The sequence below is a fragment of the Chenopodium album genome, chromosome 14 (genome assembly GCF_948465745.1).
Source record: "Chenopodium album chromosome 14, dcCheAlbu1.1, whole genome shotgun sequence".
Taxonomy (NCBI): Eukaryota; Viridiplantae; Streptophyta; class Magnoliopsida; order Caryophyllales; family Amaranthaceae; genus Chenopodium; species Chenopodium album.
Genome location: NC_137847.1, coordinates 5,343,882 through 5,465,404, shown reverse-complemented (window position 1 = coordinate 5,465,404; position 121,523 = coordinate 5,343,882). Strand labels below are relative to the sequence as shown.

General features: G+C 33.9%; 6 protein-coding genes, 1 long non-coding RNA gene and 2 pseudogenes across 11 annotated transcripts; 3 read left to right on the top strand and 6 right to left on the bottom strand.

Annotated features, from left to right (window-relative positions):
• Nucleotides 1-29,558: 29,558 nt before the first annotated feature.
• On the top strand, nucleotides 29,559-36,440 carry LOC145578689 (homogentisate phytyltransferase 1, chloroplastic-like). Its single transcript, XM_081635984.1, has 12 exons — nucleotides 29,559-29,860; nucleotides 30,767-31,041; nucleotides 31,180-31,263; nucleotides 31,372-31,446; nucleotides 31,927-32,010; nucleotides 32,304-32,393; nucleotides 32,969-33,070; nucleotides 33,326-33,421; nucleotides 34,616-34,687; nucleotides 34,785-34,880; nucleotides 35,707-35,811; nucleotides 36,206-36,440. The coding sequence occupies exons 1-12, from the start codon at nucleotides 29,776-29,778 to the stop codon at nucleotides 36,245-36,247; spliced, it is 1,206 nt and encodes a 401-aa protein (XP_081492110.1). The 5' UTR covers nucleotides 29,559-29,775; the 3' UTR covers nucleotides 36,248-36,440.
• A 3,969-nt stretch (nucleotides 36,441-40,409) lies between these two features.
• Nucleotides 40,410-44,896, bottom strand: LOC145578688 (putative glucose-6-phosphate 1-epimerase). The gene is made up of 9 exons (XM_081635983.1): nucleotides 44,717-44,896; nucleotides 44,196-44,270; nucleotides 43,885-43,941; nucleotides 43,634-43,794; nucleotides 43,346-43,480; nucleotides 42,320-42,422; nucleotides 42,143-42,242; nucleotides 41,455-41,698; nucleotides 40,410-40,810 (listed from the first exon to the last, which is right to left on the bottom strand). The coding sequence occupies exons 1-8, from the start codon at nucleotides 44,831-44,833 to the stop codon at nucleotides 41,484-41,486; spliced, it is 963 nt and encodes a 320-aa protein (XP_081492109.1). The 5' UTR covers nucleotides 44,834-44,896; the 3' UTR covers nucleotides 40,410-40,810; nucleotides 41,455-41,483.
• A 7,242-nt stretch (nucleotides 44,897-52,138) lies between these two features.
• On the top strand, nucleotides 52,139-66,055 carry LOC145579935 (putative plastidic glucose transporter 1; annotated as a pseudogene). Its single transcript, XR_014099248.1, has 12 exons — nucleotides 52,139-52,271; nucleotides 52,781-52,910; nucleotides 53,314-53,515; nucleotides 55,814-55,913; nucleotides 57,370-57,482; nucleotides 60,016-60,109; nucleotides 60,191-60,347; nucleotides 61,007-61,151; nucleotides 61,428-61,501; nucleotides 61,774-61,859; nucleotides 63,787-63,901; nucleotides 65,156-66,055. The product of XR_014099248.1 is annotated as a putative plastidic glucose transporter 1 (transcript).
• Nucleotides 66,056-66,080: 25 nt separating this feature from the next.
• On the bottom strand, nucleotides 66,081-73,115 carry LOC145579934 (uncharacterized). Its single transcript, XM_081637242.1, has 14 exons — nucleotides 72,881-73,115; nucleotides 72,702-72,790; nucleotides 72,519-72,606; nucleotides 71,801-71,900; nucleotides 71,639-71,712; nucleotides 71,423-71,494; nucleotides 71,220-71,297; nucleotides 70,746-70,870; nucleotides 70,172-70,244; nucleotides 69,952-70,013; nucleotides 69,219-69,596; nucleotides 68,358-68,457; nucleotides 67,543-67,758; nucleotides 66,081-66,397 (listed from the first exon to the last, which is right to left on the bottom strand). Exons 2-13 carry the CDS (start codon nucleotides 72,782-72,784, stop codon nucleotides 67,558-67,560), a joined length of 1,434 nt encoding a protein of 477 aa, XP_081493368.1. The 5' UTR covers nucleotides 72,785-72,790; nucleotides 72,881-73,115; the 3' UTR covers nucleotides 66,081-66,397; nucleotides 67,543-67,557.
• A 1,883-nt stretch (nucleotides 73,116-74,998) lies between these two features.
• Nucleotides 74,999-91,285, bottom strand: LOC145579932 (villin-4-like). 2 transcript variants are annotated; one of them, XM_081637240.1, is made up of 24 exons: nucleotides 91,095-91,285; nucleotides 88,044-88,170; nucleotides 85,914-86,013; nucleotides 85,651-85,719; nucleotides 85,233-85,469; nucleotides 84,944-85,121; nucleotides 83,511-83,643; nucleotides 83,246-83,408; nucleotides 83,020-83,167; nucleotides 82,745-82,845; nucleotides 81,543-81,698; nucleotides 80,571-80,639; nucleotides 80,405-80,473; nucleotides 80,176-80,313; nucleotides 79,389-79,517; nucleotides 78,921-79,068; nucleotides 78,779-78,789; nucleotides 77,980-78,120; nucleotides 76,816-76,941; nucleotides 76,660-76,725; nucleotides 76,160-76,487; nucleotides 75,879-76,069; nucleotides 75,545-75,722; nucleotides 74,999-75,447 (listed from the first exon to the last, which is right to left on the bottom strand). In XM_081637240.1, exons 2-23 carry the CDS (start codon nucleotides 88,097-88,099, stop codon nucleotides 75,609-75,611), a joined length of 2,871 nt encoding a protein of 956 aa, XP_081493366.1. In that variant the 5' UTR covers nucleotides 88,100-88,170; nucleotides 91,095-91,285; the 3' UTR covers nucleotides 74,999-75,447; nucleotides 75,545-75,608. The 2 variants fall into 2 exon arrangements, with proteins under 2 accessions (XP_081493366.1, XP_081493367.1); XM_081637241.1 differs by having other exon boundaries at nucleotides 88,044-88,100; nucleotides 91,097-91,285.
• A 3,350-nt stretch (nucleotides 91,286-94,635) lies between these two features.
• Nucleotides 94,636-96,840, bottom strand: LOC145579931 (uncharacterized). The gene has a single exon (XM_081637239.1). The coding sequence runs from the start codon at nucleotides 96,760-96,762 to the stop codon at nucleotides 94,984-94,986; it is 1,779 nt and encodes a 592-aa protein (XP_081493365.1). The 5' UTR covers nucleotides 96,763-96,840; the 3' UTR covers nucleotides 94,636-94,983.
• A 3,361-nt stretch (nucleotides 96,841-100,201) lies between these two features.
• LOC145578687 (uncharacterized) lies at nucleotides 100,202-101,623 on the bottom strand. The gene is made up of 4 exons (XR_014098902.1): nucleotides 101,484-101,623; nucleotides 100,978-101,029; nucleotides 100,637-100,669; nucleotides 100,202-100,550 (listed from the first exon to the last, which is right to left on the bottom strand). It is a non-coding gene; the product is annotated as an uncharacterized LOC145578687 (long non-coding RNA).
• A 3,386-nt stretch (nucleotides 101,624-105,009) lies between these two features.
• Nucleotides 105,010-110,260, bottom strand: LOC145579930 (uncharacterized). Of its 3 annotated transcripts, none has more exons than XR_014099247.1 (10): nucleotides 110,046-110,260; nucleotides 108,570-108,754; nucleotides 108,368-108,451; nucleotides 108,215-108,279; nucleotides 107,819-107,905; nucleotides 107,562-107,692; nucleotides 107,112-107,217; nucleotides 106,221-106,463; nucleotides 105,850-105,930; nucleotides 105,010-105,455 (listed from the first exon to the last, which is right to left on the bottom strand). XR_014099247.1 is itself a non-coding variant. In XM_081637238.1 (9 exons), exons 5-8 carry the CDS (start codon nucleotides 107,871-107,873, stop codon nucleotides 106,240-106,242), a joined length of 516 nt encoding a protein of 171 aa, XP_081493364.1. In that variant the 5' UTR covers nucleotides 107,874-107,905; nucleotides 108,215-108,279; nucleotides 108,368-108,432; nucleotides 108,570-108,754; nucleotides 110,046-110,260; the 3' UTR covers nucleotides 105,010-105,455; nucleotides 106,221-106,239. The 3 variants fall into 3 exon arrangements, 1 of the variants encoding a protein (XP_081493364.1); XR_014099246.1 differs by having other exon boundaries at nucleotides 108,368-108,432; XM_081637238.1 differs by lacking the exon at nucleotides 105,850-105,930 and having other exon boundaries at nucleotides 108,368-108,432.
• Nucleotides 110,261-113,537: 3,277 nt separating this feature from the next.
• On the top strand, nucleotides 113,538-115,141 carry LOC145579929 (RING-H2 finger protein ATL43 pseudogene; annotated as a pseudogene).
• Nucleotides 115,142-121,523: the final 6,382 nt, after the last annotated feature.

The window sequence follows — 121,523 nt, the reverse complement described above, 5'->3', positions numbered from 1 at the left end:
CAATAATTACTCCAATGAAATACACAGGTATCGTAAATTCGTAACTCTTAAAATTCCAACAATAAAATAACTGTTACACCTTGATATGTTATATGAAAAGCATCTAAAAATACTAGTTACAAGTCTTACAACATAAAAGTAGAATTTTCATATACCCCACTTTGTCACATTAACAACTCTAAACAGTAAACACCCAAGTTTGAAGGGACACCTAAAGCAAATATGTGCGCGCTCCCATACACACAAAAAGAAGAAAAAAAAAAAGATTAATTAATTAATTACAACAAAAACAAAATCTATCTCTTAGAATAATGAATATTTATTAGCATAATCCAATTAACAATTTGTGGATGGAATTTTAGTCAAATTGTACTTTGTAGCAAGCCCTTTACGACAACAATTCAAATTGTTACCGTAATAACAAGAACTAAGAAGAAAGAAAGAATTAGAAAACAATGAAAATGTGGATGTAAATGAAAATAATGCAATTGAATTTGACTTAAATAATAATATAAAGAGTCAAAAATTCACATTTGACGGCTTAGGATTGATGGAATGGTTAATTTAATTTGGACCTACCGCCGGCTGCTTTGGTCGTTTTAGTAAAATTTGGACTGCCCCCATAATCATCTATCAATTATTCATTATTTAATTAATTAACTAATTATAAAGTCTCTCATTGATATTTCTTTAAGGGGATCATTGACTTTCTAGAGTTTGTGGGTCCCCCACTAATATTCACATTGAGTCGTCACCATAGCAGGATTAAGGCTTTTTTTATTTATTTTTTATTTTTTTTCAATTTTTCTCTTAAACTCGCATTTTTTTAAAAAAATGGTAAGATTAAAAATCATTGTATGGGCTACGGAGTAAATTCAATACGAAGGAATTCTTTTGATAAAGTTAAACACATATACGTCCGTCTCAATAATTTTTTTTTTTTTAGTTTTTTTTTTCTTTGACACAACATCTCAATAATTTCTAATCACTTATCGTTAATTTACAAACTAATTTTTTTTTTTTTAAGAGGTAAAAAAAGTAAGTTTTTTTTTCTTTGACACAACATCTCAATAATTTCTAATCACTTATCGTTAATTTACAAACTAATTTTCTTTTTAAGAGGTAAAAAAAGTAAAAAGAAAAAGTTGAAGACTCATCATAGAAGTATTATACAAGTACATCTTATTAATAAGTCCTTAATTATCTCTTGCTTTAGCACATATTATTCCTCTCGGTTTAGAACAAGGGCATGTTCATATTTACTGAGCTAAACTGAACTGATTGGGCTGAACTAAACTGAATAGAGCTGAAATGAATATTTTATGAGAGAAGGAAATTAGGAGCTGAAATGAATATTTTATGAGAGAAGGAAATTAGGAGCTGAACTGAACTGAACTAAAATTAAGCTGAAGTGAACAGGCCAAAGTATGGATATAAATCATTGTCCGGATATAGTGATGCCCTATGTACTCATGGACAATTTGTTTGTTAATTAATGACATGTGCCTTGCTTATTTTTTTAAAAAAAATAAAAATAAAAAGATCTTAATCTCTTTGTAGATGTCGTATGACTTTATATTAATCAATCTATTGATAAAAAATTTAATTATAAAATTCAAAAATGTATCAACTATGGGGTTGTGTATAAAAGTTAGTGAATCACTAAAAAAAATTTTAGCAAAAATGATTAAAGTTTAATAAATATGAGGTAAAGATAACAAAGCCCGAGGGTCTGTTCTGATTCACTGAACTGAGGGCCTGTTCACATTTATTGAACTGAACTGAATTGAACTGATTGGAGCTGAGCTGAACTGAATTGAACCGAACTGATTGGAGCTGAACTGAATTGAATAGAGCTGAAATGAATATTTTATGAGAGAAGGAAATTAGGAGCTGAACTGAATTGATTGGAGTTGAACTGAACTAAACTAAACTGATTGGAGCTGAACTGAACTGAACTAAACTAAACTGAACTGAATTGAAATTAAGCTAAAGTGAACAGGCTGAGCTGATCTGAATTGTTTATGAGAGAAGAAAATTAGGAACTGAAGTGAACTAAACTGAAATTAAGCTGAAGAGAACAAGTCCTAAATGTTACCCACTATTTAGAACTAAAACAAGCAATACTTCCATCAAAAAAAAAATAAAAAAATGCAATACTCCCTTCATTTCTATTTAATATGAAAACCATTTTTTTTTTTTTTTATGTTCACTTTTGTTGGAATAATCACAATGTACATTTTCATAATAACAAATTTTAATAATTTAAACTAATACAAAATAAAAATGGTCAAAGATGTGCATTGACACATGTATGAGTTAAAGTGACACACTTATTTAGATCAGTGGATATATAGACCATATAAACACGTAGATTAGAGTGGAAAAAAGTTTAATTCAGGCCTTATTTGGTTCAACTTATTTTTACTTATTTCAGAAAGAATAAGTTCATTAGATCCGATCAGAAAAAATAAGAGCAGATCAGAAAAAATAAGTTCAAATCAGATGATATCAGAAAAAATAAGAAATATCTTTGATTTCGTAGTAAAAAAAATATATATATTACATATTAATAAAAATACACCTAATTATGAATCTAACAAGACCCTACTTGATATATTTTTTCCTTATAGATTATCGTACACTTAAGGTCAAAGTTTTGTCAGATCAAATTAGATTAGACTGAATCAGACAAATTTAGATAAGCAAAAATAAGATGAACTAAACAAGCCCTTAATATTTTTTTTTTGACGAGCCCTCGATATCATGTAGAGTGGAAGTGAGGTAAGACCAAAACAAAGCCATCTCTTCAAGATTCACCATCGAAACCTCAAAATGAAAGTACAATTTATTTAGTGTCACAGTCAACATTTTGTAAATCGTTAATAACTACAATAGTTTTCGCAACATACACATTAGATTAATAACTGTTAAAAGACCAATTCAACCAAAATTTTAAGCTGATAGTTGAAATCTAAGATCGATATATATACTCTATCACGTCCCCTCACATAAAAGTCTTTTGGACTTGAAATGTGAATGCAGTGTGAACCCTCTCATATCCAGTGCGAAATATTTCACTTGAAAATGGGGGTAGATGAGATTTGAATCTGTAACCATTAAGTCACACTGACTCTGATACTATGTTAAATGACTAAAACTCAACAAAAACTTAATTTGATGGTTGAAGTCTAAAATCGATTTATATAATCTATTAATAACATTCAAATAAAAATAAGTTCATTTCAACAACAATAAATTTCAATTAAATAAATTAAGTTAAATTGACAAAAACAATTAAGTTAATTTTATTAGTATAATTTATTTTTAATCAATAAAGTTCAGTAACTTCAAAGAAAAAGTTCAGTAAAAATGATTTGAGTTTAGTAAATATCATACGATGCGAATATGATCTTCATTTTTTATTTTAATTTTTCCATCAAGGATTAGCTCCCTCATTTGTAACAACATCAGCTGCAACAGCAGCAACCACAACAAGGATTAACATTATTAATTCATGATTAGTTTATTTATAATCATAATAAGCTAGTAGGCTGTAGCATAAGACTCAAGAGTATAATTGTATATTTATTTTATAATATATAGTTAATTTATAGTATGATTTGGGGGTCCATAATAATAATTAGAATAAAAATAGTAATAAGAGAGAGAGAAAGTGCGTGGCCATGCTGGAGCATAACAAGTTATAGACTGGCAATTCACGAGCACCACTTGCGTCTCTCTCCATGGCCGTTCCCCCTTTTTAAAAGCTATTTTAACGTTTCATTATTTTACCCTTTTTTTTTTAATAAAAATAAAATAATTATTTCCTTTTTTTTTTTTAGATTTAACACTTTTGTAATTGTAGACGATAATTTTTGGAGTTGAGAGAAGAGATAAAAAAAAATAAATAAAAAAAAAAAAAAAGGACCATGTGACTGGAGAAATGTAGGGAGAATTATTAGATACACTATAACAAATTTTTATTTATTTTTGGACGGGAAGTAGTAATATCATGTAATAATATCATTAAATAATAGTCATACGACATCTACAATAATAAAGATCTGTAAACCACAGATTTAAAGAAAATATTATAACTTTTACAATCAAAATAATAACTAATTTGCATATTTGGCATAGCTCATACTCCACCGCTTCAAGCTTGACACGAGCAATGTTTTTCGATGTATTTGCATCTTTCCAAGTTTAGACCTCCGTAATCTGTGCTGATATTTTGATCGACCAGTTGATGACAATTCCCAGACCCGTAGGAATCCAAATCACCTTCCCAATTATTATAAGAACCCTAATAAAATTCCCATCCATGAATGAGAATCAAAATCCCAGAAAATTGAAAAAAGCCCAGAAAATTAGGACAGACTCTCACAGATGAGGAGAACAAAACAAAACAAAATAAAACAAACAAACCAAAACGTAAAACAAAACTAAAAACTAAATTGAATTAAAGAAAAAGGGTCGAAAATAATCTAATTTCTTAATAATCTAATTTCCGAAGAAATTAGACTATTTCCGGCCTAAAGTTCAAAAAAACTAAAACCCTAGAAGAGAGAGGAAAGAGAAGAGAGAAAAAAAAAAAAAGAAAAGAAATTAATGTATCTAAATTAAAACTTTTATTGATACAAAATGATGCACCTAATAAAAAACGCAAAAAGTATTTTTTTTTATTTTTTTTTTATTTTTTATACTCCATTGTACTTTGTATGTTTTAATTTTATTTTTTTTATACATGCTTATTTCGGTTAAATATACCTTTTTCTGACCTTCAATTTTTCTTTTTTTCTTTTTTATTTTTCCAGCTTTATTTGCCTCTTTTATGTACCAACTTATCTAGTTGATGCTTAACCGCAATTTCTTCTATCCGTTGAATTTAATAATACTATTAAAAAAGTCACTATTATGAATTTTTTACATACATTATCTTTTACTAAAAAAAATAAAATATGCTTCTAGGTTTTACTAGATTAATTAAACCCCCTTTTTTTTTATATAATAATGTCATTATTATAGTACTTTCATAGTTCAATTTAAGTGAGTTGACTAACAAAATACGAAGTATATAATTCAATAATTTCATATTGTCTTATAAGTTATAAAGCTGACTATTTTGTTTGAAAGTTTCAAAATAGGATTTCATGATAACTTGGGTAGTTAGATATAGTGAACCATGCCATCTTTCAACTACTTCATATTTCATATTCATTCATTTTATAAAATAGCGTTCAAATCAATTTAAAATTTAGACAAATAAGCTTAAATAGGTCAGATTTTCCTACCAATGACAATATACTTAATTAAGTTTTATGAGGGAAATGACCCATAAATATTGATAAACAAAAGTCGGGTCTATTGTCCGTACCTTAAATTGTTTAACACTTGTTAAATTGTTATGATTTAGGCTGAGCTTTTAGAAGAGATTGACCGATCAAATTTTAATTTTCGTATTCAATTCCAATATAAACAAATTAGAAATTAAAGTATATATATATTCGAAGTACTAAAATAGCAAAGGCAAAGGGCAAAAAAAACAACGTGAACATGTTAAATTAGCGGTTGATATGCAAGGGAGGTGAAAGAGAAGATGGAAAAAGAAGAAGATTTCTTCACAAATAACAACTTACAGCCATATAATTATTTGGTCCAATAATAACATTATTTGTACGTGGACAAATCCCATAAAAAAGTACTATGCACTTTAGTTTTATATAGCCATATAGGTATTGGAGGGTCACTATTAGCTGGTTTATTCACATTATGTTTTTAAGAATTTTTATTATGTTAAAATTCATATTATATATTTTTATAAAAAAAATTTTAAAAAAGAAGTCAAATGAATTTAAATTTAACAAATACATGACAATGGAATCAGATAAAAATATCTTTTTTTTTAATAAATAACTATATTATACTCGTATATAAATGTCAATATATGTTTTTTTTGATAGAAGTATAACATACACGTAGTATAAATTATTGTATTGATATTTAGAAGGAATAAGTAATATAGAGTACAAAGTTATTTTAAGGATCATTGTTTATTAATATGCAAATTTTCGTGTTTTTGTGAACACTATTATTCATTTAGTTGGAAGAATTTACAATATAAAGCTTTGTTGCATTTGAACTACAATAAGTTATTGCATTAGAATATAGTACGAACAAGTAATAATATGCGGAGTACTCCTTCCATCCCTTATTTACATTCCTGCTTTTCATTTTGAGTGTTTTAAAATTACATTCTTACTTTTCTTTTTTAGTAAGTAAATTTTTGCCAAAGATCCCCAAGTTATCCCTAAATAGTTGTGATATGACATTACTTTTATTATTTTTTTGTTTTGCAATTAATGGCACAGAAATCATAATTTTGGCACTCACCCTTTTAAATATTCTGAACCATGTGCAGCATTGTACTGAAATATGATTGGTCCTTTTATTTTTCACCAAAAAATGTGATTGGTCCTTTTTTTTAAAGAGAATTGATGACATGTGCTTTATTTAATATCATTTTATCTTTGTTTATTTCAAAGACAACAATAAATGTCTTGTAATTCCCACGTTACTTTCCAATCACGGGTTTTAAGGTTACTCAAAGTTCTTTAATTTCCATGTAATTTTAAAAATAGGAATGTAAATAAGGAACGGAGGGAGTACTTTAATTTATATTAGGATAATAAATTGATAAATAACAACGGCATTACCTATCTAAGGATTATATTATATATTTATTTTTATTTATTTTTAAATTTGACATGGGAGATTAAATAGTATGAAAGAAAACGAAAATGTTAATAAGGTATACTAGTATAAAACATCTTGGAATAGGGCGAGAATTTAAAGGATCTCACAATCCAGAGTTACAAACAATACATTCCTACCAATATTAAACTAGATAGATTTTTGGTAGTGTATTTGGTGTAATGGTAGTCTATAAAATCTAGAAAAAAAATTAATGGGTTTATAACAAGTACTACGTCAGATTAGAGCATCATTCTATACAAAATCAGTTGTGTTCCATCCTAAAAGCAATTGTTGCTAATAGATGAATTAACCCACTAGACTTGTGTGTTAGTCGATCATTTTTCTTGTAATGCAATCATCCTTTACAAGATTCCTAGTGAAATTCCTCTTAAGACATACCTTAAATTGAGGTACTTAATGTGAATATTCAAAGTAAAAAGAATTGATTTTGACTCGATCCAAAAATTAACACGAGTGTAAATAAAAGAAAATATGACCCGACCTACCTTAAACCTAATAATGCTCTCATCAACCTTAATTTGACACGAGCAAATTCAGAGATACACATTACACATTTACACATACGTATATATATATACATATGCCCCTCTAATCCTCTATGACATGATTAAATAACTTTAATTAAACGTTGAAAAAGAAACCTTTAAACATACTACTAGCATTATAAATTATGATCTCCATAGTCCCAAAAAAAAAAAAAAAAATCTAAAATCCCACCTAACCAGCAGCAGAAACTACAGGAATACTGGTGCATGCTGCTTTCCTCAAGATATGTTACATAAATTAAAACTCCTTGCAATATTTCACTAAGGTATGGTATTTTTCCATTTTTTCCAACTTTCAAGTGCCAAAATCATTTCATATTTACATTAAGTTCAACTTTTCTAGACATAATTTTCACACTTCTGAAGAAAAGTTTGGTGTAATTCAGTAATTGTTACCTGAAATCATCAAAACCGTTTTCGCTATCTATTTCCTAAACATAATAAACATTGTTCCTAAGTCTTTGTTTTCACATTAATTCATCTTTTTCCAATAAAGACTACATTCTTCACTATTGATTGATTCCCAAGTAAGCTTACTCTATTTTTTGTACTCAATTCAAAATTATCAAAGTCTTATCACAATCACAAATTAACTCATCTCATTGTAGGGAACACACACCACCAATCAACACCCGAATACACCGCCTCAACATGTCGAAAACTCACCTCAAAGTGTGCCTAACAGTCACAAAACAACCACTTCCTCAACTAGCCTACTTAAGCTTCATTTTCTCATCATCAAAACCACCACCAACGAAAATTACTACCGCCACAGATGCCACTTATCGTAAAGATTACACTTTCCTCAACCTATCAAAAATATTCAAAACCACTCATCTTGGGTATAACCTCACAATAAAGGCCTCAAACATAGCCACCAAATATATCACTAATATGACCGAGTTCGACACTTTGCTACCTTCAATCTCTCTTCATGTTCGCCATCACCTAAAACTACCACATCCATGTTAAACTCCACGTTGCAATGTAATAAAAAAATCCATTTTTTGTTCATAAATATTTAAAAATCTGTGCAAATTATAGACTGAAATAGGCATGTTTACGCAATGTACAGCTTTCGGTTAACTTTCTTTATACTTTATGAGCAAGTAGCTGACTTTCCGTTTCAATTTCTCTCTCCATCGTCAAAACCACCGTCCATGGCCATAACTCATCATAATTCATGTATCACTTTATCATTACCACCAATCGCAGCCACCATTGAGCGTCTATGGGGTACCTATATCGGACACCGAATTGGGCTGTTAGCCATACATTGTCGTTTTTGGGTTGAGTTAGTAAATACTCCTAATTGAGTGTTTGAGTTCTTAATATAGAGGAAAGTCATCAACAACGATACCTTGGACGTCTCTATCCCATTCACAATAGGGTAAAGATAAGATAATTTCTGGAAGAATAAATTTAAATATATATAATAAAGGATCGATATTTAATGTTGATTTACCGTCAATAAAGTCTTATTAGCTCCTTGCATCGAGATAAATTTAAATCTACTGTCACTATAAAGTGGTGTGAATAGAACCTTTTACGAAATCATATCATATCATATCATATAATTAATATATAAAGCTAAACTTTTAGCCAGGTCGCGAGATAGCGACACTTGGCGTTCCAACTTTTCGCCAAGTGTCGCGTCACATTGGATAGATTTAAATAGACTTAATATGATAAAAAAAAGTTAGTTTAGAATTCTATTTAGATAGAATTTTATGATAGAATTTCAGGATAAAATTGTTAGTTTAGAGTTTTATTTTCGATAAAATACCAATATTTCAGATGTACAAATTCAATTATAATTTTATTCAAAAAAATTATTAGATTATAATTCTCAAAAATTATCACATAAATTTATTTATTTTTATATCATAATATTTTTTGGAGTGAAAGAAGTAGTTCAAAGCGTAAAACGTCCATTTATAATATATACTAATCGGTTAAAAAAATATACTTCACAATCTAATAGAATTTTATTACTATGGAGACCAGTCAGGGTCGGATCATGAGTCATCTCGGATAGGGTTACTTTAGGTTACGAATCAAGAAATGTTCAACTCTTGCCCAAGTTCTGGGTTTGGGTCAACCCAACGAGTTTTGAACATTTATTTTATTTAATTTATTTTTTGCTAATTTTTTTTATTTTTTCAATGTATTAAATTGAACATTTCCACCAACATTATTATTAGTCATTACATGCTTACTAGATAACAAATCGTCATAAAAGCACATCAATTCCTTACTAATTTTGTATCAATTATATATTTTAAATTTTGACATATAGATTAAAAATTGATCTTAAAATTCAATAAACAACCCGGGCATCGCACGGGCACAAAACTAGTAACTAATATATAAAGCTAAACTTTTAGCCAGACTACGAGATATCGACACTTGACATTCCAATTTTTCGCCTGTCGCGCCACGTTGGATATATTTAGATAGACTTCATAGGATAATTAAAAAAGTTAGTTTAGAATTTTATTTTCAATCAAATTTGGATAGAATTTTAGGATATAGTTGAGAGTTTTATTTTCGATAAAATACCAATATTTCATTTGTATAAATTAAATTATAATTTTATTCAAAAAAAAATTAGATTATAACTCTAAAAAAATACCAATATTATTATTAGTCACAAAAATACATCAATTGCTAACTAATTTTGTATTAGAGATATATTTTGAAATTTGACATATACATTAAAAATTTATCTCAAAATTTAATAAACAATCCGGACATCGCACAGGGCACAAAACTAGTTTTATAAAGTGGTGTGAATAGAACCTTTTTACGAAATACTTATATCAACTTTTAAGTACTAAAATCAACTAACTATATCTTATACATGTGATTTATTAGTCTTGAACTTATCTTAAGTGATTTCATTAAACCTATACACTTATCTTCTCCAAACTTGTAAGCGCTTATTTTTGAAATCTATCTCGAGTTAACTAAATTATAAATAAATTTAAATATGGTGAAGTGAATAGAGCTTATAATATTGTGCAATAAAAAAATATTCGACCAAATGAACTTATTTGTACGTCTATTTTTTTTTTAAAAAATATCCATTTGAGTAGCTTAACTAAGCTTTATTAGTTTCTAATTTTAGAATCTTTTTGTAAAATAATTATACATATTTCAAACGCCTAAATAAATTTTATTAGAGCTTATCTGACTTGTTACTCTTGAACATAAGTAAATACTAAAGGTTCAACTTTCTAACCCCAACCAAAACCACTCTATCAATCTCATTTACATAAAAATTCGAGTAACAATTGATAAGTGAAAGGTAAAAACTAAAAAGAGGAGGAGGAGCAGCAATGTCCCCTAGGATGCCCCTTCGGCCCTTCCTCCACAAGTTTGCATATGTACGATCAAGCGAGACCCTCGAAAAAAAAAAATCATAGATGACATTTATAATCAAGAGAACCAACAATTCATCGAGAAGAGTAATTATTATGAGGATGGACCTACTTTTTTCTCTAGGAAGGATAATGTAAAATGTACATATATAGGTATAGGGGTGAGCATAACAGGGTACCCTGTAAAAATTTCAGGAACCGGAACCGGAACCTGTTGCAACAGGTTCCTCAAAATGGGAACCGGAACCGGAACCTGTTGAACAGGTTCCTAGAAATTGGGAACCGGAACCGGAACCTACAGGTTCCGGTTCCGATTCAGGATACCCTGTATTATAAGATACTCACTAACTTTTTGTAGATTTTTTAATAAAAAACCGGTTAGTCACTAATTTATAATGTTTACAGCTCGCAAATAAGACAAACTAATAGTAGTTATCTTACAAATTTAATATATATATTTTTATAATTTCAATTTTGATATATATTATTTAAAAATTGAGTACAAATTAGTGTATAATTAAAAATTAAGTGATATTTTTATCAGGTACAGGGTACCCTACAGGTTCTGGTTCCAAAAAATTGAGAACCTGATCCGGAACCTGTTACAACAGGTTCTCCAATTTGCTACCCGGAACCGGAACCTCTAGTACAGGTTCCGGTTCCGGAACCTGCGGTTCCTAACAGGTTCCGGTTCCGATTCAGGGTACCCTGATTTTTTGCTCACCCCTATATAGGTATGTGTTTATGTGATTCATAGTGAAGAATCAAAATTATAAAGTTAGATTTGTGTTCGTATCCTTTAGCTAAAAATATTTTAACCTTAGCTTTGACATCATCAAAAGAGGCATAAATTATAAAAATAAAGTGTTAGGTGATAAAAATATAAGGTAAGATTTGATATCTACTAGATGACATGAAAAAGTTTCTCGTGTCATGATCCACGAGAGATTGGCTTTAATTTGGTTGGAAGGTTCTTAATTAATATTCTTCTTATTTGATTAGTTGTAATAGTTTGATTTTTATGTTTATTGACATATAATTTTGAATGTTAATATATTAAATTATTTGCTTACACAAGATATATAAAATTAATACATTAAAAAAAAAAATACTCCGTAGAAATTATTTCAAAAATATTTAATATGATTACATTTGGATTTTATATAAGTAAAAGGAAATATATATATATATATATATATATATATATATGATTAATGTTAATTAATATTTGATAGTTTACATAAATAGTATAAAAATCAAAATATTACGGATAAAAAGAAATGAATAAAGTATTTATCATGTACAATAAAGCAAAAGATGACATAATTAATTTCTATTGTACTCCGTATATTTTGTAAAGTTTATTATTATATATAGACATATATATTATGCGTTGATAATTTAAACTACTAGTATAAGATTGCATTTTGTCATATACTAGTGGTACATAACATGGAAGTACCAAGTACGTAGCTAGTTTCATGTGAATTTGATAGTTAATTCCCATTAATTAATTTTGTCTTAATGTACAAAAAAGTGCCAAATATCTTACCATCTTTGAATAATGTCAAGAACTTATGATTAACGCTAATAACCATGATTAAATTAAGGCATATGATCATATCATCCGTATAATTGAAGCATCTATATAATTCCGTACATCGCAAATGCGCACAACACAAGATTCCCACTCAAAAAAAAAAAAAAATAAAATAAAATAAAATAAAAATTAATTGTAAGTTCCTTAGCTAATGCAATGTCACATGGTGGCATGCACTGAACCTTATGCCACTAGCATCCAAATTAACAGGTAAAGTTCTCATCATTTTGATAAGGTTGTATGGGTCGGAGAATATATTGAAGCTTGACGGCTGAAAATGTTAAAGATGATTCTGGCCGTGTTGGGTCGTGTCTGGTGCCAAACCTATCTAATTTGGGGTTAGTTAGGTCCAGTTTATGAGTTTTGTAATGTGTTAAGGTATCGGATTTGCGTGCCTAAGCAAAATTACACTGATTTTAGTATGTTTTGCGATCGTACTGTACCTTATCATACTTCTTCCAAATAAAGGCAGCCCACAGCCCATATGCACAATACTGTGCCGTGCTTTTTTCGTGCCTGTGTCGTGCTTTTTTCATGTTGGGTCGTGCCAGGCTTCAGGCTGGCCCGACCCAGTGCCATTTGACTGAAATTGATATGATTTATTCAATTCATTTGATTTTTACTTATTTAACTTTATTAGATTAATTATATATACTTATAGTCCGTCCGCTCTTAAATACTTGCTCCTTTTCTCTTGGAAACGTATGGTGATGCAAATCTATGATCAATTATATCTTTAAGTATTAATAAGTATAAATTATAACAATTGAAATTAATAGAAATAATTTATTATTCATTGAGACGATTCTAACAAGTACCCACAAGACTATTTTTTCTTACTCCCTCCGTCTTTTAATAAGTGTTACACTTATCAAATTCGACCATGTTTTAATAAGTGTTACACTTTTTTTTTTAGCAAAAAACTACAATAAAATATTATATCTTTCTCCTCTCATGATCCCCACCCAAACCCACTACTACTTTTTTTTTATTATATCTTTCCTCTCACATTCATTACTTTTCAATAAACTATTAACCCACAATCTTTCTTTTACAAATTTTTAATACTCCAATTACCCCACTTACCTCTTATTTATATTTAAGTTAATTAAATTGCCTAAAACTATGTGCCCGTCAAACTGTAACACTTAAAAAAATACGGAGGGAGTATGTATAAATCACAAACTTTAGTCAAAGTATGATAAAAAATAGTGCATAAAGTAGAAATGAAGCAAGTATTAAAAAAGGAGAGAGTAGTATTTACAATTATCTATTCTTAGAAAATAACTTAAAATTTCCGATTTTGATGTTATGTGAACTATCTCTGTTAAATGTTATGTGCAAATTTGGGGTATTATTTATAAGATACTACGTATAAAATATTCCAAAGTTGCACATGACATTTAACGGAGGTAGTATCTTATTTCAACTCGTATGTTACGCAATACAATACAAATTTATTTTACAATGTTAATGGACTAACGGTGTTAAATGACTAACGGAGAGAGTAGTTGTTAAATGACTAACTCGTATATTAATTGAAACTGAGAGAGTAGTTAGTCGTGTATTTTTTTTTTGTTTGGTTCTACTAGTTTTTTTCTGAAATTATTTTATTTAAAATTATTAAAGTTTTTTCTCTCTGAATTTATATCTTTGATTTTTTTTTTTTTTTTTTTTTAATGAGGTGAAACAAACAAACCCTAATTTTGATTTGATTAGACATGCTTTTATCATACGAATATAGTTGATTGAACCTAAGTAATCAGTCATAATTAAACTTGATTAGCACCCTAGCTTATTACGGACAACTGTACATGTATGAAATATTATCTAATGAAAAATGTCATAACAAAAATTGAAAAAGCTAAATTAACTCTTGGATTTTCTAGACTGCCCATGTGATAAAGAAAGTCCAAAATCTCATCATAAACCATCTGTTTGTACTTTGTACTTGTATAATTTTTCGTCAGATTTATGACTATTTAGGGCCTGTTCACATTTACTTAATTTCAGTTCAGTTCAGTTTAGTTCAGCTCCAATCAGTTCAGTTCAGTTCAGTTCAGTTCCAATCAGTTCAGTTCAGCTCAGCTCTTAATTTCCCTCTCACATAAAATATTCATTTCAGCTCAATTCAGTTCAGTTCAGTTCAGTTCAGTTCCAATCAGCTCAGTTCAGTTCAGTTCAGCTCCAATCAGTTCAGTTCAGTTCAGCTCAGTTCAGTGAATATGAACAGGCCCTTATTTGAATATTATTTCTTCTGAAAAAAACACCAAAAATAAAGTTGATCTGATGCCAATAAAATATTCAAAATAATAATAATAAATTGATAAAATTTTCAACATTCTGAGATCACATTGAGTAATTTGTTGTATACATGTTGACAAGAAATTAAATAAATTGCGTGCGTAATTGTATGAAAAATGCTATAACTAACACCGTATGTTGGTATGTAGTTTGAGTCTTCTAACTGCTTTGAAACAGATTGTGGTATGATTTATATAATATTTGGAGCATGATTTTAGAATGTTACCTGGAGTTTAAATATCAACATCTATGTATTTACTTACGTTAACTTATTTTTGAAACCATGCGATCCATAGATATTATTGTTAATTACTACTTTTGTACTCTCTAATAATTAGTACTAGATAAAATCCGTACGATGCACAGTTTGTTTGAATTTTTTAAAATATTTTATTTATATATATGTGCTAAAATTTGTTATATATTTAGATAAAATTCCTGATATGAAAAGATAATATTTTATATTTAATTAATTTAAACTGAGAAATCTCATTTACCATGTTTGCTTATGTGTCATTTAAAATATTTTATTTTAAAAGAAATTAATAATCTCATATTTAACTCGGGAAAAAACTCTCCTTTATATATATATTAGATTTGTAAAATATTTAAAGACAGAAGAATTAATCGAGAGTTTGTTTTGTTCACCTTTTTGACTTCTCCCTTATGAATAGGGATGTTGAGAAAATAAATTATTTTAATTTGTTTACGAGTGAGTAACAACTTTTTAGAGAAATCTCCACGCATCAATTACAAACAACTTTTTAGAGAAATTCTACTCCCGTATGAAGTACTTCTAGGATGATTTTACGATTTTCAACTTTCACTTTTGTAAAATGTAAGGCTTTGTTTGGTTGATGTAATTTTATGTAGGCATTCAAAATTCCTAGGAAATTGCATTATTATTGATGTGTTATTTGATTAACTAAAAAAGTGCAAAATTGAGGAAATAGAAATTCATAGGAGTTTCAATTTCTCACATAATGTGGGAATTCACTCACCCACCCCCCTAGGTCATTTAAATTTCCTAGGAATTGTAATTTTCCTAATGCTAACCAAACAAAGTAAAGCAATTTTCTAGGAATTTGAGGAAGGAAATAATTTCCCATGAATTATAAATTACTATGAAAAGTTAATTCCCATTGTAACCAAACGAGTCCCAAGTAGAACATGTAACTATACATAAATATCATGTTCACGCCATACTGTCCTAGACCCGTCGTCAAAACATGACCTGCATGATCCACTTTATAAGTTATCCACTTGGCCACTACAACACTACCAATATAGGATACAATGTGTTTGTGAGAATTGACATCGATCCACTTAATATATTTCAAACAATTAATCGGATTATAGGAGAAAATCTAAAGAGAGCCGCTAGTATACATACTCAAAACAAGTTACTCTTATTCTTATTGTACTATAATTCCACAGGGAGCATTTCCAAACATTTTGCATGGCCCACGCGATCTTAATAAGCCGTGGATAGGCTCTCTTCCACTCTTATATTCTCTCACTGTTATATTTTCGGACATACGACAAACAAGACCAGGTTCAACCCTACTTAACTCGACTCATTAATGTAAACTCCATGCAAATAATCAAGCAAGGAGTTAGGGGTGAGCAAAAATTCCGGGTACCCGGAATTGGAACCGGAACTGGTTAGGAACCGACAGGTCCGGAACCGAGATTGGACCCGGTGGTTCCAATTCCGGGTAATAAATTAAGGACCCGGTTATAACCAATTCCAATTCCAATTCTCAACTTTTTGGAACCGGAACCGGTTGGGTACCCGGTTACCCAATATATCCTAAACTAAATAAATTTTAGATAATAAAAATATGTTAAATGTATCTAATTTGTAAAATAAAAAAGTATTATTAATACCTAACATGAGTACAAATAGCTTAATGCATATATAAATATAAGTATTAAACACTAATAATGATACTAACTAAAATAAGAATTATAATTTGTATTATATTTTAAAAATTACATACATAAGTGGGTACCCGGAACCGGAACCGGTACCCGGTGGTTCCAATTCCAATTCCTAAATTTTAGGACCCGGTTAAACCAATTCCAATTCCGGTTCCGAATTTTAGGACCCGGTTCCAACCAATTCCAAGTCCGGGTCCTAAAATTTTGACCGGGTACCCGGTTTGCTCACCCCTAAGTTCTATATATGAATCTTATCTTAGCCAATATTATAATAATAGATTCATACAACAAATGACAAGTACATATCTTCTTTGACTAAATCATTAATTATTAGTACTCGAAATGCCAACAAATGATATGAGTGGAAATTGTTGAATAGGAAGATGTGTCAAAGGCATGTGCTAAAGATTATAACCCTACAATAATATAAAAACATGCTGCTTATAATAATAATAATAATAATATTACTTGTTGGAGTAAAGAAACTCACATTGGAGCACATGCAAGTTTAAGGAAAAGCTCAACCGCTTTACATGGGAGTTACTATTATCGTTTTCGCACTTGCATAGACATAACATTGTTTCGTGCAATGTTCTTCGATCAACTAGTTCAATTATTTTGTTTTCTATATGCTTGCAATTATGATAGAAGAGAATCTTTTATTGAGCCATGAAATTAATTTTTGTGAGGATATAGATAATGGAAGCAAAAATAATGACGGGACTAATTATTTTGGTTAGCAAGGTTTGATTGTCATTAATTAACATTAGAGGTCTAGCAAATTTAAAGGCTGTGTCTAATCTTACTTGTTTGGGAATACGTTTTGACTTTAATAACATCGCAAAGAAACAAATTAGTATGTACCACTAATATGAGAAATACCTTGGTTTGTCCTTTATGTTTGATTTGATTGCTTGTCATACATCTATCATGCAAAAATCTTTGAAAATTGACGACATAAATGATAAGTTAGAGAGAAGTTGAAAATAATTAGAGTAGAATTGCTTGCCTTCTCATTGAAAATAATTGGGAATATATAGAGTTACAAAGATATCAGGAATTAACTAAAATATAAAAGATAAATATAAGGAAATATTCTATCAAATCTCCTAATATACGATAATATCTCAATACCCCCCCCCCCCCCAAGTTGGAGCATGGGGATAAAAAATGCCCAACTTGGAGAGAAGATAATCAAATTGTGCTTTCCCAAGTGCCTTTGTAAAAATGTCAGCAAGCTGTGAAGATGTCGAAACATGAGAAGTAGATAGCCACCCCTCAGTAATAGCATCACGAACAAAGTGACAATCGATCTCAATGTGCTTTGTACGTTCATGAAAAACCGGATTCTTTGCAATGTGCAGAGCTGCCTCATTATCACAAAATAACTTAATTGCCTTTGGATGTTGCACGCCAAGACTCAATAACAAAGCCTTCACCCATTTTAGCTCTTTAGAACACGAAGACATGGACCTATACTCGGCCTCCGAAGAAGAGAAGAAACTGTTGGTTGCTTCTTAGTTTTCCATGAAATAGGAGATTTTCCAAGAAAAACTAGCCAACCAGATAAAGAACGTCGAGTAAGAGGACAAGCAGCCCAATCTGAATCACACCAACCCTGCAGAGTTAAATCACAATCAGAGCTTAATAAAATACCCTGTCCAGGAGTCCCTTTCAAGTATCGAACTACCCTCATTGCAGCATCCCAGTGTTCACTACGAGGTTGCTGCATAAACTGAGTCAAAATATGAACTGAATACGCCAAGTCAGGGCGTGTGACAGTAAGATAAATCAATCGACCAACAAGCCGTCTATAGGACTCTGGATCAGAAAGAAATTCGACGGTGGCCAATCCCAATTTGTGATTTTGCTCCATTGGAAAACCACTAGGCTTTGCTCCTAACAAGCCTGTCTCAGAAATAATATCCAGAGTATATTTTCGCTGACACAAGAATAAACCTGCAGAGCTACGAGCCACTTCAATCCCCAAAAAATATTTCAAAGGACCTAGATCCTTCATCTTAAAACAGTCACATAAGTAGGCCTTAAAAACAGTCAATGCAGCGGAATCGTTCCCAGAAATAATCAAATCATCAACATACACTAAAACTGTAATCTGAGTATCACGAGTAGTATGAGTGAATAAAGAATAATCAGAGTAAGATTGTTTGAAACCATACTATTTTAAGGCTTTGGTGAGTTTAGCAAACCAACATCGAGGTGCTTGCTTCAAACCATAGAGAGACTTTTTCAATCTGCAAACCAAAGAAGGATCCGAACTCTGAAAACCGGGTGGTAATTTCATGTAAACTTCTTCATCCAAGTCACCATGAAGAAACGCATTATGAACGTCCATTTGGTGAATTTCCTAATTCTTGGCGGCCGCAATAGCAAGAACAGTACGAACTGTTGTCATCTTAGCAACCGGAGCAAATGTCTCATCATAATCTACACCTTCTTTCTGATGGTTCCCATATACCACCAAACGAGATTTTAGACGCTCAACTTCACCATTAGCAAGAAACTTGGTCTTATAGACCCATTGACTTCCTAGAGCCTTTTTACCCGGGGGAAAGAGGCTCCAAAGTCCAAGTACCATTGTTCTCTAAAGCTCGAATTTCTTCATTCATGGACTTACGCCATCCCTCATATTGCATATCTTCTTTGAAAGTTGTCGGATCTTTAGTTTGAACAACAGCTGAAATAAACTTCCGATAATTCACAGAAAATTTGTCACAATGTATATAGTGTGCTAAAGGATAAGGAGTACCTGAAGACTGATTGGAAGAAGGAGACGGACTATTGGCAAAAATCGAGTGCGTAACATAATCACGGAGCAAAACAGACCGATATTTTTCTCGAAATCCGCGCCCCATATCAGACTGCTGGGCTACGGATGGAGAAGAGGCGGCATCGGTGTGTGGCTGCGGCTGTGTACCTGTGCTGGTCGAAGAAGCAGCCTCGGCAGACTCCTCCGCGGCCAGGTCGCGGCTTGGGGAGTTATCCCGCAGCCTGGTCGCGGAGTGCCCTGTTTGAGGTGCTGCGACAGGCTGCTCCGCGGCCAGGTCGCGGCCTGGGGAGCTCTCCCGCACCCTGGTCGCGGAGTGGCCTGCTGTGCCTTGAGCAGGGCCTTGAGTGGCCTTGGCAGTGGGGTGGGCAGCTCCATGTTCCCCCCTGCCGTATGTAGACCATTATAATCACCATTTAAATCAACCTGTGCATCCTCAAATTCATATTCCGCAAAATCAAAGTGAATGTCTTCCGGCACATCATGTACTTCCAAAGCAATATTAACATCATCCGGACAACCAAAAGGAAAATTTTCTTCCACAAATTTAACATCACGAGACACAAAAAATTCTTTAGTTTCGAGATCATATAACCTCCATCCCTTCTTCCCAAACGGATACCCCAAAAATACACACTTTCTACTCCGACTGGCAAACTTATCCCCCTTAGTCTTTTGATTATGAGCAAAACACAAGCATCCAAAGGTACGAATAGCATCAAAAGAAGGAGGTTTATTGAAAAGAATTTCGAATGGGGTTTTGTTTTGGAGAAGAGGTGTGGGAGTTCGGTTTATTAAGTGAGCTGCGGCCAAAACACATTCACCCCAAAAATAAATAGGTAATTTAGCTTGGAATCTCAAGGCTCTCGCAACATTAAGAATATGTTTGTGTTTTCGTTCTACTCTACCATTTTGTCGAGGGGTTCCTACACAAGAGCTTTGGAAAATAATGCTAGTAGCAGTGAAAAAATCAATCAAACAATTAAATTCGGTTCCATTATCACTTTGAACAATTTTAATTGTTTGATTAAATTGCCTTTCAACCATAGCAACAAACGCCATAAACATCTGAAAAACTTCTGTTTTATCAATCAACAAATAAATCCACACAGCTCTTGAATAATCATCAACAATAGTTAAAAAATAACGAGCCCCACACGAAGAAACATGTCGATATGGACCCCATAAATCACAATGCACTTTCTCAAAAATTCTAGATGTTTTATTTTCACTCAAGGGAAATTTGTCTCTAGGATGCTTAGCACGAAAACATACTTCACAACCTTTATTTAAACTACTTTTATTGCTAATGTGCGGAAGTAACTTAACTATTTTCTTCGAAGGATGCCCCATTCTTCTATGCCAAAGCTCCAAATCTGACGTTGTTTCAACCACAGACACCCGTTGCACCATATTCGGCCTGCCAAAGAAATAATATAGTCCATCTCGCCTAATTCCCGTTCCAATCAGCTGCTTCAGTCGGTCCTGTATAGCACACATATATGAGTTAAATTGAACAACAACATTTAATTGATCACTGAGTTGTGTAACGGAAAGTAAATTGCAATTAAGATGTGGCACAAAAAGGACTCCAGAGATAGTTATTTGATCGGATAATTTGACCGATCCTTCCAAAGTAGCAAAAACACTTTCACCATTCGGCAATCCAACGGGACATTCAATATAACGAGTGTCAAATAACCAAGATTTATTGCCGGTAACATGATGAGTAGCTCCGGTATCTATAATCCAACAAGTATCATCAAATTGACGATATAGATGATTTTCATGAATTTTTGCATTACCCACAATTATAGGTAAAGGGGACGAAGGTGGTGTCTCACCACCGGCCATGGTTGTGATTTTGAAGGAAAAAAAAAAATAACCTGCTCTTGATACCATGATAAGTTAGAGAGAAGTTGAAAATAATTAGAGTAGAATTGCTTGCCTTCTCATTGAAAATAATTGGGAATATATAGAGTTACAAAGATATCAGGAATTAACTAAAATATAAAAGATAAATATAAGGAAATATTCTATCAAATCTCCTAATATACGATAATATCTCAATAAATTTGCTCATGATCAATAACAATCATAATGAATCAATTTCCAATCATTTAGTTTTAGCTCAAATATAAATGGACATACACACAAATTCTCCTTATCTTATCTCCCTCGCTAATCCATTTAAGTTAACGAAAGAGTTAAAAATTAAAACTCTTAAATTTACGTATTTCTACTCAAACTCTCTATTTGAATGAGCGAGGTTTGGTGGTGTCTTGGTTATCTCACACATTTGTTGAATAATTTAGAGAATGGTGGATAAAATTCATGTTATTTAATTGAATTACTTAGGTTAAGGTGTTGTGAATTAATTAAACAAGCAATTAGTAGCAAATTACCTTGGTTTAGAGAAAAGCAAAGCAGTTCGATTAGGGCTAGCTCTACCCGACAGGGCGCAAGTGGAAGAGAAGGACGACAAGTCCGCCGCTTCCCGATCGGGTGCGAGAGCAGCGAAGGAGATTAGTAGGGTTTTTGCCCGGTCAGGTCTTCACTGCCTTACAGGGCATGAGAAGCCATTTCTGAAATCTAGGTTTCACCGCCTAGTAAGGCCTCCGCCACCCGGCCGGGCGCGTGAGGGTTTAGGGTTCATCTTCAGATCTGCCCGGTCGGGCGCGGGTGGTGCCTTGGGCTGATTTGACGGTTATTTCTTTGTTGTTGCTTGTTTATTGCTGCTAGTATATATATATGTTCTTAGAACATATGATGAGGAAAGATTGAAGAAAAGTCGGTTTATTTTCTGCTTCCTGAAACATATTGCAACCCTAATTATCATCATCATAAATTACAAAAGTTTGATTACATTAGATCACAAACATATTACACACTATTGTGATTATATTCGTTGTATCTCCTAGTAATTTCGTGATACCCAGTGTGTATATTAGAGTCGAAATATTACTTTGAAAAAGTGATTTTGTTCATGCCTCGAAATCTTAAATTTGTCCATTTTTATTGTATTTTTGTGATCCGGTAAATCAAATTTCCCAACAACATTAACCCTACAATAATCAATATTTTCCCATTGTATTACACTCGTAAAATTCAAGCTAAACGGGAACTATACTGTAATACGTTTTGAAAGTTGAAACTATATGTCCTTAGCCCCTTATGAATGACCAAGCACACTATATGGGGTCCAAATGTGACATGCCTTGAATAAGGGACCCAAATTCATATTGTATGTTTGGGCTACAATTTTATTTGGACATATTTTTGAGCCTATTCCGTTTCTGTTAGCCCCCTTGGTTAATATTCCTTATGTTTTAATACTTTAATCAATATTCCTCATAAAATATTATCAATAAAAACTTCGACCCTGTTTAGTTCACCTTAAAAAATAATATTCAGTAAAAATAATTTCAATCAGTAAAATTAAGTTCAGTTCAGTAAAAATAAGTTCAGTTCAGCTAGAATTTGTTACATACACTCGGAAGTACCGTACACCCAACTAACCTAAGGTTAGTTTTTGTTCTTCAATTGATGATAAAATGAATAACAATTATCAAAATGAGAATAAATACTCATAGGTGTACGGTACACCCGGGTATATATAACAATCTCTCAAGTTCAGCAAAAATAATTTCACTTCAGTAAACTTTAAGAAGACATAATAGAAAATCAGTAAAAATAATTTCACTTCAGCAAAAATAATTTCAATTCAGTAAAATTAATTTCAGTTCAGTAAAAATAATTTAAGTTCAATAAATATAATTCCAATTCAGTAAAAATCATTTTAGTTCAGTTTAAATAAGGTGAAGTGAACGGGGCCTTCATCGTTCTTATTTTTAAACATAGTTAACACATTATCAGTAAACCACATAAATATATATATGTATTGTTTAATTATTTTTTGTTCACATTTCTTACATTTGTTATAGTCAGGAACATTTGAATATTGCCAAACAAATTTATCTCCAATCTATAACTCCAAAATGCATTATCCGCAACGAAAACGGATGTAGAAGACATTCCAACACTATGACACTATTAGAAAAAATGAAAATTAGATAATATGAAAATCACAAGATTTGATTAAGTAACTTTTTTAACAAGTGTTTTACCTTCTCTATTCTCCCCAACAATTAATCTGTGACAGTCAAAAATCAATAGTGTTTCGGATGAGCTCCGGTAACTGATGTCTGGGGTCGATAAAGATTTATCGTCCAACTGGATACCTACACAGTTAACGTGAATAATTTAAGCTAATCCAGGGATAAATGCTCTGATGCTAAAGTCAGTAACATGTTAAATATGAGTCAGCTAGAAAGGAGGTTAAAGAGAGTTTTGAGAGAGAGAGGTTTAGAGAGAAAAAAAAATCGTACCTTAGAACTTATAAGTGAATTATGCACGGATATTATATTATAAGAATATAACCAAGTTGGTGTCACGTGTCGGTCCATGTAGCTGGCATAGCAAGTGGGCGATGAATCCATGTGGTCAGAAGCAACTCTCCACGTGATTGACAAGAATAGGGCAATATGGTAGAAATACCGATACAGAACAAGATTTAAGGGGAAGTTTCGCTTTTTATCGGTACCGGTATCATTTCGTACAAATAGTCAATTACCAAAAAAAATTAGCCCATTGGCAAAATCGAAGCAATAATATAAGAGGATAGGATTATATATCATCCTATCCATGATAATTTCATAGGTATAAATAATTTTATTTTCAATCTCAAAAGTACCATCATGCATAGACAAACACCAATAATGAAAGAATGATGCATAGATCAGAGTACCAAAGTACTAGTACTTTAAGTCAGAGATACGTGGCCTATAATTCTGGCTTTACTGCCTTGGTACGATTACTTGATTGTGGTAACGCTTCACAAAGAAACGGTTGTGCAATGTGTGGTTTTACATGGGCAACTTGTACCATGTCCATAATATAAGTATAACAATATTATGGGCCGTTTGGTTAGGGTTAATCATCAAAGGGAAAGGGAATGAACATATCTCATTCCCTTTGTTGCTATTTGTTTGTCAGTTTTTTCATTCCCATTCCCCTTTTTTATTTTTGAGTTTACCCAAAATCAGTCCACATTGATTCCCCACCCCTTTAGACTTTTCCATTCCCTTTCCTAAGCCACCACTACACCACCATACATACACCAGTAACTAGTTACCCCCACCGCCTAGCCACCTCGCTGGAACTCACAGCCGCTCCTCACCCCTCCCCGGAATTCGCCGCAGCTTCCCCACTCCTCGCCGGATTTCGCCGCAGCTTCCCCACTCCTCGTCGGAACTTGCATCAGCTCCCCACCCCTAGCCGGAATTCGTCGCAGCTTCCCCATTCCTCGTCGGAACTCGTCGTATCTCCATCTCTCCTCACCGGAACACACTCGCATCTCCATAGGGTCTATCTCTCTCCTCATTTTCTCTGTCCTCCCCTCGATTCTCAAGATTTGCATTCTATTTCTTCAACTAGACCTAGAAATTGAACCTCAAGACAAAGCAAGATTGAGTTTTCTCGAAACTTGGTGGCTTTGGGAAGGGACGACCAACGATTTAAGAGGGAGGAGATTGTTTTCTAGGGTTTTGCGTGGGTGGGGGAAAGTTTTGTGTGGCGGCGAGGGGTGGGGGAGGTTCGACGACGGGCGGAGAGGGGTGGGGGAGGTCGTGGCTGGGCGGTGGAGTGGCTAAAGAAGTGGGCAGATGGGTTGTTGGAGTGGTGGTGGTGATTTTTGTAAACCAAACAACATACCATATGGAAAGGGTTTCATTCCATTCTCTTTCATTCCCTTTATTCATTCTATTTTGATTACCCCGTGCGAACCAAACGACCCCTTAATATTGTTTGTTGCATTGAATTTGCAACTTTGGAGCCATTCATTGTTAGTGGTACTTGTACAACCTAGTTCTTGGCACTTTTTGTAGACTTGGGTTATTTCTTTATTTAGGTTATTCAATGTTCGAAGAATCGATGCCCACTTCCTCGGTTATCCCACATTAATCATGTGTTTTTTCATACTTGATAACAATGGCAGATTGAGGATCTTAGGAGTAGCACCAATCACCAATCACCAATAGAACAATAAACGTTCTCCCCTCTTCCCTTTTCCCTTTAAAAAAAAAAGTTACTACTTATATATTTCACCCATTATTTTGTTCTTTACAATTTGCCTCATAAAACTTTTACTTTTTTAGCTATAAGTATAACACCCTAGAAATCCCTTTCTTTTAAAATACATGTTTTGCTCTGTTTAAAACTTTAAATAGGAAAATCTAAGATATTACCGCCACCGTGAAAACGGCTAAGGCAACTATCAAAGACACACAACGGAAGGCTCTCCTTTAAAATATTTTTAAATGACTCAACTTAAAAAGTCAACTCACGAAAGTAAAGTCAAACCAAAGTAAAACAAAGTCAAACCTACAACTTGGAACCATTGTAGGCCCTTAACAACTAATCCAATTCAAACCCTCATGTTAGTCTCGCAATAGAAATATCATAATATAATTAAAAGCAATAACACATCATAAACTTATGGAAACTAGCATGATTCGCTCTTCACTCATGCCTATCATGAATATGCTTCATCACCTGAAAAGCTTCTCTCTATTTGTTTCCACTACTCTCTATTAAAAATGGATCATCATAGGGTCAAGGTAAAGACAAGGGCCACAAACACACAATCAGCAAAACTGAGTACATAAGCGTAATTAAACACACTAACATGCATTTACCTATCAACACACAACTTAACTTGATGCACCTGTTTATCAAGCACACAACATTCAACAAAACTTCTCAACTAAATAACTAAATAATTTATCTAGTTTTGATTACGCATTGAACGGGTTTCCCCCCTAACCTGCCCCAATAAAGGGGTACTAACACGGGAGCTAACTGTGCCAGTATAAAAGAACCACTCGTAAGTGGCGGCATTCCTGCGCATAATAATAACACCGTACATTAGTACTAAAGTTACTCTAAAATGAGCAAAAGTTACCCTAATATGAATAACAGTGACCCTGATATAAATAAAAATTACAAAATATTTATGCAAAATTGTAAAAGTGACCTTAAATATGATAAAAGTGACCCCCAATATATAATAATTTACTGTATATCGAATGTATACAAAAGTTACTCTTCCTCCTTGCCCTCTATTACGATGCTCCCAAGGTAGCACCCTAAACTCCTAGACCTTTTGTGTTTTAGATTTTTTTACGTAGTCTTTGTTACTGAATTTTGAACTTAACAACTATCCACCAGCCTAATTTTATGCCTGCATTGAGTGAGATCTATATATTGCTAATTTTTTTTTATTATATCACTAGTTTATTGCCTCTTACGATGCCTGGGTACGTTGTTTATTAAATTTTTTTATCTATTTGTCAAATTTTAAAATATATTATTGATATAAAATTAGTTAGCAATTGATGTTCTTTTGTGACGATTTACTATTTAGTAGATATGTAATGACTAATAATAATATTGGTGAAAATATTCGATTAAATACATTAAAAAAATTAGCAAAAAATAAATTAAATAAAAAAAAATGTTCAAAACCCGTTGGTTGACCCGAACCCAAAACTTTGGCAAGTGTTGAACACTTCTTGGCCCGTAAGCTGAAGCAACCCGATCCGAGATGATTTATGACCTGACCCGACCCTGCTTGATAGGTCTACATAGTAATAAAGTTATATTAGATTGTGAAATATACTATTTTAATTGATTATTATATATTAAAAATGGATGTTTTACGTTTTGAACTACTTCCTTTGCTCCAAAAAATATTATGATATAAAAAATAAATTTATATGATAATTTTTTAGAATTACAATCTATAATTTGTTTTGAATAAAATTATAATTCAATTTGTAAATCTGAAATATTGGTATTTCATCGAAAATAAAACTCTAAACTAACAATTTTATCCTAAAATTCTATCCAAATTTCATTGAAAATAGAATTCTAAATTTTTTATCCTATGAAATCTGTCTAAATTTATCTTACATGGCGTGACACTTGGCGAAAAATTGAAATGTCAAGTGTCACTGTGTCGTGGTCTGGCTAAAAGTTTAGCTTTATACATTAGTTATATGATTGTTTGTTAGCAACCTATAAATCTTAATAATAAAAGAAATATTATGAGTAAATAAATTTTAAACCCTCTCCATCCACAAATTATATTCCATTTTTGAATATTGCAATGCACAAAATATGAGAGTAAATTGGTTTGTTACTTTTTTATTTTTTATTTTTTAATTTGGGTATGGCCGTATGGGAGGGTATTATTTACAAAATGATGCTACATAGGACTATAGGAGTACCATGTATGTATTTTATAAATTTTTGTGTGTGTAATCTTTCCCATTAATGTATTATTTGATAATTGATATGCAATAATTTTGTAAAGGTAATAAATGGAGAATTAAAACATTAATAATTTAATATGCTTCAATTTTTCCTAATTTAAAAATTAATATTTTAAAAAAATTGAGTTTTTTTTCTGTGTGGCTGACAACATCGTGTGACCGGCTAACACTCGAGTAACCCCTCAAGGAACTCCTGACCGAGGAACCCCTGACTGAATCTCTCAAGTAACCCTTGACCGAGTAACTTCTGACTGAATCCCTCAAATAACCCTTGACCGAGTAACTCGAGTAACCCCGGTCACACTATGTGTTCAGCTACACATATACATTTGTGTTAAAAAATACTCAGTGGTGAGATTGGATGTGCACTAGTACGAGTGTGATATATTTGAGCGATGTCCTTCAATTTTTTCCATTTTGTATTTTTACAAGTGTGATGTTTTTGTTTGTACTTCATACTTTTCTTATTTTTATTTATGACTTAAAGTTTTCAACATACCGGTCTTTTTCTTGGGAGAAACATACAATTCATTGAGTTAATTCTTTCGTTTTTGGACAACGAAAGAAAGTTTATGAACGACAGTACAAGAAAGTGTACGAGCAAGTTAGTGATGATCATGTACGAAATGAAAAGTTCACAAAAAAGAGGAAACTATGGAAAATTGAATATGTTAGAGAACCTTGGTAACTGATTTGTAGATTTTAAAAAATTGATTCAATGAATCTTTTCAATTGAAACTTTGTTGAAGAAAATCTATAGTACCACTGACCCATATGTACTCCGAAAAAAATTGTGTTAGAACGAATTCATCGTGAGTCCACCTACACAAATACACACCCCTTTCGCTACCTTCTTCTACCACCCACTTCCGCTTTTTCAGCCACCGCTTTCTCAGCAATGAAGCTTTTAAATTGAAAAAAATCTATGGTACGACCAACCAAATATTTTTTTGGGTGTTTACGACCATCCATATATACTCACATGCCTCATATACGACATTTGCCCAAAACTATTGTACAATTACTTGATATACATTAAAAAAAGAAATGTTGTGGTGCTAAATTTGATTTCACTACTAGTTCTATTCGTAACAAAAAAAAATATATATATAAAAATAATTTGTTATATACTTCGTATTCATTAAGTACACCACTTTTCCCCTTAAGGCTATAATAACGAGATACTATTTATATCTTAAGAGCTACGTACTCTACATGTATATAATAATCTCAAATCTCTTAAATGTTGCGTCTTTTAATTGTTATCTCTTACAAATTATGAGTTATATCTCAATTGTCACTGTATTAAAATTTAGTCAAAGTTATGCACAGATTGATAAAGTTGTGCATATTAAAAGAGAGAAAAAAGAACAATTGAGATCAAAAAACATATTGAAAGAGTAATAGGACAAATTCAAATGAACACTTTTTTTCTCAAATAAATGGAGTAATCTTTAAATGATGAAAAAAGTGTTAAAAAGAAGACCTCAAATGAAGTGAGCTGGACTTAGTTTAAGTTCAACTCTATTCATTGTTATTTTTTTTTTTTTTTTTGAAACCCTATTCATTGTTATTTAATTCAGTTTAATTCAATTAAAAAAAATTAGGCCTAATAGAGAGTGAGAGATTAATTAAATTAATGATTTTTTCACAAAATACCCCCTGAATTATTACTTTATTCACCACATACTCATGCACGATCCATGACACACCGATGAGTTGTCATGCAGGGCTTATAACGAATTTGTGCCGAGTCAAACCATATTCATGTCACACCTAACCCACTTTCGTGTCGACTTGACCAATGTCCATCTCTAACTACAGTCTACAGAGTACATTAAAATCGTGAAAGAAAACACGAATTATATATTCCGGTTTTTTCCCTCAAATTTTTTAAAAGAATTAGTTTTGTCAGTGTGTGTCATCTTCCTCACTGATTACTGTCATAGTCTCATAGAGTAGTTGCTACAACTGGAAGCGTCTTTCTCCTGCCTGATTCACAAGCAATTTTCCGAGAGAAAAATAGAGAGAGGGTACAATGGATTCATTAATAGTTGGGTCATTTACAAGGCCAGATTCACACAATTTATCAGCTGCTGTTCATCTTCCTTCACTCAGAAATTGTAAGGTTTCTAATCCTTTGCTTTATTTTTAAGTTTATTGATTAGAAAGTTGCATTTTTTGATTGATTCTTGATCTTTGATTTCTGGGTTTTGCTTAAAATAGAGTTCCAAGAGATGGGTTTTGTTGGGATTTTGGAAAAAATTAACCCAGTTTTAGTAATGTTTTGTCTATCCCCACTTAAACTGTTAATTTCTTGTGCAAAATGGTGGTTGTTGACTTGTTTTGATTAAAGTTTGCCCTTTTTTTTTTCTTAATTTTTATCTATATTTTTAGAATGTGGGTTTATAAATTTAGTATTGTTACTAGAATTAGTCAGGTAGAAGATGCATGTACGATATTATTGCTTGTTGTAAAATCCAATCATAAGATGCTTGTCTTTTCTGATTATGTATTTGTGTGGTGTGTTGCTAACCTTGTAATAATCGTTGTAGTTTCAATTAATCGTAGACAAAGCGGATTCCTAAATGTTACTATTGGTTTTTGGTACTCACTTCATTTCAAGTTACATGTTGTTGAAGGTTGAAGTACACTATTGATGCATTTGGTAATGATAATTAATCCTGTGTTGATCAATGTATACCACTATGGAGTTTGATGTTTAAGTTAATAGTTTCACTGTCATTTTTCTGCTCCTGGTAGAATATTTCGTTTTTCACAAATGGTTCCTTATGATGAATCATGTTAGCGGACCCCAAATCAATTTGGGACTAATGCTTTATTGTTGTTGAGAATTCAATTCCATATGGTTGTATGATATTAAAAACATAAACATGTGAATGCAGAGAAGAATAAAAAAATCATACTAGCCATGAATGTATCTAGGGAGCCTTTTGATTGTCTGTCTGTCTGTCCTTTTCCATTGATATAGTGTTAGACTGATGTTATGGTCGATGTTTCTGATCTAGCAATCCAAGGCTCGAAGTTTAAAGAATGGAGTCTGATAGAGGGAATTTGCAATGTGAGGTACCAGCGACAGTTGGTGGAGAATCACACTATAACTGGTCAAAGGAAGCATATGATGTCCCCGACATATAGTAGAAAACGCTTGGTAGTTGCGTGCCACGGACAGTCGCTTGAATCTGAACCAAACGCTTATGAACCCAAGAATATTTGGAATTCAGTGATCAATTTTTTGGATGCCTTTTATAGGTTTTCAAGGCCTCACACAGTTATAGGAACAGTTAAGTTTTCTAAGGTTTCAACCTTTTGATTGTCTTATTAATATGTCACATCTCTTCATTCCTTCTGATTCTACTTGTATGCCTATGCTCTTGAAATTTATGATATATAACTTGGATGTTTTACTTTTTGATGACAGGCATTGAGCATAGTTTCAGTTTCTCTACTTGCAGTGCAGAAGCTTTCAGATTTTTCTCCTATGTTTTTCACTGGAATGTTAGAGGTAATGCTGAATATATGTGTTCACTGTCCTCCTTACCTAGGTATATTTGAAGCGTTTTCTCTATCAATAAATGCTTCTCCTGATCAATTATCTATGACTCTTTTTCAGGCCATAATTGCTGCTCTTTTCATGAATATATACATCGTAGGTTTGAATCAGATATCTGACATAGAGATAGACAAGGTAAGGATTTGAAATATCTTGCCTTCCATTTATTTACAATCCACATCATTTTATTCAAATACATATTGGCATATGCTGTTTATATTACTTTCTCTACAATGAAATTAGTTGATATAACCCCGAACAGAACCATGAGATGAGGCATCTAACTTGAAGCTGCTTAAGTATGACCCAATCTCAAAAAACATCATGTTTCTGCCACAAAATCAATTTACTAAGGAAAAATTAAAAATTAAAAAAAAAATCAAAAATCACTAAGGACTGTATTTAACATTGCTAGACAATACTGTGTATTAGTTTGATACTCAGTTAACTTGGGTCAATAACCTTGTCACTAGTATACACTGGTTAAGTGTAAGGCGGAGTACAGTAGTCCCTCTACAGAACCTGCTGTTGGTAAAATCCATATTGGGTAGTTTTTGTTGTTCATGCTACATGGATCATGGTATCTAATGTGTGTACATCCTAATGTGGTTATAGGTCAACAAACCATATCTTCCTCTCGCATCCGGGGAATATTCTACTGGAACTGGTATCTTCATTGTTACGTCATTTGCCATATTGGTAAGGAGTTCTAAATGCGCAGCTGAGAATGACTACATAATTTTTGTTAGCTTATGAAATGCTTTCAGCTTTCGGGTTGTGCATTGCATACATCTATTTCAAGATTTGTATTTCACTATTTCCTATTACCAAATTGTTGGTTGCTCTTCCATCCTTTTGTAGACATTTATCATTCATGTCCGTGCATTGCATGTTCTTCATCCCAAATTGCTATCTCCATGTATGTTCATTCCGTCCTAGATTTCTTGGATTACTAAGTGTTATTCTCATTTATTTGTTTGTCTGTCATGCAGAGTTTTTGGCTGTGGTCAGTTGTTGGTTCATGGCCCTTATTCTGGGCTCTTTCTGTCAGCTTTGTGCTTGGTACAGCATATTCCATAAATGTAAGGTTTAATGCTCTAGTGGTTTGTCAGAGACATGTATGTGATGCTTGGTTTTCCTTGTTTTTTGGTGGTTGCTAATCAAACTATGGTCATAAAGTTGAAATATTTTGACGGAGACAGTAGTGAGTTTAGTGACCAACCAAATGTCTCTATGACTGGTGAACATATTACGTAGCAATATTTTACTTAGGTTTAAACTCTGCCCTGACTGAGAAACACCGTGATCACAGAGACAGGTGATCAAATTTCCAAATTTAAGTTGTATTTTCTGTTTATATCCATTTAGTACAAGATTGTAGCCTCTTTGTGCTCTTTAACATCTGGATGCTATTTTCACTAGATTTTGGAAATCCAGCTGGTGTTTATTCCAAAGGGACTGAGTATATCTAAAAGCTGCTCTTATAAATGAGGAAGTTTCTAGAAAAAATTCAATAGAATCTCTCAAACCCTTTTTTGCAATTTTAGGTTTGCTTTCTTTGCTGTAGTTTGACAAGTATGATGTCTTATTGCTTTAAAATTTAGAACTTTTGTATGAGGTGGTAATTTTTGTTTATTTTTTGCTCTTGAACTTTCAGCTGCCTATGTTGAGATGGAAGAGATCTGCTGTTGTTGCAGCAATATGTATCCTCGCCGTTCGAGCAATAATTGTTCAAATTGCTTTTTTCCTGCACATGCAGGTGGTGTTCTGACCCTCGTCATGAATATTGTTGGTATTTGCATATCCATTTGGTTATTGAAACATAGCATATACTACCAAAACTATTGATTTTATATAGTTATCCAGAAATTTGTTTGATTATTTCCCGTTGCTCATTCACCAATTGTGAACATACATTGCTATATTGTCTTCAAAAATTATGCATAAACTTCATTAAGTTTTGTTCATCTTTTACTATCTCTAAAGGTGTTCAATTTGTGTGCAACTACTGCAGACGCATGTCTTTGGACGACCAGCTATCTTTTCCAGGCCATTGATTTTTGCAACTGCATTTATGAGTTTCTTTTCGGTGGTTATAGCATTGTTTAAGGTAAAACTCATTTCCATTTGAAATAGTGATCTGCTTGATAGATGACTGTTGTGTTAAGCGCCATAGTAGAAAATATTATTGTATTTTGTTCATATGTATCTTGTCTACTGAAATCTCAGGAACACCAACTATATTGTTTAATCAATCAATCAAAGCTTTAATCCCATAAGTGGGCTCGGCTACATGAACCAAATTTGATTATTATGTGTAATCATCGACAAAGATCCTCCTCCATCCCTTACGATCCAATGCCTCATCCCCATGCAAATCCATATACGCCATATCCTTCCAATCAAGTCATTTTCGGTCTCCCTCTCCCTCGTTTAACCCTTCCATGGTCCCACTCTTCCACTCTTCGTACCGGTGCACCCTCGGGTCTCCGTCTTACATGCCCAAACCAACGCAGATGATTTTCCCTTAGTTTGTTTGCAATGCCTGCCACACCTACCTTCTTTGCGAATAACCTCATTTCTGATTCTATCTCTTAGAGTGTTCCCGCACTCCAACTATATTGTATAAATGGCTCCTTATTTAAAGGGTTGCTATTTTTTAGGGAACTAAATAGAATATATAATGATTTCCTATGGGAAGTAGTTTGTCAATTGGCATGCTTTTGAACCGGTCCTTGCAATGGTTCACTAATGCAAAATTCTAAGACCGTCAAAAAGTTGTTTTTGCACAACTGCACAGTATGAACTGCACACATTGGTTAGGTTTTCTTGTTTTTGACGTGCTTAAAAAGACAATTAAGTTGCCAACAAATTAACTTAGGCCCAATTCCCTTCACCTTAAAAAGAATAAAATTCAATTAAAAAAAAAAATCAGTTTAGTAAAGATAATTTCTGTTCAACAAAAATAATTTCAGTTCAGTAAAAATCAGTAACTTTAAAGATGAAAATATAATAGAGAAACAGTAAAAATAATTTCAGGTTCAGTAACATTAATTTCAGTTTAGTATAAATAATTTAAGTTCAGCAAAATTAATTTCAGTTTGGTAAAAATAATTTCAGTTCAGCAAAAATAAGGTGAAGTGAACCGGGGCCATACAATGCATCTGTCATTAGATTCAACTAGAAATGATGTATTAATAATTAAAGTACTAAGATACTCTTGTGAATTGTGATTAATTTATGTCCCATAAACATATTTCTCAATGTTGTCCAGTAACTCATTTTGAACCACTCTTTTATGCAGGATATACCTGATATGGAAGGTGATAGGATATTTGGTATCCGATCATTTACAGTACGACTGGGACAAAAGCGGGTTAGTTTTGATTAAGTAATAAACACAGGGGAAAAGAAAAAGAGCATATGTGATTTACAGACTTCACAGCTTAATTCTATTATTGCAAATCTGGCAGGTATTTTGGATTTGTATTTCTCTACTTCAAATTGCTTATGCTGTTGCCATTTTAGTTGGGGCATCATCCTCCTTTCTTTGGAGCAAACTTATCACGGTATGTACAATGTGCTTCTATATTGACTTTTTAAAAAAGCATGTCAATTATTTCTGGAATTTAGATGCCTTTTAGAAGATTTACGGTCCATAGTTTCAAGAAAGTTTTTATTGATGTTACGAGATGTTGATAAGCAAAACAGGCATGGAAAATTTCTTTCTGTAGGATATCTAGATGTCTAATCTAACCGTGATTGCTGCTGAACACTAGGGTACCTAATACCTATTCACAGTGAGCTATCACATCTAAGATCGAGAATATCTGTGCAACATGGTTGCTGTCACTGCTTAACCATTATGGACTGACAACTAGTGTATTCACCATAGATGAGTGAAACTCCCATGATAGAATACTGGCGAGGCCAATTAATACTTGGTATTTCTAGAAAATATTTCCACGTTGTTTTAGCTATCATAAGTCACCCTAGATTGTTTATTATCATCTTTAGAAGAACAAGCTCTTTGGCTACTAGATTTCCAGTGTTTAGGGTAGATGGAATTGAAATTCATGAGATATGCCCTGAAATGAAATTGTATAGTTTACATGATCTTTGGAAAGGGTTGTATAATTACCCTACCTTCACCATGGTTTTGAGTTTTCCAACACTTCTTCATTGGATAATTGAATTTTGAATATATATATATATATATATATATATATATATATATATATATATATATATATATATATATATATATATATATATAAAAATTATAGAAATGATATATATCTGAGCCTTATTCTTATGAATCTTATTCAATGTTGGAAAATAGGGATTAAGGCTAGAAAAAGGTTTGACTTCGTTCCATTATTTCTTTTCTTGTAGGTTGTTGGTCATGGTATATTGGCTGCAATGCTGTGGAGAAGTGCCAAATCTACTGATCTTAGCAGCAAAGTTGCAATCACTTCTTTTTACATGTTCATCTGGAAGGTAAGACGGCTCCCTATTTAGTCTTACCCTTATTATTGCTTTGTTAATGCCAGTTGCTGTTCCAAAAGGTGGAGTAGCTTTATGTTTGTTCTGATATGGTCTAGGTACTGCTGATATTGCTTTCAGTTCCTTTGACACTTAATAATAGACTTTGGAACTAAAAATTATAAAACCGTAGAGTTATTTACTGTATTATGTCGAGTAATTTCATACTGATGCCATATTACCCCTTGATGTCAGGACACTAGTACACTACATTATAATGCTCATTTGGTATTTTGTTGCTAGTCTTATTCCTTTGTCATAAACTCATTTGGTCTTCAATGATCATCTTCCATGACGGGATTTTAGTTATTGCATCGATAATCATTTGAAAGGTGGTTTCTCCTTGCAGCTATTTTATGCAGAGTATTTGCTAATACCGCTTGTAAGGTGATTTATGGAAAGTGATGAAGATGATTTTGCTCCCCAGATTAGTGACAAAGTGTACATATAGGATTTTTCCTTATTGATGGGAGGTACATTAAATATTGAGCTGAATTTGTGCAAGGATTGCTAAATATTCAGATATTTTTTTCATAAAAAAATGTCAGCTTCAGTTAGTTGCTGTCATTTTCATTCTCCTCTTTACTTCTTTCTGTGGATCAGGTAATTTCAAGATTCATATCTGCTAAACTAGCTGACATTCTCTCTTGATTTTAGATATATTTTTTTTTATAAAAATACCTTTTTACTTATTTTATTTATTTACTTTTTAATTTTGCTAAATAATCTTGAGGCTGAGACAAATAGAGGAAATAGGAAAATTTATGACAACATAAAATTGGGAGCAAGATAAGTTAATTAGGTTCACAAAATTTGGCCTTGGTTGATTTTGTTCAGAGGCAGACAGAAGCATACACTGAAATACAAAGTATTTCAAATGTGAAATCTGATATACTTGTATTTGAAAGCATGGCACGCGTGTGCGTGTCATTAAAATCAGGTCCACCTCGAGCCATATTTAAGTGATGAACAATTTGTAACCATTTAAGTTTAATAAGGTACTCCGTACTTCTTAATGGGTCATATTTGGTTTTAATTCAAATCAAAATTGAATGCGATTAACGTATTCGAGTACAATTCAATTATTGTACTTGATATAATTCATACTGTGTTAAACATGGGCATTAATTCCCGTCAAAAAAAAAAAACATGGGCATTAATTGAAGTGATAAAGATTTGAGTTTTGTTGCTAGGTGTTTTAGGGCGTGTTCTGATTGACTGAAATCAGCTGAGCTGAGCTGAGCTGAACTTAACTTATTAATTAGTGATTTTTAACTACGGATTAGTGGTCTTTGATTATATATTACTATACCTATGTGTATATACAAATGTACTATTTCATATGACATAATTATAAAATTTATAATATAATTATAAATTTATGGAAAATATATTAAAAACTTGAAACCTCTAAATATTTTAAACACATATACTATTTAATTTTAAAATAAAATAGTATTATGACAAAAGAACACAAAACACTTACATGTAGCAGAAAAGCAGCTATGGATATTGTCCGACAAGAAATAACTGATCAGATATGGGAGTCAGTTCAGAGGAATGCCGAGGTAATGGAGGAGCTTGGTAGACAAGAAGAAGACGAAGAACTAACTGACTATGAAAATTAGTTTAAGTTGTGTAGTACTCTAATTTTCTCAATAAGATTAACAATAGAAATGTGTATCAAAAAAATAGAACCATTTGAACAATGAATTGTATCGATATTATTATTATTATTATTATTATTATTATTATTATTATTATTAATATTAATTATTGTTATTATTATTATTATAATTAATTATTGATTATTATTATTAGTATTATTGTTATTATTATTATTATTATTATTATTATTATTATTTATTCATGATTATTATTATTATTTATTGATAATAATAATAATAATAATAATAATAATTATTATTTGTTGCGTCGTTGTAATATGAGCTTAAAAGAATGAAATTTGGCTTTATATCATTAGCAATATCATTAGACATAAGAGCTGAACTGAACTGAACTGAACTGAGCTGAGCTGAGCTGAACTGAACTGAACTGAACTGAACTGAACTGAATTTCAACGGAAGAGAACAGGCCCTTAGTTATTCTAAAGACAGGATTATTATTACTTTTTATTAGTACTGATCTATCAAATCAAATAAATCAAAGTTGATATTTGCCACATCTTTTGTTTTTAGTGGAGGGAGACAAATTCCCAGAACACTAAATTGATTTGGAAATCACTCCCAAAAACATAAGTTACCCTAGCCAGATTTAGTTTGACATGAATGATAAAAACTAGATTCAACGCGCATACACCCAATTAAATCTGGCCCAGTGACCCAAATTGACACCTAAGTAAGCTTCATTCTGTATCGAATAAATCACCATGGTCTATTCATTAGTGATAGTGCAGACCAATTACGGTTAAATGAGATATATCATAACATCATCCCTTTGCTAGTTCAACACGATAAAAATCCAGTTAACTAAAACAACAAATGAGAGTTACTGTAATAAATTCACATGGAATATAATGATTGTATTAATAAAATTCAAAATTGTATTAACTTCCAAATGGATGAACTATAATTTGCTGTCTATTACATTTGTCATTTGCTGTCCAAAATATTTTGCTCACATGAAATCAAGGTATCATGGACATGTATCACATAAGTTAAGTGGAATCATTGATCCCACATTATATTTTGATTTTCTATCTTAATAAATCTGATAATCTATCTTGCACCGAATCATAAGATTATTACGTTGAATTATTGTATCATATTCCTATGATCCTATCCGCAGATTGTCAAGCCTTTTTTTTTTTTTTTTTTTGGATGCAAATCAAGCTAGAATTATTAGCTTATGGTCTAAACGGTTGAGTTTTATACTAACATAATTAGAGCCTGTTCACTTCAACTTAATTTTAGTTCAGTTCAGTTCAGCTCCTAATTTCCTTCTCTCATAAAATATTCATTTCAGCTCAATTTAGTTCAATTCAGCTCCAATCAGTTCAGTTCAGTAATGTGAACAGATCCTTAGTAGAATTTTTTTAAAAAAATTTAAAAAAATACTATGTACTCTTTAATATTTTTCTAAGCAATCTCGGAGGATAACCTGATATGTAGACTCTCTTTTGTTTGGTAAATCTGTAAATAACAAAAATATGGTCTTAAGAGTGATTATATATGCATAAACGTAGGTTTCTTTAATAAAGATTCTATCCTAAAACACCGCCAATTTTTAGCCAATTTTTTTTTTTTTTTTTTTTTTTTTTTTAAGAATTTTTAGCCAGGTTAACTTTGACATTTTTGTTTGATCTCTTTGCCTAATCTACGCTTAGCAACAATGTATCATGTTTAGTAAACCTGTTGAAAATTTCTAACATAATACTGCGCAAATATGGGAACTAAGCTCCCATCTGCAATCCATGTATTAGTAGCAACCTTGCTAAATACAACCCTGAAGCAGGATCTCGAAGACTGTTCAGATTTTTACGAGATGGATTAAAGGAATCGATTGATGGATCAAGAACTTGAGCAGCAGTAGTAAAAGAGATATATCAGGATGACAATATTGGCTCAGGATTGTATTTGCAAATTAGTCAGCAAGTGTCGCTATAATTTTTTTTTTTTTCTCCACTTTGCCTTAAGGTAATGTATAATGTTCATATCTTCTTCAATTTTATTCTTGTAAGGTGCTAATAACACAAAATCAATGTCATCCTTTCTTTATTCAACTTGTGAACACATATAAAGAGGGTGTTAACTACAGTGCTATTTTTCCAGAGATCCTAAATTATACGAGTAATACATGACTATTAATTCCAAACAAAGCATCGTCTGAAAAAAGTTGTGTCCGTGTACTTGTGCATATGCAAATATCAAGCGTGTGTTCCATTTTTCCCTGCAGATACAATTCTATGTAACCAAACAGCCAACCCCTAATTATATACAAGTAAATACCTTAGGAAACTATTCTAAATCTTATTTTGGTCAAGTTCATATATTTAGACTGTAGTTAGGTCCCAAACTTTAAATTTCTTAAACAATTTCTTAAAGTAACAAATACAAGTTGTAAAATAGTTTAAAACTGAAATTTTTTGTAAAACAATAAAGAAGAAATCAAAAAATTTCAACTAAAGATCATTAGCAGTACCCTTTAATAAGCAAGACTGCCAACTTTTTTTTTTTTTTTTTTGAAAAATTTAGAGTAAAGGAAAACAAGTATGCACAAGCTGCACAACTATTAAGGTACCGGAACTGAAAATCAACTACAGGAAAACAAAACGGATTGAAGACAATATCATCAAACTATGCAGGAAAACAAAATATGGAGTATCAAAATACATTTTTAGAAACTAAAGCCTTTTTAACCGAAGCAAGATCAGCCAGTCTTTCCCAAACAAATTTGATCACTGTAATATATTTAAGAGTAATATCCATTCTTGAAAAAACTGAATGGTGCAATTTTCAAGAAACAGACGACACTGTTTCAACTTATTACCCTGTTTCCTGTATTTAGGGATTATATCCCCAATAATCCATTCCTGAACATCATAAACCATGCCCTGTGCAACTCAAATGAAAAAATTATAGGTAATATTTGTAAAAGATCTATGTCTCAAAATTCATGCTTTCAAAATTTAGGTCAAAAAGGAAAGCAAGAGCTTTGTCCATCTACTACAAAGATATTACATTATGCAAGTTCTGTAACCACAATTAGTGGTGTATTGACTCTAATAGTCAGCGCAAGTGTTCCGCTTTGACATGCCACCAAAAATAGCCATCCAATTATAACGAAACATTATTTGATCAAGTTCTTGACTCAAAAATCCGCCATATACCCATTGTAGAAAAAACAGGAAAATAGAAACCTGATGAAGTAAACTTGCATGAATTCCACCTCACTATTCCAACTTCAATATGCAAAGAGCTCCACAAAGACCCATCTGTCACCCAGAAAGGAATACATGATAAAAATTGGATCAGAAAACTCAGAAGATGGAAAGGAAATCCTATCATTAATTAATAATCATAGATTACTGGGACAAAACAATAGAAAAGTTTGATCCAGATCACATAAAAAAAAAAAAAAAAAAAAAAAAACCATACGGCCTAGGTTAGTCATTCTTCACATCTGATAAGAGATTAACTGGCACAGCAGCTATGGTTCAATAATGTCACAGCATTCGAAATTTTAAATACATTTGCAAAAGGCAGATGAGAAAAACAAGATGTCAGAGGCCACTAGGCCAGAGAATGCTTTGTGTTCCACATATTGATATCAGGGGCTAAAAGAGGTGCACAAAAGTCTGGTAGACAATTTCTTAATGAACTAATTTCATGCGATGAACTGAAAAATTAATCTAGTCTATTAAAACTATCATGCAAACAAAAAGGTAGCCAAACAAACGTAAGCACCACAATCTAGATCCACTAGGAAGATAAGAATACAATTAACCTTACCTCTAACCAATCTTTGTGTTTCCATGAAATGCAAAAACACGGTTTGGTTTATAGCCAAAGTCCTAAATCCTAACATACCTAGGGTTAACCACTCTAAGAATAAAGGGAACTAGATTTAGGAAATAACCTGTACAGGACGTTGACGACAACAAAACTTCAGCTTCCTCGTAGAACTCTCCGAGGATCAAGCTGCCCGCTACAATAGCTAGATGGAACAGCAGATAGTTCCTGCCTGCCTCTCCACTCCTCACCCGGCTTGAGCGTTATCGGCTTCTCAATTGCAGCAGGTTCCACACACAGCATATGCTTGTACTCATCATCTCCAAAATCAGCCAAAGCCTTAGCTTTCTTGTCCCAAGGATTCCATACCACTACAAAAGAGAATAATATTTCTCAGTTGAACTATGTAAGCCAGCCAGCCAGTCAGTCAGTAGGTCAAGAATTTCATCAAATTTGACACATGAAAAGGTTACTTCTAAAAAAAGAAAATCAACTTCGGCAAGAATAGAAGTTTTGATATAACTCTTGCCTTTTAGAAAATATCTCAACAATCACAACTTCACAAAAAGGCACAATTATCCAGCCTTACACAAGGTGAAAAAGGAAAAAAAGGAATATAAATTTCTAAAAAAAAGATTGACAGCATTAAAATTTTCACAGAAATATATCCTTAAGATAATGACAGCTTTCTCAGCACAGCCATCCAAGTGCTACATCTAGTCAGCTATAAATATTCACTAAAACAATGCAACATTTACACGTAACTATTCTTGGAATATATATATTTCATGAAAATTGACTAGGGATTTTCTTACCAGCATCTGGTAGTCCATCTTTACGAATCACGAATGTCCTTTTCCTTTCATGATCCAGGATTGCAATCTTAGTGGGCGTGCTTAGATATATCTTGTCAATCTATTGATACACAACAAATTTTGATAAATTTCATGTTGCACCAGGAGGATGGAAAGAAAGAAGAAAGCAACACTCACTTCTCCTTCAAATGTGATGGCATCCCCCTGTTCAGTAAAGCGCTCCCTGCCCTTCGTGTTGTCAAGGTAATCCAAAGTCTCCAATCCTTCTACCCGGACTTCACTGAGTAGATAACAAGCAAATTTGTAAGGTTCAAAACTAGCTGTAATAGATTGTAATATCTTAACATCTACATTAGGTCGACAGCTAAGTTTAGATGCATGCTTCATAGTGATGTTTATATCAGCTCTTCTTCAAGCAAAATTTGTTCAAAACATAAATATGAATCATCAATTCACAACCAACAAGATATACAGCACCCATCTCATAACTAATTGGTAGTAACCAAAAAGCACTTTCACCTTCACCTAGGAACACTAAGAAATTTCAACACAAAAGTGTACAAAATTGAGCCCCACACTCACAAACTTGCAATCTGCTTCTTCTGTTCTCAAGCTATAGGTCAGTAGACTTCCTAACCAACAGCCTACTCAATAAACATAAGTAAACACATTTTTTGAGCCTCCAAACTTTGCAAGTCAGTAGGTTGTGACCTTCAAGACCAGAACATGCAACTTATACGTTTTCTTATTTTATAAGCTTGAAGCAAGCTCCTTGTGAAGCCAGGAGCCCAGGACCAACAAAAATTTTACAATTGTTTCATCCAAATTTTCAACCAGTATAAACTTTCAACTATGTCTCATCATGCAAAGAACTGAAAATTACATAAAACCAGCCATTCATAACTTAAGGCATGAGTAAAGGACATAAAAAAAGACAACTGATTCCTACTTTTAGAAAGAATCAGAAGAATGTACATGCACGCCTAGTCAACAAAGGCAGGAGTCAAAATGAGTTTGACAACTTTCTCTACACCAGCTTATCAAATCATGTTTCTGTATCAGCATGAAAGATAAGGACAATTCAAATACAAAAAAAAAGTACAAGAAGACATAACATGTGTGGTATTATACTGACTTGTGACAAAATTGGAATTGAAAAAACAAAATTAAAAAATAAACTATTAGCACAAAATGTTGTAATACCTGATATCAGAAACAGAGAAATAGGTGTGATAAGCAAATGAAAAGTTGAATGGCTTTGTATCAGTGTTTCTAACTCGTGATGTCAGCATCAGATCTCCTCCAGGGGCCAAGGTTACTCTCAGACGAAATTCAAAACTACAAAAGATATAAGTTGTTTCAATTCAATGGGTACAGCAACGTGACTGACAAACAAAAGGAAGGAAATACTCTCTAATATTATACTTAGAAAATATAAGGATCTACGTCAATATTCAAACACACCATCACTTCATCAAAGGGAAAACTTACATGTGAGGCCAAATTTTCAGATCATCTTCAGAAGGTTTCAGCAGCAAATCAACGTAAGACTTGTTAGCTGTGTTTGCAGGAGAAGGTTGTGATTCAGGATCAACTTTCCAAACCCTATTTCTGGCAAATCCATGAGCTTCAAGCATTCCATGATTGCTGAACTGCACCATATGGTACATATTTCACATGAGGGAAATGAAGATAAATAATAATGAAAGGGAGAGAAAAGGGTAGAGGCAGGGAGCATATACCTGAGGGAAACATATTGGTATGCCTCCGCGAATTGGTTTTGGGGGCTTAAAGATAGCCTGGACAGCACAACAAATATCAGTAAAAGTAGATGGAAATAGAAATCTCAGATTCAGAACAATGGAGTTGAATACTAGCATCCAACAAGAAATTTGAATTTCAAGATATCATGTGTATAGGCTCTAACTAATCCAACATGTACAGGGACAATATGCACAAGACACTCGTATGAATTAGGACATCAATCTAGTAATAAAATTTGAAAATACTACCTCCGTTTCAATCCTCAGGTTATAAACAAAAATTAACTCACCTTGCTGCTTACGAAAAGTAACTCCTCCCTGTTCTCATTCTTCCAAGAAGTGACATGAGCTCCATAGAGGTAAACCTTCATACAGAAAAGAGAAAAAAAGAATATCGTGTATAATAAGAGCCGATTACACAATTTCACAACTATACAACTAACAATCTAACATGAACGATTATACAATTTTACAAATAGGTTAAACGATTATACAGTTTGCGATTCAATTGAAGCATTTACGAAAATCAAGTATGTAATAACATCGTCATTTTGCAAAGAATTCAAGAATCTGGCAAATAAACAACAAACAGAATTTCGATTATTTTCGATCATCAAATCAATCGCAAAACATTGACAACACGCAAATGTTCGATCAAACATACGCAAAATAGATCCGATTAACAACAAAATGCCGCTAAAAAAAAATCAAGAAACCTCAACAGCAAAACAAATGAAAACGAAATCGTGAAAAACATCGAAGAATCGACAGAAATCCAGAAATCAAATGCACCGAAGGAGAGAGAAAGTACCTCGGCAGAGACGCCACTAGCTTCGCGAAGAATGACCTTGTCAAGGCCATTGGCGGCTTTGGTGAACTCGACTGGAAGAAGAGGAGGATTTTTGGGGTCGCTTGAAGAAGACGCCATGATTATCTTCACATACTGCACCTTCACTGCACCTTCACTCTTTGATTTTCTCTCTCTTGTTCGTCAGTTAATATTAAAATGTGTAAAGTTTTTTCGTACAGGATTCTATTTTCGCCATTTTGTCCGCTTTATATAGTACTGTACTACGTTTCAACAACAACCAGATCTTCCTAAAAAAATAAAAAATAAATAATTTTTTGGAAAATTATAATCTAATAATCTCAACTTTAGTCGGTTTTTCAAAAACAATCCCACCGTTTGAAATTCCAGAAACAACAGTACCTTTTGCCCCTATCTTCCATTAACAATCTCTGACCGGTTAGATTGTTTTGGTAACCGATTTTCTTAAGTTATTAGACATGTGTCGGATTTTAATAGGTTTAGTCTAATTTTTAATATTAAAAAAAAAAAACTAATCTAATTAAAAACAAAACGCCCAGCCCTGCACTAGGCCAGCCCTACCACTGCACTCTTCTCCCATCCCCGCCCTTGCATTCCTCGTCAACCCCTGCAACCACCACCCTCAAGGCCGAAAACACCACCAGTTGCACACCCCTTCCACGACCATCAATTTCGCACAATCTCGGAGTTCAACGATGATATAATTCGAACACCCAACTAGGCATCCTCACGACCAAAAATCGGCAACTGGGGAGTGGGAGCGGCGGAGAGAGGGGTGTGGGATTCTGTTGGGGGCTGGCGGTTGAGTTTTAAGGGCTAAGCTAGGTGGGTTTTTCGGGGCTGGGGTTTTGTGGGGCTGTAGGCGTGGCTTTCATGGGGGTGGTGGGTTTTGTATAGGTGGGTTTCATTGGGTGGTTTTTGTGGAGTTTTTCAGGCTGAGGGTTGTGTTTTTAGGGCCGGGAGGAGTATTTTGGGGTTGTGGGTGGTGTTTTTGGGGCTGTCAATAGTGTTTTCGGGTTGAGCTGGTTGAGTTTTCAAGGTTGGTGAGGATTTTCGGGGCTGTGGGTGGAGTTTTTGGGGCGGGGTTTGGGTTTTGGGGGTTGTGATGGTTCTCCGGCGTGGTTGGAGTTTCGTAGTGGCCTAATGGGTGGAGGTGGTGGTAAAGGGTGAGGGTTGGGGTGGCCATGGTGGTGACTGGTGGTCGGAGAAGAGATTAAGTTTTTTAAAAAAAGGGAAAATTTTTTTAACCTGTTTAACAAGTTGTAGGTCAAAGGGATTGTTAGTGGAAGATCCTTATCAAAGACGGGATTATTTTTGGAATTTCAAAAGGTGGGATTGTTTATGGAAGACTGACTAAAGGTGAGATTATTAGATTACAATTTTCCGAATTTGTTTTAAAAAATTAATGATCAGATTAATCAATCGAAAAGGTGTGCCCATTGCAACATAAAAGGAAAATTGTTCTGTGTATCCATGAGGTTTTAAAATGCACTGTGTATCCTTAAAAACTTTTAAATGCACCGTGTACTTTTGATGTCTTTTAAAAAAATACACTGATCATTTAACAAATGTCATATCATTGACTTATCAAAAACTAAAATCATGCTCACACACTCCCTTATAATACTTTATATTTATTCGTGCAGTAAAACTGTCAAAGAGCAAAAATTACATCCAACTTTGAACTTCATTGATAATTCCAAATCCTAATTTTTTTTATGTTAGAGTTTGATTTATTTTCTAAGTTTACTTGATAATTAAATGGTTTAGCATTACATAAGCATTACAATGTAATAATTCCATATAATTTGATGCTTATGAGGTCTCAATCTTACAAAATTACCATTCATTACGAGTCTAGGTTTTTTTTTTTTTTTTTTTTTTTTTTTTTTTTTTTGCAAACCTTAGATGTACACGATGCATTTGAAAGTTTTCAAGGGGACACGATGCATTTTTTAAAACCTCAAGGATACACGGAACAATTTCCCAAAAAATAAAATTAGGGGGTGACAAGATTAGGTTCGGGTTGGTTACTCTAATTAAATGATACTTATAATACGAGTAAAATTTTATGTGACAAATACTTTGTATAGTATTCTTATAAGCGAGTTATTGAGATCAGAAGGTTTTGCGTAGAACGGACTCTTGTGAGTCCAGTTTATAGCCTTCAAACACACCATCTCTATTTTCTCTCTCCTCCATTTTTACAATCCTTCATACATCACCATTTTTTTCACATTTTCTCTCTCCTCCTGATTTGGATCCTTACCTCATCGTAGAAGCTTCATTCTTCTTTAATGGCGGATTATTGAACGCAAACCTGGACAACTACTGCCACCGCCGCCGCCGATGAGGAGGATACGAACACCGCTCTCAATCTAATGAGTTACCAGCGAGAAGGTTCAAGGTTGGAATTGTTGGAACCATCGTGGTTGTACCTGAGCTTCTACATGGAGTGTAATGTAGAGGATTACAAAGAGGAGAGAGAATATTGGGAGGAGTTTTAGGGAAGATGACGACATTTTTGGGGTATTTTGGGGGGTTTGGAGGAGAGAAAGTGAAAGTGAGGTTGGAACAAAGTGATAAGTGAGAAGTCCCATGGGAAGAGAAAGCTGGGAATAATGAATGATTAGTTGCGAATCCTATTTTGCCTGACGAATATTATGTAATAACTGATCAATATTATCTAAAATCTGACCATTATTACTATCTAATACCTTATCAATATTATCTAATTTTTGATACTTATTATCTAATTTCTGACCAATATTATCTAATATCTGACACTTACGGAGTATTATCTAATTTCTGATACTTAATATATAAAATCTGACCAATATTATTTAATTTCTGATTCTTATTATCTAATTCCTGACCAATATTATCTAATTTCTGACACTTATTATCTAATTTTTGATACTTATTATTTAAAATCTGATCATTATTATTTTATTTCTAATAATTAATTTTTTTTTTTGTATGATTGGACTCACGTGAGTCCGTTCTACACAATATTTTTCCTATTGAGATATTGTGCTTATTTTTTTGTTACTTCGTAACACCTAATGTACATTTTCAGGCCATTCATGCTAATTCATTTTATTATTATATTATTCACTGCGTCCAATCAAAACTTTTCGGGAGTGTTTTTTAGTCCAATTGCTAAAAAAAATGAAAAGTAGACTTTACGCAGAATAACAAGTTAATCTCCTTAATAAATATCTCAAGTTTAGCATTATTATTATACTAATAAAAATGCCTCAGGTTCCGTGAAATCTAATTAAAAAATTATTTTATAAGCCTTTTGTATATCTAGCAATCTAGCATACCAGAAGGCATTTGACGGAGCTAACAAACATGGTTACTGAAAATCGTTATAGCCGTACATGACTTAACTCATGGTGAGTTACGTCTATTTTGAGTTCGGTAATGAAGTGCTTATAAGGCAAGGGTTAAATGATATTGCAATCGTACTGGGTTTAGGGCCTGTTCTCATTAACTGAACTGAGCTGAACTGAACTTATTAATTAGTGAGTTTTAACTACGGATTAATGATCTTTGATTATTTATTATTATATATATGTGTATATACAAATATACATATTAAAATATTTAAGAAAAATATACTATATAATTAAAATATTTATGAAAAATATATTAAAAAGGAAATTTTGTTTTTTACCACCTCACAAAAACACGAAAATCTCTTTTACCACCTCCCAAAAAAAGTATTTTACTTTACCACCTCATAAAAAACACGAAAATAGGTTTTACCACCACTTAACGGTTTCCATCCAAAAATTCCGTTAAGTGTGGCCCACAGTAACACGTGTCAGCATTTTATTTGTTAAAAAAAAAAAGAGAAATTAAAAAAAAAAAAAACAAAAATCCTAAAACTACTCCAGCCAACACCGCAGCACCACCCCCGCGCCACCGCCGCCTTCCCCCCAACTCACCGCACCCCTCCCCGAAACCACCACCCGCGTCGCACCACTAGCCCCAACCCACCTAAATCCTCCCCCTCCCTTCCCCACAACCGTATCGCCTCCAAAAACCACCAAACCCAAAACTCATCCCCCCAAAAACGACCACGAATTTGACCTTAAAAGGCTGAAATCGGCCGATCAAGGCCACTGAGCCCCAAAACCGGCCGATTTCGGCCATTTGTGGCCAGATTCGTGGCCGTGGTGGGGATCTAGGGTTTTGGGTTTGGTTGTTTTGGGGGCGACGCGGTTGTGGGAAAGGGAGGGGGAGGGTTCAGGTGGGTTGGGGCTGGTGGTGCGACGCGGGTGGTGGTTTCGGGGAGGGTTGTGGTGAATTGGGGGGAAGGGGGTGGTGGCGCGATGGTGGCGCTGTGGTGGTGGCTGGGTAGTTTTAGGTTTTTCTTTTTTTTTTTTTTTTTTTTTTATTTTTTTTCTTTTTTTTTTTATTTTTTTCTTTTTTTGGCCAATAATAACACGACACGTGGCTTTATGGGCCCACTTAACGGATTCCTAAACGGAATCAGTTCAATGGTGGTAAAACCTATTTTCGTGTTTTTTATGAGGTGGTAAAGTAAAATACTTTTTTTGGGAGGTGGTAAAAGAGATTTTCGTGTTTTTGTGAGGTGGTAAAAAACAAAATACCCTATTAAAAACATGGAACCCCAAAAGATTTTAAAAACATATACTATATAATTAAAAAATAAAATATTAAATGGAAAGAAGAACACAAAACACTTTTTAAAAAATAATCAAAATTTAAAAAATAAAATAATAATAATATAATAAAATAATAAAAAAAAAAGTTGGAACAAAAGCAACAGAGCCAACGGTCATCCCTCCTCTTTATTATTCCCATTAATACAAGGCCTAGCCCCAAACCAACTTTCTCTCTCTTCGTCCATTTCTCCTTCCTCCCATAGTCCTCCAGATCCAGCCACAACTGTTGATTATCATTGTGGTTTGTCGAAGATGCCGATCTTAGCGTTAGTGTCCAATGTAGGAACGAGGGTGTTCTTCTTGAATCCTTTTGCCGGCCGCAACTGTTTATCATTATTATTATTTTTTTTATTATTGTCGTTGTTGTAATATAAGCTTAAAAGTATGAAATTTGGCCTTATATCATTAGCAATATCATTAAATATAAACTGAACTGAAAATAATATGATGAGAACAGGGCCTTAATCAATAGTTGTTTGGCAAAATATTATGTTGGTAATTAGCTGATAACTGTTTGATATATTTGATTGTATTAACTGATTTGATAAGTTAGTTGCATTAGATATTTTGACTAAGGCCCCGTTCACTTCACCTTATTTTTGGTGAAGTGAAATTATTTTTACTGAACTTAAATTAATTTTACTGAAATGAAATTAATTTTGCTGAACTAAAATTATTTTTATTGATTTTTTTTTATTATATTTCTTCTTTAAAATTACCGATTTTTATTGAACTGAAATTAATTTTATTGAACTGAACTTATTTTTAGTGAACTGAAATTATTTTTATTGAATATTTTTTTTAAGGTGAAATGAACAAGGCCTAACACTTATATAGATAATACTAGTTATTTGCCCGAGCAACGTTTGGATATTCACAGGAAAAAACTTATTTTATAAATTAATATAAGTTTGTATTTGTTTATATATTGTGTATACATCTAAATATCTAATTATGTTATCAAATTACGATGACATACGTTAATGTATAATATCTCTATTTTTGTAGTTTGCTTAAAAATTATGAATTTAAAATTGAGTTAAAATTTTTATCAGTAGAAAACGAATAATACATTTTAAAGATTAAAGGGAATAAATATTTTATAGATTAACAATTTAATAAATATTTTATTTATTTAAAGCTGTTGTTTTTGTTCAATTTTTTAAGCTGCATATTATTTCTCTCTCTCTCTCTTTTTTTTTTTAATTTTTATTTATTTATTTATCAAATTATCTTATTATGTTTTAAGGAAATAAAAGGAAAAAAAATTTGCAGGAAATTTTTTGGTGTGGAAACGAAACGTGTACTTTTGGGATAATGTTGGTGATTACGTTAGTATATAGTATTGATTGATAACGTATTTTAAAATAATACGAGTATTCAGATAGCCCTTACTGAATGCCCAGCTGTTCGATTTTACAAATTAATCCCTCCGCCCACTTTTATAATTCTCATTTGGACTTGCACGTTTGCCAATACAACACTTTGACCATAAATATCGTTAGTTGCTTATTAGTAAAAAATATAACAATGGAATATTAATAGTCTATTTATCGAGACGAATCAATTAGCACCCATCATGACTATGTTACTCCGTATGTCTTGTACGAGGCATGTTAAAAGTAATTTAGAAGATTCTCTCACATTATGAATAGTGTCAAGATTCTAAATGAGAAGTATAAAAAGGGAAGGAGGGAGTAGTTGATTATAATTCCAATAAACTTTTTAAATCATCTATTGATCAACTACAAAAATTGTTTACTATATAATTTTGTGATCAAATTAGGGATGTCAATGGGGCGGGGCGGATGTTGGCCTTCCCATCCCCATCCCCACCTAATATTTTCATCCCCACCCCCATCCCCATCCCCATTCGACCCGCCCCACCGGGTACAACTCCAAAACCATCCCCGCCCCACCCCCCACTTGGATATCCATCCCCACCAAAGACCCGCCTAATCCCCACCCAAGATCCACCTAATCTCCGTATCTCAAATAAACAATCTTACATAATTGATACGAATTATAAAATAAAACATTCTACACACATTTTTGTGTTATAATATAAGTGTCATACAAAGTATTATAATTAATATTGTATTTCACGTAATTATTTTATAAATAGTATAAAAGTATGTAATTTTGCTTTAAAAGATATATAGATGTGGGTATGAGGTGGGGATGGGGCGGGTATGAAGTGGGGCGGGGCGGGGATGGGGCGGGTACAACTTAAAATCCACCCCCGCCCCATCACCCATGGCGGGTATGGTTTTTATCGCCATCCCCGCCCCACCACCCGCCAAACCGAGACCCATCCCCGCCCCACTTGGGCGGATCTCCTACTTGACCCGCCACACTGACATCCCTAGATCAAATCATCTAATGACACCTAAAAAGACTAAAATCTCATCGATTATCTCTTTACCAAACAGGGCTTATACGTTTTTCATTCCCGCTTCCCAATACGCGAAAATCACACATCCCTATGAACACTTTTTAATTGAATTCTCTACTGATAGAGCTAAGCAAGTACGGAGTAAACTATCAGTCTATCAATCAAACAATTGAAAAAAATTCACCTCAAGAAGCCACTAGTACGGAACCTAACAGTACTACAGTAGTAAGAGTTGCTAGAATGGAGACAGTAACAGCGTTTCATCCTCCCTTTAGCGGTTTACCATCGAAACCCACCTCCATTTCCACCAAAATCATGTATTTCTCTCTCCATAATTCTATGCGTTTTCGTCACTTTAAACCCCAGAAACAGTTTTCTGTTTGTGCCTCTGAAAAGCACCAGTTTCAGGAGGAGGGTACTTCTAATTCAACCCAAATACCAGGTTTGAGTTGTTTTTGGTTGATCCATTTGTAATTATTTTGATGGGTTTTCTTTGTTATTATTCGCTTCGTCCGTCCCACTTTAATAAACCACATTTGATTGATATACTACTATATAGTTTTTTTTTTGTGATTCATGAAATTGTTGAGGACAAATATATTATTATGATATTAATGATCAAATCCTAAAATAGAGATGTGGCATACTCACTGAAATAGTAAGATATAACTCTATGTTTTTCTTTGAATTTTGTTTAATTCAGACCCATTTGTGAAAAATGATTAGTTATTAATTTGATTGATGAGCACTGTTAATTCTAATATTTACGTCTTGTACTGTATTTATTTAGGCTGTTAAATTGTTTGAAATGAAGTCTAGAATATTTATGTAGGGATAAAGATAAACCTTAAACTCATAATTGGTGCCAGAAATGAAAGCTGCTGAATTTTTTCTTTTGCTTGTGTTTGATGGATATTGTGAAACTTGATTTGAGATGTATCATGTATGTAGATTGTAAAGCGGAGGAGATATTTAAAGGGAATGATGATCCTGCAAAACAGATTGATTTGGGATGGTTGCCTGCATTTCCCCATGCTTTGGCAGCATCCATGGCTAATTTTCTATTTGGGTATCATATTGGGTAAGTTCTTGATGAGGAAGTATTTTGTTTTTCGTGTCAAGTGGCTAAGTGTTGTTTTAGTGTATATTTTTTCCTCCTCTGCAAAAGCCATAAGCCATGCTTACTATTAAGTAAAGAAGGCAAGTAACAGATGTATTTATTAAAGCAATGGTCTCCTTGATCGTAATTTAAGGGTTTGAAGTAACAGGCCAGGAAGAAGAATGTTAACTTGTTTCTTTCATCAGATACCTTTCTCTTGAATGGCAGTAAATGTTCCAGTGCTAGCTGATTTTCCAAATTCTGATGCTTTTTCGTGATTCATATATGCTTCATCTTTTGTCTGCCATGATTTTGTTTGTTATGAGTGTATGACGAGCTTTAATTAGGAAGTGATAGCAGTATATGCTTTTTTTTTTTTTTGCAGAGGTCATGAATGGCCCTATTGCGTCAGTGGCACGAGAACTTGGTTTTGAGGGGAACTCTATACTAGAGGGCCTTGTAGTGAGCATATTTATTGTCGGTGCCTTCATTGGCAGTCTTATTTCAGGCGCCTTGGTTGACAAATTTGGCTGTCGGCGCACACTTCAAATTGACTCTATCCCATTAATTGTTGGTGCTATTTTGAGGTAATTGCTGAACAAACTTGTTTTGTTTTTTATACATAGTAAAAATTATCATCACGTCTTTGTTATGGTGGTAGCAGTATGACTGTTATTGCAATATGACTATCATTCTACTATGTTCCTTACATCACCAACGCATGGCTTATGTGAACATGTCTATCGAATGGCTTTTTTTTTTTTATATAATTTTATATATATATATATATATATATATATATATTTTGTTTTTATTTTTATGAGAGCTGGTAAATTTATAACTCTCTTTGTTTCCTTTTGTTAGTCATTTTTACAATTACAATTGCAGACTAAATCAGTAGTTCTTCCTCTTTATGGTTCTTTTGATCCTACAAGGTTTACTTTTGAATATATGAGGGCTGCTTCCTTCATTGGTAATTGAGATGATTTGATTGTGATTATAATGATGAGTGTTGGGATTTGGTAAAAGGTTTAGGGTCTTGTGGTTGGTTTGTTATCTATGGGTTTGAAGAAGGGGCAATCACAAATTCGACTTAAGGTTTAGTTTGGGATGAAGTGGATGACTTGGATCATTTCTATTTTCTTTTCTATGGTATTCTTAATTTGGGTTTTTCTTATTTGCATCTTTTGGCAAAAGCCAAATCTCTTCTCTAATATTTTTTGCTCCATTTTATGCTTGATTCATGATTCAGTCTGCCTTTCAGAGTCTTATGCTACTGATGTCTCTTACCTTTTTCTTTATTTCATTTGGTGGGACTTCAAGACACTGTTGTCATGATATTGGATTCTTGGTTGCAATATAGTTGCCATGTCTTCTTATCACTGTTGCATTCTTTGCGTTTAATTATTTTAAATGATTATATTGATTAACATCATCTTTCTGTTGTACCTTCTTCCTTATCTTGAGAGGACAACTGAATTCTTTATGATTACCTTTCTTCATTGTAGTGCGCTCATTAATTATTCATTCTTCTCTTTGGAAGCTGTACTTGTTTTAAAATCACTCTATGTGTTCTTCATTTTCGAGTTTTGTGAGCAATAATCCACAATTCTTCTTTGCCAGGTATATTTTCTGGAGGAAAATGTTTTGAGGTTTTGTGAACTTGTTAATTTGAACTTACATATATGCTGCACTTCAAGTTTAGTTGTCAAGAAGACTATTAATCTCAGTAGGTGAGTTGGGATTTGAAGATTACATGTGACTTTCTATGAGACAACTAGGAACCTCCAAACCTGATAGTGATAAGTGCTTTATTTGTGTTAGTGGGAATATGTATATCACTCTAGCAAGATTGTGTTGTCTTGGAAGTCTATCATAAATGAAGAAGTCATGCCAAGGCAAAGTCTCTCTGGAGGCTTGCAAACAAAGAAGAGGCCCTGTAAGAGAAGGTTAGGGGGTGTTTGGAGTGAGAAGGTATTGCTCATTAGTTTTTTCTCTCATAAAGTAGGCATTTAGAAACCCATCTTAGGTGGGTTGCTCATTATTAAACTTTTTGTTCCTTTCAAAAATCCTAAGTAAGGATTGGATCAAGGTTTTGTTTGGCATGAGCTTTGGAATTATGATATCCAAATCAACATTTAAAGTTTTACATTTCAGATAATTCTGGAATTGTCTCACTTATTGACTTATGGAGGTGATAGCATGGACTGGTATCCATATTCTAGAATCATTAGTGTGTTTCTTTTTCAAGACTTCCTAATGGTAAAAAAAAAAAAATAATTGTGTACTCTTTAATATCAGAAGTTATGGCAAGTTAATTTGGCTGGTTGACAAGGGAGGTTCCATTTCACTATTAATATTTGTAATGTTGAATTCTTGAAGAGAAATAGAATCAGTTTTGGTTTTCTCCAATGATAATTGGTAGACAAAGTTTTCTTCTTAGAGCATTTTTAACCTGCATGGGCAGTAATAAAGAGAAGATTCAATGGAAGGTGCTGTGAAGAAAAGTTTATTTAGCAAATTGGTGAATATAATCTCAACAGAAGAATTTTTGTGAGTAGAATACTAAACAATAGCCTTTAAGGCATGATATTGTTGGCTATAACTTTCTTTTGTCCATGGTTGAACCCTCCTTTGGTGTTTCTCATTTAATGTCATTTTGTTGCATTCTCCCTTAATTTGATGCCTTCCCAGCTATTAAGAATCTTTTTACTTAAAATTTCAAACTTCTAATATTTGACAAGCTTAGAAGATATCTCATTTGTGTATGAATTTATATGTTTCAATTGTTAGATTTGTATATAAGCTGCATAGCTTCTGATAATTTCTAAAGCAATTTTGATTTCTTGTTTACTTATTGAGCTGTCTGCTTCATATCTTGACAGTGCACAAGCACACTCTGTTAATGAAGTACTTTTGGGAAGATTTCTCGCGGGCCTTGGTATTGGGGTGAACACAGTTCTAGTACCAATTTACATATCAGAGGTACTGCAGAATTAGTTACAGTGTGTTTTTTTAATGTAATATTCATCATAAAGGCCTTTTTCTTTTTCTGGTTGAATTATTCCCGTTTTTATAATGTTTCCAATTGTTTTATTTCTTTACAGTGTGTTGTATAGTTGACTAGCCTTATATATTTTTAAGCAAGTTATTGGTTAGTGAGAATGAACTAATGAAGTGTATTGTTAAAAAAAAGATAGTACCTATCATGGTTTTGCTTCTCGGATGCGGTTGCGATCACATTACCACTTTTGCGGGCAATCTGGATGGAATAAGGTTGTTGCGGCCTAATTTTTAGGTCATGGTAAGCTCAAAATCCTGTACAATGCAGTTGTTATGCAGTGATGCGGCCGAGATTTAATACCTTCTTTCTATAAACTAATACTCTATTAATATGATTTATTAATATTGCTGGGCCCTAATTGGTGTTGGTGAGGATAAGTTAGCTAAGGTAACTCCATACTTGCTAATCAATTGGATCCTTCCATTCTTGTTCACTTATCATCCTTTCTTTTCTATGCATAGGACTCCATTGTACTATCTCAAATATACAGAATTTCTGAAAATCCCACTTCATTGTGCTACTGTGCTCCACTTGGCCGTTGTACCTCTTCAGGCTCTTCTTGTCTTCATGAGCTTGAGAAATTGTGGGAGTAATGGGCCATCTTTCTGCCTGATGAGGACTAGTGGGCGCAATGATATTTTATCATTCAGGGGCCAATAGATGAAAGATCATTTGGTAGTGCTGTACAATTTTAAATGAGAATATTTCACCAGAGCCGCTATCAGCTACGAGTGATTTGAGTATTGGAGTGCGCCTGGCTTGGTGATTGTGCAGTAGAGCTCAGCACTACTGTTTAATGAGTTCATCACTTTGAATTTGTGACGTCTTTGTTAAGGCTCTACAAGGTTAATTGATGTTGTGTATAGAAGCATATTGGGTGCTGTGTGTAAAGCAGGAGAACATACAAATGTATATTACTAATTCGAAAGTATTTTTAAATTTTCTAATCTACTACAAACTCCTCCTTCTATAATAGGAAAATCATTATGTCAAAAAAAAACTTCAACAATAGGCCGGACTTCATGACAGGGATTAAGGGCTGTCTTTCTTCCCTCTTTGGATAGGCTAAGATTAGGATTATGTTCAGGTTGCCACTTAGCCTGACCTATCTGTTCTAAATTGAGCTGGTTTTTCCTTTTATGATTTTGATTATCATTAACCACATGTTACTTTAACTTTTATTACTGTTATTCAGTATAATGTTTGTTGTCAGTATTATTCAGAAGTATTCTTTGAAATTAAGCACTCAAATGCTAAATTAATAAAATAAATTGTACAGAACACAGCATAGAATACATACTTAATTTTGAAAACAGAGTGGTTTCTCCACAATTATCTTTACTGATGCTTTATCAATTTACTATTGCTATTGTGTAGGTAGCACCGACAAAATATAGGGGATCTTTGGGATCATTGTGCCAGATAGGTACTTGTCTTGGGATCATAGCCTCTTTGTTAATTGCAATTCCAGCAGAAAATGATCCACATTGGTAAGTTCTTGTAATAAAAATTGGTATCCATTATCTACTGAAGAAATGTGTTTTGGTTAGACAGATAACTGAGATAATACTCACCCTTACTTACAGTTGCAGCAGTTTCATAAACTTTTGATGGGAATTTCTTATTTTATTGTTATAGTACTCCATTATGAACAATTTCTGTTTAGAATCCCACCAGGTTTGGATCTTGCTTTAGCTATGAGGCATCATGCAGATAATATGATATTATTATGTTAATTATAAAAATGCTCTCCTTGCACTTGATAGAGGGGCATGGTGGGAGAGAATCTTGGTTGAAGACACAGAAAATAAAATCTTGGTTCATGTGATCAACCCCATCACGGGGGTTAAGGCTCAGATATTTGATTTTTTTTTTTTAAATTTTTATTTTTATTTTTTATTTTTAAAAATTGTACCATTATCAATTTATCATCCTAGTGCTACCATCATGTAACATTACACGAATACAATATTTCTCTGTTTTTAATAGTTTGTTATATGTTATAGCACACTGCTCATTACACATAGGAGGTAGGACCGTAGGAACCCTTCAATTAAAAAACATTGTGACTTGATTAAGACACCTGTCTTCTTATTCCACTATAGTTGGAATACCACATCAAATATATCATTGTTTCACTAATACTTCTAAATATATTACAACTTAGATGACTTATAGTAAAAAATGGTGGGAGCATAATTATTCTACTAATCTACTTTGTCCCTTAGTGAATTAAGGTATTAAATAATGACATAAATTACAGATAATATATTTTTATAGGTCCTAAAAATCACCAAAAACTCTGCAAAATGGAGGATGTAGGCTCCCTTTGGAAGGATCAAATCTGTAATTTTGGTTGGGTATGGAGCTTTTTTATTTTCTTTTCTCCTTATTCGGACTTTGATTCATGAAGATTGTTCTTGTTAGATTTCATTTTTAATGCTTTATTGGGCTTCCTTTTGCTGTACTCTTTTTATCCATTGTCAGATTCAGCTCGGTTGTCTTTCTGAAGTATTAAAGTAATTGATGAACCATCATATAGAAGCATAAGGAAACAGACTACTTTCGGGGAACACACACACACAAACACATACATGTATAAGCATGTGTGCTTTTATACTTTGTTTACATCTAACATATATGCATATTTATTTTCTCAGTGGTTTGTACTTTATACTTGAGAATTAATGTGTTGGGTATTTTTATTTGTGACTGCCTGGAGGTTATAATTTTTGCTTAAGACACTATATTATCCTAAATTACAATTCTTTCCATTATGTGAATTGATGCACCATAATTTTTGTGATCAACTGCGGTATGGTGGTGTTCAAAGTGGGTGGATGGACGACAAGGTTTAGCTTTGTGAAAGAAAAAATACAATGAAATTTTGCAAGCAAAGCTGGAGTCAATTCAAGGTTTTTGGGATTTCAAAGTTGAAATTAGAGGACACTTGAAGACGTTGAAAAGTTTTGAGCGATAAGCATCCTAATCAAATGAGCTTTAAAGCAGATATAGTTTTATTAGTTTAATTGGAAGGGTTGTTTTTGAAGAAGAGCCAAATTTGTTGAATAAGCTGTAGGTGACATGGGCCAATGGTGTGCTAGTTATTTGGAGTTAAAATCTGTATATAATTTGAAGTTGTTTATTCATGATGGAGTACATGAGACAGCTGCTTGTTTCAACTTTCAAGGGTAGTTAGCTTTTTTTGTCCAAGGGGTCAAATGTCCTTCTTTGAGGCTCATGTAAAGGTGGAGTTGTGCTGCATTCCTAGGTGCTCTGGGCAACTTCTTTGTTGATGTTACTGCATGATTTCTAGCTCAAGTGAGATATCTGGACATTGTATCATATATCTCATTATGATGTTATTTTTTATAGACCAGCAATTCCCAAATATGAATCTCGTCCTTGAAAGAATTTGAGGTCGCTATTACCCTATATCCTTTACCGGCAGCATCATTAGACTGTCAAAGATTCATATTCATTTTACACAATGGGGAGTATTTTTTTTTTGATAAAGAGTGTCTCTTGACACCCACCCTTCACAAATACCGCCTAATAGCAGAAATATTGGTTGGAAGACTTGGAACAATAATATATGAAGTATTTACTAAGATAGCAGCAGCAGTAGTATTAGTAGTAGTAGACTTGGAACAATAATATATGAAGTATTTACTAAGATAGCAGCAGCAGCAGCATTAGTAGTATTAGTAGTAGTAGACATAATAGGTGCTAGTTGTAATTTTCAATATTCTTTAGCCTTTTCTCTCCCCCCACCCCCTTAGAAAGAAAAAGTAGTGCTCTTTAGTTTAAGTAGCTTGATAGTTATGCTGCACTGGCAGTGAGGTAGGATGAGCTGTTGCAACTTATTTGCCTGTAGCCTTTCCGTGATGATATTTACTATTAATCAACCTGGCATGAGGTGAAAGATTATGCTATTTTGAAAATGGTTTCACATACTTGAGTTACGTGCCAGCCCTCTGATTTCTGAATCTTTATTTCATTAACCCTTCAATTTGTTTCTAGGTGGAGGACATTGCTATACATTGCGAGCATCCCTGGATTTCTTCTTATGATTGGTATGCAGTTTGCAGTGGACAGCCCTCGATGGCTATGTAAAGTATGTCTTCTACAAATAGATACTCTTTTTTTGCTTGGTTGTCTTATCTATTTTGATCCTGTGACTGCAACGTGTATGCAGACAGGGAGACTTGACGATGCTAAATCTATTCTTTGTAACCTTTGGGGCCCTTCAGAAGTTGATAGTGCTATAGAAGAGTTTCAGTTGGTATTTAATGGAACTGAGGGAGATACCAACTCGAACTGGTTGGAACTCTTCAAGGAGCCAAACTATAAAGGTTGTATTAGTATTAATCTGCATGTTTGGGCTTCTGCTAAAGTTAGATGCTCTTGTATTTTTAATATTTGTGTGAAGTAGCTTAGCTACTTTCAATCTCTTACAAAGTAGCTACCATATCGTACAATATCATTATACCAAGGCCTCTAATAAACTTTTACCTATTAACACTTATAATCATAAGGAGAGATGTAACCATTAGCTTAAGCTTCTTTTGCTGTGCTGGCTCTTTCATATCCTTCAACACAATAAGGACCAAATGATGATCTATGAGTTTGAGTCCTATACTCCTAGACCCCTTTAACAGTGGGTAATGGGGCACCGGTATTTTTGGACCTAAGTATTTTGATGAGAGGGAGTTGTGGGGATGAAACCATAGGCTATACCTCCCACCAGCTTTAGTTTTTGTATTTGTTACTTCACTGATTAATTCTGGGGCTCAGGGCTTGCTTTATCATGCAATTAAAATTCAAAGTAGCCTTTAAAAAATTATTAATGTACCTACTAAGTAGAATTTAGTTATTAGTATTATATATTCATGGGAAGTTAATAATTGTTCCCGCACTCTATGCTCTCAACTTCTTTTCTCTTGGTTTGGATGAGGACATGATAATGTTGATTATTTGCAAAAGTCTGATTCATTATTTTTAATTGTTGCAGTGGCACTTGTAGGAGGTTCTCTTTCTACTGCAACAATTTGCAGGGATAAATGGTGTCCTTTATTTTTCATCTTTGACCTTTCAAGATGTTGGGATTACAAGTGCTGCTTTAGCAAGCATGTATGTTGGGCTCACCAACTTTGCAGGTGCAGTAACACATTATATATGCTTCTTTGCTTCAATGCATTTCTATTTATATAATATAAAGTAGTTTATATTCTCAACTTGCCCATCTATTCTCAATAGTCTAATTCCTTGTTACCATCTTACCAAGGTCAAATTTTAGGCTGAAAAGGATTTGGTTATCCTTGTAATCTGTGCACAGTAGAGTTTTTAATTATAGGATATTATCAATTGGTTTACCTATATCAATTGATTTCTATAACTTCATCACTGAGTTGCACTCTTTATGTGAACTTTAGGGGCTCTTTCTGCATTGTACTTGATTGATAAGCAAGGAAGGAGAAGACTTCTCATTGGAAGTTATTTGGGAATGGTGAGTTTTTTTAGTGGAAATGGGTGCCTATAGGCAGAGAGTAAATTACACTGCTATGTCAGACTTTGCAGGATCAAGGAGGATTGCGTAGAGAAATATGGGGGAAGCACAAAACTGCTCTCTACAAATTTTTTTATTACATTTGGGAAAGAAGAGGGGGTGGGGGGGGGGGGGGGGGGGGATTGGAATGTGGAAAGGATAATGTGATTATTTTATCAGCTTGTCATACCTTTATGAGTTTCTAGATAATGTAACCTTACTAAATTTTGCAGGCTGTGTCGATGTTTCTTGCAGCATATGCCATCAGCTTCCCAGATGAAGATGTCAGTCACAACTTATCAATCCTGGGTACATTAGGGTATGCTTTTTGTTAACTCAAATTTGCGACTTTCTTTTGTTGAGGATTGATGGCGTCTGCTGAGCTGTTCCAAGCCTATAATCTTCTAATATGTGCTTGAACCTTTCACGACCTGTATGGTACAAGGTAATAATTAAAGGGATGGTAATGTGTATGTATATTGTATTGTGTTCCATGCCCATACTTAAGTCTATTCAGTCCCTGGTTTCTGGAAAGACCAAGTTTATCCCAATTTTGTTGTAAATAATCTTGAAAATAGTTTAGTGAACTGGGATGGGGCGACTGTGTTGAAAGGATTAAGTATGTACTAGCAAGTTTATGATTAACGACAATTAACAATAATCGAAGAACAAAACCAAGTAAAACAAAGAACAAGAATGAATTTACCGTGGGAACCCAAGTGCCGGGAGAAAACCTACCAATCCACTATGGAGTAACTTGATGATGATGATTACAGGCTCTCAATATACCATGAAAGCTCACACCTTTCTTAATTCACTCTCTTAAACCCTAAGAAGATGAACTAATCTCAAGAGGCTTTTTCTCTTTCTTAAATCTAACATCATGACCTAATTAATGACACATGAGTATATATAGTCCAAATACAAGGCAAATAATCCAAGGGCTAAGAATACAAGTTACTAACAAAGAAGAAATCAAGACCGTAAAACCGAGGCTCAAGCGCGATAAAACAGAGCCCCAAGAAACCCAGTGGAGCGGGCGCTCCAAAGGATAGGAGCGAGCTCTGATTTCCTCTGCTGAACAGCTTCTCGTAAAACAGCCATATCTTCCTCGTTTCTTGGCCAAATTGAGCTTATGACCAGTCGTTGGAAAGCTCTTGAGATAAGCTATCACCTCTAACTTGAAACATCTCAATATCATTCCTAGATTGAGAGATATTCTCATTTGAAGTCAGCCCTTGTCTTTCATTGTTGCTTTGTACCAAGCAATCAACTCATAGCTTAACTACCAAAGCTATACTCTCCCTTGCCTTCTTGAACCACTCTCCACACACTACACAACCTAACATGTGTTTCCCGAATATTGTACTGTAATCTGAAATTGCTGCTTTGAACACTGGGCTAGGCTGGTTCTATCGTAAGATAGTACATGGCCCAGCTTGAATTGGGCGTCTGGGTTAAACTGACTCATTGATGTGATTATGAAAAAAAAAAAACTTGCTTGGTGGTTCTTGGTAGAGATGTTCCCATGTAAATAATACTTGTATATTCATTACCTATCCTTATCTGACCTGACACCAAACAAATTCTAGGGTTTATGCATTTGAGCATTTTTTGTATCAGTGCACCTTAGTGTTTTACTGATATTGTGACTCCTTTTCTGCCTTTTATGTTATGTGTCCTCAACACTAAACTAGATTTAGTTTACTAGAAGAAGCAAAAGAGCGGTTGCTTTTTGTTTACAAGCTTGTAGGCTTAGTGGGCATATAATTTGAGTATTTGGCTAGGGACTCTGAGATGTTGAATACCTTTCAATTCTGCATGGACTTTGAGTCTCATAAACTTCTATCTTAGAAGTGCTATACTTATCACGAGCACTAGATCAACCATTCATTTGAAGAATGTCATATACATCTTCAGTCTTTTAATTCCTTTAGTAGAGAGAAAAGTGTATCTGCTAGTGATTGAGAGGCCCCAATTATTCTCTGGATGAGACTCTCTTGGATAAGTGCTGAGCTTTGGTGCTGATTTATTAACACCGGGACCTGCAATCAATGAAGCTTGTTGTATGTTACTTATTTTATATGGAGCTTCTATGTGTTTATCAGTTTCCCCATTAAGCAATATTAGCTTGATTTGTTAGTTGTTATCCTATATTGTTGGTCATCCAATGTCCCCCATCTCCTAAATTTTCATTTTACGTACCTTTCATAAGAAAATATACTGAATTTGCTCCTCTATTTTAGATACATGTACTCCTTTGCAATTGGAGCTGGCCCAGTGACTGGCATTATTATTCCAGAGCTCAGCAGCAGTAGGATGCGAGGAAAAATTATGAGTTTCAGTTTCTCTGTCCACTGGGTATGTCTGAATTTAATTTTAACAAGGAAACGGAATTTTTAAAAAGAAAGTAATGGTGTGGCAACCATGCTAAACATGATGGGCATAGTCTAGGGAGATCCCCATATGATGGCAGTGTGACACCAACGAGAAGTAAATTCAGTCTATTATGCACAAAATTCCTTGTGCATCATTTGCAGAAAATCCTATCAATGTTCTTGATTTAATACTAAGTATGAATAGTCAGAAGCACTTCCTTTACTCCTAAAACTTACACAAGCATGCAAAGATAGACAGTGGATACACGCATTTAACGCCCACAATCTCAATCAGTTCATTGGTTGTGCATCTCATAACAACGTGCTGCACACACATCATCAGAAATACCCTTCTGACCTCCTGAATTGCTATTATAATTACCAGTTAATCCTTGAGCATATCTTTTGCTATTTTATGTATTTTTAAAAGGACAGGAAGTGGAAAAGGGAGTAATTTCAAGAGTATCATTATATTTTGTGTTCTCAAGTATATTTATCAGGGTGGAGTTTGATGTATGAATATAACTTGATATGCCTTCTCTTTTAATTTTATGTTTTGTTTCTTAGCATCAACTACAGGTCTCAAGTTATATTCCTCGTGCTCATTAAAATAATTGTCATATTTTCCCTAAGTTCTCTCAGGAATTTTTTGTATTGGCGCACTACACATCATCTTTACAGTTAGAACCAACATTTTCTGTTATAAATGAGATGATTTGATGAGTTTTGTGGGAAATATTTCCTCTAATCAGTACCTGTTATTGTTTGCATCGGCATCAACTAGTAGTAGCTTCTGCTTCCTTTTGTACTGGAGAGTACATGTTTTGGCCATTTCATTTTGGTTTTTAGGTTTTGCACCATAAAAATAAAAATAAAAATTCTGGTTTATTGGAAAACTAGTTTAGGTGCTTATTTGTTGTGCTAAGCTTGTTATGTATTCTGGATACAAACAGTTTTTGTGGTCCTCGGCAGTGTGAACAAGAAAGTGGTTGGTGGAAGTTGTTCTAAAGTTAACATTTTCATTTCCTGTAACCTGTATGCCTGAACATTCTTTCCATTGTTTACCATTAGGTTTCTTTCCAGTTCTTACCAGTTGGCAAAATGTCAAATGAAATTCATTGTTGCCTAGGGGGAAAAAAAAAACCCTCTTTTGTTTGTTTTTGGAGAGTGTGTCATCATCTTTATAGATTTTTTTTTACAATTTCATAATTGTATCTGCGCATTTGGTGCTTCTCAGGTCTGCAACTTCTTGGTGGGTCTATTTTTTCTTGAATTACAAAGGATCTTTGGTGTTGCTCCAATCTACACGAGTTTTGGTGGAGTGTCCTTGCTATCTGCAATGTTTTGTTATACCTTCATAATAGAAACAAAAGGCCGGTCACTTGAGGAGATTGAGATGTCACTTCGGTCTAAGCTCCCAGGACATGACAACTGATTGCCGATATATGCATAAGAGCTTGTTTGTGCTGGCACTCTGCAAAATTTCATCAGATTGCTACAAATGCATCATAACCAACTAGCCTTGCCAAAGAGGGTGGAGATGAGTCGCCATGATTAGCAAGGAGATTCTGGTACCCACTATCAACATTTTGGATGTCTATTCGTTTCTCTGCAAATAGTCTGTAACTTCTGTTCTAAAAGCAATTTCAGTACCAAGTTTGGTTATAAATTAAAAGAAAGGAAAATCATTCTGTATATCTTGTGTAAATATACATGTATTTTGCAAATTTCATGTTTGATTCTACATTCCAAAAAAATGTAAGCGTTTTTAGTTCAGCTGCGTAGTATATAAGATAATTTTTTTGACACTATGGAGCTGTTTTGTGCAAGCCAATTTATGATTCCAACATAGGTCAAGGAGTCTCAATCTACCCATGGTGTTCATTAAAGCGAGCTACACTAAGACATGAGCAAGCAAATTTGCCTTGGATCTGTTGTGGGTGATCTACCCTCAATTTCTTACAAGGATTGAACCACGCCTGCAGGGAGTTTAAGAGAGTCAATGATGCTGGACTATGATGGCCAAAAGCTGACTAATGTTTGCCTCTGCTTTTTTTTTCAAAATTTTATGAGATTTATTTCTCGGATTTTTTTTATTTTTAATGTTTTTGGTACCAAAATAGTGATTTTAAAGAATTTTAGCTACAGAAATTTGGATACAATTACATAAATGTGTACTAAAATAGACTGTGATTATCAGAGTATTTGTGTAACTTGCACTTTTATATATACAACCAAAAACCATACATATTTTCTTTTCCCCACATTAATCAGTCATAAACTCAATAAATGTGATAAACTGATGTTAGTCTAAATATCATGATCTACCTCATCCCTATAATTACTACTCATCAACTAAAACACTTCTGCATTTACATGGGTCGGACAAGCTGGAGATTACGTATTTACAGCTAAACAAGTCGAGCTCAAATTTCTTCAATTGCCACAACTCAAACCTAACCTTGATGCCATTATGTACCTGCAATAGAAACAAAGGATAGTATTTGGTTTAGAATTCATTCTGGGAAAACAAATTGCAGCAAAAGAGATATCTTCAATAGTGTATTACTCTTCCACAGCAACACACTTACTTATAAAGACATACGTTCCAAAGCATTAATAATCTATTATGAAACAGCAATACCAACATATCTGCTGCTTGGAATGTAGGTCGACGAACAGGAATATAGATATGCACGGTGGCACTTAAACAACCGAAACCTCAATCTTACTTAGGTATAGCATAATTTTGCTACCCTAAATCAACAGAGTTTTAGCACAAAAAATAACAATGCGCGGAATAATTATTATATTTCACCTGACTGGATCGACTCATGGCCTAAAGCGCCCAAAAAAAAAGGGTATTTTCATATAAGGCTCTCATGAAGAAAAAGTTGCAAATTACTATTTGGCATGAATAACAAGTTGAAGGCTCAAGTACAAGTTGTTTAAAATATTTTCCGTGCATACTGCATACAAGATCTAACTGTGGAAAAAAATAGGCAAGAGATTAAAGAAGGTAAGTTGAGCTACCCCAGCAACTATTCACTCATCTAGATCCAATAAATTTGTTTATGGGAAACCACTTAGCAGTTACGTAGTATGAAAATGTCCAGACTCCAGATAAATGAAGACCACAAAGATAACATTTATACACTAGATTTTTTTTTTTAATAAAATGAAAGCTAAAGATAATTTGTCAAGATTATTAAAGGTCTTCAGGAATTTGAAGAGTACAGAGTATTTAGAATGATAGGCATTGAAAGGCAGATCAAGTCCTGGAGTCGGGGAATATACGACCAGGAAGTCACAAAAGTCAAGTTCAAGAAAAAGAGACTAAAATGGAATGTCAGTGGACTGATGGGCTACTGCCAAAAATTCTTTTAATTACTCCGTATAAATCTTTCACCAAAAGGTTTTCTAAACCCAAATGAGGCTCTGTACAAAATTACAAATGAAGCGAAATGGCTGTAAAATACTGTCTTTTAACAATTGCCAGGAGAAGAGGGAGCAACATCAAAGATTTTTTAATCAAACAAAAAGCAGGGTAGAACTACATCTTCTTCTCATAACAGCATGCGAAAAAGGATCAATCTGAGTTCTTTGTTGTTAAAGAATACTTACATGATTTGGTTTCAATTACTTTTTTGTGGCATCAGTGAACATGGCTCGAGTCCAGTGCTCAATATCTTCAGTTTCAGATGGCGGTGGAGGAAATTTTGGATACTCCACTAGGTCCCATCCATCAAAGACGCTCTCATTCTTACTAGCATCAGCACTTTCATTGGCATATAGAAAATTGGGTGCAAAATTCGGAAGGTTTTTATCCCACATATTTCTCTGCATGAGAAAATTAAAATGAGTAAAACAATACAGAGTCTATAAACATAGAAATACTACCATGTAATTAAACAGAAAAACGACAATCATTCAGGAGAGAAAATAAGAGCAACATAAAAACTAGCTCATATTTGATGTAAATAAAATAAATGACAAATCAAGCATAAGCAGTAATGCAAAACACTGCTGATTTCAAAGATGTATAGACTAATGATTCTGGATTTCTGGAAGAGAGAAGGGGGGGGGGGGGGGGGGTTGAGGGTGCCAGGCTCATATATCCTCTGTGCAACATGAAATTTTAAGGCAACGTTTCCATATACAGCATCCATGATGCATTCTTTACATGTAACACTTAAACTCGATTTCAGAATTTTGAGTGCCACACTGCACGACTGATGAAGCATCAACAATCAACATGTATCATTTGAAATTAAAATGTTCTAATGGGAAGACGGCGATATAATACAAAACCAAGACCAAGATACATAAAATCTGACACATACTTTTTTGGGGGAGGGGGTGGTTGGGGAGGGTAGGGGGCTTTGCCATGCTTAGTAGTCCAAAAAGAAATACAGCAGAGTTGTAGCTGAAAGATATACCATTGCAGGTTGTGCATGAGCACTTTCCAGCATTGTGCTTGACATCATTGAATTCACATTCCACACAGATTTGTTCAACTGCTGAACTTGCTTACATGATCTAAAAAAAGAGAGAATGGGAGAGGATGGTAAGAAATAGTCAAGTTTGTTAAACTTGGTTTTATTTGCAAATGATATAAATGAAAAGGCAATAAGGAAGAAGCAAAGAAACTAATAGGAATTAGAAATTGAAAATTGGTAAAACAAACCCAGGAAAGATTTGATTACTTAATAAGCCTTCATGTATGGCAACTGTGTTCTCCCACTTGTGTGAGCCCGACGCTCTTCAATCTAAATCAGAAATGTCTTATATAATTCAAAAGTTTTTTTCTTTTTCATTTTGTAGGGTGGGGGGAGAGTAGAGCTAAAAAAAAATCATCACAATTTTTCCAGACAGAGATACAGGGGAAGGAGAGAGGAGGAGGATGTCTAGTATCTTAAATTATCTTTTTCACTAAGACTACACATTTCACAAATCACACACATCTAAACTAATAATGAGCAATGAATATCGTGCAACCCTATGCATGCAGAAAAGTCCAAAAAAAAAAAGGGACATGGCAGGACTAGGAATACCCAAAAAAAAAAAAAAATACTATAATTTCCAACAAGTTCACTGCAGTATCACAGCACATATTGTATATCTGTAATGCTGTATTAATGGAAGAGGTAGATAGGCTAACAATCTCTGCTTCCTTCACATGCTGAAAATGCATCAAGATTGGCTGATTCTAGAAATGATGCATATTATAGTCTATTACAGCAAACATTAAAAAGACTTATGCAATAAGTTTTTGGGTTAGGATAGTATTGCTAGATAACCTTGAACACGCCATTTTCAGGGAGAAAACAGAACGGACTTCCTTGGAAGACGAAAGAGTTGCAAGCAAGTTTGCAAATGCTTCAAACGTAGAAGCATCAGTGGGAACATCCAGGCACAGAGAGTTATAACAGTATGCTGTCACACAAGCCACACTTTTTTTAAGAAGAGCAATCCCTTTCTGCAAATCATTGTGGGTCTCCAACGAATGAGGTGATGCACAAGAATAATTGAAACTAATACTTCCAGAAGGATCCAATTTGGGTTTCCTCTCAGATTCTACTGATGCCACTTCAAAATGGCTTGATCTCTCAGACCACGAGTTTTCTCCACCAGTAGTGCAACAATTTTGTCTGGGAATGAAAAGAGGATACTCATTGCTGCAGATAACAGAAAAAAAAATATATCACAGTTGAGATGATTTATTAAGAAGAAAAAGCAACAACAATCAGGGAATAAATCCTCAAGCATACCAGCTAGAGTAACACCAACTATCCCTTTTTGTCATTTGGGGTTTGGGATGATTTTTTACAAGTGAAAAAGTAGAAATAAAAAGTCGGAGGGTAGGTGTCAGCTTCAACATAAAAGAAAAAGTAGAAAAATAAACTTGGTGGTCACATAAAGAATGGTCCACATACTTTGGGTCATCCCAATGAAGGAAAGTCGGGTAAACAAAAAGGAATAGAGGGAGTAATAAACTAACAATAGATTCAAAGCTAGATATTAAATTGATACCTTCGAGAGGATGGACGAGCATCCCAGTAAGAATCCCGTTGCCATATTCGAGAGCAAGAACCCTGAAAAGAGAATTAGGCATGTTGAATAGCAGCAAAATTGATAACAACAGAAGAATTAAACTTATATGTGAAACACAGATAATAGATTCCCAATTATTAGATAGGACAGCTAAAGTATAAGGTTTCTAACACAATCAAGCATCTGAATGAGAACTTACAGCAAAACCAGAGTTGTGAAGTGCAGGCAGACACAGGATATGATTAACAAGATTCAGCAGTTGCACCATATACCTGTTTTGTTTATTGATTAGTATTTCATATTTAAACATTCCGAGAAACTACAACATCAATACATGCATTAAACAAATTTCACTGCATAAAACAGCAACTCCGTCTGACAAAGCAGGAACACCACTTGTCATTGAAACTCATTTGTGCTCTTATTGAAACATTACACTCGCCACTTTACTTTTATTGCTTACATATTCACTTAATATCTTGATACAGGGGACATAAAATTATTATTTCTCAACCATTATATAGATAAAGTTATCAATGAAGCTCGATTCATAATTTCACCTAATTACATCCAGTGATAAAAATGAGATTAATAAAAAGTTATACTATATACATGGTCATAATTCCTGTTTTAGTTAGTAAAATCATAAAGTAATACCCGCAAGACATAATGATTAATGATGATGGCATTTCTAACCAGCAAAGAAACATAAGAGAAAACATAAGCCACACCCCCCCCCCCCAGCCAAAAAAAAAAAAAAGAAATGTGTATACCCTAGAGATGCTGCAAGCTCCTCCGATGGAACAGAATGAGGATTCAAACCCCGTGGTAAACGAGCATTGCAAATTACATCATATTGGCCATTAAAGCCATCCTTCTTCTCATTATCCAACTTTACCTGAGAAAATCAGAAGGGAGTTCAGAGCACAGATTATAGTGCCACTAAATCTGTTTAAAGCAACATTCATAAGAAGCAAACCAAAATTTCAGCTTCCAATAGAAACAGAACTTCTCGGACATTACAAATACAGAGAAAAAGGATATTAGGAAACTAAAAACTCTAGCAACATATAGGCAATTAGGCATACATATTTAATCATAAGCAAGACTGAAAAGGTGAAAGAAATGCAAAGAGCTTTAACAATTATGTCTCTGGGCACAGTTAAAAGTATCAATGATATAATATCCTACATGAAAGTATTAAAAATGCCAAAACTGAAGAAAACAAATGGGGTTATGGAACCTACCAGACGTTGTGGAAACAATTTGCAGATTTGTTTTATAATAACCGATTGTTTATGTAAACGCTCTGAAGTTATTGCCATCTGCAATTCATCAGAGAGAACCATATGAGCATGAGCCATTAAAAAAAAACCCTATTAGCTGGCCTATATTATCTACTGCAAAATACAAAAAAAGCCTAGTTAAGGGCATACATTACAATACTTACATGCCCCAAACTCTGAGTACATATCCAATTAGGATAAGACTTCTCCAGCTGTTCAACACGGTGTTTTTCTAACTAAACACAAAATAAAGAAAATAAGAATGTTTAATAAATATACGTCTGAAAGATTTTGAAACATACAAATTAAACTCTAAACCATGCCACATCCAGGAACAATATGGAAGGAAGAGAAGGAGAGTGGGGGGGCAAAGTGAGTACCATATTTTTAGAAAAGTCAAGCAACCCATATGTCACTTTAAGATCACTAGACACCTTCTCCAATTTAGATTTCCCTGCCATTCATAACCCTCTGTTACATATTCATGCCATGGTTAGCCAACAAAACCATAAGAAGTATGGAACAAGAACAAATCTCCAAACCATGCATAAGTTGTTCTCTCGATTTACGTAGCTTCTCTTTAAGCCCAGCAATCTTCTCATTCTGAGCTATCTTCCAATTAATCTGCTCATCAGTCTTTCCCTATTGGACAACAATCAAAACATATAAGTTTATTTTTCACTATTTTCTTCTCTTATTTTTTTCAGTTACACCACTCAAACATACATGGATTCCACAATAAAAGTAATATGATGCTAAAAGAGCATGAATTACAACAAAACACGACTCTCTCGATCATTAAAAACAGTACTGCAGCTATATCTTAAAGCGCAATAGTACAAATGATGATCAAACCAGACAAAGGTGCAGCATCAGAGATCAAACTGATTTACGCGCCATTATGTCATGGCATTACCTTATGTAAACCGATTTTTTGTTTCTTTTTAGTTGATTTTGCTGCATTTGAGAAAATATGATCAAATACCCTACATAGTACAAACTCCACATATGCTTCCTTCGTTCTTTAATAATTGCAATGGTTTCCTATTTGCGAAGATGCAAAATCATTACTTTAATTGGCCAATGGTTCTCTCTATCTATCTCGTAATCACACGATTCTCTATTAGATCTCTCTCCTATCCTTAAGAACAATTCATCCAAGTTTCAATCCCTAGAAAGTTGCAATTATTGAAAAAACTTATACAGAAGCATTTGTGATCAAAATTATCAGAATTTTTGCAATGTAATAAGAAATCAAACCTTGGCAACTAGCTTATCAGTTAGCCTCGAGTACAGCTGATCACGGCGACTTCGTAACGATTTCAGCAAGGTGTAATACTCATTCAATCTGAACTCAATTCAATCAACCAAATTTAGTACATTAGAGACGAGATTTTTCAAGCTTAAACACTCAAAATCGCGAAATTTGGACTTCAATTTTACCTGTAATTCACACAAACAGTACAAATTGAAGCAAGATTTGAGCTTTCACAAATTCCACAGCAACAGGATTTACGATTCGTCATATAAACCTTCAAAATTAATCATAATCAAACATCAATTATGAAATATATAATCTTTATAAACCCTAAATCAACAAATTACGACTAAGTTCGTCAAACCTTTTTGGAAATTCAAATTCCGGAAGAATTTTGAGGAGTAATTGAAGAAAGTAATCGAATTCCAGAATTGATGAGATGATGATTAAAATATAAGATTGAAGAATTAAGATTTATGAAGAATTAATTGAAATTGGGGGGAATTAAGGAAGAGAATTTGAAAGAGGTTTAGAAGTGCAATTGCAATGGAGTTTCTTTTACAAGCAAAGGTATAGACGAAGGAGTTGGGTCGGGGTGACTTAATAAACAGTTGAAATTTCAAACAATCCTTTTAAAATTACTTTTGTTTGGAATTTTGGATAGGGTCACAAATTCACGATATATAGGTGTCAATTTAGGTAGCTGGGTCGGGTTTGGTTGGTTTTAGTTGAGTCCGGTCTAGTTTAGGTTTGATTTAAGTTGAATTATTGTGCTCATGTTAATTGAAATGTAAATCGGATTATTATTGGATCGTATCGGATTGAGTCAGGTCGAATTAAATTTTGACACCTCTACTCCGATGTGATGCGGTACAGTTTTAGTTGATTGATGTGGCCGTATGATTCAAATAAAAGTTACCAATAATGTAAATGGGATGCGTAATAGGGTTGAAACAAAGTTCACATTAAGTACGTTAAAAGGTTGTTATAAAGATTTTGACAAGTAAACAAATAACTATTTTCTTAAAAAAAAAAATAAAAAAATAACTAGTGTTTGGCTTATAATAAAAATTATGTGATGAAATACTAATATAGATTAAATTAGTTAAATTTATTTACGTACTCGTACTATTTAAAATATATTTTTTCAATCATTATTGAACACCAAAATATATTATCCGAAATCTGATATCCTAAAATTATTAGTTTACTTCGTTCTTTAATTGTTAGGGTTAGGGAAAAAAATAGCTTAAAAAGTTCAATACATATTTTGGGTTACATATTTAAAATAGCTATAGGTTTTATGTATGAGGAAATAAAAGAAATGAGATTTTTCTTTTGCTATTATAGAATGTTGTTAAATAGACTTTTATAAAATTAAACATGAAATCTCGGTTCGTTTGACATCGCTGTGGTTTTCTGTTTTTTGGTTTTTTGTTTTTCAAAATAATATGATATATGTTATATAATGAATCAAAAATTAGTTAAACATGTTAAAGTCATGATAATTTTGAAAACTGACAACAAAAAAGTGGAAACTCCTTTTTTTTGTTTCTTGTTTTCGATTTTTGGTTTTCAAAAAAACAGAAAACTGAAAACAAAAAATTATGCCAAACAAGCTTAATGGTTAACTTTTTTTAACAAAATGTTTTAAACGTAAGACGTGTCGTTGGAGTAATGGACCAGTGGTTGAAGTTAAAGTATAATGAACAAAGGATAGATTAATCCGATCTTTGCACACCTTTTGCCCTTCTATGTTTTTTTAAATTACTCTCATGATCTACCTTCTTCACTCCAAAGAATGTTCAAATACTTTGGTAAATTGTTTGAATTTATTTTACAACAACGGATGAATTAGTTTCTCCATTAAAATAAGTTTAAAATGGTTGTACTAAAAACTTACAACAAATAAAATAAACAAAAGTATGATTGTATGAATCATCTTATTCGTACAGTTGTACCTTTGTTAGTATAGAGGTAACTAGGTAAGCAGTTATGTCAAAGTTTCATTAGTATCCAACAAAAAAAAAATATCATCATACTTAAGGGCCATATTTTAATAGGTTATACGAGTAGCTTCTTTTTTCCTATTTATTTAAAAGACTATTTAAATCCCCGAGGATTAAATTAAAAAAAATTAGAATTCAAAACTTTCTTTTGTATGGTGGATTTTTAAATACTTTGATTTTTTTGATTAATCTTGGCTTTGAAACCTTTGTTAAAAATAAGATGAGATTCGCATTTACATTTAAGCATATTTATTCCACACAGATATCATGCATAGTAATAGGTTTTATAACCTAATGGCAAACTTGAAGGGCTTAATTATACATTGTACAGATTAATATGTAATGCCCTTGGAGCTTATTCGAACTATAAAATGCACCAAGTATTGTGTACCAACCACACCTTGAATGGTGTCTGAAAAACTCATCGCCACATACATGCATCAATTATCTAACCAAACGATAACAATTATAAGTGAAATATTATAAAAGAAAAATACACACCTTATTATTATTTTTAAAAAAAATGATTTAACTCTTGACTAGATTTTTACACTCTTCTGTACAAACCTTTAACCCCTTGGCTCTTCAGTAATCAGTACAACCTAAATGGCACTGACTTTAAAAATCCTATAATTCCTCAATTAATCTTCAACAAAGACTCGAATGGAATCAAAACAAAAATGCAAGCTCACAACCATGCTGTGACCTAAAGAATATGACTTCGCTAAATTGAACCAAAACTACGTACCAAACCACCTGCTCCGGTGCAGGGATCGGAGAAAAAAAAATGTTCATCAAATAAATTTCTAACAACCCATCTATTACGAAAAAAAAATAAAAATAAAAAGGGCAAGTTATTGGGAGCAGAAGCAGCCTAAAAATACTGATGCTGTCCCTTCACACCAAGATGAATGAAGTATCACTGCAGAAAAACACAGGATAGTCAGAATTGCTGTTAAGCAGTGACAGATGAATCAGAAGATCCCAAGAACTGTAGATGGAGTTCATAGAGTTCATACAGATTCATAAGGCAAGATCCTTCAATACGCAATTCCAGAGAAAACTGAGACCTGCTGACGATGCTCAAAACAAGTGCAAGGCCATTTTTAGCTTATTCTGCTTCCACTTAGGTAGTTTATAGAAAGCTTCTTTTGCCATCCCAAATTTTTCCTTGAACTCTGCTGCAGAGAGGTAAGTCTGCACAAACATAGCAAGTTTAATAATATGCCTGAACTTGGTACAACTATGCTATTAGATGTTCCAATAAACTTTTTCTATGTGCTTTTTTTTTTTTTTTCTTGGTATAGTGGGGTGGAAGCTCAAACAAGCAATTAGGAAACAGAAGAGACAGACCTCTCGCTTAGTGACATCAATATCAGAAATAGGATCAGTTGATATTGTCTTTAAACGTTCATATGGGTATATGGTGAGTCCCTCCTCGTCTTCAGCCTCATCCTCCTTGGAATCCTCTTGTATGCTACCCATGGAATTCTCCTTGGAATTTGATTCCGGCTTTGGTGTTTCTTTAGGAGATTCTGTATTCACTTTAGCATAGAACAAAGGATTCTTATAAGTTTGATACAGAGGAATAAAATTCTACTATATATCAACACAGAAACTTCAAGGATGTTCACCTTTACGAGAGCGGGGTATAATAACAGGTTCTCGTGGAGTTTGCTCAAAAGTTGAAGTAAGTGCTAAAATAGCAGCAGCTTTTGGAGCTGAATTGGCGGAATCTGGGGTGACTGATTTTGGATAAAGCTTTCTAACAACAGGAGGTGGTGTTGAAAGATTCCTGGTATTTTGGCTCTCAAAAGTAGCAGCAAGTGCATTAAATGCAGGAGACCTGCCTCTCACCCGCACACGGTCTGGGCTGAAAGACATACTCCTTGAACGGCCCTGTGATTTATCTGGCACACTGGACCTTCCCCCATATGATACAGGTGTTCTCCTCTTTGGTTTCTGGATACACATCGAATAATCAATCAGAAATTACATAAAACAGGATCACAAGATAAAACTGTTAGCCTTTTCCAACTATATCAAGCATACAACAGTGACAATTGTGACACAAGTTAAATGAAATATAACGAGGATGGATATGCAATTGCAGTGGTTACTGAAGTGCACTTACATTCACTGAGGGGGTCCCTCCATTCTTTAGTGATGATAATTTTCTCTGGAATGAGTTACCATGAATCTGTCCGAAAATAAAAAATAAAATGTAAATGCAGAGTTTAAAATGATGCTTTCAATCATGAAATCATGCAAAAAATACTGGAATACTAACAGTTGATCTTTCCGCGTCCCATGTAAAAAAGCGAGTGAAGAAAGGGGGTTCGCCCCCTTCCATGACCACGTATATAGGCACTTTAGGGGAGAGCTTTTCTAGAAGAAAATCACGTTCCACAAATTTCTGTCACAAAACAAGATCACAGTTCAGAATTATCACAAGGGAAGACATCCTAATAAAATAAAAATGTTAAAAGATTAGATTAATAAAAATCATGATGAGTACAAGAGTGGTATTGGCTCTACTAACTGAAAACCAATTTATAAGAGGCATAACTAAATTCTTTGCTTTAAAAGTACAGGTGTACAGCACAATCTGTGGAAGGTTTTCTGTTAAGTCGTCCTTCAGTAAAATTGAATAAACGATAGTGGCTTGATATCACTACTTAGAGTAAGAAACTATCACTGATACAGTATTCATTCCAAAGCTCCACTAACATCAAAAAAATAAAAATAAAAAAATGTCACTCAGCCCACTCTAGCAGTAAAGGTTCATTTAATCGACTGTTCTCTTTTCATGAAAGTCTAGAAATGGATGGTGTGAGAAACTGGGCCTCGAAAAATATTAGATAACTCAATTATGATTCAGCATTTTAGTAAGATTTTATTTCACCTCAAAAAAAAAAAAAAGAAAGATCTTTAGAAGATAGCTAGATAAATTCCAATAAGTTCAAAGGACGGCAAGTAAAGTGAAATTCACATCTAGAATAACAAATGAAAAGTTGCAGTAAGCTCAGATAAAACCCAAATTCCCAATGAATAAAAAGAATCAGGTTAAGTAATTAATTACCAAGTGAAAACAATGAAACCCTAGAGTAGATATCATGAAGCTAATAAGTAAAATTAAAATAACAAATGTTAAATCATCAGTCTTCTGATTGTGATATTTTTTTACTCTTTATAGTTCCTTGGAGGATGTCCCTTTATTTTAGAGTGTTTTTTAAATGATGTATAGTATGACTGATAAACTGGCAGACAACTTTTCATTACTAGCTTTCAGCGGTGTATTTGTCCTCTTCTGCTGCATTACAAGTTCTCAATACTCTGATCCAATGATATATTTCTGTCTTAAATATTAATATAAAACAGCATTGCAATATTTCAAGACAATCTGCAGTGAAGTCTGAAGCAAAATATAGCTCCCTACAAAATAAAAAGTTACCTCCCCAATAGTCAAAGCTTGCATTTTGGTCTTGGAATCCACTTGTTGTCCAACCCACACAAATATATCAGAGTGACAATCCAATATAAATATATCTTCAGTCATTAGATCATCCTGAGAGAAGTTATATATTTCTGCCACCTGTGATTAACATTAAATTAGCTGATATTTTATTGAAAAAACTAAAACCAAATATTAAATTATGAAAAATTTCATAGTTATGTATCGTAAAGTGGTCAATACTACCAAATATTCAGTGGTAACTCAACAAAGTCCATTTCTTAACTTGCAATCACAGATATTGTCATGGAATTAACTATGAGAAAAGTGAGTCTGCACTCATAAAGAAACTAAAATCCCCTATCGAAAAGTTATTTGGTATTAGTTACTCCATTATGAGTCCAAGACAATCAACAACAGTCACAAAATATGTATTCACATAGTATTGTAGTCAGACTAGTTGATGACTTTTGCAGGGCAAAGAAGTGCTTGTACCACCACATCAAGTTCTCTCAGATTTTGGGTTTTAGAACTACAGCCTACCAGTGTTCTATAGTTGACTATAGTAATATTGCTTCGAATGATATAGAAAAAGCTCACGAATTAAAAAGTTTTATGAAAGGTCATCCCACTTTCCTTATAAAGGGCTGAAGGTGCAGAAGACTACTCCAGTACGATACATAAAAATGCTCGTCCAAAATTGCACACCACTAGTCTAACCAGGAATAATGAACTATAACAGGAGTGTATCGAAGATAATAGTGCTTAAACATAAGAGAAAGTTGCATAATTTACACACCTTCAAAACTCCTGGGGACCAACAGCAATTCATCAACCAGCAATAAAAGAGAAGAAAACAGGAAAATGTCAGCGGATATATATATTTAAAAAAAAAAGTCATATAAGATAGAATATATAATACTAATAATAATGCTAAAGACCTTTAGAAAAGTGGACAGAAAATAAATGAGGATCATTTTCAGGTTCTCTAGCAATCTTCTGGCTTGGGTATTCAGATTTCTCTCCTAGCAACTGCCAGAACAGTTCAGATTCTGCTCCTTCTTTTTGTGTTTTGCACTGCAAGTTTGGCTGCAGAAAGACATGTAGACTAGAATAAATTATTGGTTCCATCAATACTAAGCTAGAGGAGATAAATCCAAGCAATTCACTCCCCACAACCCAGCTAGTATAAAGTATTAAGTGGTGAGCACCCCAGAATCCAGATGGTGCCAGAAAACAATCTTACAAATGTAAAAGATAAACTTCAATAATAATAAAAAATAACAACTAAAAATTTAATGAGCAACACAAACTAAATAACAACTTAACAAGGGATCACCACAAATGAAAGAAAAAAGTGATCTCTCCTTGTCTTAAGAGGTTAGAATGGAAGAGAAAGATTTCCCAACCTTGATGATATCCAACTGCCTCTCAACAAGTTCCTGATCCTCTGCTGACGTGAGATTTCCAGACCATGAAAATACAGTGGAGCCACTATGCAATATGTAACAGTATGAAGAATTTAAAGATGATGGTACCTGATGCAATTAACCATGATTAGATAATGCAAGTAATATGAAATAAGCAGATGATGATTAAAAATGAATCTCAAGATTAAAAAAAACAGATTGTAATGGTTGAGAGGTTGAACACAACCCAAGCATCTCCTCACATCCTTCCCCCTTGCCCCAACAAAAATAATAGGCTTATTTTAAGGAGCCTTTGACAATTTCAGAAGATCTAAACTAGAAAGAAAGAACTTTTAATCCTCCTTCCTGATGCATTAATACCTCAGAAAATAAGTTCTTATCAACCTTTCAAACACAATCTTCCACTCATATTTAGGGGTGGGACAAAAAGGTATATCTCAATGCCTTTGATTACTATTCCAAGCCGCCATCTTTAGACAGAAACATCCATTAATTGAGGTCATCCTAGAAATTGATTTTATTTCAAAGGTTGGGCTAACACCAAACAACATGCCAATTTAGATTTAAAATACATATGATAATTATGTGGAGGAATAAGAGCCAGATTTCCCATTTAAGTTTCCTAGGGACATCATAGTTGCTAAGGTCAAATTACACTTTGCAGACTTTAACAAAGAGATTTTGCTGGAGAAAGGCTATAGTCTAACTATTTCCATAAATACGCCATAACTATGCAAGTGTAAAAAAATACAGTAAACATACACACCGGATCTACTTGAATAGCTTGCATATTCTCAGGTCCAGAGCCCTGAACTCGAAACAAAGCAAGTCCATCTTCTGTATATGTGTCATCAGTAATCTCCTTCTCAGCAATGTACTTTTTGTATCCTTCACTTAGTCCACCCTGAATTTTCATGAAATTTCATGCACAATCAAAGTTGAGATACTAATGAATATTTTACTGGTAAGATTGAAAATTTTGAGTAACTACACACCTTGAAAACAATAAAACTTTGAAAGATGGCAAAGAACTGGATTGGCTCACTTCCTTCGTAAAATCGAGCCTTAAAAAAAAGAGTATTGAATATTAGTTCCAGGTTATAAAAACAAGCCTAGTCAGAGAAATGTGGAAATGGTTGTGTAACAGTAATGATATGGTACCTGAGTTGGCACAAACTTCATGTTTTCTACCATCTTGGTAGCCAGGGTTGTGGCTGATATTTGTTCCTCCTGTATGCATAAACAACATGCACGATCATTTCCAGGATTAATAAATAAATAATACATTCATACATGAAATGGATATGAAAAGGCACCAGGATTAAGAACACTATTTCATATTTGTTCAGATAAAAATCATTTCCACCTTGCCAAACTTTATTTTTTTTGATGATTAATCTGTGCATGTGACTATTTCATGATGATTATGGGCATTATTGCCTCAAACTGATCGAAGCAAGGGCATTACTGCCGTCACAAGGGTTATTGGGCAGTTTTCTATTCAGACTTGATTTTGATATTTAAGTCTGAGAAGGCTACAGCTTACTGTTTTCGATATTCTATATGGTTCTGGGAATAAAAGGGATGTTAAGGGTTTATACGTCTTATAAAAAGGTGTCATTAAAAGCTATCAACCTCCCAACTTTGGACCAGGTCAAATACTCTGAACCTTGTAAATCTGTGGGTTCCCGGTTCTTCCTTTTTTTATTTTCTCAACTAATGTTTATTGTTGCCTGTGTTCCACATATATTAAACACCAAAGTCATGTTCTATACACCTGACTAATCTTATTGACCAGCCTAAAATTATCTGTACTTGTTTGCAACTATGACCTATTAGAACTTTTTGTAGTGGTTTTATTGGCCCAAAGCTTAATTTGTATGCACTTATATTGCCTGACATAAGTTAAAATAAGGTGAGAAGAGAGCTTACGCCTATCCTCAAATTCATAACAGCAATGCTACTCAATAATCAGTCATCTTTTGAAATTTCACATCATATTGTGATTCTAAGTCGTAAATGCATTGGCGGTTGAACAAATGCAATTTCATTTCATTTTCCAAAATATACTTCTGGTCCAAGCAAGTCTTTGACTGCTAACTGTGCTAAGAAACAGAAACTTTAAATACTAACCTCAATGCTTTGCTTCCCAATCCATGTTCCAATAAGTTGTTCCTCCTTATCTTCTCCAGGGTAAGAATACTGAAAGATGTAGCAGTCTCCACTGTAGAACTTTGACTGATCAGAAGCAGAGAGGAGACTCTTCTTACTACCGTTTACACGCCAAACCTGTACAACCATTGTAAACAAAAACATTAGAAGCTATAACAAGATTGCTACGCCACTCATGGGATTTACAGCAGAAGCAGCATCTGTGAGTGCAGGCAAAAACATTAGAAGCTATAACAAGATTGTCACGCCACTCATGCGATTTACAGCAGAAGCAGCATCTGTGAGTGCAGGAAAAGTAATGTGGTAGCAATTGCTGTATTGGGTGCAATGTTAGAGCAGAGCGTCAATGCAGGTGATAAAGTTGCATACTGATACCAGAACAGTAAGAATTCAAAAGTTGGAAATATATCACACTTCATGTTTGCATTTAAATAGAAAATCAACTGTTGCTCATCTGTCCTTAGGTTCTTTCTCTTTGGCACTCACCTTTAGCCTAGTTTGGGTTAAGCTAGGTCCATCTTTATTCTGTAAGAAATGTTCTTGTAGCTTGGAAAGGAAGGATGAAGGTTGGCCTGCCGAATAATGGAAGACGGTTCTGCTGGAAATTTGGTAATATGCTTTAAAAGAATTCAAGTACCCATTTCAGGGAAGCTATTGTATAGCTGAACTCAAGGTATAGCATCTAAACACTACTTGACAGTTTTGATTTTAAAGATAAATGATATCACAATAGCTTGAGAGCTTCTTCTAATCAGACCTCCTTTGGTGTAAGGGTGACATCTCTCTTAGTCTTTCTACTACACATATGTTTTTATTACTTATATAAAATAAATAAAATAAAAAATTAGTTGAAGCGATTAGATATAATAACAAAAAACTCTTTTTGAACATGTTCCCAAGATAAGAAGAATAAAAACAAGCAAACAGCATTTACATGGAAAAGGTACATGCAAAAGTCTTTTGGAACCAGAAATGTATTTCACGAGTGCTTCATACCCACATTTGTGAATATAAAAATTGACAAGTCCCTATGTCAATAAAATAATTGAGTAATGACATGTCAAAGTCAGAAATTCAAGCTGTGGCACCCAGAGCTAGGACCTTGTCTGGGTAACATAAATCTAACTGACAAATAAAGATAATGGCATCCATACGTACTATACCTGCAAATTTCCTGTGCAGTCAATGTAAACTTGAGGCACATCCTTTGCAGGTTCAGCTTTCACAAGGCCCTTTACATTGACACCCTGGCGTTTGAGAAGAGCTGGATAGACAAAAAAAGAGTTGAAAGTTTCAAATGCAAAGGCATATGAAAGGTAAATTTTGAATAAAATCATGATCCAAAAAAGAAGTGAAATAAGGGCTAACTAACTTGTGGCACAAGAGCCTGACTTTCAATACTTTTCAAAAACTACATCAGAAAATCCCAATCACTTACCAGCAACCTTGCCTCTTCCATCTTCAGATACAGCAACCTCAGCAGTTGGAGGCCATGAATCAAAATTTGTTTTGAAGGCCACTGTCTCAAATCCCTCAATTACACGGATTATATGAGACTTTGGTCGGTCAAGACTCCGAAGCAATTCCTGTTCAGAAACGACAAGAGAAATAAGAAGGTATCCCATATCAACATAGAAAGAGATAAAATAGGGATCAGAACTTACTTCTGCTGCCCCACTTGCACTTTTTCTCTCATCAAGAGTGGTACTTCTTCCTATCCATACAAAAACCTCAGTACCACAGTCCAGAATATAGCATTTATTCGTATTTAACATATCCCTTGTTAATGAATCAGATTCTTCTGGTTCTGCCTGTCCCTTCTCAACGCTTAAAAGACAAAAATAAAACACAAGAGCAGAATCAATTGGTTGTTTTAAAGCAAAAACATTTACATAAGAGCCAAAAGTAACAATAACGAATAAACCTTACCGGAAAAGCTTGGCAGGAGTAGGATCAGAACTCTTGGGACCTTCACTAGCTGTTTTCCTTGGTAGCGGAGCAAACCCGCCAAAAAACCCCCAAAATTCACCGGATTCAGCATCAGCCATCAGTTTCCCATCCTCTGTAAAAGCATTGAAGCACATAAATCTAAAAGCAACCACTAGTTACAACCTTAATTTTTAGATGACTAGATTTTTCAAATACAAGAAAAGTATCATTGGATAGGCATCATCCAATAAAAAATTATGTTTATAAATAAATAAAATAAAAATAAAAAAAACTTCAATTATGTCTTACATTAGTAACCGACATTCCAGGAAAAACCCAGGAAGCATAACTTCAAAGAGAAAGGAAAAAGGAGTTTCTACTCTATCGTCTCTATGCCGGTTTGCCGGACAAAAGTTTATTAAGAACTTGATTTCAGAAGACATTATCATTCCTCACTACCCACCACATTACAAATAACCAAGAAGCTGAAAGGCAGAGGACTTTTTACTATCTATGCCTATTTAAACTCACGAGAAGAACCTGCAAGGCTGCAACTGCTACTCTGCTAGTACTCCAAACATAGCAGGGCATATCCCTTGTAAAAGCTGATGCCACTAACGACACTAGGTAGCAAGCTTGCAATACTTTACACACACACACACACACTTGAGATTTACTTCATTAACAAGATACATCACACAGAGGCATCATTGGCTCTTTGAGCCATTAAACCTTCAGGGCTTCAGCTGTTGCAGGCCTTTAAGTAGCAACTTTAGGCAGAGACAAGGAAAAAGGCAAGACTTAGGAGACTAATGAGTTAGGAGTACTTCGTAGGAATCTGCAGAAAAGACAGAAAAATATGCCCCCTCACGCTCTCAGGTCCATAAAATCCAACAAAGAACGACAAATTAACGATAAAGAAGGCCTAGGCCCAATAGATTATATATTTTCCTATTGTCACATTGAGGATACCTCCAACAAAGACATTCCAGGGAAGGAATACCACCATTTACCATCAGAAAAGATTGGATGGAATGACAAATCAAATAAAAACGACAAAAATGAGAATGGAGAAGACCTGATCCCATGCTCATACTCCAATATACCATCCCCTACATTAACTCCTTAAAATTGGACCTAGGAAAAATATAAGAGGCAATATAAACTTCCTAGGTTTACTTTAGAAAAGCCTAATTTCGTATAAGCTTGTAATAACTTCGTGAAGAGAGGGACTGAATTTCAAAGCAATATTCCACTAAAGAGATTATTATTGTCACCCATCATTGCAAAATTAGACCACACTCTTTGATTTGCAGCGGAAGTATAATAGTGAGATGTTTTAGACAAAGAGATTGCAACAAATTAGTCACCTGATGTTGTCTTTTTATAGATATAAGCTCATAGAGTTCATCCATCTTAGAAGATACACTTACCAATTGCAGCTATATCACATTTTCCATGATGACTGTTGTCTTTAATATACTGAACAACTTCCAATGCTTTAGCTCTCTCTTGAATGGAAGAGTTGGAGCCATTGAATTGAAAAATTTTAGATTCAGTGTCCAAAATGAATATATCATCGTGATTTAAAGAAGATCGAGCGCAAGGAACCTGCAAGCACAATATCATGCCATTAGACAAAACAATGACGCATGTCAAAGGCACATATAAAACCAGTGGCCCATGAATCCATCATCATATCAGTGAAGGTCATTAACTTGCCTCGTTTACATGAACTACATGTTTCCCTCGGCAGACATAAAGGCGTGACTTATATTCTTCAGCTTCATGATGCTTGAAACCAGATGCAACTCCCCCTTCCAGGGGGATAATACATGGTTTAAAATATGAAAGAAACTTCTCAGTTTCATGGCCCTGCACTTCTCTATATTGAACAGCGCGACCTCCCAAAGCGGCATCTAACTCCACAGTTTTTACAGCAGCAGCACCAGCTTCATCCTAAAATCAATGTTTATAACTTTAAATATATAACTCCTCCCACAAAAGTCGCTGTATTAGAAATTTTAGGCAATTAACAAGGTCAAGAATTTCTACTATTCTTATCAACAGTTGCTCCATACAGTGGGCTAACTAAAATAATGCTCTAAATGCAAAGTGAACAAATTGTATATAGACTTACCTGAGAAGTATCTTTACCAAGCCAATAATGTATATCTTGACGCAATGCACCACTCTTTAATGCTGTTGTCTAATAAAGCAAAAAATAAACAACATTAGAGTTTGTAAACTACAAAAATTTCCAGGAAAAGAGATGCAGCCAAACAAAGTGTCAGAAGTGCAACTCCAAGCCACTCAAAACAAAGTAACAGGACTAGAACTTTAACAGTACCAGGATGAAGGAGGGAAAATTAAGCACAAGGCAAAGTTCCAAACAATATTTACCTTCAAAACAATGTAAGAATCTCCCGTATAAAACTTTCCATAGGATGAGCTCGGGACACGTACAGGTCGAAAATTCTCAATGCGCCATATTTCCAATCCTCTACAAGTTGTCAAGGAAATAAAAGTGTTGTGCATCATACAAATGTACTTCATAACTTTTATACGGCATAAGCATCTTGTCTTTGTTACCCACATCATAGTTACAAATTCTAGTTCGTAGACCATATAGACCTTATAATATCACTGATTGCTAAACAAAATGATAAGGCCAAAATATTCAATGTCATTATGTTTAAATTAGTTTGTGCAAAAAAACAAATATACATGGTCCTGAAAACCAAGATTAGGATGGCAGCAGGACTACATGGTCCTGAAAACCAAAAAAGGTTGCTCCTACAAATTTCACTTGAGACTATATATGGATGGCTACTATTAGAGTACATATTTGGAAGAATTTTACAAAGACCTCTTTGGCTGATCCGAAAAGGATTGTGAATATTTGCTAAGCAAGTTGTTTGCTTAATTTTGAACAAAATTTCCCTCTCCTATAATAATCTCATCCAGTAAATAACCTGTTTGGAACAAACTATAATCACTACTCCCTCCGTCCATATATAAATGGCATTTCACTTTCCGTCTTAACTTTGATGATAAATTGGTCTCAAACAAGGTTGATAAATTCATAAATACTAAATAGTATGCTGCTAAAATTATACTTTGTAACTTTCATAATATTATCTTTTATAACTTTCATCATTACACTTTAAGAGGAATATGTAGTCGGAGTTTGATCTCCAGCAACAAAATATAACGTGTTCAATAATGTAGGGAGTATAAAACATCCTTCCATCATTTTGGTTCTTAATTAAGATGTTGCTTGTTAAAATTTTTAGTTCAGAACACTTGTTTTATGAAGCACATCTTTCATTCTAGACTTCAAGGAATACAAAGAATCCCAATACTTTCTTCAGACTAACCATAATCACATTATTCACATGATCATTGCAGGTCACATGGCATTAGCATAATTTTTTATGTTAGGTACATCTTGATCATGATTTATGAGAATAATAGTTTTATATTTCTGCATATGTTTTTGCAACAGTTCCCTCAAAAAAAAATATGTTTTTGCAACAGGAGACGTAAGATAATACTACAACTAATAAATAATAGGAAAAATTAATGTGAATAATCCCACTATTGCATCTCTTCTCATTTTAATACCTGCTACATTTTATCAAAATAATCCAACATTAGGCATACTCTTTCCAAAGATCCAAAATGACTTGCAACCTGTAAAACAAGTAATAGTTTATTTTTTATTTTTTGTTATTACTCTTCTTCTCCCTCCTATCTTTCCTCTCTTTATCCTACCTGACCACCCACAAATCCACTATACCCACCACCCAACTTCTTTCTCCTCCTTAAGCCACGGTTCATCACTCAAATTCTCTCCTATGTTTTCCCTCAATTCATCCACCATAGTCACGTTCATCACCACCACTCAACTACTCTCTCAGTCTCTCCTCATCTGCTACCCTTCATAGATGCCGACCAAAACCACATTCACCACCACCATTTTACGACACATCAATCATCAATTAATAGCCAAAACCATGCCCACCACCTACTACCCACTTTTGTATATCCACATAACCAAAACTAGCACCACCATCGCGTATTCCCGTGACCTACCATCCACATAAACACTTTCGTCATTATCATCGTCATCAAGTAGACGGTGTGGGAGGCCGCAAAGTGATAAGGATTGAGCTTATCACGGTCAATATCATCAATATTTTGGTGAATATATTATGCCCACTAGTTTAGGGATTTATGTTTGTCAATTAATCTGTAAATCACAGCCTAATTATTCTCATCATAGGTAAATATTTGTGTAAATTGAATGGAATAGTCATCCCCATCTATTCAACCAGTTCGAAAAACAATAAGTTTAGCTGAGCAAAAATAAGATCGAGGCAGCAAGAATAAGATGAAAAGAGCATGCCCTAAAATGGCAAAATAAGTAATATACGAAGTAGTTGAATATATGAGTAACATATTAAAGCAAAAAAGAAGAAAAAAAAAACTGAAGCAGATACTCAAATATATGAATAAAATAAAGGATACGCCTTTTGACCGGCTCCCTGGAATGCTGGATCAAGATCTCTCAGGGAAACAGACATACTGTAGGAATTAAGAAATTTTGGAATAGATCAACAGCAGAACTTTTGAATCAAGTAGCAGAAAAAAAAAACCTGGGAAAAAATACAAAGAATGCATCTGAAAAAGTTTAAACTGTTTTGCATTTCATGCCATATTTCTCCCTAAGAAGGAAGAGGAAAAAGACAGAAATGCCAATAGAAATAAAGCACAAAACAAATGATAGAATTTTTTGACAATTAAAACAAATAATCAATACTGTAAATTGTAATGCTGATTATCAAAAGAAGCATCAACATTTCTAGCTGCTTAGAAAAAAAACCAAAGAAAAAGTATAAACAACAAAGATACGCTTCAATAGCTGAGGTACTTTTAAGACCTGTAAATGAATCTCCTTAACTATAGGACAGTCCACTATAATCAAATTAATGGGAAGCCTTTAATCTTTTATCACCAAATTCTGAGGATATATCTCTTGTATCCAATATAAATGTTAATTATATAGAGAAAGATCTTTATATGCAATGCTAATTAACTACTGAATTTGAGCATGCTCTCATAGCTTGCATCATAAAAATTAGGTGACAGTTGTGTTCCAAACTACCATTAGAATGCTTTGTAATGAACTAATTTCAATTATGAGATTGAAGTCAACCAATATATAACGGCATTTGGCCCTTTGGCAGTTTGGTGTCCTTGGTGCTAACTTCATTCAGTTAAATCAAAGCAGGTGAAGTTACTATATGTTAAATGAGTAAATCCTTAAAATGAGAAAGATGAGAAGAATTTTATATGCATATATGTTTGATTGAACTTGCATATATTTTGAACCAAATGTACAACTTCTATCCACTCAAATATGATTTATCTTTCATCTCCTTGGATCCCAATATGTGAGTCTGTGTGTGTGTTAAAAATCTTAAAATCCTTCTCCTTGGATCCCAATATGTTTTACAGTGTGTGTGTTAAATTCTTCTCCTTGGATCCCAATATGTGTGTCAGTGTGTGTTAAAAATCTTCTCCATGGATCCCAGTGTGTGTATGTGTGTGTGTGTGTGTGTGTATCACAGCATAGCACAATAATAAAATAAATTGTCGGTAATCCATATATCCTCTCTCCTTGCACCTTCAGGCACTCCCTACTCCACTAGCATATAAAGTTTTGCTTATTAGCAAGGCAGGCATACTCCCTTGACAGTTTGTGACTAAATGTGGTTAATAAAATATTTCATCCTGAATCTAAGTGATACAGCATTGGTTAGAAAAATGAAGTTGGAGGTTTCTTCAGGCAACTAGCCTCTACCGCCATTCCAATTGGTTTATATATAAAGCTACAAGTATCTTTCATGTAGACATAGGTGTACTAAAACCCCCTCAATAAACACAGATGGACAACCTATCCAAAGATATTATTACCCATCAAGGGGCAATACATTTAAAAGTATTGATAACCTATCAAACAGGCACCATCTTCCAGCTGCAAAACCCAAGACCAAAATTATTTCCTTCACCAGAAACATTGGACAGATCTACAGTTTAGCCATTCTAAATGATATCAAATCAACGAGCCTATGGGAAGGGGAAAGATAGGTCATTTAACAATCTTTGTATGCTGATAATAGATCACAATATCCACCTTGGGGCCTGTATGGTTTCTGAACAAGCAGACCTCTGCTTTTCAAACAGAATCAACTCCACACAATGTTTGTCCGTGCTAAATGATACCCTACCTTGCAATCTAAATTGAACAAGAAGCTTGGATGTTTGTGCTCCAGCCAAATGCACAGCACAGGTGCCTATAACTCAATGCAGTGCTTCTCGTGACTTCAACAAAGTATCAAAAAGTCATAAAGGCACGAAAGAGAAACCCAAAACGAGTGTTACTATTACGCAGACACCTCATTACTATGACCTTGTCTTCTCACAGACTCCTTATTTAAAATGCTTTATAGTTTCCACGGAAATAGCCCCAGCAGATAGCACAGAACCTTTGATACCAACCCCAATCTATTACTGACCTCTGAACCAAATGTACTGCATAGAGTCTGGTAAAAGCTGAAACTAATCCTCTGAAGCTTCAGGGTATTGGTGAAACTAACATCCTCATCCCCAACAACACCCCCCCCCCCTCTTTCATCCCCCACAGGACCAAAAGATCGATTCAATAAGCCATGCAATATACTCTATTACTTCAACAAGTTCAAGTAAAATTTTGAAGCATTAGGCCAAAGTTGACAGTTAACAACATAAAACGTGATGAGAAGCGAGGCATGGCAGACAGCAATATGTGGATAGACTACCAAATCCACAAGGCATTCAGTTATAGTAAAAGGCCGAGGCAGCAAACACCCAATCCAATGTGTCTTGTAACTTGCAAAGAAAAGGAAATGACGGCATTTGGTAGATACTCATCCAAAAACAAAACCCTTTGGGAATGGCAACCAAATAGACAATTCATGTCATTCAAATCTCAAAGCAAATGTCATTAACCGTTACGCAGCTTGGCTCTCAATCAGACACAAGGAATGGAAATGGGAACATACATTTTTGTTCGATCTCGAAAATGCCAAAAACTCCACAACCATCCAATCTAAACAGACAACATTTCTTTCAAGACACTGAAATCCACCCCTCTTCCACCTTATTAAAATTCAACAAAACCCAACCAATACCATTGAAATCCACACCCAACACACCCATCAAATACCAAATGAGCTAAATTACATTCACCCAAAAAATTACCTTATCAATCTAACCCGTTTCTCTAGATCAACATTACTCAAACAGATCAAAAAACCCAAATTCAAAAGAACCCAACTCACCCCACCCCAGAAAAAAGGAGTTAATAGATTAAAAACAATTAACAATAAAACAAAATTAATATTAACACACCCAAGTTCTCAAAATTAACAATAAATAGAACAAATCTATCAACAAAATCCAAAAATTCTCAAAATTAAACAAAAACAAAATAGAGCTTGCACCTAAACAAATTAAAAGAAATAAGTCAATAAAATTACCTTATTACAAGAAGAGGGTAGAAATCCAAAGCTAAAAAAACAGCAACAGTTCAAAAAGATTCAACCTTTGATGATGAAATTGTGAAATGAAGACCCTTGAATGGATTTGGGAAGAGAGAGAAAGTAAGGAAAGAGAGAGAGGAAGAGAGAGAAAGGCGTTTGGAGGGAATTATGAGAGTGCCAGGCGTGCTTATCACTAACGGCCCCCACAATACAGAGATGATCTGTTGCAAAAACAAAAATTATATTTAATTAATTATGCCAATAATTTTGGGTAATTTAATCTTGATTAATCATAAATTAATCAGAAAATCAAACATACTTTTGGAAATTAAAATCAATGAAATGTGCCCAGATTTAGAGAGAGAAAGAGAGGTTAAAGATGAAGAAAATTAATTAAGGAAAGTGACATGGAAAAACATCAAATAATGTAAAATTAATTAATGGGTAATTTGCCAATATGGGATTCTTTTACATCGAATCATTTACAGGTGGGAAATTGTTGATTTTTTTTTTTTTTTTTGTTCTTATTCAACGTAAAGAGATAAAAATCAGATTTTTTTAATTTTTTTTTAAGAGAAGACAAGGAAAAAAAAAAAGAAAAAAAAACAGAATATGACATCGTACGAGGAGGTAAAAAAATTATTTTTGAACATTTTGTGACCATAAACTTGATTTTGTTTGATATTGTCAAACTAAATCCTAGGTGATATTAGATCAAACTTGACCCGATGCGAATCTGTTAGATTTTAATTAATGATATGATATTATTACATTCCTAAATACATACAATAAATCACTTATTATATTATTAGAAGAAAAAAATTTGGTATCATTTACGACTTATCTTTAAAATTCATGTTGTTTAAGGGTCTTATATAAGTCTAAAGTTTTAAGGCTCAAGGTAAACATCACCATCATACCTAATTTAGAATTTTTGATAGCACATTGTTATGCCACTTACCGATATAGGTGCATGCTAAATAGTGATATCTGTCAAGTCATGTTTTACTTCAAATTGTCTTGGATTCTTGGGCATATAATCTTACATGTAGTTAATAATATAGGGTTATGCACTGGTCCAAAATCTAACTAGTTCAAAATCGATAAGACCAAAATTGTCCCTCTTAGTGAATCAAATATCGGATTGAAATTGTTAATTGTGGTCCAATTTTGAGGTAGGTTTCTTATACAAAAAATGTAATTTTTATTTTTACAAAAATGTTACTAGCATTTCCAATATCCTAATCACAATACATGAGTACAAAATATATTTTCACTATAAAAATTACAATTACATAAGTTTCTATCATATGTAAACCTTCATTAAATAATGTATAATTTAAAGGACCTTGGGTTACCATTAATATTTCCATTTCAAACTCCTTTTAAAACCGAATTAAATACACTCTTATGGCCTTATCCATAACAAGTCTATATCCTTATCGTGTAAGTATTTGACATGTACATAATATACATTATTAGACATTATAAATCACTCTCATAATTTCATAATGAAAATATACACAACAACCTTAAAATGACTTTTTAAATTTGCAGGTCAAACCAAACCCGAAAACCTTTGAAATTTGCACGAGTGTGAGCTAATCGACTCAACGTTTGACTAGTCTACAAGAATTAAAATCTGATTTCTGTAATGAGCTCACTTAACCCTGTTTTTGAAGCTAATTAAATTAATCAGTTTATGATATGGACTAAAATAAAATATGGAGTAATGATATTGGTAGTAGAAGAATATTTATTTAGGGCAAAACAAAAAATGCAAGAAGAATAAAACTTTAAGGCTGGTAATGTTGCTGACTTCCGCTTTGTGAGGAGAGAGAATGAGAGGTCGGCGGTGACCGGCCAATAGAATCAAAGCCCATGAAAGTGACCCTTCATTTCTTAAAACTAAAAAAACAACAAAAGCCCAAGAAAAAGTGACTTAGTTGTGGGGTATAACTCTTTCATTCTTTTGCCCCTTTTTAACACCCTTTTAGCCTTTGGATTAGGCCCCCCTAATAACACCTTGTTGTACTAATTGACCTCAATTATTACATAGGCTAGTCTTTACAATTTTTGTAAGGAAAGTGGTAAATAATTAAGTGAATTGAGTTTTTGCTAAGCTATATGCACATGGGTTTATGAGTACTATTTTGTTCACTCTTTAAAAGGGTTAAAAGGGTTTAGAAAAGCCTCTATTAAACACATGAGTAGAGCTTTTGTCACAAAAAAAAAAAAAAAAAAAAAAAAAAAAAAAAAAGTAGAGCTATGCTGTACAAAGATCAAAGAGCCGAAAAAATTGATTTTGGCGATTGAAACATTTAAAAAAAAAAAAAAAAAATTAAAAAAAGAGATGCGAACTATTGATTATCAATGTTAATTGGATGTAGAAAGCATTAGACTTTGATTTATAGAAATTTGATGATTAGAAAAATACAGCGATGACTAAAGCACTAAACAGGATGATTCATCCAGCCTTATTTAATTAAAATTTTATCCAATTAATTTCGTTGAATAAGTTGTTAATCTTGTTGCCCACTTAGTCATCACCATGATGCACGATATTGCCATTTTCCCTGGTCTCGGAGAAATGAGTCGTTTTAATTTTTCATATTTTTTCTACGTCGAAATAAAACGTGCGTTCGTGCAACCAAAAAAAAAAAAAAAAAACAAACAAGAGAGAAAAGAGGCAAAGCTTTACTCAAATATTCACAGAGCTATTATGAGGTTAGTAGCTTGCTAAAGGGATAGAGAGACTAATCCCATAGTTTTTGACCGAAGGTTTATGAGTAGTTTGCCACTTTTGCACACGCAAAAGCTCTTGCTAGGATTTGAAGATGGCTAGCTACCATCTTCCCCCGCTAAGCAATACACAATTGTTTCAGCATTAAGCAGTCGGAAGACTAGGAACGTGAAATGCATATATAGCAGCACAATTCATGATTTCATAAGACAGCAAATGAACTAACAAACTCACTAAATAAACAGAACTGCAAAACACGAATTTGGGAAGTTGCTTTTTCACAGCACAATTCATGATTTCATAAGCCAACAAATGCACTAACAAACTCACTAAATAAACAGAACTGCAAAACACAAATTGGGGAAGTTGCTACATTGCTTGCATAATTCGTTACAAAAGGCAAGAGGCACAGAGCAGATATATGAAGAATACAGAGTACTAAACATCCACTGCCCAGATAACAAGTACTGTATAGGATTCAAACCCCTCTTCATATAATCTGCTAAGAAAAGCAGGTCGCTTAGTGTAAATAGACTTTATTAAGGATCCATATTCAGAAACACCCCCAAGAGTGTAAATAGCTTCATCTGAGTTTTTTTTACCAAGCAAAGAGAACTTCGTTTTCCAAAGAACAGCATTTTTGAGAGGATCTACTTCCTAAATATAACAGCTTCTATTTCTAAGCTAACCACACATCTTTGGGTTAGACGATTAGAAAACAAAGTTAACATGTTGCAAACTACAATGTCCTAGAAAAACAAAAACAAAAAAGTTACAAAATTGAAGTAGAATCTGGGGAAAAAAAATTTGAATACAAAACTTATGGTTGATTCACCTGAAACTTAGTATCAGTCTGATCAAAGCCGAGTATTTCACATCACGAAATATGTCGCATAAGTATAGGCAAAGAATTAATTCAATAATCTACCTTTCCATATGATCAAACGGCAATCATAGATTCATGGTATTATAGAAAATCCAAATATATAAGCATACTCTCTGTGCCTCATTCATCAGTCTACTATCTGGCTCATAACAAGACAGAAATCCACAAAGCAGAATACAGTCATCTCTTCGATTTAACACCATATAACACGGGGGGCTTCTAACTTCTGCACCCAAAAGTAAGATGGAGAAGCAACTAGGCAGATAATGACTTGACCTTCTTCTTCTTGACACGTTTGACTGAGGGGGATATGCTCTTCACCTTCCTAGATTTCTTCAGCGGACTAGGTTTCCTCTTCTTCTTCTTGGCATCTAGAGACGAATCTCTAATGGGTCCCGGGGACACACCCTTCTTAAGGGCACTCCCTCTAGGTGTGGAAGACGGAGGTATCCTCACATTTTGGGGTGGTAAAGGATTATGAGGTTTCCAAACAATATTATTCTTCATAGCAAATCTAACTCTCTTTCCACTCTTCTCCTCTGTGTTCATCATAACTCCCTTTTCAATATCATCCTGGCCACTTGTATCGGCATTAGCCGCTGACTTTGATCTCTTACGCTTCTTACCAGGCTTGCCACTGACTTGCACAGGTTTCGGAGAATCAAGTGCACTCAAACCATCACCATCTAATCCAGACTCAGCAGCAATCTTCTCAAACTGCTTTTGGAGATTCGACATCATGTCCTCATTTAATTCTAATTCTAGTGCATTCCCTCCATCTTCAGCTTTTGCATTCGAACTCTCACTCATGTTAACCATATCAGTATCGCCGTTAGAATCATTCCCACTTGCTCCACCTTGATTCTTCTTCTTTTTCTTCTTTGACTTCTTCTCCTCTAGCTCATTCCCTACACTCATTCTCACACTCAAACTCATATCAGTATCGCCATTAGAATCATTCCCACTTACACCACCATGATTAGCAACCTCATTCTTCTTCTTTTTCTTCTTTGACTTCTTCTCTTTGGAAGCTTCTTTCTTAGGCAATTCAACCTCTAAAACCCCATTTACATCACCATTACTAGAAACCACAAGGGGCATCTCACCATCAAACTCAGGAAGCGAAACATCCATACCCAAAGCCGCCTTCTCCTTCTCCAACCTCGAAAACTCCTCTTGCAAACCAAATATCACCTTCCTATTCCCCTGAAGACAATCAGGAGACGAACCTAACTCGTAAAACCTCGTCCCATATCCCATTGCTAAACCAATTGTTCCAAACAACATCATCTCACCCTTCTCATCAACCTCGGCATCACCCGACTTCATCGCCGCCAACAAACCCTTCGCATTCTTAATCAAATTACCAAAAACATTACTCATAACTTTACCCACTAACACCTTATTATCACTCTTACTCAAAACCCCAACAAAGGGTCGAAACAACAAGTTCAAAACCTCCAAATTCAATGGCAAAAATGGCTTAATTTCATCACAAAAAACCGAAACAACATGATAAGTAACCCCATTTCCCAACCCATTATCCCCTTTCCCTTCATCATCAACAAAGAAGAAAGCCTTGTTCTCCAAAACCCCAACAAATTCCCCCAAAATAGACAAATCCCAGTTCAATTCCTTCAACAAAACAAACAAATTCCTAACAAAAAAACGAATCAAAAGGTAGAATTTATCTAACCTGAGATGATCAATGCCGGGCCACTCCTTCCGCATAGTAAGAAGGAAGTGAGAGAAGTAAGAGAGAGAAAGCGGGTAAGGGAGTTTAGGGAGAAGAGTAGAAAGACGATTGATAAGCTGGGTTTGGTTTTCAATCATGTCGCAATGCCACATACAGTAGAATAGAGCTTTCCAGAGCTTCTTGAATTCATCGTCGGAAACTAGGGTTTGAGAAGAAAGCCAATTGAGAATGGTTTTTAGGGATTTGGATCGAACAGAAGTGTCGCAGGAGGCTAAACCCTTTATAAGGGAAATAGATATGGAGGTTTCGGCGACGGCTGAGAGTTCTTCGGCCGCCATTGATGACGGAGAAAGGAGGAGAGAGAAAGGGGAAGAAGCCTTAGAAATTGGGGGTTGAGTTTTCTGTAGAGAGGAGGGAAAGATAAGAGAGTTCGAGTACTTCTTTTTAGGGTGGAAACCCTAACACTATCAGACACGGGCTCGGGTTGCACGGCCGTGTGAATGTTCGGGCTTAAGGGTCGGGCCGGGTCAAACATATGTACTTCCAGAGTAAAATTAGGCCATGCTATGATGGGTCAGATGGATTTGTGGACAAAATAGCTTTAGGCTCATATGGGTTGAAAATATATCAATTTGAAACCCGAATAATCAAATATAGGCCATCGATGCCGGAAAAAAATGTTGGAATTGGGGTTGAGTTGGTTAGTAACTTAGTATGAATACTGACTCATGAGTGTATCAACGGTAGAATCTAGAAATGATAAGTGGGTATAATTTTAAGGTTTTTGCACCGCACAAATCTCAATTGGAGTGGGCATGGGCATGATTAGAGGTGTCAAACCCGAACCGATCCGAAAAAAACTATCCGTTTCGAACTGTAACCGATCCGATTTGATCCGAGAAATTCAAGACCCAAACCCGATCTGTAACCGAACTGAACTCAACCCGAATCCGAACTTGACCCGATCTGAACTTAACCCGGCACCGATTTGATCCGACCTGAACTCAACCCGAATCCGATTCGACCCGAGTTGAACTCAAACCGATCCGATTTGACCCGACCCGAGCTCAATCCGATCTGAAATTGACCCGAAAAATAACCGATCTTATCCGATCTGTTTTGACCCGAACTGATATTAACCCGACCCGATTTTAACTCGATTTGATTTTTACCCGATCCGAACTTAACCAGACCATAATTAATTATTGACCTTTTTATTGTAGTTCTTATAACTATATATTTACTAATTATTAATAAGTTAACTTTTTTACTACAAAGAAATAATCCCGAGTCATAAGTTTACTTCATGTACCATCAATTATATAAATTAACTTTCTAAGCTTTAATAAATGCCACAAGATCTTAAGCGGGAATTTATTTGATTCGCTGGTAAAGCTCTAGTTAAATGCCGCCTAAATTCTATTGTCATTTTTAATCAATTTCCTCCCATTCGGCTATATTTTATGAACTAATAATTCTTTTCTCAACACCTATAACCAATTATATCAATATAAATCACATTACTACTAGTCTGACGCAACCTATAAGAAACAATTATGAAAGCAAAATAAATAAACTTTTAATGAATATATCAAGCGCTTACATTTTCATTATAATAATTAAATATATTACATATACATAATCCAATGATTCAAACTTAGGTAATTTTTTCAGTAGTTTCATTTTCATATACAAAATACGTTGCATATAATATCACTGCAACGTTCCAACTCCAATAATATGTGGTATGGCTTTCTCAAATATAATAAAAGCCTTCCACTTCCAAAAAAAAATCTTGACTTCACAAAATATACAAGGCATGAGATTTTAAACAGCTCCATGCTCATTTAGATGCAAAATCATCACTCGAATCCAAATGACCTGTAAAAGAAAATGAACAAAGTCTTTCAATTTTCTGGTTCATGCAGTCCTAAGTAAAGATTGCAGAGAATGAATTAGATATATAGTTGTGCAAGTTCTAATTGCTTCAATAGTGTTGAGATATCAAAGGGGCTTACCAAAAAGAGGGTCATTAATGCAAAAAGAGCTTCTTACTTTCTTAGTCTTCGTCATCAATCACTTGAGGCACAACCTCCCTAACAACATCCAAATTGGAATCATCTATAGGTTCATCATAACCCTTTATCCAACTTTGAGTTGTTATCAAAACCTAGACATTTTTACTCAACAACCTTGACCTGAACTTAGACAAAATTCTGCCTCCCATACTAAAGGTAGATTCTGAGGCGACAGAAGTAATTGGAATGGCTAAGACATCCCTGGCCATACGAGCAAGAATGGGATACACAGACGATTGACCTTTCCAATAATCAAGAACATCAAACTTTTGTCCATCAATGACTGGCACAAGAGGGGAATTGAGATATGAATCAATATCAAATTTGACCCCCCTGCTTGCGCCCATACTTGCAACATATCTCTGTTTTTAAAAAAATTAAAAATACAACAAAACAAACACACACACACACAGTCACAAACACGAAACAAATGAAGAACCTCCAGAATAATAAACTTTCAAATGACATAAATAGAATCACCTTTCTAGTGTCAATCTTCTTATAGGGCCGAGAAAGAACACTTGAAGCACATATAGTAGAAGATAAATTACTTTGATCAGAAAACATAGAAGTGGTACTAACACCAGAATACGAGGTATAAAGCTCAGTAAAAGCATAATATGCCTCATCCACCTTTTTAGCACTCTCATCATGATGATACAATGTGTCATACATATCCTTCACAATTTGAGCTTTATAACGCGGATCAAGCATAACAGCGATAGCAAGTATGGAAGTATAGTTTTCCCAATACTTAGAAAATTTATCCAACATAGGAGCAGCCATTTTTTTAATGCAATCATCAGGGTCAGCATGAGCAGAAACCAACAAGCTTTCAATATAAGCAATGTTTTCAAAATACAAATTAGATGTAGGGTACTCAGAACCAGAAAACAGAACTGTAACATCATAAAATACTTCAAGGAAATCACACACATTTTGTATGGTTTGCCATTCAGCAGCAGTTAGACAATATGGCAAACCAGATTCTAAAACACAAAACCTATCAATACCAACTTTAGCTTCCAAACACTTTCTGAGCATCAAATATGTCGAGTTCCACCGAGTTTTCACATCAAGTTTCAGCCTACCAGAAAAACCAGACTTTGAAGACTTACATGCTTCTTCAAATCGAGTAAGTCTTGCATCAGACCAATCAATGTACTTTGCAATCGAGCGCAATTTAACAACACTTTCATCAACTATGTCAAGACCATCCCTTATAATTAAATTCAAAATATGAGCTGCACATCTAACATGAAGAAACTTTCCATCACATGGCAGAGAATGAGATTGTAGCAAATCTTTCCTAAGCTCATCAACCATAACATCATTTGCCGAAGCATTATCAATAGTAATAGAAAAGACTTTCCCTTTAAGATTCCACTCATCAATCAATTTAACAGTAAGATTATAAATATCCTTGCCATTATGTGGAGGAGGGAAATATCTAAAAGACAAGACTTTGGACCGAAGTGTCCAAGTGTCATCAATAAAGTGAGCAGTGAGGACAATATATCCACGAGATGTACAAGCAGACCAAACATCACAAGTAAAGCATATTCGGCCAGGCAAATCAGACAATACATTAGACAATATAGCTTTGTGCGTGTCATACTCACGAATGCAATACTTAAGAATGGTGTTCCTTGTTATATGCTTAACAAGAGGATTTAAATATATATGGAGCTCCCTAAGTTCAGCATGCTCAACAATTTGAAGAGGATACGCATGACAAATTATGGCTTTAGCAAACTTAGCACAATAAACTTTTTGATCAAATTTACTGATAGAGTGAAGTTTTCTAAATTCATTATATTTTTGGCAAGAATTACGGAGATGTTTTGAATGATTAGAAGTACCCTTAACACTTTCTGATCGAAACACTGTTTTCAAGCAATGTTTACAACGACCCAAAATTTTCTCTCCCTCCATGTAAAGGATGAAATGTTGCCACACCCATGATTTTCGCTTTGCATATAAATCAGTGACGGAGTCTGGTACGGTCAAATCTTCCACAACGGGCTCGGGCTCGAGGTCGCTATCAACTGATAAACAAAAAAAAATAAATACATAATCAATATACAATTAGAGTAACTGAATAACTAAAAAGAATAATATTGGAGAATCATACCTGAGTCAAGATAATTACCATTCGGATCCATTGCTGAAAAGAACAATGAACATCATTAAATTCGTACTGAACATGCGGACAATGAACACTTAGCAAAAATAGTAAAGGATCCTTGAAACTTCAAATCAGCAAAAATAAACATACAGATTCAAAACAAGGATTAAGACAACAACAAAAATTCGTATAAATTCAAGATTTATTACTTAATGAGTGTATTATTAAACAAAATCATTTTCTGCCCTGGTTATAGAAATTAGTAAACCACACCAATCTTGATTTCCAGCCCATATAACACTTATTAAAGTGCTGGAAATCTGGAATCCAGTTAATAGAGCACAAACCTGATTTCAGGATGGTATGGCAGATGCGCAGAAATAAGCAGAAACCTTGATTCTGAAACAGGTGAGGAACGAGAGTGAATTAAGCGAAAAAGAACTTAAACAGGTTACTTCTAAAGATTAAACAAGGAACAATGATGCAGCAACAGAACGTATTATTTGTATAAATTCGTATAAATTCGTATAAATTCAAAAATTAACAGAAATAAACAACAAAATACATAAACTGGTAAGATCAATTTGTATTATTTCATAAATTAGCAAGAATAATTCGTATATTTGTAAAAAAATTCATAAATCGGGAAATTAACAGTCACATAAACTAGTAAGATTAATTCGCTTAAATTCATAAATTAGCAAAAATAAACAACAAAAATACATGAACTAGAAAGATCAATTCGCATAAATTCATAAATTAGCAAGAATAATTCGTATACTTGTAAAATAACAAGATCTATTCGCATAAATTCATAAATTATCAACAAGAAGCATGAAAAATTATAAAATACCGTATGAGAGTGAGAAGATAGCTGAAAAACTCGAATTCAACAATGGTGGAGTACTTGGATTCAACAATGGAGAATGGATTTTAAGGTTTTTGAGGAGAGAGAAAATTAAGAGAGAGAATTAGAGAAGGGGTGAAACGGCTGAACTAAGGGAAATGAAGAGGGTTTTAGGGTTTTGAAAATATATATGGAAGCCTCTTTTGTGAATTGGGCTGGGCTATTAGACATTCAGAATGTTTTTTCCACTTTTTTTTCTTTTCTTTTTTTAACGTTTTACCTTTTATTTTTTTGACATAATTCATTTTATTACTTCATTTTAGTATAATTTTTTTCAGAATACTATTATTATTATCTTCCAAAAATATTATTATTATTATAAATATTATTATTACCAATTAAAAAATCCGTAATTAGACTCCCTATTATTTTCACTGGTCCTGTTTGGCAAAAGCAGCGGTAGCGGATAGCTTTTAGCGGTCGAGTAACGGGTAGATGTTAAGGTAGCGAGTAGCGGTCAATTAGTAGTGGTAGAGGCTAGTTGTCAAATTAGCGGTTGATAGTATAAGTGTTTGGCAAAAGTAGCAGTTGCAATACTAAAATATATCAAAATTCATATAAATATTGTTCAAAAAGTAATAAAAGTTTGTCAAACGCTACCCGCTACTTCTACACGCTACTCGTAGTATTTTTAATGTTTGACAAAAACTACCTAAATGCTACCTCTATCGCTAATTGCTACCTCGCCAAACACTCTCACATTTTTTCTAGGTGTAATAAGTTCAAATAAGTTCAGTTCATGTTTAATAAGTTCTATTAACGGTTACCCAAGTACAAATTAAGACTAAAATAAGTTTTAAGATAATAAGGTCTAGTAAGTTCATATATAAATTCAGGTGAGTTAAGATAAGTCAGGTTTGTGAAAATCAGATGAATAGAACACACCCTTATAGACTTAATTCTTGTATATTATAGATCATTTAATGTTTAGTTTGATAAATCATATGATTCATAATATACTAATTAATATTACTTTAAACTTGTTGGAAATATGTTATATTGATAAAATTGAAGTTATTGGTTAAAAGTGCGGAATACAACTGTGCATTATCCTAGAATTATAGGCGTTATACACTTATACCTTATACATCGTACGGTTATATACACACTACTTACATATACAATAATTTATGCTTAAATAAAAAGAATGTACATAGTAACAATTAACTATCAATATGTATAATGTCAAGTTTTTAATATACAAATTGAATTAGTAATAAAGTAATTCTAACAACTCTAACAAATATCTTATACAAATTGAATTAGTAATAAACTAAACTAATAGTACAGAACTCATAGCCTCGTAAGATTATACAATTGATGAAGAGTTGTAAACTTGCAAAGTTGCAATAACCTAAAAAAAAATGACATTCTTTTTTGTATATATCACCATATGTAACTATTACTCGTCAATATATCACTAGCTCGGTCTCACTTATATAGGTATGATAAGTCATCGATAATTATTCAATCTCAATTTTCCTCAAAGATAAAAATTACACATAACTTGATTTAATGAGAAAACTAAAACTTCATGTTTCGTAATTAATAATCATATTCACCCAATAATAAGGTAAAAACTCAATAATATCTCTAGTTTAAAAATAACTTTATTTGGATATAAATTTGGTCAACTCGACCAAAATCCAGCCAAACACAAAAAGAAATTGAATCGAAATTGACCATTTAATGAATCAACGGATAAACCTTATCTTAATCAAACCGAACTTGACCGAACCGAAATCATCCGAACCGAAATCAACCCGACCCAAATTCATCCGATCCGAAGTTATCCGGTTAAACCCGTTTTAAACCCGATCCAAATTTATCCGAACCGAAAGTGAACCGATCTGGAGTTGACCCGACCCATATCCGACCCGGACTCGATAGACCATGACCCGAATTTGACCCGACCCGAATTTGATCCGATCCGACCCGATCCGAGTTCAAAGGATAATTTTAATCCGAACATATCCGGCCCGAACATATCCGATCCGAACAGACCCGACCCAAACTCCATCCGGTTATCCGAATTGACACCTCTAGGCATGATGTGGGTTAATAGTGAGTGAGAGTGGATATTAAAATGTCAAATCCGTCAAGGGCAATGGGTAGGTGGTAGATTTGAGATCATTTTTCGTCTAATCCACATTGCATCCACTCATTTGTCAAATCTCCACCTTGATTTCACAACTATATGCTCCATATATGTACTTTATGTATTTTCTAAAATAAATCCTCTATAGTTCCAAGTAGGTATATGCGGGTTATACCTAGGTAGTGGAGATCTAAGTGGTGGATTTAAATTTATACACACTTTGGCAGGTTTGGATGTAGAAAATGTACAAGTTAAATGTACCCGTTATGGGTAGAACATTAGGTATAGAAATTTTAGGTGGTTGTAGATATGGGGGAAGAGGTATCCACATCCGCACCGTCCATTTGCCATCCATAGTCACTATATGGCTCCTAAGGAATGCTAGTTAGGTAGCTAGATGTCGCAAGTAGTGTTTAAAGGGTTGGTTAAGATGGCATTCAGCAACAATGAAAGGACACCCTACACTTTGACTCGGGTTGAGCGCTGTCAGATATTTGGGAATGAAAAGGACAGAAAAGCTTGTTTGCAAGTTGAAGGAGAGCCTTTATGGGTTTAAACAGGCGCCAAAACAATGGTATCAGAAATTTGATTTGTTTATGACTACTAATGGTGGGTTATGATAGACCCGAGTGTCAAAGAATTGGTAAAACTCAGGTATGTGGCCCGCCAGTATGCGTGCTCATCGTGTCAAGTTTTGTTATGCTTATGCTAGTATTTCGCAAAGTGGCCTTGCATCCTTGATGATTACATGGCCTTCTATTAGTTTTTATGGGCCTTCCTACTTCATAAGTTTTGACTGGGCTGCTTCAACTAAAACCCAATATATTTTTGAGTGTTTTAACACTTCATTTGTGTACCTCATAGGACCTTCACCTTCCAAGCCGATGTTCCTGCCATATACACAATACACTAGTGGAGTAGTGAGGTGTTGTCGCCAGCCTTCATCGCCGCCATCATTGACATCCTTGTTCCCACCGAGGGAGGAGATTGAGGTTTTGGTTAGAGTTGCACTGGTGAAATAGAACTTCAAAAGTTCATGTTTCAACTTGGACCATTATAGATTACAGGAAATGATGAGAGATTTCTTATGGTTTCATTAAACTCATATGGGTTTCATCATTACAACTTACAACTACACAAATACGTAGTAGTTTGCATCATTCTGAATTTGAAGTGAAGCATTTTCAGCTTTCATTATAACTAACATGTTACACCACTAAATAAATTAAGCTTATGATGACCCTCGTTTGTTTTATAAGTAATCTATGTTTAAATGCCAATTTCAACCATGATCAGCGCCATGCTTGTATTCTTTCTAAACTAATCATCAAAACAGAGTGCATCTTCAAAATTCCGCACCTTCTGAACTCCAACTGACATAACACCAATTACAGATATATAACTCACAGAATCATAATGATCAAAACAACTATGCAAGCATAAGTTGGTCAAATGATGGTGAAAAACCAGCCTAAAGCAATATTTTGGTTATAATTTGGACAATCCTAAACAAATATCAAAGATGGATTCCTAACAAATCTGCAACCTTACTGAAATTGGATATGAAGTAACAAGTTGCTGCTCAAGCCACAGGATGGGAGTTCTGGTTCTCAGCTGCTCAACATTTTCTGAAATTCTGACATGAGCGCAGTTGACAGATTATAGAATAACACCTTTCATCAGCAGAGCACAAGGAGATTTTGATACAAATTGTCATTGCTTCCATAATCTAGGCATAGCTCTACACACGAACTCTGGATTTCCATCTTGATAATGCTCGTAAACGTGATCAGAACTTCAAAGGACAAGTAAATTTTTAACTGCATAGTAGGCAATCCTAATTAGTAAAGAATTAAGTTTGGCCACACTTCACTTTTGGAGGCTGGAAAGAATGATTATGTCTCATACATTAATACATGATCATACAATTCAAGTTTTCAGTATCAAATTATAACACAATCTACGATGTAACAATGTCCACAATTTTATTCGAGTGCTTGGCGCTGCTTGCACTCAGAAGCCAAGCCAAGCCAAGCTGAGGCGAGAAATAGTGTAGGAAACAACATCAATGAATAGTATATAATTAATTTTCTTACATGTGAGTACATAAGAAACTGACCCCTAACATTAAGAATAGAACCTACCAAGAAGATAGAGAAAAAATCATTGATAAATCATAAAGCTTCTAAGAAGATATTAGTGTACATGTAATACCTATCCATTAATTGACATGTATGTTGGACTATTCTATGATCTTGCAGCAAGAGGCATATGGGCCAATATGGCTCCCTATTCCTACAGTGAGAACAGAATTGTCAGAAGTGAATTATTCAAAAATCAAGCGATACCTGATATGGAGTATATGAATACAGTATAACACTATTAAATAAATCAAGAGAGGACACAGGGAAATATAAAAGAAATCATCAAGGATAAGAGGTGAATGGGGAAAATAAATATCTAATTTATTTCCATGTTGCACTCCTACTGTCGTACATACGGAACACAAAATGTAAGCCGGGATTTCAGATTTGACGATTGTTGGTTATTTGTAACAACAACATAGCGATATCAGTATTACATACCTCACGTTTTTCAGACTCCTTATTTCTGGATGATTGACAACAGCTTCAAGGTGTTAGAAGACTTTTGGTGATTTGAAACATGTTTCCATATCAGATTGGCATACTCAGGATGATCTACAAATGGGTTTCTATTGTGTTGGTAAAGCCTGCATACTCTTTCATTTCTCAACTTTTCCTCTAGGGATGGAGGATCTAACTCATTCCATTTCAACAAAACAGAGAGAAGTCCCATCTTCTTCTTCACTGCAAAAAGTCAACAAGGCAAACTAGGTAAAAGCTTCAGTAACTCGTATGATCATATCATAGAATGCAAACTTAATATAGTTTCAAGTTCAATTATGGACATCTACTTAAAAAAACTCCCAGCAGCTATCTCTATAAGTCATCTAACGAATTATTTCATGGACAATTCAGAAGAAAAAAAATATGTATAGTAGGAATAATTGTCCTAGTAGTTTGGTGGGTTACAATTATACGGATAATAATCAAGTAAACGTTGTATGATCAAGGCTATGATCAAATTTGGTTTTTTATTTTCTAAACCATTAAAAGCATCATAGTTTAGCTCCAGGGAGCTTGTCTTGCAAAGCCCACTATCCTTCTGAATTCTGATAAAAGTATTTAAATCCAAGTCCTCCAGAGGTACCCACAACAAAATATTAAGTGCAGAATAATATGTTTCATGTTGAAGGATGTTATGCAAAGTAACCAAAACCATAGACCAACAAATAGCATTTCAGTAAGACAGTGAGAAGAATTTTCCAAGAGCTGTATGTGTCAGTTTAAAAGAAGCCTTTGGGGAAGGTTTTACTGCCTCCTCAGACAAATTCATATTTTGCAGAACTCTATCAACTAGATTACAGTAACTGTTTAGCTCAACTTTCAACCTACCCATGCTTGGAGAGTCTGACAGGTGGAGAACAGGACCTTCACCAGGTTGATGAAACCCATAGCGAATAGCCATGTACATCACTGCTCGTGCAACATCTCCTCTAACCTGGAGGCATTGAAGAAAAACAGAAATACATCCACTTACCTATAATTCTTTATATTTGCAACATTAACAATTACCCAGTATGAATCGATGATATAACCTTAAGAAAGTGAAATTATTAGCATTAAACAAGTTCTCAGATATAAAATAAAAAATAAAAAATAAAAACCTACTACAAAATGTAACTATCAAGAGTGAAGATAATTTCAGAAAGTCTACATTGTTGAAACTACTTTTATTGATCTTTGCCTTATTTATTTACCCATTGTTTGAAATTATACACTGTTTACTGTGACTAAAGCAGGAGTAGCATCTCCAAAACCCCTATAGAATGTACAGGAACGTACCCGTTGTGGGGGTGCCCATATCTTCATATCTGTTTCTGTGTCAGAAGCAGCTTCCTTATTTGCAGGCTTCATACAGTGAGTAAACCCAACTTGGCATTCTCCAAAATACTTATTTCCCCTAGATGAATTCACTGGGAAAAAAAAAAAAAAAAAAAAAAAAAAAAAAAAAAAAAAAAAAAAAAAAAACCCTTAAAACCTCAATTAATTAAACTGGTATTGCCTCACTAGCATAAAAGAATGAGATTAGAACTTATTACCATTTGCATCTGCTGGACGAATGTTATGCAAATCAGTTAAAGATGGACTACGCATTAGCCCATAAAAACGAGGCCAGAGATGTTCTCCTAAATAAGCACCAGACAGACTAAATGTCAAAAGCAATCAAATAACATGGGAAATTGCATTAAACCACAGTGGGGAAATTAAAGTTGGTATCATGTGCTTAGGCCAGTGTAAAGCAATGGGTTTCTATAAAAACATGTGCATCTAAAATCTGTGGTAGAAACTAGAAAATGTTACAAATTCAATAATTAAACTTCAAGTGCACAGAGCTGCACCAAAAGATGATGTATTTTAACATTTGACATTGTATCAAGCACGATGGGCTACAAAGAAGCAAAAGCTGCACCAAAAGAGCCAGGGGAATCACTCACTGTTCCAGCCTTCGGGTTTTCCAGCTAAACGCTTTGGCGCAACTCTGGACGAGTAGATTTCAACTCTGTATAGGAAAAGTCAGCAATAACTTCATTGAAAATTGTATATTTCAACAATATAACATTCAGAAAAATACTAATAAGGGAACTTACATCCCAGATGATGCTTCTGGCTTATCAATATCAGCTGCATCAAGAATCTTAAGAGCATCCCATACCTAATTTAAGGCTGACAATCTTCAGTTCCGCAGATATTCATGCATAAACAAACAGCACAGACACATAACCACCTCTTTATACGACAGTGAGTGATGCCCTGCTATGATGGAGTTCAGTTTTCTGCTTAAGACTTTACCTTTCAGATGGTCGATGCTAGAGTAATAAGTTTTAACATCTTCACAAGCGTACCAAACCAGATATGGTGAATGGTCTAGGGCATTAACTTCCGGGCTAAGGGAAAGTAAGTATATGGTGATAATCCAGGAAGCCAATCTCGGCATATTGCCATGGATGCAAGAGAATGTCCACTTCAAAAACACCCTGAAGATGATAACAACAATACTTTCAAATTGATATCGTACCAAGTTCTCCATCAAAAACTAATACAAGTATACAACATCATGAATCCAGTACCATTTTACATTTCAATAAAGCACAATTCAGTTCAGAATTACATTTGGCAAATCATTATAAGTTCTAATAACTTGTTAAACTTTGATTTTTCAACAGCAACCAATGCATACAACATCAAGAATCCAATCCCATTTTAATATTTAAATAAAGCACAACTCATTTTATAATTAAATTAGGCAAATCTTTATAAGATCTCATAACTTGTTAAACTTTGAAATCCCCACTTGCACAAAGCTCCTCGCATCCCGGATTAGCGAAAAAGTCTAACCTTGATCAATCAAACTGCAAGGAATCAATATTAGGGGAAGGGTATGTTAGTCATAGCCTATTAGTAGTAGCTTGGGGAATAAGTTAGAGTTTGTTATGAGAGTTTTTCTATAAATAGGCCTCATTAGGAGGAACAAGGACATGTTGCAAATATTGTGAAGTTTGTTATTGGGAGAGATTGAGCCTTTCAAAAGCTCATGTTAGGAGAGCATCCACCTCTCGAAAGTGGAATTATCATCCAATTTAGTGTAATTCTCATCTAATCAATATAATCATCATCTTCCTTCTGTTTTCCTGCCATTTATACTGCTGGAAACCATGCTAATGCCTAGCACAAACCATATCACATTCCAGATTTTACATGTGTTCAATGATACACTAACTTCTAACTTAGGTTCAAATGATCTATCATCATTTCTACCACCTATACCTCAAAAACCTACGTGTACAAGATGCTCATTCCATACCCTAAGCTGTCCTTTCGACAAAATCGATACAATATAGTAATCAATTCCATACCCTATAATGGAGGTTCTTTACTGCCCATTAAACAGCTGATTGCACACTTTCTTCATACAACTTTTAGGGCAGAATTAATCTCAATAGCAGCCTCTTCTTTTTAGTAATTAAAACTTAAAATTCCAAAAGCTGTTGTCACAAATCAACTTACAGGACAAAATCCCTTAAATCCTGAATTTTATGACCCACCATTTACACTAAAATTTCTTACAAAATAGACTAATAATACTTCTAAAAATAATTACTTTATGATAAAATTGATAATTCTATTATAATCATCAAACATAAAATAGTGGGTAATCGGAAATGTGTTGGATTAATACAATTATATATGCATATGGTGTATAAAATTATAATCATTGACAAAAAAAAAAATTAAACAATTTGATGGCATAAAAAGATTATAACTAACCTGGGTTTGGGATTGAATTCGAATTTGGTGGAATAAAATTTGAAAATTCTGCAATTTCTAAATTTTATTTGCTGAAAATGGGTTGTTTTGCAACTGGGACAGGTTAAGAGTGGGGTACTTAGCATTCTTCAATCTTCAGTTATCTATTGTTTTTGTTGATGCAATTTTTGCAAAAAAGAAAGGGATAATGGTTAGTTTTATTACTCTACTTGCTAGTTAACAATCTATAAATTGACATACCAGTACTTGTGATCAAATATTCCGTATATTAAATACGAAATACTCGGTATACAATAGTCTTATCAGATTTTATTGAAATTATCTGTATTATTTCATAATATTAACTTTTTTAATGATTGAAGCGTACACCCGAAAAAAAAAATGTATCAACTTAAAAGATAATAGAGGAAGTAAAAAAAAATATACAACCACCATTCCACCAACCCAATTGTTAGTAGTTTTGGAATACTTCAAAACTACACAAAATGCAACATACTAGTGTCTAATGATAATTATATTTGGTTGAAAAACTTGCATGTATCATTATACTTTTATGTTCTAGATTTAAACCACTCACAAGTTTAAGTTGGTGGCGAAAAAAAAAAGTTCAATACTCATTCATTTATTAAAGTTCAACTTGGTTTTTGCATGATTTTCAATGTACTTGTTTGACCATTAATATCTTTAATTGTGTATAAATGGAGATTATATTAGGTTGAAATTCAAAAAATAAGATCAGAACTACGAAGACAATTCCATCTATGTGTCAAAAAAAAAAAAAAAGACAATCCCATCTTGTCACGAAAAGGGTTTCTGTGTTACCTACCCTTCTAAGTCCTAACAACGAAATAACGTACACATTGAAATCACGGGCTAAATTTCCTATATCATCATAGATTCATTGATTAGCCAGAAAAAACAGGACAAACCCTTCGTGTTCTTATCATCCTTGCGACTTGTGAGCCACATTAATCAAATCTCCTTCAATCCAAATTTTTAATTCTCGTACACTTTAATTTAAATTATGAAATCTTAAAATTTCATTATATTTAATTAAGGATGTACGTGTCTTGTCTGATACTATAATAAACTCGACAAGCTTGAGTTTGGCTCAAGTTAACCCTAGCTAATGCTAATCCATGTTAACCTTAGCTTGAATTCTTCCACTAAATTTATTATCAACCCTACTTATCATACCAAACATTGCTCGAGTTTTTTCACTAGACTTACAATAATCAAGTACCAACCCTACTTACCATACTGAGCATTACTCGAGCTCCACTAAAATTATTATTATCTAACTCTACTTACTATACCGATTCGATTGTTTAATAATCCGTGTAGGAGATAAATAAAAGAAAATACGTACACCATTATATTAGTCCAATTAAGTGATCCTTGAAACACAAGAAGAAGATGAAGAAAAGGGCCAATGAATAGGTTTTGATGTCGTTGAATCAATATTTATCGAACACATAACAAAATGACAACCACATCCTTGTTCCTCATACAATGGTGAGTTTTCGATCATCACCAACAGACAAATGCATGTTTAATTTTCTTACAAACTATCACTATTTTGATAATGACGTTTCTATGTCACAAACTGGCGGCTTAAGTGCAACGTCGTAGTACATCTTGATCTAATTCACAGAGATCATGTTGCACTGTTTTTACTATTCATTTTATCTCGCCCTCTTGTACGAATATAAAAGTTCGACTCACTTTTTACTTACACAGTGTATTGTTCAATATTGTAATAAGTTTGACTTATTTCTAGGAAATTTTAAATTTAACAACGTAAATTACAATATGGAATTATTACTTAAGCCCAGTTTAGGTTGATGTAAATTGTTTTCTTTAAAATTGATTTTTCCATTTTTGTTTTTTTTTTTCATTTTCTTTTGTTTGGTTTGTGAAGGGGTGGAAAACAAATTTTCTAATTGTAAGAAATTGCATCCTTAATGATGAAAAATATTTTCCTTTACAAAAGTACACAAACAATGGAAAACCACATTTTCCTCCCTCCTCCTTATTACTCCATACTTCCTTCTCATCCATCCTCACATTTTCACTCCTATTTTTTATTTTTCTAAAACTTTTCTTGTATGCAACCAAACAAAGGAATTTTATTTTTTTTTTGTTTACGGGAAAAGAAAAACTAATTTACAATTATACGTAACCTTTAAAATATGTTTTCTATAAAAACTAATTTTCTATTTAAAAAGTTTTACATCAAACAAAACAGCACCTAACTTTCACTGTATTTACACATTGTTTTCACTCGTTCTCTTACCTTATTCATTTTGTATTTTTACTTCATCTCTCAAACTAATTTAACATTTTATTTTTTTTTACTTTCACTCACTTTTTCAAACTTTTTAAAAACAAAACTATTTAGTGTGAACATTTTTGAAACGATTAGTGTACAATTCAATGTATGGCATGGCTTAACATCACTTAAGGGGTGGTAATTGGTTAAAAAAAATTACCTTATTCCAACTATGAACTACCCATTAGATTTCCTTCCCTTTGTCTCAATTTTCTAGTCCTTGTGTTCCGTAATTGCCTTTTCCTAACCATTCTTTCTCTTGCACTTTATGTTTGTTTTTACCTCAACTCCAAACACTGTCCAATTTTCCCCTCTAATTTTTTTAATTACTTGCATTACTCAATAAAAACAACCAAAACATGTCTTGCTGGCCTTGTAATCACTTGTATCCAAAACTAATTGTTCTCATCCCCTTGTCCTTTCCTTGTTACTTGATTGTACTCTCTTTTCCTTTTCCACCATTTTTTGTTTCACCAAAGATGAAGATCCCCTTGTCTTCATTAATCCTTTTTTATTTCTATTAATATTAGCGTAATTGTTAAGAGGTAGACATTACATATGGGCTGCTTGGATTCTGTTCGGTTTTAGACAACTGTACAATTATCCAAACTAGGTTTATGCTTATAGTTCTATATCAACCACATTAATATTGGACCCTAGTTAAACTAAGGCCATATTCTTTTGAGTTATTTTGTTGTGCTCTGCTATGTCTATAAGCTCAAATGATTAGGGGCTAAATCATCTATATGTACCCATCCAACTCACCTTTGAACTCATAATCATCTCAACTTGAATATTAAACGTTGATTTAAGATCAAACACATATCACACACTCTATTACATTCCAAAACAAATCGAACAAATGCTCACCGATCTCAATTCTTTCTTAACACACATGTTGTACTCCGAAATCGCCAACTCTAATGCAATCAATAGAGTTGGCAAACATTATAACAAGATTCACACATAAAGACATATCACCCATACACTCTACTTTTAAAAAACCAAAACCAAACCCCTTCTTTATTAAATTAATTTCACCTCTATTATTAAATTTTCCCTCCTTTTCTTTCCCATTTAAAACAAAATAAAGAAAAAAAGGTGTAGATAAATTAGAAAATAGAACATTCCCCAGACAATGAATGCCACTCTAACAACCTTCTCTTCTTCTGCTACTCCTATTTTCCATTAACGACTTTTCCCTTTTTATATATCAACAAATCCCTTCACTTAACCTCACCTCACCTCACTTCACCCCCATAACAACCCACTTGCTCTCTCCTCTTTTTCCTCCACTTTCTCTCTCCTCTTCTTCAATGGCGTTCACACCTCCCTAACCACCATGAAAACCCCTCTTCTCACTTTCATACTATCAACACTACTACCACTATTATCCCTTTTATCTCTGGTGAATTCCCGTCAAATCTCACCGTCGCCGGAAAACCCACCTCTATCTCCATCTCCGGCGACGTTCTCCTCTTTTAAACCCAGTATCGCCGTCATCGTGGGCGTACTAACGACGTTATTCTCCATCACATTCCTTCTCCTCATGTACGCCAAACACTGCAAACAGCGAGTCGACTCGTCGTCGGAACCCGGGTTTTATTACAACAATCGCGGTTTTCCGGCGATCGGAAGGAAGAATTCCGGTATTGACCCGGTAATAATCGAGACTTTACCGGTTTTCCGGTTCGGTTCATTGCAAGGAGAAAAAGACGGGTTAGAATGCGCCGTTTGCTTAAACCGGTTTGAACCGGAAGAGATTCTTCGGTTATTGCCCAAATGTAAGCATGCTTTTCACGTGGAGTGTGTTGACACGTGGCTTGACGCTCATTCCACGTGTCCTCTTTGCCGGTTTCGGGTCGACCCGGAAGATGTACTCTTAGTGGACCGAGTCAACCCGGTTGAGCATGAACCGGTTGAACTCGGGTTACCCGAGTCAACTCGGCGGGTTTCGGGTCGTCACTCGTCTGCTGGAGAAAAAGGGCGAGTTAGTAATGGACCTAAAACGACGTCGTCAAGGAGGTCACTAGACGGGTCAATCACAGCCGTTGATTGGAGAAAAGACGGGATGTTACTAACCGTCGATAAAGACAGGCGAGTAGAACATAAAATAATAATAAATCCAAGTGGGGCCCATTACGAGAGATGGAGTGATGTACAGCCGTACGATCTGTTCTATCTACGGTCAGAAATGTTGATGAATGAGGGCCGTCGATCAAAGCGGGTGTATGGTAAGTATGATGGGGTGAGGATGCAGGGGATAATTAATAATGGCAGAAATGTAATTAATGAGAGAAGTGTGTCGGAAATCACGGGGTTAAGCAGGTTTTCGAGCAGAAATACAGGAAATGGTGGTGGTGGTAATGAGGAGAGAGAAAGAGAGAGACATAATGGGGCGATTGCCAGGTGGATGGCTTGGATTTCTCAATCTAGGCCAGCTGTACGGTCGGGAGCTTAACTTGTTCATAAATTTTAGGACCTTCGATAAATTTATTTTTTTATTTTCAAAATTTTGGAGGTAATTGATTTTTAGTTTGGGTACCACGTATTAAATTATCTTATTAATTGTTTAGGGTAAAAAAAAAAAAAAATTAAGAGTATTTTTTAAAAAACTCTTTTATCCTGTCTATTGGAGAGGAGAGGGTTAAATTTAGGTGGGAAGTATAATTATTATGGATTTTTGTAAGAGGGAAATTTATTATGGAGTAGTTTGTAATAGAAAGGAAAATATTGGATAGAAAATATTTTGATCAAATGTAATTTTTAAGAGGATAAATTTGACTAATGATTTAAAATAAAACTGGTTAACGTAAAGTTTATGAGATGATTACTCGTAAAGTTTTACATTTTAAAATTGATTTTACATTTTGAAATTGATTTTACATTTGTGACTTTGTGAGAGTGTAGTGTTGTAAACTTGTAATACCAACAAGAGTGGGCTTAAGTGGTATGCAATTTAGTGTCGCTTAAGGAAGGTTTCGGGTTCGAGCCTTACCGTATACAGAAACTCTTGTTGGGAGACTCATCCACCATAAGCTAGGTGTGATACTCGAGTCGAATCCGAATGTAGTAAAAGCTAAGCTCCGGTGAAGTGGGTGGGCATCCTTAAAAAAAGAAAAAAAAACTTATATGAATGTGAAGTGTTAATAATCTTACTATTAATTATGATATGAATGTGAATATAACTTTTAGCAATCACTCTAATTGAAGTTTTTCTTTTTTCTTTGACAGACACTCTTATTGAAGTTATAGTTTATGTGAGGAATCTAATTTTTATATGTGTTGTTTATATAGTATAAATAGAAGGAAAAAAAACTTTAACATCTTAAACAATTTAGATGATTATATTGTAAAAAAAAAAAAAAAAAGGTTAACTTGTGCGTGTTATTACCCTCTTTCTATTTTCATATAAATTATTAGAATGGTTGATTGAATTAATCAATCAAATTACTTATTTTTATAATAACTTACCATTAGATTTGATAAGTAAATAAGTAAACTAATTTAAGCCTTCATTATATCTATTTTGTTGCTTTATTATAAAAGCACAATTTTCAAAGCATTAGTTACAAAGACTATTGCAAAATCACTTTTCGTTATATATGGCACCTAATTGAAAGTGTGTTGTACACTTGTACTTGATTTTGCGTCGAAGGCTCATAACCTCGCATTGACATAGACATGACTCGTTTGCTTCTTGCATTATGGATTTATGGTACATCAATGTCATTCAAAGCCAAACATATTATTCTGAATGGTAAAGAATCATTGCTTTATATTTCGCCTTTGATTTTAGCAAAGTAAGCATTCCATGAAAAAATAAAGTCCCTAGTCTCATAGTCCTCACAATTCAGGATGCAATAATAAAAAGAGTTAGAGCTCGTTTGACATTGTTGTAGTTTTCTGTTTTTTGGTCTTATGATTTTTAAAATCTTATGATAGATGTCATGTAATGAATTTAAAATAGTCAAATATATTAAAATCATGATAATTTTAAAAAAATTACAACCGAAAAATAAAAACACCTTTTTTTTTTTTTTAGGAAAATTTGCAAATTGCAGCCATTTAAAGTTAGTATTTTGCAAATTGCAGACATTTTAAAAAAAATTGCAAATTGCATCCAAAAAGTTCTTATAAATTGTAAATTGCAACCCGTTTCAACATTTTTATCGGTGTACGTGTCGAAAGATATTCGGTTAAGGTTTTAGGGGCCATTTTAGGTCTTAAGGGTCTAAATCGAGCTCAGAATTAGAAAAAAATAATAATTTAAATGCCTCGTTTTTACAGCAAAAAATAGTTACCCACAAATCGATATATTTTTGTTACGCAAAACGAGGCACTTGTGTTATTTTTTCGCAATTGATAAATTTTCCTTTTTTTTAATCCTATTTTTTGATTAAAAAGAAAAACAGAAAACGATAACAAATAACTTTGTTTTATTTTGAAAGTCAGATGATATAATTCTTAAAAATAAATTTAAACTTATTAAAATCATAACAACAAAAATGTCCAAACTAAAACAGATAATAAAAAAAAAAAATCCAAACCAGAATCAACTTAACCCAATAATAAAAAACCCAAACCCGATCTGCACCCGACCCGAAGTACTACAAAATATTTCCCGTTGTTAACATAACAATACTCCGTATTTCCCTTCCCATCAAGTGGAGCAAAGAAAGCAGAAAACAAACTCAAAAATGGCGGAATTATTGAGCTTAGGCATTCTCATTGATATTGTTGATGAAGATTGGATGAGAGATACTCTTCCTGATGAAGGTAACTACCCCTGCTTCTCTTTCGACTGTCTTTGCTGATTTGTTTCTTCTTCTATCTTTCTAATCTTTGCCCTATTTTTCTGGGTTTCATTTTGTTTCAGATATTGATTTACCTCCAATTGCTGTTGCTCGAACTGAAGAAGCTGATGAACCCAGTTAGTCTCTCTTCTCTCTTAATCTTTCCGTAATTTATTTAATTGATTAATGATGAATTTGATTTATTTACATCTTTGTTTATACATTTGGGGTTCAAACTTTAAAGAACATCGTAATCTGCAGAATTTTCTGGGTAATTTTGTGTACTTTTATTTTCAATTACTTCTGTAATTCTGCAGAAAATGAATTTAGGGTTTTATTAGGGTTTTTCTTTGATTAGGTATCCAGCATGTTTCATGTAATTTCTGTGTCATTGGATTTATGCATTATGAAGGTTAATTTCTGAACTTTTTAGTTTTGCCTTTTGTAAGAACAATTTGAATTTTTGGTGTATTGGAGATTATTGTTTGGATTGAGGATTAGGAATTTGTATTTGAGTTCTGGTGATATGATTCCTCGGTGGTTATGTGCCCGTGTTTAATTTGAGAGCGCTTGGGGATCATGAGGTACAAAGTGGATACAGTACTTTTTTTGCTTTTGCCATTTTCTAGGAGCATTACATGATTTACATGTAATTGCAGCTCATATTTTACAATCAATACTTCACTAGTATCTCCTTAGGAAAGTTGATTAGGAAGCTCAACTAGTTACTATCAACTGGTTTGTTGATAGTCAAATGCTACTTTAGAATGGACAAGATATTTGACCACGAAACCGGGAGAAAGCAGTTATATGCCTTGACACTTACAAGTAGAATGCATGAAGGAAAGTACAAGGAAGATATAGTTACTTTGTTGAGAGTTGTGTTCAGGGATTAAGGAAATCTATTAACAGAGTGTCCAAAAAGTTCGTTGATAAGGATTAATTTTGGAGTCTTTGGAGAATAATGGTTTCCCTCCACATTTTGTGAGGTTGTGATATTGAGAGTTTGACAAGACATGATCAGATTGGCCGAGGTCTAAGGTTTCTACAAACTTGACGAGTGAGTTTTACAAACATGTTAGAGCTAATCATGCTCTTTAAATCAAGATTAATGACATTGATTAATTTCTGAGTGCATAGATCTAATTTATAGAAAGAGTTTTGCATGTAGCCTTTCCCTAACAACCAGAGGTAAACCTAGTGCATGTGCTGTAAATTTAATGACAGTTGCATACCTTGAACTTTGTAAGCCCTGCCAAAGAAATCCTTGAATGACTGCTAAATCAGAGACAGATTTGTCTCCACCTTTGGCGACAAGTTACAGAGGACAGAGGAGTGAGTGAAGACAGATATTACCGCTATAAATAGACAACTTGAGTCCTGTACTTCGATATAAAGAATATGGTCATGCTATTTAAACAAAGCAAATGCTTCTGATTTACCTTTCACCTACTGGTAACTTGGATAAAAACTCCATTTGTATCCAGAATTTGCAAACCTTGAAGTTATAATTAAACAACAATTTTCAGTTTTTCTGCAAGAAATGAACTTAATATATGTGTGTAAGTAAAAAGGCTTAGGCTATGCAAGGAAATGTTACATATGGAAAATTTTACTTCTACATGTCATTTGTCGTTGAATAAATCATATTCACCCTAAATCTGATATTATTGATATGAAATTAGTGTCTCAGAAATAGGAAATCCCTCTCCCTCTAGTTACAGTGAACAACTGTTTAGTGCTTGGTCCACATGTCATATCATGTGTGAATTGCAATGTGTATAAATGACTTATTGATCTAGTGAGTACTTCAAATCATGTCATGACCAATTGCTACGTTATGATGTTTGGTATTATATCTTAAATAACGTGCTTGTGGAAGTGTCTTCGAAGAATATAATCTTAATTTTATCTATCCTGTTTTGTATTTCTGTACTCTTATTACCAGCAACTACACGATATATAGTACTCGGTAAAAAAAAATTTCACTTTGACCAAATTTGCCTGTAACATTTTTTCATATTGATGTAAAGCAGTAGGGATTATTACTGCTCTCTGAAGGGAATGGCAGTCAGAATGTTGATATCCATGTTATGGTAGCAGCAAAGGCTTCTGAATGTTGTTATGGAGTTGGGTCTTTCTCTCTCTTGTCTGCACTCTTCAAGCTTTGATTGTGAATGAGACCTAGGCTGAACTTTTTGTGCTTTTTAACTTGAGTTTAGTCTTTAGAGCTCAAATCTCACCATCATCAGGTATTAAGGTTTGATGGACTGTGTTACATATTCCAAACATAAATACTTAACTTTTGAGGAATACATTGTCACTGGATGATTGGAGAAGAGCGTAGCGCCAACTAATCTTTATGAACTTAACTTTAAGAACGAGACCTAGGCTGAGCTTTATGTGCTTCTTAACTTAAGAGTTTAGTCTTTAGTGCTCAAATCTCACCATCAACAGGTTTGATGGACTGTGTTACATATTCCTAACATAAATACATAACTTTTGAGGAATACATTGTCACTGGATGATTGGAGAAGAATGTAGCGCCAACTCCCAAATCTTTATGAACTTATGAACTTAACTTTAAGATACGGAGTATAACTTAGGGGAACATCCTGTTTATGTTTCATTCTTTTCCTTCAACAACTTCCAAAACTAGGATCAATCAGTTTTGCTCATTCAGTTACATTAGATTTACTCTCTCAGTGGTTGATTTTGAGCATGCACCAAGGCTCTTAGTCCTAGCGAGCTTGACTTCAAGATATAAGTTTCAACAATGGCCAGGAATTTGATAATTAGTTTTGTTGATCCCTATTACATTTTCGTTTGTCTTGTTTATAAGCTTAAGTTTTTGTTTGAATTCTTAGTTGTGAACTTTGTTGCATATTACTCTTCCATTTTTTTATTTTTGTTTTTGTTTTTTTTTTGGGGGGGGGGGGGGGGGGGTGGTATCTTTCTTTTCTCCTCTAAATATATACAGTACTATGTTCAACAAGTCAAATTTCAGAATCGAGTTTCTGTTACAAGTTTACAACTACTTGATCATGTTTTCTGTAAGAAACTTAAATTCCTCACTCACATTGGAACTTGGAAATAATAACCTTTTTTTTTTTGGTGCATCGCTGCAGATGAAGAAACTCCAGCTGCCGATGGAGATACGTGGCATGACCTTGCGTTGGGTAGACAGTGATTGCAAATTACAGACACTTATGACATGAGCAGCGAAATCAGGATACCGTTTATTAAGAAGTTCATGCAGCAGGCAGTAGATTGACTATGTTTAGTAGTACTATTGTTTATAACCGTGGGAAGAGTTGCAGGGCTCCCGAGTTTGTAAGTTAATCTACTATGCACTCTATTGTTGAAAAGAGTTCCCCTAAAGAAATGTCAATTATCTTGCTTCTAAAAGAGAGGTGGTTAGTCGTTTTCTTCATCTCATTTTTTGGCTTTATTAGTTGTTTTTGCTCTGTACTCTTTATTCTGTTAGTTGATTGCATTACTCAGCTCAATATCATGTGCTGTTGAATTGAACCACCATAAAGCTGTATAACTTCAATGATTTAGGTTATTCATGAGGTTGGACCTACAAATCAAAGAACGGGACTATTGTTCCCTACAAAATTTGGGATTTATTGAGTGTTTGGCTGTTTGTAGCTCAAAATGAATCAGCTTAAAAAAAATAATAATTTGAAATACCGTATTGTTTTCCTTTGTTTGGATCCTTGCTAGAAAGTTCGATAAAAAAGGAGTATGAAGGATATATGGGGAGGGAAAGAGAAGAGATAGATGAGAAGAGAGAAATGATTTTTTTTTTTTTTAGGTCCGTAAGGAGAAGGGCCCTGGAACATCTTACAGGTCCTCCCGCCCCGATTAATGGGCTAGACACTTTAGGAGTAGGGGGGAAGGCTAGAAGGGTAAGGGAATTCTCACCCCCAAAGTGTCACTAGTGGGGTTTGATCCCACAACTTCTTAATTGTGAGATATGAGCTTGTTTGGTAAATGGCTTTTCATTGGCTTTTTCATTTGGTTAAACATCCAAAATTTGTGTTTGGTAAATGGCTTTTTCAAAGCTGGCTTTTAAGCCAAAATGAAAAAGCTACTTGGAGTAGCTTTTGGCTACCTAAGTTACTAATAACATCCAACAACCAATTTTATCAAATATGTTTTTAGACTAATAAAAAGTCAAACAACCAACATAAAAGTCAATATAAACGGCCAGTCAAACCAGCCAATCAAACCAGCCGACAGTCAACAGCCAACAACCAGCAATCAATTGCCAAACAAGGCCATAAAGAAAAATGATTTTGTTTATTTGACAAAAGAAAAATGATTTTGTTGTTTCACACATCG

Excerpts from the sequence above, each read along its gene's own strand:
- LOC145578689 (XM_081635984.1), top strand. The coding sequence starts at position 29,776 with ATGGATTCATTAATAGTTGGGTCATTTACAAGGCCAGATTCACACAAT. Across the intron at positions 34,688-34,784 it reads TACGACTGGGACAAAAGCGG|GTATTTTGGATTTGTATTTC; the intron begins GTTAGTTTTGAT and ends CAAATCTGGCAG. Across the intron at positions 35,812-36,205 it reads TTTACATGTTCATCTGGAAG|CTATTTTATGCAGAGTATTT; the intron begins GTAAGACGGCTC and ends TTCTCCTTGCAG.
- LOC145578688 (XM_081635983.1), bottom strand. The coding sequence starts at position 44,833 with ATGGCGTCTTCTTCAAGCGACCCCAAAAATCCTCCTCTTCTTCCAGTC. Across the intron at positions 44,271-44,716 it reads CTAGTGGCGTCTCTGCCGAG|GTTTACCTCTATGGAGCTCA; the intron begins GTACTTTCTCTC and ends TTCTGTATGAAG. Across the intron at positions 42,243-42,319 it reads CCATCACATTTGAAGGAGAA|ATTGACAAGATATATCTAAG; the intron begins GTGAGTGTTGCT and ends GTGTATCAATAG.
- LOC145579934 (XM_081637242.1), bottom strand. The coding sequence starts at position 72,784 with ATGACGAATCGTAAATCCTGTTGCTGTGGAATTTGTGAAAGCTCAAAT. Across the intron at positions 71,495-71,638 it reads TTGACTTTTCTAAAAATATG|TTAGAAAAACACCGTGTTGA; the intron begins GTACTCACTTTG and ends TTTTGTGTTTAG. Across the intron at positions 67,759-68,357 it reads CTCATGCACAACCTGCAATG|AGAAATATGTGGGATAAAAA; the intron begins GTATATCTTTCA and ends TTTCTCATGCAG.
- LOC145579932 (XM_081637240.1), bottom strand. The coding sequence starts at position 88,099 with ATGTCTGTTTCCCTGAGAGATCTTGATCCAGCATTCCAGGGAGCCGGT. Across the intron at positions 79,518-80,175 it reads AAGCTATTCAAGTAGATCCG|GTACCATCATCTTTAAATTC; the intron begins GTGTGTATGTTT and ends TAATTGCATCAG. Across the intron at positions 76,726-76,815 it reads GGGACGCGGAAAGATCAACT|ATTCATGGTAACTCATTCCA; the intron begins GTTAGTATTCCA and ends ATTTTCGGACAG.
- LOC145579931 (XM_081637239.1), bottom strand. The coding sequence starts at position 96,762 with ATGGCGGCCGAAGAACTCTCAGCCGTCGCCGAAACCTCCATATCTATT.
- LOC145579930 (XM_081637238.1), bottom strand. The coding sequence starts at position 107,873 with ATGCGTAGTCCATCTTTAACTGATTTGCATAACATTCGTCCAGCAGAT. Across the intron at positions 107,693-107,818 it reads TCGTCCAGCAGATGCAAATG|TGAATTCATCTAGGGGAAAT; the intron begins GTAATAAGTTCT and ends TTTTTTTCCCAG. Across the intron at positions 106,464-107,111 it reads GTCAGACTCTCCAAGCATGG|TGAAGAAGAAGATGGGACTT; the intron begins GTAGGTTGAAAG and ends GACTTTTTGCAG.